This window comes from Saccostrea echinata, unplaced genomic scaffold (genome assembly GCF_033153115.1).
Source record: "Saccostrea echinata isolate AGI-Se365-2 ecotype Australia unplaced genomic scaffold, CSIRO_AGI_Sech_v1 ptg000009l, whole genome shotgun sequence".
Lineage (NCBI taxonomy): Eukaryota > Metazoa > Mollusca > Bivalvia > Ostreida > Ostreidae > Saccostrea > Saccostrea echinata.
The window spans coordinates 39018021-39162199 of NW_026889758.1; the positions used below are offsets into that span (position 1 = coordinate 39018021).

General features: G+C 32.9%; 8 protein-coding genes and 1 pseudogene across 8 annotated transcripts; 4 read left to right on the forward strand and 5 right to left on the reverse strand.

Annotated features, from left to right (window-relative positions):
• Positions 1-8189: 8189 nt before the first annotated feature.
• On the reverse strand, positions 8190-22209 carry LOC133182712 (neurofilament heavy polypeptide-like). Its single transcript, XM_061317562.1, has 9 exons — positions 22080-22209; positions 19001-19971; positions 17264-17547; positions 14466-14608; positions 14134-14299; positions 13588-13782; positions 11831-12095; positions 9897-9984; positions 8190-8226 (listed from the first exon to the last, which is right to left on the reverse strand). Exons 1-9 carry the CDS (start codon positions 22145-22147, stop codon positions 8190-8192), a joined length of 2217 nt encoding a protein of 738 aa, XP_061173546.1. The 5' UTR covers positions 22148-22209.
• A 431-nt stretch (positions 22210-22640) lies between these two features.
• LOC133183687 (mitochondrial import inner membrane translocase subunit Tim9-like) lies at positions 22641-25829 on the forward strand. Its single transcript, XM_061318611.1, has 4 exons — positions 22641-22694; positions 23882-23947; positions 24264-24359; positions 25263-25829. Exons 2-4 carry the CDS (start codon positions 23897-23899, stop codon positions 25389-25391), a joined length of 276 nt encoding a protein of 91 aa, XP_061174595.1. The 5' UTR covers positions 22641-22694; positions 23882-23896; the 3' UTR covers positions 25392-25829.
• A 5488-nt stretch (positions 25830-31317) lies between these two features.
• Positions 31318-47039, reverse strand: LOC133182352 (acetyl-coenzyme A synthetase 2-like, mitochondrial). The gene is made up of 13 exons (XM_061317164.1): positions 46576-47039; positions 41641-41737; positions 39101-39300; positions 38497-38669; positions 37654-37806; positions 37309-37456; positions 36456-36593; positions 35924-36129; positions 35585-35711; positions 35367-35494; positions 33852-33915; positions 33472-33593; positions 31318-33263 (listed from the first exon to the last, which is right to left on the reverse strand). Exons 1-13 carry the CDS (start codon positions 46898-46900, stop codon positions 33090-33092), a joined length of 2055 nt encoding a protein of 684 aa, XP_061173148.1. The 5' UTR covers positions 46901-47039; the 3' UTR covers positions 31318-33089.
• A 160-nt stretch (positions 47040-47199) lies between these two features.
• On the forward strand, positions 47200-59627 carry LOC133183688 (uncharacterized). Its single transcript, XM_061318612.1, has 6 exons — positions 47200-47606; positions 55644-55833; positions 56353-56549; positions 58724-58883; positions 59085-59230; positions 59309-59627. Exons 1-6 carry the CDS (start codon positions 47200-47202, stop codon positions 59553-59555), a joined length of 1347 nt encoding a protein of 448 aa, XP_061174596.1. The 3' UTR covers positions 59556-59627.
• A 2116-nt stretch (positions 59628-61743) lies between these two features.
• On the forward strand, positions 61744-82072 carry LOC133182353 (adenylosuccinate synthetase-like). The gene is made up of 13 exons (XM_061317166.1): positions 61744-61982; positions 64481-64583; positions 66564-66677; positions 68818-68875; positions 69249-69294; positions 69483-69544; positions 69878-69959; positions 73402-73525; positions 75210-75364; positions 75748-75872; positions 77149-77249; positions 78862-79011; positions 80362-82072. Exons 1-13 carry the CDS (start codon positions 61749-61751, stop codon positions 80412-80414), a joined length of 1407 nt encoding a protein of 468 aa, XP_061173150.1. The 5' UTR covers positions 61744-61748; the 3' UTR covers positions 80415-82072.
• A 727-nt stretch (positions 82073-82799) lies between these two features.
• LOC133182356 (DNA replication complex GINS protein PSF1-like) lies at positions 82800-96647 on the reverse strand. Its single transcript, XM_061317169.1, has 7 exons — positions 96539-96647; positions 95751-95815; positions 95478-95573; positions 88032-88122; positions 87094-87210; positions 86615-86689; positions 82800-84803 (listed from the first exon to the last, which is right to left on the reverse strand). Exons 1-7 carry the CDS (start codon positions 96611-96613, stop codon positions 84735-84737), a joined length of 588 nt encoding a protein of 195 aa, XP_061173153.1. The 5' UTR covers positions 96614-96647; the 3' UTR covers positions 82800-84734.
• Positions 96648-103228: 6581 nt separating this feature from the next.
• LOC133183689 (phosphatidylinositol N-acetylglucosaminyltransferase subunit H-like) lies at positions 103229-106509 on the reverse strand. The gene is made up of 5 exons (XM_061318613.1): positions 106342-106509; positions 106184-106253; positions 105910-106037; positions 105372-105449; positions 103229-103800 (listed from the first exon to the last, which is right to left on the reverse strand). The coding sequence occupies exons 1-5, from the start codon at positions 106489-106491 to the stop codon at positions 103714-103716; spliced, it is 513 nt and encodes a 170-aa protein (XP_061174597.1). The 5' UTR covers positions 106492-106509; the 3' UTR covers positions 103229-103713.
• An 11522-nt stretch (positions 106510-118031) lies between these two features.
• On the forward strand, positions 118032-120682 carry LOC133182354 (NF-kappa-B inhibitor alpha-like). Its single transcript, XM_061317167.1, has 5 exons — positions 118032-118627; positions 119031-119335; positions 119444-119532; positions 119765-120001; positions 120118-120682. Exons 1-5 carry the CDS (start codon positions 118203-118205, stop codon positions 120121-120123), a joined length of 1062 nt encoding a protein of 353 aa, XP_061173151.1. The 5' UTR covers positions 118032-118202; the 3' UTR covers positions 120124-120682.
• Positions 120683-127773: 7091 nt separating this feature from the next.
• LOC133183690 (uncharacterized) lies at positions 127774-129662 on the reverse strand (annotated as a pseudogene).
• Between the last annotated feature and the right edge of the window lie 14517 nt (positions 129663-144179).

Here is a 144179-nt window from a genome sequence, read left to right on the forward strand (position 1 = left end):
GGGGAGGGGCTATGTACAAATAAACAATCTTCTACCCACAGATTGAACAGAAATTGTGATTCTGCAGAATTTTGACCCCATGGAAAAAAGTACGTTTACAGTATTTAGAATTTATTTTTACTGAAGTGTCTACCTGATCCTATCTATGATTTGAATAAAGTTGATGCATTTGAAAACCATTTGGATAAACTGTAACCTTTTTGCTTGTTTGTTCCAGTGACAAACTATATAGCTCTTAAATTATCTCTATAGCTTAATCTACCTTTAGAAAGAATTGTGCTCTTAAGAATAAATGATACAAACAAAACTATAAGTATGTCCATAGGACATGAATACCAGGCTGAGTGTATAAGTTTGATAAGAATACATGTATCTTGAATAGTTTCATTGAATTGCAATTAAAATCTAAAAAAATTTATAAAGATGATAAATTCTCACCAAATTATGCATTACAGTCATTCTACGATAAATGGACCAATTCAGAGTATAAAACATGAAAAAAATAATTGTTTCAAATAGCAAAATGAACATCAGAATTCTCTAAAGGACATATCAGTGAACTTGAAAACAAAAAATTGTCCACAAATTTGGTATTGTTAACTTTTTACAACAATTTCAAGATACTATTAATTTTAAGGTAATGTTACGGAAGTTAATGCTTGATCAAACCTTATTATTTTTTAAATAAAGCTGAATTTGACCAATTTTTTTGTTTCTGATGTTCAGTAAAGAATGCTAAAGTATGATTCATAAAGTCTCGCATGAATCCAAATTTAAATTAAATTTTCGGGAAAAATATCGTTACGGAAGTTAATCGTTATGGAAGTTAATTCCCAGCAATAAAAGTTAAAATTCTCTTCAATAGTTAAAATCAAAGTTTGTTTTAGGATATTAAACAAAAGTATGAAGCATTTCGCTCCCAAAATGATAAATTTTTTTTTATACTTTTAATGCAAAAACTTCCCTGAATTACCATTATGGAAGTTAAATTTTTAAGAGAGACAACTGTTTTTGTCTAATTCATTTTGTTATGTCGAAAATGTAATCATCTAAAATAGCTGACTCGCAACAAGAATCGATGATATAAGGTTCTGTGGTCACTTTCAGATAAATTTAAGTTCTTTTTGAAATCTGCATCCTATGCGTGAAATTTAAAACAAAATCGTTAAAAAAGTTAATCGATTTTAAGCGACATGCTTATGATTTTGCATGAAAGGAGATCCATGCATTTCTTTGCGAGAAGTGGTTTGATTTTTTTTATACAGGATAAAAGACATTTTTAACATTCATTGCTATCTTTTCGGAATGATTTTACGGCTGAAAATTTCATCTTGAAATTTGTAAATATTTTTTAATGAAGCGACATTAAGATTTGCAGTGGAATACGTTTTTCAATATTACATTATGCTCATATCAAAACTAACTTTAACTGCAGATATATCGGTGAATATTTACAAAACCATGTGTGTATGTTAAGTCAGAGTTGAAATCGACCTTTAAATTTATAATTAAGATACTACAATGGTAAATTTGTAAGCGACATAAAAAATTCTTAATTGGTTATGTTTTTGTAGAATGACTGATAAGTGCATAAGCTTACATAAAAATATCTTAAATGGTTTCTTTAAACTAAGCAAAATGCTAGTTAAATAAAAGTGAGGTCAAGGAAAAGAAAAGGTAAGAGCAAGGTCAAAAGTTTTTGATGAAGTTGAATAGCTCTCACTAATATGTATCAGCATATTAAGTTTGATAAAAATATCTTGAATGATTTATTAAATCAAGCTAAACACTAACTTACGAAAAGTGAGGTCAAGGTCAAAGGAAAGGTTGAGGTCAAAAAATGTTGATGCAGATAAACGGCTTAGTTCAGTATGTATCAGCATATGATGTTTGATAAGACTATCATGAATGGTTTATTTAACACCGAGCTAAACAATAATTTAAGAAAAGTGAGGTCAAGGTCAAAGGAAAAGTCAAGATTAAAAAAATGTTGATGCAGCTGGATAGCTCCCATCAATATATATCAGCATATGATGAAAATATCTTACATAGTTTATTTAAAACTGAGCTAAACACTAATTTAAGAAAAGTGAGGTCAAGGTCAGAAGAAAGGTCAAGGTAAAAATATGCTGATGCAGTTGAAAAGCTTACAACAGTATGTATCAGCATATGAAGTTTGATAACACTATTTTGAATGCTTTATTTAACACTGAGCTAAACAATAATTTAAGAAAAGTGAGGTCAAGGTCAAAAGAAAGGTCAAAAAATGTTGATGCAGTTGAATAGCCCTCATCAATATCTATCAGCATATTAAATTTGATAAAAATATCTTGTATAGTTTCTTTTAAACTAATTTTTAAACTGAGCTTAATGCAACGTGGGACAGAAGGACAGATGGAATGATGGAAGACAGACATGACACACTATATATGCCCAGGCCATATTCATGGCGGGGCATAAAAATGGATCCCTGGATTGATATATAAATTGCTGGACCTATTTTGGTTGTAAATATATTAAATTTTTAAAATATTAAGTAACTGTAAACTTTCTATGATGGTCAAAATTCTACCTTTCTGAGTTTCTGCAATCACACTTAGGAATTTATACAATTTTTGTGTTGCCTGCAGAGCAGAGTGACACTTAGGTATCACTTTACCCAGTATCTGTCTGTCTGTTTTTACCAGAAGTACACTGTGAGGTTAACTGTGCATATTTCCAGTATTCTGGGGTTATTTTTAAATTGCGGGGTTTATCCCTCAATAACAGGGTTTATTTAAGCTTGATGTGACTGTAAGAGGTTAAAAAACTAAATATAGACTTAACTATAAGAATTCTTATAATCACAAAGACTTCCATAAGGATTTTAGACATTTTATGGACTTGTAGTAGGTATGGACATGAGGAATCCCATACTGAATTTCACCCCACTCAATAATAAAAATATGAACTAATCTGGTTACCAACCCCATGACCTTTCAACTTGACCTTTGACTTACTTTTCAAAATAGTTCATAGTGCCGATAGACAGCATATTTATAAGTATATGATATTTGGCAAGTGTACAGTTTGTCATAAAATATTATGAAAAAGTTTACTTGACCTTGACCTTTGACCTATTTTGAAAAATACTCTAGACGGTTAATCCAACTTATGTGTTTTGAATTGGTAGACGTAGGTTTTTAGTAATTAGCATTATCTCATGTTTATGAGCTCATGGCACTGTACTTTAAAACTTTATGATATACAGTTACCATTATCATATCATCTTCTAGTACATTATTGTGAAACTTTGAACAAAAAATAAAAATATAAGTGGTTCAACTTATTTGTTTTACTTATAAAAACATGACTTTAAATGTTATTTCCATGAATTTGGAAAAAAGTTTGTAACATCTGTCCTTAATGTGAACAAATTTAAATCTATCATATCTATATGATGCTTTTGGACAATTTGGATTGACGTTGGTAGATTGGTTCTGAGAAGTCAGAATGAAAAAAGTTAACAGATGACAGATTTATATTAGATGCCAGACAGATGGCAGACAAAATTTGGTCAGAAAAGAATGATAGAATCTTATGGCCCAGCAAAGTTTATTAAGACACTGGGCTTTCCCATAGTCTCTGACATAAACTAATAATGTTAAACCATAAATGCATTAAGCAAAAATTCAATTACCTTGTAAGAGCTGTTACAAGTATATGTTGTAGTTCAGTAAATAAAAGTTTTAAATGGAGGTGATTTATATAAAACAATTTTTCTTTACTTTGTACATGACTGTCTTCAATTCACAGTGTTAGAAACAAATACATGTATGTATGATATTTTTCAGATTAACACTGCATTCTGGGATTTCTTTTTATTCATTTTATTTTTTCCCTAATCTTTAGTGAACAAAATTTGTAAAATGTGTGAAAAATTTGTGCAAAAACAGATAAAAGACTTGGGGATTGAAAATGGGCTATGTTGGATTCATCTGGTCGAAAATATCCTGGTATGGTTGGAAAACAGTCAGACATCATATTGATTTCTTTATCATATTTATGAATATATACATAAAGTTTTTACTTATGTTCTTCAAGAGAGAGATTCCTCCAAAGAACATCCCCTCTTTTATACACAAACAGTTTAATTGCTGGTGGGTACTTATTTAGTTAATCAGGATCTTTGTTATACTGTATAATTAATCTTCTTTTTTAGCCCACCTGAGCCAAAGGCTCAAGTGAACTTTTCTGATCAAAGAGTACTAGTGTCAAATGTTTGTGTCTTCTATCCTGTTGTCTGTAAACTTTTGTCATTTCAAGCTTCTTCTCCAGAACCACTGAGCCAATTTTAACCAAACTTGCCAGAATTTATTCTTGGGTAAAGGGGATTCAAGTTTGTTTGAATTAAGAGCCCTCTTTCAAGGGGAGAAAAATGAAATAAGTGAAAATTTTGTGACATGGCTATTGGCCAGAAAAGATTTAAATTAAATGAAAGCTGCTTGACTTAGTGTGTAGATTCAAGTTTGTTCAAATAATGGCCCCTGTGGATAGGGTGGGCCACAAGAAGAGAGTTTTACAAGGGAATATGTAGGAAACAGGCAGTCCATGGGGCACAATGCAACTTGAGTCATCTTGACTCTGTTCTTCATCAGCTGAACTATTTTTTTTCTTACCCCAGGATAAGGCCAGGGACCACTTTAGGGACCAAAGTTTTACACTGGAATATAATTACATAATTTTTTTTAAAATGATGGCCCAAGGGGTGGAGTGTGGCCAGAATATTAAATCAAACTTTTACCAGGGAAAATATTGGAAAAGATTTTTAAATAAAACTATTCTTCTCAAGAACAACAAGGCCATGATTAGTGATATATGCAAGCATCCTTAGGTAGTACAGATCCAGGTTTATTCAAAACATGGTCCCTCGGCATAGGGTGGGGTCACATTTTATATTGGAATGCATAGGGGAAAAAATATTTAAAAATTGTGAAGAATAGCAGAGCCATGATTATGATGATTCATATTTAAATTTACATGCATCCTCAGGAAGTGCAGATCAAGAAATTTCAAAAACCCCTTTCTCCCTCCAGCCTCCTCCCCTCAAAAGGTTATAATATTTTGCAGTGGAATATATACAAAACACTTTGATCAATTGAAAGATTTTTCCTCAAGTAAAAGGACATAATTAAAAGTTGGTTCAAAACATTGCCAAGGGAGGGTAGGGGGGGGGGGTAGAATGAAGGTACTATATAGGGTCAACATTTTTATACAAAAGTAGAAGGGAAAAAATTTATTAATCTTTTCTCCAAGCTAGAACAGAAGGGCTAATGTCACTCAGCTAGGTGAGATTGTGGCTCATGGGCCTCTTTTTTTGAAATTTTTTATCCACATGAGCTTCCTATGTAATTTTTTAAAAAAATAAACTTGTAATAAATTATTAATTTAAATTTTTATAAGCTTGCCTTTATTTTTGAGTGTTAGTAACAAGAATTTTATGGCAGTCTGTATAGAAGATAAATATATTGTAAATGTATATAATTTAATGCACTCAAAATTTAGTACAGTCTTAATCATCAACTGATTAGCATAATCATAAATTATAATTTGGAGGAGAACATCAATATGTAATTGTTTTAATCCTATATTTATATTAGTGTGTACTTGAATTAGCAGACAAGAATCAGCAAGAAAGGCTCTAAAATAGAATTTCATCTAAATTAAGTAAGTTTACAGCAATACATGTACATACAGTCAAACCTCATTATCTTTAACTCGAAGGGACCAAGAAAAAACTTCGAGATATCCGAGGATTCGAAATATCGAGTGTAAAATACTTTAAGAATATGTGATTTGGACTTCCAAATCACTTCAACATACACATGGTATATGAGATATCAGTGTTCGAAGTACCAAAGCTCAACTGTACTTTCAATATGGATTTTCATTTACTTATTAATCTGATATATAATTTGTGTTTTTTAAAACTACCAACTGAGAGCATTTTGAAAACTTTTTTACATTAAATGATTGTAAAGCTTGATAGAAGCAATAAAGCAAAGCACCCCAATATTGTCCTTTACTAACGAGATGCCAGATTTTTACTACCCTTAGCCTTCTATGACACATACAAATGTACCGCTCCTCTTTCCATGATCTGAATCTTCTAGTTATGCAGAAATTAACACGCTAGGACTTGGAAACATACACCAGTCCACAGGAATTATTTAACAGCCTACGTGATGCCTGTCACAGTCAACTCTAAAACACATGAGACCTGCGACAAGATTATAGCAGCAGATTTACAGCCTTCAGGTGGGTGTGTACTGACAGTTACCCGCTGTCTGGGGGTGATTGAGTGATGTATGGCATGCTATAGATGACATACATTTTAGGATTCTAACAATTACGCCTCTAGTGATCTAAATAGAGGATATTCAATGTTTTGTAGATGAATATGGAATTTATTTCACGAGTGGGACAGGATTTTTTGATATTTTCACGAGTGCGAAGCACGAGTGAAAATATCAAAAAATCCTGTCCCACGAGTGAAATAAATTCCATATTCATCTACAAAACATTGAATTTTCTGTTTATTACATTTTCTTTGATTTTCCCTTTGCCTCTGTCTTCCCTTAACACAGTGTCATAGCTAGGTTTGACGTGATAGTTGAGCAGTTGAGACGTCATAGCTTAGCAGTTGTGAGATTGAAAACATTACATAGCATGGATTTTAGCAATATATTTGGGAAGAAAATTGCAGTTTTAGCTCTATCAAGATGTTTAGTTACTATCTATATCTTTTGACAGGCCAGAAATTATTTTTTACTTACTTTGATATCCTTTCACACTGTGAGAGAATATCACTTTTATTCAATAAATAAATCACAGTATTTCACTGTTGAAAATGTAATAAATGATTATATTAATATTCTTATCTAGATGCCAGTTGAGGTGATTTGTAATTATGTCAATTAGTCAGATTTTTATTCCCTCAAAAAAAAAAGAGTCTATACACTATGGAGCCTATTTCCTTTTATTAACAACTGCTTTTTATCGAAGAAGCAAATGATCTTTCTACTTCTCAAATTCCTACTTTTATTAAACATATTATCTATCTCTCATCCACACTCATAACTACTTGATTTTTTTAAAACAAAAATCTAAAAATTTAATATCTATAGCAGTGTAAACTTTGATCCTTTATCATGGCCTCACCTGTTCCCCAGGGAGGCTGTTTCGGGCATCTTAGGTCTACATTAAAGGAAGATGTCTATATATTAGCTTTACACACAGTAGCGTTGCTTTTCTGCTGTAGATTTTAATTGATTTTTAAAGTGTTAAGCATAGTAACAACAGTCTTTTGACACCAGTTGGATTTCAATATACTCTCATTTCCACATTTCTAGATAATATTGCTTGCCTTAAATTTCACTGATCACTGAAATATTCACATTTTCAAATGCCTATGTCTAAGATAAAACTGTGAATAAGGTTATAGTTTAATTTCCCTCTTAAAGTGATTTCCTTAGCATGTGACATGTTCTTAAGTTTTAAATCATTTCAGATGTATCAGAAAATAAGGGAAATTGTTAATTAAGAAGTTGTCTATGGATTTTTAAAACATATTATCAAAGATTATACACTGTATATCTCTTATTAGGCAGATAATTGTAATTAAATATGTATTTAAATTTGAACAGTATACAACAAACTTGCCCTTTGTATAAGGCTTCAAGATTTCATTGTTTGTAATTATATTTTTGGTTATATACACTCAAATCAGCATACAGTCAAACCTCGTTATCTTGAACTTGATAGGACCATGAAAAAATTCGAGATATCCAAGGGTTCGAGATATTGGGAGAAAGATACTTAAAGATAAAATGCATGGGACTTTTTATATCACTTCGACATATCCATGGTATTCAAGATCCCGAAGTTCAACTGTATTATTGCAAACAATGACAAATATCAAAAGAATTCTTTACTGCACACTTACAAATGTCTACATCCAATTTACTTCCAAATACCGATGCAAAACCTGTCATGAGGGTAGGATGATGCATTTATTGAAAATAAATATTTTATCGAATATTAAAATATATTTGTCAATGAATATTTTCATTGAATATTCATTTAAGAATTGTTGACAAAATTGACATCCCTACTTAAAAAACTAGAGGTTTTGATTCTTCATCCTAAAATTATGCTTTGTTTTCAGAATCATTTCTCCTGTATTCCCTAAAACATAGGATACAATTTATAGAAAATTTTACTCTTTGATTGTTCTATTGAGATTATTTCTGGGAAATATTTAGCCTCTACCCTTGAATTTACCATGTCTGTAAAAGAATTCATTTACAATATTTTAATGCCTTTGTCCTGTTCAAAGAGGAGATAATTTAGTATTCAACTAGGAAATAAACAAGCATATCTCATACATGTGTTTTACAACTCAAGTAAACTCTTTGTAAGCACTCTATCAATCTACATGTACAAAATATACTAAGTGTCTACTAGAGTTGATTGTAATACACTGACTGTGGAATCAATCATTTAAATAGTTACCTACATGTGTAGATAAATGACACACTAATGGTTGCCAATAACTTTGTCAATCATTTCAATAATTCTAATTTACAAAATACTGAGGTCTGATGTCAAGATCCTTATAGCTCTTGAGAAATTCCAAGATAAACCATGTTTTCTTATTGCTGCCCAACCCTGCCTCTGGGGGCTATGTTTTGTATAAACTTGAATCTATACTACCTGGAAATCCTCTGAATTTTTCATCCATTTGATAAGGATACTTGTATTTTTATTTGACTAGTTAAATATCCAGTAGTAGGTTCATGTACTTGCAATCAGTGGTAAGCATTTAATCCTTTGTATGCACCTCAGCAGACCTGTTTACCCATATAGTTTTCTCTCAATTTTTTTTTAATTAGATTTGTCAGTGAGATTTGGCATTTGTCAGTAAGATTTCACTTTCCATCGATTTTACATATATCACAAGAGAACTACTACATTTGTGATTATTATTTCTGTCATTTTTTAAACCACTGTATTTTGGCAACCCGAAAACTTTGAAATCTTTCCCTTTTTTTAGCGATTAAAAAGCGTCAAACTGAGACAGATCATAACAAAAACTAACTGCTAAAATCCAAACGAACAGATTTCCATATTTTCATAATAACAAAACATGAGATCTATTTTGGACTCAAAATCCGTACAAAATACAGCGATATCGTAAGAGTAAACAGGTCTGACCTCATTTGTACGCACAGCTAAAACTTTAATCATGACAGGTTTTTAACTGATACTTACGCCATATAAGACTGAAAACCTTTTTGGGTCTTTTCTTTTTCTTATGTCCTTTATTCTTTTTAAAAATTCAAGGGCAGTAATTTCATAAAATTGCATCACAGGGAAAAATCGGGACAAATGATGTACCCTTTCGGCAGCCGCCTGCCCACCATTTTCACTATTTCAATAACCAGATTTTTCCTAAGGAAAACCAGGTCAAAAAAGATGATGTTGTAACGTTACATTCCTAACCCCATTATGACTGGGAAAAAGTAATATTACAGAGTGTTTTTCACAAATTCAAAGATCAAAAATTTCAAATAAAAGTTTAAAATATGATTTCAGGGCATGTAGAAATCAGGAGAAATATTTGTTCTCTAATCCTTGCAATCCACAGATTGTCATTGGTTTTGTTGGAGTGTGTGATTGACACCTGTATCTTGCATTTTTACTTGAGTTGTGCATTCTACATGCTTTCATATCCTGAAAACTCCTATCTCTCCTTAACTTAGGTTTATTTCTCTTAAATTTTATTGTTTTTCTACTCCATTCAGGCTTTCTCCATATTCATTTTGACATCTTTCATTTTGAACTTCAATACTTACTTGTCTTTGTCTTCGTACTTGGTGGGCTCGGGAACGTCACGGCGGGGGGATGCATCAGATGCCAGTATTTCCTCTAGGATCCCTCGAGCTACAAAAAAAGGACATTGAACTTTCATCTTTTACATTTCAAGTTAATAATGAGTTTTGTAAACAAGTCTGACTAGCATTAATTATGATGATACATGAGGTTTGATTTCTATAATACATAAAAAATTACTAGATGTACTACAGTTAAATAATACTACTGTACAATAAATCCCAATGTTTGGTGTGTGGCATTCAATCAATGGAAATGGTAACTTCTTGCTAATTTGGACCCCCATAGACAATATCTGATTAGAGTCCCAGAGTATTTGAAAATAACCAAGCCTAGATTGAAATGGTAAAACTCTACATGCAGATCATTAAAAAAAAAATAATAATTGAAAATATGAACTATCTATGCAGATCCATAACTACATGGATAGATAATCAAAATAGCAATCCAACTAAATACAGAATAATTTAGTTCAAAATATAAATAATTAGTGGCACCAATCATCATTGAGTAAATAGAAGGTTTTCATTTTTATCAGTAAACATGTTTACATCTTCAAAATATCTTATTTCAGATATTGAAATTCTGAGTTTAATTGCATAAACACTTTCCAAATTGAAATATTCATAACTCCACAAGTAAACTGCCAACCATTTTGTCTGTAAAATCAGACAAATATTTGTTTTATTTGTTTAACCTTCTTTTATTTCATATCAACAGAAAAATACATTAAATATGCACAATTAACAAATTACAATTTTCCAAATTGAAATATTCATAACTCCACAAGTAAACTGCCAACCATTTTGTCTGTAAAATCAGACAAATATTTGTTTTATTTGCTTAACCTTCTTTTATTTCATATCAACAGAAAAATATATTAAATATGCACAATTAACAAATTACAATTTCTGTACCGGGTAATTGTTAATCTGTTTTGAAAAAAAATGTCATTTGACATTTAAGTGCTAATTAAACATTTAACTTGATGAGCTTGCACACACAGCATAAGCTGCAAATCTGTTGACTAATATACAAAATAAAGGTTACGAAAAACAGAAAAAACACTGATAATTAGTATAATTTTGTTCTTTGGAATCCCCTGCAAACATGCAGCATAGCCAATAATTTTTAGCAACTTATAGTTTATAAAGCTTTGCCCGAAATTGATGTTCTTTCAGAAATGAACATCCAGATTATTGGCATACTTTGCAATGAAGTACTGGCATAATACCAGATACAAATACATGTATATACTTTAGTTCAGAATTTGACTCCTAATTGATCCTTGATACAGATTGCACTTACAATTAAACACATTTCCAAAGATGTTAAAATTATACCCTTTGACCCTACATTTCAGCGTCTAAAAAAATACCAATATTTCTAGGACTTGCCTATAAGTCAGACATAGAATTTTGGCAAAAGTCATATTCCCAAAAAATCTGATGCTCATGTACTGTAGATTCCTAAATATACGTGAGGAATTAATTATCGTGTAATTTCGCGAGAAGCACCACTCACAAAATAAAATTACTCGCTTTTATTTTTATGGTGCTGAAATCAATGTAAAATCTCTTGATGAACCGTCTTTACTCGCGAATTATTGTTCTCACGATTTGACGCTCAAAAGCCATTTCGTGATAATAAGTACTCGCGAAAAATAAGGAATCGACAGTATTAGTGAGTATATATGGTAATAAATAGAAACAGAAAAAATATAACCATTTATTTCCATCCAGATCAAAAGGATGGCACTTAAGCCGTTTAGAGACTGTCAAGTATCGAAACATACTTAGGGGTTAAATTCACTTTGACTGATCTTAATTCAAAACTGCTGAACAGTGTAATTTTAGTATATGTACATATATTACCATCATAGATAGAAATACTTTACTTGATGGCTGTTTCTTGTTTCGAAATTCAAAAGACAGTGGTTTGGGAGGATTGGTCCTGGGTTTAGGGGTTTCTGGTGATCTGTGATCCCGGAACTGCTCCTGATTATAATCCCCATGACCCGTTGTCTTTATGATTGGTTTTGGTGGGAATTCTTTCTTCCTCTGTACAGGCGGACTCCATGAAGGAGATCTTATGGTTGGTGATTTGGATCTGGTGACTTCGGTTCGATTTTGTGGTGTTCTTGATAGGGATAACAATTTTGCCTGTAACAGTAAAAGTTAGGAATAACTGAATATGATAGCTGTATTATAAATCTTAGCTTTTAATATACATGTACAGTAACTGATGAAAATTGATAAAAGTATATGCACTTTGTTAACCAATCTTCCAAATACTGTAAATGTATTATTACCATGTATAATTTTTAAATGTGTTAGGGTAAACTTGATTTAGAGCATTTCTGGATGTGATAAATTTCAATCTTGCAGTCACAAAATATTTCTAAACAAAAATGTTATAGAGTTATGCCCCAAATTTTGTTCTATTTGTTATAGTCATTGGCGAATTTATCTGTACAGTGTATCTGTGTTTCATAAATCATGGAATATATTGATACATGTACTTTCCAATCAATTACAAATTTACATTACTTGATACATATATATTTCCATTTCCATTTTTTTTCCTCTGTGATAACCCTTTCAAAGTTAGTTGAGTTGATTTCTTGATCATTCTACCGGAATGTATATTTCACCAAGCAATAGGTCAGGAGCTAAGGTGGCGTAATATGCATGTAAATCTCGTGTGTCTGTCTTTGTGTCTGATGCTAAGGAGGCCTAATATGCATGTAAATCTCGTGCGGCTGTCTTTGTGTTTGACGTCAGTGGGCAGGGACTATTGAAATTGACATGTGAGGCCTCGTGTAATTTAAATCTACATTTTCAAAATCTAAATTTACAATTTTATTTCACAATGAAATGGAAATATAAGGAATCACTGTCTAGTTAGTAGAATATGCCAGGGCATCAACGATAGTTGGAAATGTGGGATAATTTGCATAACGGGCGAACTTATCTTCTATAAGTAAGACATTTTGCGATGCACTTGATTTAGGAGAACCTGCTTTTTGCCAAAGGTGCTATAATGAATATGCAGCCAAATGTTATACAATTACATGTGTAGAATCCTAACCATATCACAGGAATGTGTAATACCCAGATTAAACAAAAGGACTGTGACTCCTTTTTATTATACAGAGGCTAATTTCTAAGTATCTTAAAATTACTGTAAACTGAGGAATATTCATCCCTTAATTGTTGCATTTGTTATAGATAATTTACAGAATAATTCACCTAGTATTTAGATTTATCCAAAGCTTTTATGAAACTTTTTTTTTTCTTTGAATTTACCAAAAAAGTATAAACTAAAAAATGAGTGAAAATAAAAGAACCAAATATTCCCAGCATAATGTTTAACATAAAACAGATTTATAAGGGATCTTGTATTGTTATCAGTTTTCAATTAATTATGAGTTGAATCTGTTATCACTAAGTTAACATCAAAGCATACATCTCTACTCAATAGTTCAAATAGGGATGCCTGTATGCCTTTGCAGTTGGAAGTAAAAGTTAGTTCTGTCCACATAGATATCAATATACATGTATTACTAAACAGGTTCTTCTTACAATAATGACTACTGACAATTGCTCCAAAAGATAGGAGTCATGTAACACTGTAGACTTGAACAAACAATACCTGCATGGCAACCTGTTGTTCTTGTAACTTCTCTAGATGTTGTATTCTCTGCTCTGTAACTGTGGCCAGTTGTTTCTCTAATTGGGCCACCCTTTCAGATTCTGATTCCCCCTTCAAGGGAGGGGCCACATCAGACTGGAGACTGCCAATCTGGTTCAAAATGTTGGTCATCTTGTTCTCTAATTCTTGTTGTGCCTAGTATGAAACATGGTTCATTTGCAAAACTTCTGACAGCAAAGAAAATGTATAACTGAATTCATCATTGATCATAAAATTGTACATGAAGTGCCAATAATCGCAAGAGACAAACATCACATACATGTACATTTTTTGTAGTAGATGAACATCAGGAAATATATCCACCCTTGGTCTTTGTGTAGTGGCAGACCTCGAAAGCTTGGTCTGCTTTACTACGCAAAGACCTCAGGCGGGCATATTTCCCAATATTCAGTCAATAACCTATAATTTGAATTAAACACAAAAAAAATTGTCAAATAAGATCTTTCTTTTTATCAGTTGAAATTATCCAAAGTCCTACAGTTATACCTTAAGAAATGGTTGTGTGGCAGCTATTGCGGCACTAGCAGCCACTGCTGCAGTAATGGCCTCTGTGTTCTGGATACTCTGCTCCTTGGTTTCCTTCTTTGTTGACTTGGCAGCTGGACCAATTAGTCTAGGCTGAACAACCCTCTTTTTAGGACCCCCTTGCAATCTTAAAAACAGTTGATCAACAATTAAAATTCACATGGACAGGAATTTGAATGCTGCATTTTTCTTCTTGCTCTTTTGAGTCCTTGATATTTTTTAACTTACACAGTACTACGTAATGTTTGTGCTTTATCTTAAGTTTTTCTTTCATTATCTTTTGGAGATGTTACCTCTTAGTAAAATTCTCTTTCATCAATTGTTGTTTCTCTGACAAGCGGAACTTTTCAACATGGATGTCATCTGAATCAGATGGATGATCCATAACAGATACCCCACTGCTTTCTGATCCCTGCTTCAACCCACCACTCTGGTGCTGTAAGATATTTCATTGATGGAAAGAATATTTTGTATGAACACATAAACCTCCATTTCTGTTGTTAAAACTCATGATTTTAATAATGTATAGTTCTACAAATGTGCTGTGATTGCATAACTAGACTTACTGAGGAATTACCAAACTATGGATAATCTTATTGTTAAAACATTTCAGGTGAAAGATTGGTTTAAGATAATAAATGATAAACAAGAGGCCCAAGGGCCACATCGCTCACCTGAGCACTGTGGCTAGGAAAAAAGGAAAAATCAGTTTAGTATTGAAAAGCTTAAATGCATAAGTGGTCCCAACCTACCCCTAAAAAGGGAATGGGGGGGGGGGGGGGGTCATGATTTGAACAAACTTGAATCTACACTATCTGAGGATGCTTCCATAAAAATATAGATGCTTCCAAAAAAATATGACCAATCATAGCTTTGCTGTTCTTGAGAAGATGATTTTTGAAGATTTTTCCTATGTACACCTATGTTAAACATTGATCGTCCATTTTGGCCCCACCCTACCCCTGGGGGTCATGATTTGAACAAATTGAATCTACACCATCTGAGGATGCTTCCATATAAATATGACCAATCATAGCTTTGCTGTTCTTGAGAAGAAGATTTTTGAAGATTTTTCCTATATATTCCTATGTAAAACTTTGATCATCCAATGTGGTCCCACCCTACCCCCAGGGGTCATGATTTGTACAAACTTGAATCTACACCACCTGAGGATGCTTCCATATAAATATGACCAATCATAGCTTTGCTGTTCTTGAGAAGATGATTTTTGAAGATTTTTCCTATGTACACCTATGTTAAACATTGATCGTCCATTTTGGCCCCACCCTACCCCTGGGGGTCATGATTTGAACAAATTGAATCTACACCACCTGAGGATGCTTCCATATAAATATGACCAATCATAGCTTTGCTGTTCTTGAGAAGAAGATTTTTGAAGATTTTTCCTATATATTCCTATGTAAAACTTTGATCGTCCAATGTGGTCCCACCATACCCCCAGGGGTCATGATTTGAACAAACTTGAATCTACACCACCTGAGGATGCTTCCATATAAATATGACCAATCATAGCTTTGCTGTTCTTGAGAAGATGATTTTTGAAGATTTTTCCTATGTACACCTATGTTAAACATTGATCGTCCATTTTGGCCCCACCCTACCCCTGGGGGTCATGATTTGAACAAATTGAATCTACACCACCTGAGGATGCTTCCATATAAATATGACCAATCATAGCTTTGCTGTTCTTGAGAAGAAGATTTTTGAAGATTTTTCCTATATATTCCTATGTAAAACTTTGATCGTCCAATGTGGTCCCACCATACCCCCAGGGGTCATGATTTGAACAAACTTGAATCTACACCACCTGAGGATGCTTCCAAATAAATATGACCAATCATAGCTTTGCTGTTCTTGAGAAGATGATTTTTGAAGATTTTTCCTATGTACACCTATGTTAAACATTGATCGTCCATTTTGGCCCCACCCTACCCCTGGGGGTCATGATTTGAACAAATTGAATCTACACCATCTGAGGATGCTTCCATATAAATATGACCAATCATAGCTTTGCTGTTCTTGAGAAGAAGATTTTTGAAGATTTTTCCTATATATTCCTATGTAAAACTTTGATCATCCAATGTGGTCCCACCCTACCCCCAGGGGTCATGATTTGTACAAACTTGAATCTACACCACCTGAGGATGCTTCCATATAAATATGACCAATCATAGCTTTGCTGTTCTTGAGAAGATGATTTTTGAAGATTTTTCCTATGTACACCTATGTTAAACATTGATCGTCCATTTTGGCCCCACCCTACCCCTGGGGGTCATGATTTGAACAAATTGAATCTACACCACCTGAGGATGCTTCCATATAAATATGACCAATCATAGCTTTGCTGTTCTTGAGAAGAAGATTTTTGAAGATTTTTCCTATATATTCCTATGTAAAACTTTGATCGTCCAATGTGGTCCCACCATACCCCCAGGGGTCATGATTTGAACAAACTTGAATCTACACCACCTGAGGATGCTTCCATATAAATATGACCAATCATAGCTTTGCTGTTCTTGAGAAGATGATTTTTGAAGATTTTTCCTATGTACACCTATGTTAAACATTGATCATCCATTTTGGCCCCACCCTATCCCTGGGGGTCATGATTTGAACAAACTTGAATCTACACTACCTGACAATAATTCCACATGAGTTTCATCTTTCCTGGCCCACTGGTTCTTGAGAAGAAGATTTTCCAATAATGCCATTAATTTTTGCTATTTCGTAATTATCTCCCCTTGGAGGAGGGTGTGGCCCTTCATTTGAACAAACTTGAAACCCCTTCACCCAAGGATATTTTGTGCCAAGTTTGATTGAAATTGGCCCAGTAGTTCTGGAGAAGAAGATGAAAATGTGAAAAGTTTACGACAACAACGCCGCCGCCGACGCCGCCACCGACAACAGACAACGGACAAATTTTGATCAGAAAAGCTCACTTGAGCCTTTGGCTCAGGTGAGCTAAAAAAGCTACTAAACTGATCAAAAACCCCAAAGGATAAAAATAAACCAGTTTCATGAGCAGATGCAGTAGATAAATGAGGCATTCCCTTCCTCCCCGAGGACTTACCTTGGTATATTGATGGAATTTATCTGGCAGCCTTGGAGGGATTTTTTCCTCCTCCTCCTCTTCTTTAGTGTGACTGACAGTAGAATCCTCATCCTCCATTGGCTGAGCTGCTGAGATTGTGACCAGTCTCTCCTGGACGGTGAGTATCTGACCCGAGTCGCTAAGTGAGTGGTCTGAGGAGACAGAGCTCCTGGTTGATATGGTGACTATCCTCTCTGGTACAGTGACAATCTCTGGTTGACTACTCGTAGCACTGTTAATGCTGGTTTCTACTGACTCAGTTACTATTAGGGAACATAATATGAAAAAAAATAAATTGTTTTTACCTCAGAATAAACAATGATGAGAGATAAAAAAAAAAAAGAAACTGAAAAAAGGGCAAGTAACTTTAGATATAGTTTTATTTTTATGCCCCCGTATCGAAGATTCGGGGGTATGTAGTTTTTGCCCTGTCCGTCCATCTGTCTGTCTGTTTATCTGCAAAAACTTTCATATTTCACAGGTGTATTCCTTATGACAAGACCTTTTCTTTGGGTACCACCAAATTTCCCTTTTGACCTTGACCTTGGAGTTTGACCCAGTTTTGCAAAATTTTACCAAACTTTAACCTTGGTCATAACTTTTGAACAACTGGTGCTAGGGCTTTCATACTTCATATGTGTAATCTTTGTGACAAGACCTTCCTTTGGATACCAACAACTTTGACCTTTTAACCTTGACCTAGGAGTATGACCTACTTTTGGAAAACTTTAACCTTGGCCATAACTTTTGAATGGTTGGTGCTAGGGCTTTCATACTTCGCAAGTGTAATCCTTGTGACAAGACCTTTCTTTGGAAACCACCAACTTTGACCCATTGACTTTGACCTTGGAGTTTGACCTACTTTTGGAAAACTTTAACCTTGGCCATAACTTCTGAATGGTTGAAGCTAGGGCTTTCATACTTCGCAAGTGTAATCCTTGTGACAAGACCTTTCTTTGGATACCACCAACTTTGACCCATTGACTTTGACCTTGGAGTTTGACCTACTTTTGGAAAACTTTAACCTTGGCCATAACTTCTGAATGGTTGAAGCTAGGGCTTTCATACTTCGCAAGTGTAATCCTTGTGACAAGACCTTTCTTTGGATACCACCAACTTTGACCCATTGACTTTGACCTTGGAGTTTGACCTACTTTTGGAAAACTTTAACCTTGGCCATAACTTCTGAATGGTTGGTGCTAGGGCTTTCATTCTTCACATATGTAATCCTTGTGACAAGACCTTTCTTTGGATACCAACAACTTTGACCCTTTGACCTTGACCTTGGAGTTTGACCTACTTTTGGAAAACTTTAACCTTGGTCATAACTTTTGAAGGATTGGTGCTTCAGCATTCATATTTCATCTGCGTATTTCTTGGGAGAAGGCCTTTCCTTGGGCACCATTAATTTTGACCATTTGACCTTGATGTTGGACATACTTTTGAAAAAAACTTTAACCTCTTCCATATCTATTCAATGGTTGCTGCTAGGGCTTTTATATTTCACAGATTTATTCCTCGAGACAAGACCTTACTTTAGGTACCAACATATTTGATTTGCATTTGAGAAAGTTTAACCTTTGCTATAAGTTGCTATATGGGGGCATCTGTGTTTCATAATCACATCTTGTTTAAAGATGAAAAAACTATTTGTTTTAATATTTTTCATGATCTGATACACAAGTTTAATTTTGTTCTCTTTTCTCAGAGTGATACCTAATTTTTCTGGCACCAAATCTTGTCTTTCTATTTGTTCTTTACAGAACTCTTCAATATAGCTGCCTTTATCATCATCATTACAGAGAATTTTCTTGTCTCTGTACACTTTTTCAGGTGTATGCCGCTCTACAAAAACAGGTTGAGGGAATCCTTCAGTTTTCCTTTGTTTTTCTGGTGTATTTGCTTTCTTCGGTTGACTGGTCTGTTTTCTCTGTGGGGTACATTGTAGAGTTATGATATCCTTGGGGTTGTTACTTACAGGTTTTGGTACAGAAGTCTGACTAACTGTCTTTGAATCTTTAAGTGACTTTGAAGTAGGCCCTCTAACTATAGATCCAGGCTGGCTAACAGTAGAGGACTTTGAAGTTGCAGAGTTTGGTCGACTAGATGGTTTTAGAACATCTGAGGCTTGACTGTGTGTTCTAGAGGTATCTACTCCTCTAGAACTTGCCTTAGATTCTGTTGAGATTTTACCCATTCCTATACTTGTACTCTGTTCCCTTGATTTACTTGGATTAATCTCTGGTTGTACATTCTGAACTTTAGGAGATTCCTCTCCTGTGTTCGCTTCCTCCCTTGGGCTTTCATATGGAGACTTAATTTCTCTCAGCAGTTTAGAAGACACCTTCACTTTAACAGGACCAGAACTGTTAAAATTTTCTTTTCCAAAAGAATATTTTGAACACTTTGAGATGTTACTTGTATTATCGACACTCTGAAAAGTTACATCATCTAAAATACTTTTCTCTCCCGGAGCTGCTGTAGTGGACCTGATCAATACATCACTAGCTGTTGTACTAACATCAGAGCTGTGCTGCGATACATCAAGCTCATCAGTATCTCTACTGTGAGATGCCTTTGTTTTCTGAGATCTGTCTTCAGTTTGACCGATTCCACTGTCCGGTACTTCTGATATACTTTTCTTCTTTGATCCTGAGGATGACCTGCTGCTTATTGATGACTGAGATCTGGAATATAATATTATGCAAGCAGATTTTAGTCTTAGGGGAAATCATTTATAAATAAAAATGTAGTTAAACATTTCATTTTTCTGGTGGGAGATAAATTCTAAATTTTAAATATGTTCCATTTCTGATTATCAGATTCCTGCATACTGAAGATATTCAAGTGGGAAAAAATTGACTTTTAACAATTCCACTGCTATTTGCACATTTTGGGGGGGGGGGGGGGTAAAAAAGAGTGGTGCAACACATCTTGACAATATATCATGTCAAAAATGGGCATATAAAAATACATTCCATCTTTTTCTGCTTAATTTGAAAGAGGGGGCTCATAACTAACATACTAATATTAAAATATTTTCATGATTTTTATCCTATCTTTTTATGAGAATCAATGTTATTTAAATGAAAAAAATATATTCTGATAGACAAAATTAATCTCCAAATCTATGATTAACAACTCATTACCCCTTCTTTTTACCTTGTTTTCAATTGTGCATCAACACTAAATTTTATCAATGAGAAGATTGGAAATTACAACTCATAACCGATACATAAACAACTCTTATGTGTAGTTGTGTACACAATTATAAGGTATATCAATGGTGCTTACATACTTATACAGGGTTTGAAATTCACTATATACATCTCACAAAATGCGAGTTAGAATATCCAAATTGCGAGTTAAAAATTTTGTTACTTGCAAAATAATTCGAGTTGATATTTTTTCAATGTAAATTTCACCCGTGAAAAAATATCCGTTTCAATCCAGTTTTAATCTTTCTCTCTTTAGTTACTGTTTATATCCGTCATTTTTAAATGAACGACCATGTGCCATGTCCGATGATCATGTCGAAAATTTTTTAGAAGATGGATAGATGGCCGCATTGGCATTTTTCAAAAAAAGCTTTCATTTTAAGATTGAGAGTTGTCTTTTGAAATTGCGAGTTCATTTTTTTGGTACTTGCAATTATTTGCGAGTTGTAATTTTAGGGAGTTTCTACCCCTGTTGTATAAGAAGAAATATGAATCTACAATGTATTATGATATAATGATACATTATAAACTACATTTATGGGCTTATAACAAGCTCAACAAGCGGCACTTAACTCAGTACCCACAATCCCCATAAATTACATACATGTATGTAGTCCAAACTACATACTATACATAACCTCTGAAGTCAAACCTTCCAAATGTATTGTGCACTTATAAAAGTTTATATAAAGGGTTTTGTTGGTATATACAGTGAAAAATATAAAACTTTGCTTGCACCATAAAAACATATTAGCTGGTACCATGTGCTCTATAGACACATAAGAGCAAAGAAATTTTGATGGACCCACATGAAAAAGTTCTACAACTCCCAATCCTCTTTAGGTGCATAACAACATGATGGCTGGAGCATGGCAACAACTTAACAAAAAAAAATCTGTGGAATCTCTCTGCCACAATACTAATACATTCATCCTTCATAAACAAGCCTGCATGTGAAATCTTTTTTTCATGGTTAAAAACATCTCGGGTTATTCTGATTTTGTCAGAATTATTCAAGAATTAGAAATCTTGATTCTGAGGGTCCTATTATACACTGAAATTGAAAAAAATTTAACTTTAAATTTTTATTAGTCATAAATCCATGTGGAAAAATGACATTACAATATGCAGCAGGCCAAAGAAGTTTACTAAAAATTGTGAGGTCATTACGTAGATGAATGTATTAAAGAGGAAATAGTGAATACATCATTTGAGAGGTTTACACAAAGAAAACTGCACTCATCCTAACACAGTTTCACAATTAACCATTTCATGATGACTGCAGCACTATTCTTCTGTAGGGCAAATTAATAAGGCTTGGCAAAATTTTTGTTAACAGATACTAAAATGATGTATATTAAACAATTGCTTTTACATCCTTTTTCAACAAACTATAACATTTGCCCTGCAAAAGAGTAGTACCGCAGTTATCGTGAAACAGTCTATTGGACATATTAGTACAATGAATCTTCAGTGCTAGTTCAAAATAAAAAAAAAAATGGAAAAAAAACGTAAGAATCTACATGGACATTAAATTTGAGTTAATTCTCCTTGCTATTTCCACAAGAAGCACTTACCTGCTTGTTCTGTCTAAGGCCTTAACAGCTGCGTCTGTCGTTGACAGCAACTCAAGCATACCCTCCATCACAGATATTCTATTCACAGTGCACTTCAGAACTGAGGAAATTCGAACGCATATTGCTACAGTGCAAATGCACTATCTTGCTTGATTTTTTGTAATGAATTTACATGTTCATAAAAACTTATCTGTTACATCATCATAATTATCACACATGATACGCAAAGTTCCCTTGCTAAATTTTAACAAAATTATATTCAAACACCCGCTACATTCATATTGTCAACAAAAATATTTCTATGAGTTTCGAATGAAACGTGGATTTTCATTGGTGCATTTTCCAGTTTATGTTTGTCGTAAAATATTGATCAACAATTTTACAGCAAAATTAATAGTTTATTTATATTTAAAATTACGTATCTATATAAAGCACATGTTATATTTTTATTCAATATATACAGATATTGTAATTTTCAATATTTTTCTAGTTTCATAAAATGTAAATATAAATTATCCAATCAAAATTCATGTAATTGAAATTCGGTTTTCTCTGTTTCACTTACGATAGAATTAGTATATGTTGAAACTTGTCAAGAGGGACCCACGTGGGAAGGTAAACAAACCCATGCCGTACATTTGGATGTACTTACAATGACTTCACCAATGGTGTTCATCATTTTTTGGCAATATTTAGAAACTATTTTGTATAGATCGCATTATTTTATAATCAGGTCAGGAAAAATGTCCAAATCATGTCATTTCGAATTTGTTCCTCGAATTTCAAGGTTGCATTTAATTGTATACTTAAAGCTTTGTTCAGGTTTCGATACGGCAAGAAATTGAGAGTGCATTTTAGGTTATGCTTTTGAACTCAGGGGAAAACCAATATCCCGGTTGTAAAAGTATTAAGCCTACCTTAAAATACATTACCAATTTAATTCTTGATTTTAAAGGGTTTTAGCTCACCAGAGCCAGACACAAGCTAGTTTTTTTCTGATCAAAGAATGTTTGGCATCCTTCTGAGTCTAAGACTGTCTCTCACCCCTTTAGTGTCATTGGTAAAACTTTTCACACTTTTAACCTTTTCCGGAACCTCTCGGCAAATTTCAACCAAACTCACCACAAAATGAGTGAACATAGTGAAGGCAAACTAACTATATAGGGGATTCAAGAATCTTTAATTAAGAGCCATGCTCTCTCTCAAGGGGAGATAATCAGGGCATATACTGATAATGTCATTTGAAGTTCTTTTTTCTCAAGATGGTGACCCATTGAGCCAGAAGAAATTAAAACTTAATGTGAAATTATACAGTGTAGATTGGAGATTATTTGAACCATAGTATTGGGAGGATAATATATTTATAAAGTAACATAGTGTATATTGGACGAATCTTTAAAAAAATCTCAAGAACAGCAGGGTCACAATTAGTCATATTTAGGTGAGAGAGGGCTTTCATTTAATTGATACATCAACAGCAGCTTTAACATCATTAGACTTTGGTTTCTCATCTAAATAATCTAAGGGCAGATCTCTATCTTTTGCATTGTGTATATTATTAAAAGTCATGGACATTCATTTAAAGAGAATGTATCACAGTTTGAGGGTAACAAGGGAGAGAACTCTGCTTTAGTGATGATTTAAAAGAAAATTAAAAATCACTGGGTCTATTGGTTAAGTATTTTTCATCTAATAAATATGACTGAATCTTGCTGTGCAGATGTATTAAGCATTGACAAAAGCCCCCCCCCCCCCCCCAAAGGGTTCAAATGGTGACTGTTAATAGTTATTTTATTTTTCAGATAAACATATAGAGCATGGCAACACAAGAAACACAAGAAATAGATCCTGAGGCTGCAGTTAAGCAGGTTAGCTACTAGCTAGTACATTATGATTGAAGAATTTTACATTATTATGACTTATAATTAGCATAATATTGAATAGCAAGTTTGTGTATGCAAATAATAAGTAAACCAATTATGTATGAAATATCTCTTGATTTTTCCATGTTTTTGAGCAGAGGCAGGCAATATTATACTGTGTATCTAACTACACAGTGTATCTAACTACAGAATATTTTTGTTATTTCTAAAGTAATTGTGCCCTTTGTGTTCAAGTAGAATACAGTATGTATTATTTGTTTCACTCCCAGCTGGACTAATATGTAGATATTTTGATTTTCAGTTTAAAGAGTTTATTGGAGCATATAATAAAATAACACAGATGTGTTTTAAAGACTGTATTCATGATTTTACAACAAGAAAAATTTCAAATGCTGAGGTATGTAATTTTCATGACATTGAAATATGATGTATGAGCATAACATGTAGCTACACACCTTGTGTAGTGATCTGTGTGAGCGAATCAAATGATCTGATTTTAATCAGATTGTCTAAAACTCAGGTTTGTTGCTGGTGTACATTTTTTTTTCTTTTATAATAATCTTCCAAAGTGGTATACATTTCCTCTTCAACACATATTTTAAGCCAAATTAAAAGAAAGCATTTGTAGGTTACTGCAAACCAACTTTTATTCGCGTGTGAGAAATATCTGTGAGTTTTGCAACCTACTCTAACTCACACATATTTATCATTGCGAACCATTTATTTTGCACTATTTGTACAGAATGTTTCCTTAGTCGCAAAAGTTATCGTTGCAGATTGATTTACAACTGACAAATCACAAATAAAAGAGATGTGACTAATAGTTGGTTTACAGTATCTCTTTAAATGAAGGGCCATGTTCTCATACAATGGAAGATAATAAAAGTAAAAATTTCTTTGGATTATAAAAGATCTATAAATTCATTAAATATGGGCCAACTGATGGAACAATTTTTGACGTACATGTAGAATAGTCATCTTATTTCCCCAACGTATTAGAAATACTCATGAGAAGTATGCTAATTATATTGTGTAGGGTAGTGTATAGTGTGTAGTACACCTAGAACTATTTGAATTCTATACTTTTAGCAGAAGTAATAGGGTCTTTTGAAATCATATATACAAGCATAAAGAAAAAAAAATAATATTCTCGAAAGATCATCATAACTTTAGACACACTGTTTTGCATAAGGTGTCAAGATTATTTCAATTTCAATTATTGTTGCCATTATTTGATGAAATATTTGAAAACTAAATTTTGATCCATTCACCATTTATCAAAGTTCATTTCTGATTTCAGAATAGCTGTTCCTTAAATTGCTTAGAGAAATATCTGAAGTCCACACAAAGAATATCTACGCGATTTCAGGAACACCACTTACAGTACACAGATGACTCACCATACAAGACAATGGCTGGAAAAAGTTGATGAAGGCCATTTTAACGAAGGAGGACATTAAACTAAATTTTTCAAGTTAAGATCCATTTTATGGATCATTGTGTCCATAATGTCAACTGCAGAGAGATGGGATATCAACACCATGTTATACAATTCTTGTTGGATGTACAGTTGACTTAATTATAAAAATTTAAATATATAGATATGTGAAGTCATTTAGAAAATTGCAAGGTCATGGTATAAAGTACACTAAAATATGGAGAAATGAAATAGATGACCTTATGAATGATTTTTTGGGATGGTAAATTGACTGAGATATAACAATGACAAAAATATGTATTAAAGTATTACATTTATGTTAATCTGGTTTTTTTTTAACTGTTGACCTTCATGAATTGGACATTTTAGTAACTCTTCAAAGAATTATGTCTCTCAATCATGGAAAAGTGAAATATATTGTGTTTGTCATTTTTTGTATGCCTCTGTATTCAATGATTTGGGAGCATATAGTGTTTGATCTGTCTGTCTGCCTGTTCGTCTGCAAAGAGTTTAACCTTGCCCATAACTTTTGGTTAGTTGAAGCTAGGGCTTTCATATTTCACATTTGTATTTCTTGTGACAAGAACTTTCATGGAGTACCAACATATTTGACCTTAACCTTGGAGTTTGACCCACTTTTGCAAAATTTTATTAAACTTTTACCTTGCCCATAATTTTTGAATGGTCTTAGCTAGGGCTTTCATATTTCACTTGTATATTCCTTCTGACAAAACCTTCTGTTGGGTGCCATCATTAATGAAGTTTTGACCTTGACCTTGGAGTATGACTTACTTTTGACTTTTTTGACCTTTTGACCTTGGAGTATGACATCCTGTTGAAAAACTTTAACCTTGGACATACATATAACTTTCAAATGGTTGGTGCTAGGGCTTTCATATTCTATGTGACAAGACCTTCCATTGGGTACCAACATTTTTGACCTCATGACTTTGACCTTGGAGTATGACATACTTTTGAAAAAACTTTAATCTTGGCCATAATATTTGAACATTTAGTGATGGGGCTTATGCAAGACTTCGCTTAGGTACTGACCTTTTTGACCTTTAAGTTTGACCTACTTTTGAAAATTTTTGCTTTGGTCATAACTTTTGAGCAGTTGGTGCTAGGGCTTTAATGTTTCATGTATATTCCTTGTGACAAGACTTCCCTTGGATACCAGCAATTTTGACCTTGACCTTGGAGTATTACCTACTTTTGAAAAACTTAAACCTTGTCCATAACTTCTAAATGGTTGGTGCAAGGGCTTTTATTAGCTCACCTAAGCTGAAAGCTCAAGTGAGCTTTTCTGATCACATTTTGTCCGTCGTCAGTCTGTCTAGCTGTCCATCCGTCTGTCTGCCTGTAAACTTTTCACATTTTCGACTTCTTCACCAGAACCACTGGGCCAATTTCAACCAAACTTACCACAAAGCATTTTTGGGTAAAGGGGGTTCAAGTTTGTTCAAATGAAGGGCCATGCCCTCTTCCAAGGGGAGATAATTAAAAATTGGTGAAAATTTGGTGTCATCTTTTAAAAATCTTCTTCTCAAGAACCATTGGGCCAGAAAAGTTGAAACTTAAGTGAAACTTTCATTACATAGTGTAGATTCAAATTTGTTAAAATCATGACCCCCTAGGGTAGGGTGGGGTCACAATGGGGGATCAAAGTTTTACATAGGAATATATAGGAAAATTCTTTAAAAATCTTCTTCTCAAAAACAACAAAGCCACAATTAGTCATATTGATATGGAATCATCCTCAGGTAGTGTAGATTCAAGTTTGTTCAAATCATGACTCCTGGGGGTAGGGTGGGGCCACAATGGGGGATCAAAGTTTTACATAGGAGTATATAGGAAAATTCTTTAAAAATCTTTTCAGAAACAGAAAAGCCATGATTAATCATATTGATATGGAAGCATCCCCAAATTTTGTTGATTCAGGTTTGTTCAAGGCATCCTCCAGTAGTAGGGTGGGGCCATAATGGGTGATCAAAGTTTTACAAAAGAACATATATAGGAAATATCTTCAATAATCTTCTTCTCAAGAACAACAAAGCCATGATTAGTCATATTGATACAGAAGCATCCTCAGGTAGTGTAGATTCAAGTTTGTTCAAATCATGACCCCCCCCCCCCCCTTCTCCCAGGGTAGGGTGGCAGACATCTTTAAAATTCTGTTTTCAAGAACAACAATGATTAGTTATTTGAATATAGAAGCATCCTTAGAAAGTTTAGATTCAATGTCATTCAAAACATGGCACCTGGGGGTAGGCTAAGGGTATGCCAAGAGCAGGCGATCAAAGCTTTACATATGAATATATAGGAGAAGAAATCTGCTGACGAAGAACAGAAGTGCCATATTGACTCAGGTGAGCATTGTGGCCCATGGGCCTCTTGTATTTCATATGTATATTCCTTGTGAAAAGATCCTTTGGGTACCAATATTTTGATCTCTTGACCTTGGAGTTTTGCTTGCTTTCAGAAATTTTAATCTTGTCCAGGAGCTGTCAAACAGGGGCATCAGGCTTTCAAAAAGACACCATGTTCTTCTCCTTCCTATTTTTATGCATAGAAATAGTGTCCAAGCCATAACTTGAGGTTCCTTGGACACAAGTACTTCATACATGGAACATAGAAAGATGAGATGCACTAAATCAATGTCTTATTTTTACCTTGACTCATTTCTTAAAGTCAACGAAAATGTACTTGTGATAACTTGAGAGTTCTTTGACATTTAGACTTGGAATACGGACAATGAGATTAAGACGTGTTTTTTTTTCTCTAAAGGTCAATTAAATTCATTCATTCATGCAAGTTTAGTCCCATCAGGCTAGCTTATACATGAAATTACTTGGGAATGGACTTGTTCTTTAAACTTTAACAAGACAGGGTATAGCATAAGCTTATCTTGACTTTATCAAATTAAACTAAACAAAGAACCAGAAATCTCTGCCGAGACTGTAGCTCTACTGGTTTGTACTTAGAACAATAAAGGAAGAGAAAAGTAGCATTTGGACTTGAAACTTTGCAACAGCAATAAATAAATAGTAATCCTTGTTTTACTCTCTTTTTGTGGCAAGATGAATTGCAAGCAGACTAAAGCTGTATAAGGAGTAGCCTTTTAAAAGAATTTTAGAGAAATTTCAATTTTAGTTACCATGGCAACATTATTTATTAAAATCAAAAAACAATCAAGACAATTATGTATTTAAGTGTAGTCTATTTGCATGCCATGTTATATTAAAATCAGACCAAACTGTAGATGAAGTAATGTTTCGAAAGTATATCAAAGAAATTCATTTTTTGTAACCATGGCAACACTACACCAAAATCAAAAAAATTGATAGACAGAATTATGTATCTTAGTGTAGTCTACTTGTGTGCCAAGTTATTTTGAAAGCAGACCAAAACTGTGGAAAGAATAGCATTTTTAAAGTTTTTCACAGAAATTTCTATTTTTAGTAACCATAGCAATACTGTTCACCATAAATCAAAAACCGATATACAGAATAACGTATCTTATTATAGTCTACTTGTGTGCCAAGTTATATTGAAATTAGACCAAAACTGCAGGAGGAGTAGCATTTAGAATGTATTTCACAGAAATTTCTATTTTTAGAAACCATGGCAACACCGTTCATCGAAATCAAAAACCGATACATATAATTATGAATCTTAGTGTAGTCTACTTGTGTGCCAAGTTATATTGAAATCAGACCAAAACTGTAGGAGAACTATTTTGAATGTATTTCACAGAAATTTCTATTTTTAGTAACCATGGCAACAACATTCATTGAAATCAAAAACCTATACATAGAATTATGTATCTTAGTGTAGTCTACTTTTTTGCCAAGTTATATTGAAATCCGACCAAAACTGTAGGAGGAGTAGTGTTCTGAAAAATTGTTTACAGACTGACGGACAGACAGACGGATGGACACCTTACTATTGCAAAAGCTCTTCTGGCCTGGAGTTTATAAAATTTTTTGAGTACATACTCCATGCTCAAACTCATACTCCGTTCTCCGATACCATAAACATACTCCAAATTTATATACAACTTAGAGTGGAAGTTTGCAGCATGAGTATGGTTTTGGAGTACAGAGAATGAGTTTGAGCACGGAGTACGTACTCAAAAAGTTTTATAACCTCTAGGCCTGGTCTCTGACCAGTAGAGCTAAAAACTGGAAACCAACACTTTGAGGTTAAACTTGTGGAAGATTCCAGGTGTGGATACTGAAAGGTATTTGAAAGGGTCTGTATCTAAAGTTTTAAAGACATAAAACAGATCACCAAGTCACTTCGTCAAAATGCATTCTCATGAAGTGTTGGTGATCTGTTTTATGTCTTTAACTTTAACTAAAAATTACTTGAGCCTCTGACTCATGTGCATCAAAAAAAAAAAAAATTAAAAATAAGTTGAAAATTCCATCTGCTTAGGATATATTTATTACCAACATTCTACAATTCACAGAAACTTTTTTCAACATTCTCAAGACTTTCAAATTAATTTATACATTGTTTTTTTTTCCAGATAATAGCTGCTATATGACACACATGATTTATATTGCATGTGAATAAATTTTAAATAAAACAAAGTCCATATTACATCTACAGACATCCAACGGAATACATCTATTACATAAAGTAAATATTTCTCTATTCTACGATAAACAAAGGCAACAAATAATCTCTATAAGCAACTATTCTCTGCCATAACCAGGTTTTCTATAACAAATATTTTACTGTATGGTATATATTTCTCAACAAATTCAAAAACAGATAGAATACAAATAATACTCTATGGACAAGCTTTTATGTATGCAGCATGATGTGGAAAATTCTGTTGGGCAAAGGAAAACATCAGTGATACAAGTTATACATCCTACACTATGTTACAGTATTTCACACTGAGATGTCTTTGGTGATAAAGCTTTTTGTTGTTTTTTGTTTCAAATCCACAGAAGACCACCAGCAGCCAATTTCAAGTCAGCACAACTGTCACAGGTACTAGTATCTAACAAGCATTTTACCATACATGTAAAACTATGCTAATATACATGCACACTGTAATTTGTAAACATAAAACCTGCATAGGTGAAAAACAAAAGGTTCACAATGAATACTTCAAGACTAATATTTTGGTGGGTTGGAATGCTTCCATTTGCAAAGTTTTACTTTCATGAAATCTATAAATAGAATTTTAAAAGTAAAACTTGAATTCATTGTTGAAAATGAAATTTTTGTTCTAGCTCATTAAAAATAAATCCTTTAACATTAGGCACCTAAGAATACCAGTCAGAAAAAGCAAGCAAGCTTCACAAAAATGTAAATGAATACATGTACAAAAGCCTTCTTGTGCAAGAGCTTCAGTGTTTACTAATTGTAAATATATAGTTATCCATGAGTTGTGTATTTTTTATCCTAGTGTTTTGTGATTGGATACAAAAACAAACAAATATGAATAATTTCTGATCATTAAATATGGGATTTCTTTCTCACAATTTCATTTTTTATATTTTTTTAAAACATTTTTCTTTGATTTTCATTCTATATAATGCTTTATGATAGCATTAACATTCTCATCCCACTAATAATGGTACATCATAAAATACAGTGAAAAAAGGCATTTTTGTAAGTCGTATTTATTTCATAAATTCTAATGCATAGTCATATGGACTAAGATTTAATACAAAGTGTTGAATACTAAAAAATTTTAGGATTGATATCTGCTGATTGCAAAAACAACAGCTGTATGACTAGACAGACTTATAACAAAAATTTCATTCACAGTAAATTTTTACCAATCAATGAATATTTAACAGTAACATTTAAAGGATTTCTAACAAACATTAACAATTAACTACATGAAAATCTAATATTAAATGAACATGTGTAGACTAGTATATAAATTAATGGTGGTAGAAAAGTTCAAAAATTAGGAAATTCATAATTACTACATCCAGATCACTTAATATTACATGTGCAGCTTTGTCTAATAAAGAAAACTTTACAAAAATATTTTAAAAAACGTCAACGTTTCCTTTCATTTAAAAAAAAAAAAGGTACACGTTTTCCAATACATCTATAATTGATACTTTCAAATTCAAAAAAAATTAAAGCTTTCAAGAAATTAAGCATACAATGACACAGGAACAGTATGCATAGTTTTAAACCTACATTGTATACAAAAAAAGGGGAAAAAAAACAAACAAACAAAAATGTATGGTTAAACACAATTACCAGTATTGACATTGTCAATGACAGCAGAATTTGTTTGGTTACATACGTATTTATTTATATCCAATTCATTATTCATTTTTTTCTAGCTCTGGATGATTAAATATAACTTCGTTGTAAGCATGAATTAAAAAAAAAAAATCTACACATTTTCAAGTACATCTATCAAAATATTACTAAAAAAGAAATAATAAAATGGTCAAAATAATTAATATGTTCAAATTTAAAACAAAGCTGTTTTCAAGAAATAGATCATCCAATAACACAGGAACAGCACTCATAGTCTTTAGTAAATCTAAATTGTATACAAAAAACAAAAACAAAAAAACCCCCCACAAAATGTATGGTTAAACACAGTTATTGAGATTGTCAAGCAGAATATGCTTGGTTACATACATAACTGGTTATGTCCAGTTAATTATTCATTTTTTCAAGCACTGGATGATTACATATAACTTCGTTGTAAGCATGAATTTGCAAATATAATCATGTTTAACAGTATTGTGCTTTAACAAATTTTATTTTACTGGTAGCATTAACAACCTTCTAATTAACATTTTTCTTTTATGCATAATACAAAATTTTCCATTGTGAAAGTATTGATAAAGGCTACATACATGTATCTGGGATATATACTGTGCAAAGCATTTTAAATGCTCAAAACCTATCATTTAAATTATTTAAAAACAATCAAAATGTAAAATATCTTGCCTCTGCAGTCTCATCTAAAACCAAGTTTCAATCAAACAAACACATATTCAACCTTATAGATTGATTAAAAAATTTTATCAAAAATTGTGCTGAATTAAATGATATATATAATATAAAAAAAGATAGTGATATATTAGTCGTGTACATTTAAATAAATTTTAATTAAAGAAAGTTCAAAGCACAGCCTAAAGAACACATAAATCAACAGATCCCGTAATACATGCAGTGTTTGAAACTCACGGTAGAATTAGCTAGACATGCAGGACTGACTGCGAGTGAAAGTTGTCAGCCCTGCCAAAACCCTACTAGCCCAAGAAAATAAAAGTCTTTCATAAATTTGTTTTTAGCGCGATCACCATAACTTCCATCCCGAATCTATAGCCTGTCGAATTCTACACCTTTGCTACTTAGCTACCGATACTATTAGTTGATTGAGAGATATTTGTCAAATAGATGAATTTTAATTTATGGCAAATTTTAACACGTCCAGTCAGGCGTTAATACGTGCAAATCTGTTCGTCCGCAGCAAAATTTGTTCATCTCGGGTGGTCGGGCACACAGTTATTTCAAACACTGATACATGAAGTTTTAATACTGATTATTCTAAAACGTATATTTACAATGACTATCATTTACAATGACTATCAATAACTGTTCAAAATCATCCAAAAAATAATTAAGGCCTCTGGATAATTCAAATGAGAGGTAGTCCGGATTAAATCCACTATTGACTGCCTTTCATTCCTTCTTCTCTCCGTACACAGCCTGATGCTTGTTCACTATGGCATCCACTACAGACGGATCAAACAATGTGGACGTGTCTCCGAGCTCGTCAGGTTTATCTGCTGCAATCTTCCTCAATATTCTTCTCATGATTTTGCCAGATCTTGTCTTAGGAAGCCCAGGAGTGAACTGAAATTAATTTTTATAATTGAAGTTGAAAATGATTGTGACAATCAGAATTCTAGGATACAATAACATTTGTTTTATTTCAAATAGCAGTAATCTAAATTGATGTTATTTGACATTGAATCAAATCCATTTCTTTGTTCTGAATAACTAGATATTAATTGTTATCATATTAAATACTACCAAGTGATTACTATTAAATCATATATACTAGAATTTTATCAGGCTGTGCGAATGACGATATCCTTGTCTTCACCATGACCCTCATCTCCTCCGCTAACTTGTCAGAAGCCTTGTGAGATTCACCCTTCAGAACCACAAATGCATAAATACCTAAAACAAATACACTACCTCACAGTAACAACAACAATTGCATAAATACCTAAAAAAAAAAAAAAACACTACCTCACAATAACTATCAGAAATGCATAAATACCAAAATCAAAAACACTACCTCACAATAACAAATTCCTATGATGGCTAATTATTCATCTATATTAAACCTTTGAGTTCTCAATTGAATTTTGATTTAAATCTTAATGTACCTAATATTAAGGTATACATTAGCATTATTTCCCTTGGACTACTTGCCTTCTCCCTTGACATCATGAGGATATCCTACCACAGCTGATTCTGCTATTTCTTCCTGGTCATCCTTTATAAAAAGTTAAAAAACACAGCAACATGAACAGCTTTTCTGACTCATGTACCATCATCTGACCTACAGGTCTTTACATTTAGCATAAAGGGCTTGTAATTTGAATACACAATTTTACATGAACAGTGTCTACAAGTGAAGGTAACTTTATTTGAAATAAAGTTGATATCAACTAGGTGCTATTTAAGTATTTTTGAGGCATTTTTCTGTACATTGTATACCAAAAAACAATATTTGATATCAACAATCACTTTCTGATATCAAGAATTCAAATCTGTGACATTAGAGAATGTCAGTTATTTAACAACATTAAAAGTTCACTTTTAGATATAAAAAATCAAGTTTTTAATATCAAAGAATACTTTTTTGACAGCAAAAAATTATTAGCCTTCTATTTTCTTACAAGTATATCAAGAAATAATTTGTGGTACAAAATCAAAAAACTATAATTTTCTGATTATTGTGTTTGCTGATATCAACAAGTGGCCCATAGCCCACATTGCTCATCTGAGTTACCTTGATGCCGCTGTTCTTCAGAACAGAATGGGCCATGATTTGAACAAAACTGAATCTACGTTATGTAATGAAGCTTTTACACAAGTTTTATTTTTCTGGCCCAGTGATTCTTGAGATTTTTAAAAGATGCTATAATTAAATTTTTACAAATTAATAATATCCCCTTGAAAAGGCGATGTGGCCCTTTATTTGAAAAAACTTGAATTCCCTTCACCCAAGGATGCTCTGTACCAAGTTTGGTTGAAATTGGCCCAATAACTCAGGTAAGCTTACAATTAATAGTAAGGTCAAGGGAAAAAAAATGACACAGTTGAATAGCTCTAATCAATTCATATATTTGTTTCTTTGAAATTAAGATAAATGCAAAATAAAGAAAAGTGAGATCAAGGTCATAGAGAAGATCAATGTCAAATAATTATGAAACAGTTGAATTACTCTTATCAATTTGTATCTTTGAATGAAGTTTGATGAACATATCCAGAATGGTTTCTTTATTACTGAGAGAAATGCAAAATGACAAATAGTAGAGTCAAGGTCATAAGAAGGTCAAAGTCAAAAAATTATGAGACAGTTGAATAGTTCCTACGAATATGTATCAGTGTATGAGTTTTGATGAAAATATCATGAACAGTTTCTTCCAAATTGTGCTTAATGCAAAATAAGTAACAGTGAGGTCAAGGTCACATGGAAGGTCAAGGTCAGATTACTGTGCCACAGTAGAATAGCAGAAATTTCTATCAGTGTAATATGAATGTTAGTTAAAATATCTTGAATGTTTCTTTGAAACAAAGATAAACAAAGTGTTGTGGATGAACTAGGGGAAGGTGGGAAAGACAGAAGATGGACTCGACAAAATCTATATGCCCAAGCCACATTCATAGAGCGACATAAAACCCCTCAAAATTACTTAAAGGGTACCTTATAAAACATACCAGTACATCCTCAATTTCAGCTGTGCCCAGTCTGTGCCCACTAATATTTAAAACATCATCCATTCGTCCTGTTATCTGATAGTAACCATCAGCTGTCCTCCTCGCTCCATCCCCACTGAAGTAATATCCTAAAAATATCAATTTTTGTAATATCATATAGTAGAGAAGAGAGGAATGTTTATGGAGAGACAGAAAGAATTATGGGAACCATGACATACCTGGGAATGGATTATAATAGGTGTCAAGAAATCGGTTGTGGTCACCATAAATTGTACGGGCCATTCCTGGCCACACAGACTTGATACACAGGGCACCTTTAGCATCATTTCCAGTGACCTCTTTTCCCTAAGTATTAAAAAAATGTTAACGATTGTAGTATTACAAAGGCATTTATCAAAACTATTAAGAAAACTATCAGATTGTTAAGTTCAGTATTCCCTAATGCATTAATTATCACTTTTATATTCTCACAAAATATTGGCTGTTTGACATTTTAAGCAGGAAGGAAAGCAAATAATACAAAAAATTATATGTAAACTATGATGTACAAATCATACATTCTGGTCCACTAGTGCAGGAGCAATTCCGTAGAAAGGCCTCATGGGCATGGCTGGAAAAATTGGCGCTCCCTCCTCTGAGGGACGGGGTGTGATGCAGATTCCCCCCGTCTCTGTCTGCCACCAGGTGTCCACCACGTCACATTTCCCTGCCCCCACTACATCTCGGTACCATTCAAATGCTTCATGGTTCAGTGGCTCCCCAACTGAAAAAAAATTTGGAGAAATACTGAGAAAATATATATGTTTTATATATACAAGCTATAAGTACATGTATGTATATAAAGAATGGTTTCATTAATTTCTTTACTAAGTAAGAGATAAAAAATATGAAGCAACAAAATATAAATATATAAGTTTTCTTGAAAATTTTATCCTTTTCCAACCTAAAAACAGAACATTTTTTGGATGTGCACACTTGTTTGTAATACATTTTAAGATACCATGACATAAAACTAGAACATGATTATGAAATAAATATTCATTAACTCATAACAGTTAAAGTGTATAAGGGAGATTTATTTCTCCTTACCACATCCTAGCTTTCTTAACGATGACCTGTTATACTTAGTGACAAATTTGTCCCCTTCCTTCAGTATCATTCGGAGAGCTGTGGGGGCTAAGTACATGTGGTTTAACCTCAGCCTCTCTGTCATCTCCCAGTATCTGCCTAAAATGGGTTACATATGCATATAATTTAATTTTAGTTGTAACATGCCATTTGATTGGATAAAAGATTTCGTTTATATCGCATAACATAAGTTACCTACGTCACAATGAGTTACGTCAAAAACGTATTACTCAGCTTGACATTACTTTTAAAATATGCTCAATTTGAAGCCATTTTTGGAGGAAAAATTGTCTTATTGTCTACACTGAATTTAAATTATAAGGAATGAAGCTTATTTTAACCTATGTTATACGATATAACATAACTTGGGACAGTTTACGCTTTTTTATAAGCCGCTTGGCAGTTTATAAAGCGTAAACTGCCCCAAGTTATGTTATATCATATAACATAGGTTAAAATAAGCTTCATTCCTTAATTGAATAAAAGAAAAGTTTTTAAACAAGAGGCTCATGGGCCATAATACTCATCAGAGTCAAATTTCTTTTCCTTGCAAATCTGTTAATACAGTCAAATCTCTTTATCTCAAACTCGATGGGACTAAGAATAAACCTTGAGATATCCAAGGGTTCGAGATATTGAGGGTAAAATACTTAAAGAAAAAGTGCTTGGGACTTCCATATCACTTTGACATATCCATGGTATTCGAGATGTTGGTGTTTGTGATACCAAAGTTTAGCTGTACTTAAAATCCATAACTGAAAATATCAAGTGTATAAGTAGGCATTTTAGGACACTTTTTACCACTTTCACTGACCTGCATCTGGATAAATAGGAGTACTTTCAAAGAGTACTGTGGTGGCTCCATTAAGGAGTGGTCCATACACAACATAACTGTGTCCGGTGATCCAGCCAATGTCTGCCACACATCCAAACCTCTCTCCAACTTTGTAGTCAAATACATGCTGTCAAAACAAAGTCAATTGTTTTAGTATAGAGAAAATGGTTTCATGCTCATAACCTATGCTTTAATGAAATTGTTCAACATTTACTACATTCTGAGTAAGGGTACCACAGGTGAATAATTATGAAGTTGCTTGAAATTTTTGGGTAGAAGTTGAGGGTAGGGGGGACCATATATATGGCACAGTTAAAGGTTTACCTTCTGAGTCATCAGAGCATACAACAGATACCCAGCAGTGGAGTGGGCAATGCCTTTGGGTTTTCCTGTAGACCCTGAGGTGTACAACATAAACAAGTAATCTTCACTCTCCATTCGCTCTGGCTCACAAATATCTGACTCCTTAGCCATTTCCTGGTGAGAAAACAATCTGCATTTAATAAAACATGAACTACCGGTAATATATATACTCCAAAAAACTGCATTGTTATAAATATTTACATTGCATCAATCTTTTGTCAACTTTCACTGAAAATGTTGCTCTTTCAAAGTCAAGAATACAAATGCTGCTTTCAGCAATGCACTGATTTCATGGGGGAGGGAGAGGGTTACACTTAGACTCTTGCCCCAGGATCATGATACAGCACCTTGGTGATGAAATATTGGATATTTTTATTTTGGACTGTTTAACTTCTACATCATTTCGGCACCACAGTAAATACATATATTTTGACTGAAGCTTAAGATGTTTCATGATCCCACAGCTAGTCCAGCTAAAATCAACATAGCAAAACCAACTTATTCTATTCTAAAATTAGCTTTGATTTGAACAAATTAAAGAGCTAGTGGCAGGTGCACATACAAAACAAAAAATGTAATAAATACTGTGAAATCACTATTTTTTGTGGGGGGATTATTATTCATTATATTTTATCATATTCATGTCGCCCATAAAATGTTAAACTTATTAAAAACAACAGTATCATTTTGCTTCTTCAATCATGAATTCAAATCCCTATTAACCAATATTTTTTTCCCTCAGACTAAGACCCCATAGGTGATTTTATAGCATACAGATAAATTGTTATATATCAGAATACATACGTCATCCAACGAGAAGTCATTCTTTCCCATGGATCCATTTCCTGTTCGTTGATACACAAATACTCGTTTGACACAGGGACACTGAGATACTGCCTCATCCACTGTTTTCTTCAGTGGAATTGATCTACCCCCACGCACACCCTCATCAGCAGTGATCACTGTCTCAGCATCGGCTAAAATGAAAGATAGTACGAGTTCAAAATAATTGATGATAAATAACCACTATTTCTAATGAAAACATTAGTCAGTGTATATAATCTTACAGATTGTTTCTACACTGTTTCTCCCAAAGTGCTTGGAAATAAGGATTCTTTAAATTTATTGTATGCCTAAAGGACTTAACAATCAATAGTTTGTTTTTTTGCAGAACAGATATAATGCAGATACACATATTCATTTTTTTTCTCTTTTCTAATTATGATAACGATAAGTTAAATTTTCGTTTTTTACTTAAATTAACTGCTAATTATGAAAAATGTATCAAAAAATTAAACAATCCAAAGAAAAAAGTTACTCTAACAAATTGGAAGCAGATTATTAAAGCGACGTTGAAGGTTTCATTTTCAGGATACATGTATAATTATCAGTATTAAGTAAAATTTACCATCCTGGATTCTGCCTGCCAAAGCCTCTGCACTGAATCCAGCAAACACTACACTGTGGACTGCCCCTATCCTGGCACACGCCAACATAGCGGCAATGGCAACAGGTGAGGTTGGCAGATAGATGGCAACTCTGTCTCCTTTCTTCACACCATGGTTCTTCAGCATATTGGCAATTCTGTTCACCATTTGTGATAGATGCCTGTTAGAAATGAAGAATAAATCAGTGAATATACAATATTAGTGGAATTTTTAGCAAGCTGCAAATTTAGCAATTTTTCTTAAAAAATCAGTATTTAATTTTAGCAAGAAATTATTTTAATGATTTTGTGCCTAGAAAGATTTCAGTGACCTCCAATGTGGAGTTATTTATTAGCGATATTCAATTTTAGTAAACTCCACACCCTGATTCAAAATGCTTAAATTGAATCCTCGCTAAAATTTCTGCTTATACAGTATATATTTTTACAACTGAATATTTATATAACTATAATTATTGATATTACACTCATTTCTAACTTCCAGTTTCAAAAATTAGTTTAATTGGCAATATTTTCACCATGTACATCACTACAAATTGTGTTTTCACACTGATAGAGCAATGAAAGTCTCTCTCTGTGTAGAATATATATGGTTTAATTGCTAAGCATAGTACAGTGAACTTCCAGGGACAAATAACTTTGTTTCATAATATGTCCAAATTAAATAATTTTTCATTATAATGTCCACTTCATAAGTACACGTATACAGCAAAACTCGGTTATAGCGAAGTTCTGGGGACCTGCGAATTTACTTCGATCGCTATATCCGTAATTCGTTATATCAGTATAGCGAATTTGTCAAAGTATGCATTGCGAATTCGTTATATTATTTTTTCCTTCAAGCATGACTACCAAATGTATTTAGGGAAGTTTAAAATATAAAATTTATCTTGGAGTTTAAAAGTTTTAGAATGGAATGAGTTTCAAATGTTTAAACTTACAAAATTTTTATCAGTTCAACATTTTAAAAATTAAGATCTTTAAATATTCGCTATAAAAGATGTATATTTTGTTATATTTTACTTCTAGGGGACACAAAATCAGTTCGCTATAGCCATAAATTCGCTATATTCGAGTTCGCTATAGCCGTAAAATTTTACAAGGAATTGTTAAGAATTCTGCCGGGGATAGCAAAAAACTTCGCTATATCCGTATATTCGCTATATCCGTGTTCATACTAAACGAGTTTTGCTGTATTTGTAATACTATGTGGCAATTCTCAAGTATTCAATTTTTAGCTAAATACAGCTGAGAGTAGTTTTATTTCAGCACTCAAGACTGACAGTGGATCCATTTCAGTACTCAAGACTAATGGTGGATCTATTTCAGAACTCAAGACTGACACTGGATCTATTCAGAACTCAAGACTGAGAGTGGATCTATTCAGTAGTCAAGACTGACAATGGATCTATTCAGAACTCAAGACTGACAGTGGATCCATTTCAGTACTCAAGACTAACGGTGGATCTATTTCAGTACTCAAGACTAATGGTGGATCTATTTCAGAACTCAAGACTGACACTGGATCTATTCAGAACTCAAGACTGAGAGTGGATCTATTCAGTAGTCAAGACTGACAATGGATCTATTCAGAACTCAAGACTGACACTGGATCCATTTCAGTACTCAAGACTAACGGTGGATCTATTTCAGTACTCAAGACTAATGGTGGATCTATTTTAGAACTCAAGACTAACAGTGGATCTATTTCAGAACTCAAGACTGACAGGGGATCTATTCAGAACTCAAGACTGACAGTGGATCAATTTCAGAACTTAAGACTAACGGTGGATCAATTTCAGTACTCAAGACTAATGGTGGATCTATTTCAGAACTCAAGACTGACACTGGATCCATTTCAGTACTCAAGACAAACGGTGGATCTATTTCAGTACTCAAGACTGACAGTGGATCTTTTTCAGTACTCAAGACTGACTGTGGATCAATTTTAGTACTTAAGACTAACAGTGGATCAATTTCAGTACTCAAGACTAACGGTGGATCTATTTCAGAACTCAAGTTCTGACAGTGGATCTTTTTCAGTACTCGAGACTGACAGTGGATCTATTATTGTACTCAAAACTGACAGTGGATCTGTTATTGAACTCAAGACTGACAGTGGATCTATTTAGTCCTCAAGACTGACAGTGGATGAAATATATGAAGATAACGAACAGTGTTCAAGCTCAAAAGTTCATTAAACAATACAAAATAGGAGCAGAGCAAACACGGACCTCCAAAACATCAGAGTTGGGATCAGGTGCTATGGAGGAGTGAGCATCTATTTCAGTACTCTTGACTGACAGTGGATCTATTCAGTACTCAAGACAGACAGTGGATCTATTGACTGAGAGTGGATCTATTTCAGTTCTCAAGACTGACAGTGGATCTGTTACAGTACTCAAGTCTGACAGTGGATATATTACAGTACTCAAGACTGACAGTGGATCTATTTCAGTACTCAAGACCAACAGTGTATCTATTTCAGTACTCAGACTAACTTGTATGTGACATGCTCCTCAGTGCCTGGTTCGTCTTTCTCCCAAATCAAAGCAGTGGAATCTCCAAGACTGTCAAGATGTCGATCAACACAATTCACTGAAAAAGTCATATTTCACATACATTTTAATTAAGAATTTTTTTACAACATGAACATGTTTAAAACAAACACACACCAAAAAATTATCATTATTTTAAAAAATGATAAAATGAAACTTGAGCAAAAGGCCACTTCTGAGTGACATCTTCGGTCCACTCTGTCAGATTAGCGGACTGAAAACTCTTGGCTAGCAAAGATGGCTGTCGGACAAGGCAAATAGTTTTACCCACATTATGTGTTCTTTTGTCTTATGTACTCCTCCAAACAAAGAGCCACAATGTAAAGGTAAACAAATTTGAATTTATTTACACTACATGAGAACATTTTCTTACTCTTGCAACAATTCTATCTCAAGCCCTGTACATGTATATTACAAACAAAACACTGGCCCCCTCTTCCTTCCCTCCTTTTGGAGTTTCCACCTACATGTTTTTGGCCATGTTTTTCCTATATGTATATATATCCATAAATCTATGTTAGGCCTTGGATCTGTTAATGTTCCATTTCCACCATGTACTGATCTCAAACACCAATATCTTGAACACCATGGATATAATATTGAAGTGAGTAAAAAGTCCAAACCACTTTTTTAAATGTATTTTAACCTCTATATTTCAGATCATAGGATATCTTAAACTTTTTTCTTGGTTCCAAGCCCTGTACATGTATATTACAAACAAAACACTGGCCCCCTCTTCCTTCCCTCCTTTTGGAGTTTCCACCTACATGTTTTTGGCCATGTTTTTCCTATATGTATATATATCCATAAATCTATGTTAGGCCTTGGATCTGTTAATGTTCCATTCCAAAACATGACCAAGTTTGAATGTACACTACTTTCAATTGCTTACTGGTACATTTATAGGTTTAATCTGGAGAAGTCCAAAACATGAAGAGTTTATGCACAACAGATAACAGATGAAAAAAGTAATAAGTCAACTGAGTGAATTAGGCGACGTAAGAGAAATTCTTCAATTTATTTATACTACCCGGTATATCGGAACAAAGTACACAGTTTAAGGTTAGATAATCACCAGGAAGTAATAAAAAGCCTCTACCCACTGGTATTCAATATTCATGCTCACAAAGCCAAATTTTACTTTATATCATTTACATACTTTCACTTTGATGAAACCAGCTATACATGTATACACGTAATATGAAATTTATACCATATATAGTCTATCCGTTCAATACTTTTTTTAGGTCACCTGAGTCACTCAGGTGACCTATTGCTATCCGTTTTTGTCTGTCGTCGTGTGTCATCCGTCGTGCGTTAACTTTTGAACATTTTCAACTTCTTCTCTAGAACCGCTCAACCAATTTCAACCAATTTTGCCATATAGCATCTTTGGGTGAAGGGGAACAAAAATTGTGAATTTCATGGTCCCTGCCCCCCTGGGGCCCCAGGGGTGGGGCTAAAACCTTATTATGCATTATTTCTTTGAAAATCTTCTTCTCTGCTCCTGGGTATTATTTAAACAAACTAAGTGCATGGTTATGACAAGCAATGATGCCTTTTCCAAAATTGTGAAATTCATGGCCCCAGGGTCAGGGGTTCTGGTATAAGGGCGGGCTCTATTGATTACATAGTGAAAATGCATTAATTCTTTGAAAATCTTCTTCTCTACTCCTGGGTATTATTTAAACAAACTAAGTGCATGATAATAGTGCACAAGGATGATTTTTCCAAAATTGTGAAATTCATGGCCCCAGGGTTAGGGGTTCTGGTGGTAGGGCAGGGCTCTATTGATTATATAGTGAAAATGCATTAATTCTTTGAAAATCTTCTTCTCTGCTCCTGGATATTATATAAACAAACTAAGTGCAGGTTATGATAAGCATTGATGCCTTTTTCAAAATTGTGAATTTCATGGCCCCTGGGTCAGGGGGTTCTGGTGGTAGGGCAGGGCTCTATTGATTATATAGTGAAAATGTATTAATTCTTTGAAAATCTTCTTCTCTGCTCCTGGGTATTATTTAAACAAACTAAGTGCATAGTAATGGTGCACAAGGATACTTTTTCCAAAATTGTGAAATTCATGGTCCCAGGGTCAGGGATTCTGGTGCTAGGGCGGGGCTATATAGATAATATAGTGAAAGTGCACTATTTCTTTGAAAAATCTTCTTCTCTACTCCTGGGTATAATTGAAACAAATTGAATACATAGTTATGATAAGCAAGGGAGACTCTACCAAAATTGTGAAATTCATGGCCCCAGGGTTGGGCGTTCTGGTGTTAGAGTGGGGCTATATAGATCATATAGTGAAAGTGCATTATTTCTTCGAAAAATCTTCTTCTCTACTCCTGGGTATTATTGAAACAAATTGAATACATAGTTATGATAAGCAAGGGAGACTCTACCAAAATTGTGAAATTCATGGCCCCAGGGTCAGGGGTTCTGGTGCTAGGGTGGGGCTATATAGATCATATTATATTGAAAGTGTATTATTTCTTTGAAAATCTTCTTCTCTACTCCTGGGTATTATTGAAACAAATTGAATACATAGTTATGATAAGCAAGGGTTACCCTACCAAAATTGTGAAAGTCATGGCCCCAAGGTCAGGGGTTCTGGTGCTAGGGGGAGGGGGGGGTCTATTGATAATATAGTGAATCTGTAGTAAAAATGCATTATTTTTTTGGAAAATTTTCTCTGCACCTGGTCATATCAGAGGCAAAAAGAGTAAAAATAAAGATTTTTGAACATCTGGACCATTTGGTCAAGTGTTCTGGTCCTGGCCAGGGCTCTATTAATTTGTATTCAACTGAGAGGAGTTATTCCCCTTTGCCATTTACTTTTGATAATTAATCACTGTAAATAATGTACTTGAAAGGTTAATAGAATAGGAGAAGTATGCAAGATTTTTTATTGTATAATACATAAAGTACTTTTATAGTTTAAATGATTAGGTAGACTTGTAAGTAATAGATAAATAAAAAATGAGACAAAAATAACTTGTCTAATTCAATGTTCATCAAAGACCAAAAGAGTCCAATGTAAGAGATTTAATCAAGAAATTAAAATAGTACAGAATCACTAATAATTTGTTAATATACTGTATGGTGATAGTGATAAATGGGGAACAGATTAGAACATAATTTATGAACTGTTAATGAAAACTAGACTAATTATTTTGTTGATCCTGATCACCCTATTTTTCTTGCTTTTGGGCAACAAAGCTTCACCTTTCAGTTCATTTTATACTTTATGGATCCTCTAAATTGTTGTATTATACTCAGGTGACCATTAAGGCCCTTGGGCCTCTTGTAATGTATTTGATATGGCTGAAAAAAGTTATTATTTCTTTACTACGCTCAAAATGTTATTAATCATTCAATTCAATATTGTCTAATATATGTAATTATATAAGAATGATGCAGCCATTTACATGCACTCTTCAATGACATCTATGTAAATTACAAAACTATATATACGAAAATAAGAGCAATGTCAGGCGGAAAGAAACCATAAAACAGTAATGGGTACTTTCACAAATGACATTATTTTAAATGCTTATACATTTAAGAATATATATGTGAGAAATCTAGAAAATATGAGCAAGCATGTATGCTGAAATCTGATTGGCTAAGGTTGTGAGTATTCATAACTTTCTTTGTTTTTAATGAAAGAAGATGAAATTCAGAGTATATGTAAATATAAATACAAGTTCCTTCATTTTTCAGTCTTTAGAAATGAATACACAGACATGCATGCACATGTGCTGATTTCTGATTGGTTAATATTCATGTTGCTTTTGCATATCTACATAACTTGATAAATCATACGCAAAAAGAAATATTTCTTCCTCTTGAAATGCCGGATGAGTTTCAATGACATCATGCAATTTTGAACCTCAATTATTTTCATGAGGCCCCTGGACTATTAAGACAAAACTTCAAGGCCTTATTTAAATGTCTACAGAACAAGCTAGGCCAAATAAATGAAAAATATTAAAATATATCTCCTGAAAAATATAGGAGAAGCAATGAAAGAATGTATGATGGACAGATGGAGACAAATGGATGAACGTATGATCAGGGTTGACCCTAAGAATTGAAATAGAAAGAGACATTTAAAAAGTAAAAGGAGATCTGGGGTTCCTCCCCTAATGGGGATTTTAGAGGAATACCAAAATAATCAGGGGATTATATAATTTAATAGGCAGGAAAAGGCGCAGCCTCGGTTGACAATGGTTTTCTTGGGGTGAAAATTTTCATTGTTACACTCAACTACATGCAATATTTATTATATTATACTGAATGTTTTATACAAATACATATAACAGTGAACCGTGTGCGCATAAATTCTGCGCAGTCACTATTTTTTTTAATATCACACGTCGTCAAGCAATGTTGACTTGGCTTGGCTTCATCATTCAGCGGGTAATAGTGTTTTTTAACGAATGTTTCTTAACGAATCAAATTCAACTAATTTTATGAAAGTTATATCATTATATATATCCAAACGTGTGCACGGCTATGTTAAATCTCTATAATCTTCCTTTAATTAAGAACAACCATAAATAAATAATTTTATATGGCTTAAAAAGTACTGCTATAAGCATTATTTAAAGTCTGAAGTAACTCTTAACCTTTCATCCCTATGTGATTTATTAATGACTAAATTTATCAATTACTCCTTCTTTTCCTACTTGACTGACTTCATGAACTTGATCATTCATTTTTATTAAAATATTGAAGGTATAACTGAGAACAAATAATATCATTGAATGCATATATATTAGTTATATACAGTTATATAGTTTATTTATCTTTTTCACCCTGCAAGTTTGATATTCAAAATCCTTAATTTAAGCTTATGCCCAATGAAAATACCTGATGCATTCAGCTGGCCTCCTAAAAACCATCGTATATGCCCCTTTCTAATATCACAATCCTTAACAGTATCAAAATCCTTAGCCCACTGTAACCGAGATTTTGCTAGTGTGCTCCAAAACCTATCGGGATTCTCCAAGCTGAATTTATAAATTTGGTCATGGCCTTGCAGGTTTTGGTCATTCTGAAACTCGGGGAATTTCGTTGTCAGCTGTCGTTGCTGCATCCAGTAAATGCATGCCGATGTCCTCGTGGAATCTTTTGCACTGTAAGGGCGTACAAAATATTTGCCTAAAAGAAATCTGTAATTCTTTGTGCAAGCCATCCCCTGCAAACTTGACAGCGACTTGAACTTCAGTCACGTGACTCTTTGACCATATGTGACTCTTTGACCATATGTATTGATGACTGTTACATGCTTAAATCCATGTATTCCGATGCCTAAAAATTAAATAATAACATGGTATAATGGTAATACGTCAAACCAAGGACGACAAAAGCTGTCAGTGCATTAAAGCGCACTTGACAATGTTTTTTGCAAAACGAAAGTTGATCACATGACAAACCTTCAGTCACATGACTTGAAGATGGCAGACAGAACATAAAACGAAATTGTATTGGATTATGCTCAGATCTGTCCTCTTGGCATTTGGGATTGTTACTGGACTTTCAACATCAACCATTTTTACGCCATTATGGTTGGATTCAATGAGCGACAGTTCCAAGATGCAAGTCAACAAAAGTGGAAATTCAACGTCACCTGTGATCGACAATTACGCTGTCATATTCATTGTAAGCATTATAAATTTGGTACTAGCAACAGTGATATTAATGTCAGTCTTACTAATCGGAAAAGTGCTAAAAATGTTTCAAACAAACGTGAACTCTGGCAAAAGAGACTTGTTTTTTGTTGGACTTGCTGATGCGGTGTCAACTATATTTCTCGTATATGCAGCCAATGGATCTCGTACTGCTCCATATCTACAAGCGCTTGCAACTAATTTTGCAATACCAGTGACATTCTTGATAAGGTTTGTTATAACACGAAATACATATACATAATTGTAGAATAAAATTGTTCCTTTATCAATACATGTACAGTCAAACCTCGTTATCTAGAACTCGATAAGTCGCTAAGAAAAAACTGAGAGATATCCAAGGATTCAAGATATCAAGGGTAAAATACTTATAGAATAAGTGGTTGGGACTTACAATCATTTTGACATATCCATGGTATTGGAGATATCAGTGTTCAAAATACGGAAGTTCAACAGTTTTGTATCAGGCAAGGAGAAAAATGCTTGGGACCAGACCAGGATTCAAACCCAGGTCCCCTGAATCACTAGTCTAGCTGGTGCTATACCAACAGAGCTATCTTGCCACGGGATCAAACTTGCCTGAATGCCACATTCCTCCTTCCTTAAAGGTCTTCAACAAAAACTTTGATATGAGTAAACAAATATTTAGAGAGGAGAAAAATACATTTGCATAATAATAGATTGAATTAAAATAGTACAGAACAGAACAGAACAGAACATTTATTTTCTAATTTAGAGCCCATAACAGACAAGTATGAAATTATTACAATAATAAAGAAAAGATATGCCAATGGATAGTATAACAGCTTGTAAATGACATTACTCATTTCAACAATAATATTGTACTATTTCAGTTAAAGGGAATACTATATATAAAACTGTGTGACTACTACAACATGTTATCATTTATGAATTTGCCCACAGAATTAAGAGTTTCTTTGTCTTCAGTATTGAGTAACCAAAAAAGTTTTTGTTCATCATCTAATGCCGAGAATTAAATTGGAAAATTTACTTTTAATTGATTGAAAAATTTCTTTTCTTTGATGATCATATTTTTTACATGTTATGAGAAAATGAGTTTCATCATCTACACTGTTAGAGTTACATCTATTGCATAATCGATCTTCACGAGGGATGTTGGTAAATCTTCCCACTTCAATTTGCAATCTGTGACAAGAAATTCTTAATTTACATAGAGATTTTCTGTGATGAAAATTTTTAACTACTGATAAATAATTCTCATAACCCCAATTTTGTTTGAGTTTTACATATGTGCTTAATTTACCATCAGTATAACTTTGTTGACTTGTATACCAATTTTTTATATAATAATCTAATATGGTTGTATGACAGAGTGACTTAAATTTATGCTTCCCATAACAAATTACTTAATTCATCTTTGATATTCAGTATATTTCTTAATTTCTGTACAAATGCGAACCATGAGTTCTTTCCATATACATAAAGATTTTTACTACATTCATATGCATCTTTAAGTAAAGGAAATTCTGTGGACAAATTTTCAAATCTATACCAACTTTTGATTAACAATTTGACAATATCATAGTGCAGGGGGAACCTTCCCAATTCAGACAATACTGCAAAATTTGTACTTTTCTTATGAACACCAAGAATATATTTACAGAATTTAAGGTGTATTCTTTCACAAAGTAGATTTCTGAAACAGTCTTCAACTTCTAACTTTTGGCATTTTAGGAATCTTTTAGTATTGATATTACTTGCACCCCACACCTCTGCATTATACAAAAGAATTGGTTTAATAGTAGAGTCAAATACATGTATACTCGTTTTAATCCCAGGATTCAAATTAATAAAATCATTTCTCAGTTTATAATATGCTTTTAACGCCTTTTTATAAAGCTCTGATCTTGCTACATGAAAACTTCCAGATGCAGTTAGGTGAACTCCAAGATATTTGTACCTAGATACACAGTCTATCCTATTATTTTGAAACATTAGTTTTTGCGTGAAATTACGACCAGCTTTATTAAAGATCATGACTTTAGTTTTTTGAATGTTTACCTTTAAACACCAATCAGAGCAATACTTTTCAAGTTTAGAAAGTCTTGCTTGTATACCTTTAGCTGATGCTGATAAAATAACAGTGTCATCTGCATACATTAAACAGTTAACAGTTTTTGTCTGAAGTGATACTTCATCAATACATGAATCTAAATATGATGGAAAATCATTTATAAATATTTTAAATAAAGAAGGGCTCAAGTTATCCCCTTGACGGACACCTATAGCTATTGGAAATGGATCCGAGAAGAACCTTCCAATTTTCACACATGCCTGACTATTCTTATATATATTACTTATAATATTATAAAATTTAGATCCAACATTCATGTGAAGTAATTTGAGCTTTAATCCTGTGTGGATAACACTGTCAAAAGCTTTATGAAAGTCAATAAAACAAGCATATAGTCTTCCTTCTTTTAAGCTACAGTATTTATCAATTAAACACCTTAGCACAAATAGATGATCAGATGTTCTTGCATCTTTGGTAAAACCCATTTGAGATTGGTGAATTAGATTATGTTCTTTAAGAAATTTATCTAATCTAGAGTTCAGAATGCTGTTGAATAACTTGCCAAGTGTGCTGGTAATTGTAATACCCCTATAATTTGCAGGGTTGTTTGGATCCTCAGACTTAAAAATTGGACTTATGTACCCGTTACTCCAAGTTTGAGGATAAATACCATATGTGAAACAACTATTAAAGAGCTTATGTATACAGGAGAGTAAATAGGACTGACTATGTTTTAACATTTCATTAGATATCAAATCAAGCCCCTTGGCTTTTCCATATTTTAAATTTGCTATTGCATCTACAATTTCCTTATGTGAAATCTTGAAATCCAGTTCATTAAAGGATGGATTTTTCTCCAAGTCAGCCAAAATTGAATCTAGCTCTTGTATCCTTGATTTAAAAGAGTTATCACAAACAGAATGAAGGTTGCGAAAATGATTTACCCACGTTTCAGAATCTATGTTTGCAGCAGAATTGTCTTTATTATTATCTTTTAGGTCATTAATTAATTTCCAATATTGTTTTGATTGTTTATTTTGAAGTGCATCAAGTTGATTTAGAATGGAGTTTTGGAAATTTTTACGCTTAAATTTTCTTAATTTATTGTACTCTCTAAGAAGTCTGTAGTAATGATTCTTAACAACTGGATCCTTTGGAAATATGCTATAAATTTTTCCATGCGCAATCAATCTATGGCACATTGTTTGCAAGTCTGAATCAAACCACTTTTTATTTTTATGCTTTTTAATATTCTTACTTTTATGACCTGGCTTATTTAATGACATGTTAGCAGCAGTTATGATAATGTCATTGAATTCTTCTGCCTTTTTCTCGATATCAGTAGAAGTAGATTCTGTAATAAAAGAATCTAAAAAAGACTTGATTTTTTCTTGTATCCTATCTGAACTTAGAGCCATCTGAAATTTAATAGGGGAATCTTCATTCCATTTAAAATTTTGAGGGGCGGGATGCAAGGTTCTGGCATTAGTAGCATTTGAATTAATTTCCTTAAATTTTGCTAAAACTTCCCATGATATTTTACAGTGACAATCAGAAAGAGTTGGGATAAAATTTGATACCCTAAAATATAGAATTTGTTTAACTAAGTGTTCACTTGCAACAAGGTAGTCAACTGTGCTTTGACCATGTGTGTTAAAACATGTGTAATCACCAAAAATATCCCCCATACATCTACCATTAATAATTCTCAACTGATTACTAATACAAAAATCAATCAATTCTTTACCTCGTTCATTTAAAATGACATCACGATTACTACGTTTACAAAAATTATCATCAATCTTATATGTTTTACAAAGAGGAAGGTACCTTACATCATCATGTTCTATAAAATCATCTGATGAAGCAGTGCGTGCATTCATATCCCCACAAATCATAATTTCCCCCTTATTCTTAAACTTATTAACATCTTTCTCAATAATTTCAATAACATCATAATTTAACTTTTGAAAGTAAGTTGAATTTGAAGGTGGAATGTAACATGCACAAAGATAAATATCATTTTGAAAATTAAAAAACCTTTTTTCTATCTTAATCCACTGAAAATCTTTCTGGGTACCTGGTAATAACTTAATATGTTCCTTAATACAATTTTTACGAAAAATGCCAATTCCCCCATAAAATCTTCCATTTGCAGACATGTCCCTACATACAGGGAAGTATGTAAAACCATCAATAAAAAGATTGGTATTATACCCAACATGTGTTTCACTTAATATAATAATATCATAGTTTTTCACCTCCTTCAAAAATAATTTGTCATTTAGTTTATTCTCACCCTGTGTAAAAATTCCTCCAACATTCCAATAACAAATTTTTATGCTATTTTTATACATATACTTGTCCATTTTGGACCCTTAACTGTATTCTACTGTGATAAAATTTATACAAATAAAGAAAATTAACTAAGTTATAATTTTAAGGTTCACCAGTTTCAGATCTACAGAACAACTTGAATTACAATTAACCACCCTTGTGTTGATGGCCCTTTCCATGCTCAACGAAAATAGTTCGGACTTTTTCTAAGTTGGCGGTTATAATTATCGTCCTGGTACTGATGATTCCAGCTTAAACTGCTCCTATAGTAATTGTTATGGTTATTCGCCTGGAAATGCTTTTCCTGGTTGTTGTAGCTCGACCTATTTCGATACTTATTTGTATATCCCTTGGAGTTGTTGCCGATTTTTGATACGGTGTGAATTGCTCTCTTCATGTTGGACGCTAATATGGATGTTCCCTTCGGAGACAAGTGAAATTTATCATTGGGATTCAGTAGTTCGATTGTAGGTAGATGTCCATGCCACATGTTTTCGTTGTCAGAAATATAAACTCCAGGATACTCCATGTAGTCTCTCTTTATTATCCCATCCAGGATCTCACAGTTTACCTTGTGCAAGGAGTTGTCTTCTCTTGGTGTGGTTAGAGATATGATGGTGTGAACGTCCTTCCACTTCTGTTTAATAACCTCAACCACCCCTTGTAGTTTCTCGGCACATTTTTCAGGACTAATATTTCTAACATCATTTGTTAGAGAATGAAGAACTACTACATCAGGTATGCACGAAGAGTTAATGATAACATTCTTTGTTTCATCCAGAGTAAAAGGTGTTACTTTAGTAACGTTTACGTCTGATGTAAGTTTATCCTCTTTTATGCCATTCACGTTAGAAGTACCTATTAACAGGGCCATTGGTTTTTTATTCTTCCCAGCATTGACTACCAGGTCTGTCATCTCTTTTGCCCTGCTGGTTTCAGTGTCCTTTCCACCACTCATGAACATGCTAAAGAGCTGAGAGGGACAAAATTTCATTGAACTGGTTATCAACATTTTTTCTCAGTGATTTATTTTCATCCATGAGTTGATCATTTTCCTCATTTTTTGTGTGAAGTTTTTCAGACAAGTGTTCATTTTCATGTTTCAAATTCTTGACTTCTCTTCTCAATGTCTCATCCATGGTGTTGTTTCTTGCTTTTTCTGCTTTCAGCAGGGATTCCAATCTCGCATTTTCTACTGTTAAGTTGTATTCATCTGTGCGTGTCTGATATAATTGTTTTTCAATATCAGCTATATGAGACTGAAGTTTATCTGAGTTTGTGTCATTGGTCTGCTTATCCTTCAAAGATTTCATTGTATTGAACTGGGTCTGCAAATTGTTTACAGTTCTGGTCACTTTCTGTAATGAATCAGACAGATTTTTCTCCACCCTCTATACTAGTGTTGTTTGTGTTTCAGTCAACTTGGACAACGATTCAACAAAAATTTCCTGTAATTTTTCGAAATCCTTGTATGTAACTTGGGGAGTTTCAGTATTATCTGAGAATGACAAACCTGTTTCTTCCATTTGGTCCTTTGACATAGCTTCGTTTGTTGTTTTTAATAAGGTTTCATCATCAGTGTCCTCAAACACATTGTCAGCTACCTCATTGTGAACAGCTCTAGTAGATCTTTCATAGTCGCAAATAGCATTGACCAGGGAAAGAAGCATTGGGAAATCATTGCATGCAAAGATCTCGTGTTGTAACCCTTGTGCTTGGATTACTCCTGTGTTAACAAACAAAGTAGCTTTGTACAGTAAATGTGGTTCTTTCAACAATCCAATGCAGATTGATTTGTTACCTTCGTCAAGCCATTCATTTGGTTCGTCATACTAGTCTACTAAGTATGATCCTTCCATCTTTCCATAATCTTCATAATACAATACACCCAGAGCTCTTATCCATGCTTCCAATCTCTCCCTCGTAATCCGAAACGCCACCATGTGTGCTGACGGTTCATATAACGAAGTGTCTATCTTTTCATATTCAAGTTTCTTTGCTTTAGGTCCTGATGGATTTTTAAAATTGTCAGGTAAGCACTGTTGTGGGTATTCCTTATATATAGTTCTCACAGACAAGTCCACCTCATCTAGATTAACTTTAAAAGGTAAACTTCTCACCCCCGCCATTTTGATTTTGGTGCCATCTCTGTCCTCGATCAGCTCGATATCGTTAATGTTTATAGATTTAACACTTTCACCCATATTGAACTTCAATCTACTGTATGTAAATTTGTACGCAAGGTAGAATCTCTGTATTATTAAATACCTTTATACCAATCTACATTCATTCCATAGAAAGGGACAAACAACGCTGGCTAGTTTTTCACCAACCATGCATCCATAACCTGTAACTTGGGGCAATGCCTTTAGAAATCCACCTATACAGAGAGTAATTCAAAAATAATTTTAGTGTTTTTTTTTCTTTAGTTATTGTTTATTTATATATTTTTAGCTCTACTGGTTAGAGACCAGAAGAGCTCATCCATCTGTCTAGCTGTCTGTTTATCTGTCTGTAAACAATTTTTCAAAACGCTATTCCTCCTACAGTTTTGGTCTGATTTCAGTATAATTTGGCACACAAGAAGACTACACTAAGATACATAATTCTTTTATCCTTTTTTGATTCTGATGAATGGTGTTCCCATGGTTACTAAACATGCTAAAAATAGAAATTTCTTTGAAATACTTTCAAAACGCTACTCCTCCTACAGTTTTGGTCTGATTCAAACATAACTTGACACACAGGCAGACTATAATAAGATACACAATTCTGTGTATCGTTTTTTGATTTCACTGAAAACAGAAATCTCTGTAAAATATGTTCAAAATGCTACTCCTCCTATTGTTTTGGTTTGATTTCAATATAACTTGACACACAAGAAGACTACACCAAGATAATTCCGTGTGTTTGTTTTTGATTTCGATGAATGGTATTGCCATGGTTAGTAAAAATAAAAATTTCTGTGAAATACTTTCAAAATACTACTCCTCCTACAGTTTTGGGCTGATTTTAATATAACATGGCATGTAAGTACACTACTCTGAGATGCATAATTCTCTTTATGTTTATTTTTACTTTGATGAACAGTGTTGCCATAGTTATAAAAATTAGCAGTGTTGCCATAGTTATAAAAATTAGAAATTTGTGTAAAACTCTTGCAAAAGGCTACTCATCCTACAGTTTTAGTCTGATTGCAATAAATCTTGCTACAAAAAGAAACTAATCCATAAGGATCATTATTCTATTTATTGCTATTGCATAGTTTCAAGTCCAAGTGCTTCTTTTCTCTTCCTTGTACAAACTAGTAGAGCTACAGTCTCGTCAGAGACTTCTGGTTCATTTTTTTGCTGGCAAATAAGAATCTGAGTAATTTTTTTCATTTAAGATAAGATCATGTTTAAAATTGCTCCACTGCTGTATCTTATATATTACAATAATAATGATTTAAAAAAAATTATCTTCAATTTATGAATTATAATCTTATGATTCATTTGATTGAATTAACTATAGCTCATCAGTTGATCACTTTCTCAGACCTCAGTCAAGTTCTTACTCAGTTTTCCTTCCTTTCTGTAAGACTTAAAGAGTCTTGTTCGATAAGGTTTAAAATACTACATGTATATGTACATAAAGTCAAACTTTGTTATCTTGAACTCCATGGGATTGAGAAAAAAACTTCAAGATATCTGAGGATTTGAGATATTTACGGTAAAATACTACAGGAATATGTGGTTGGGACTTCCAGATCACTTTGAAATATCTATGGTATTCAAGATATCAGTGTTCAAGATACAGAAGTTCAACTCTACATGTATTTCAATTCTTATGTTTATTCTTGTTTATGAATATATTAGGTTTATCATTCTCCGAAAGAAACCCTCTATTCAGAAAGCAATCTCAGCCATTATGGTGTTTTGTGCAGAGCTTATTGCACTGATACCAAGCATATTTCCAAATCTAGAGAATGAATCTTCAAAGAAAGATGATGGTGGAGCATCTGGCATTGCAGGGATTCTATGGCCCCTATGCTACTTTGTGGGTTTTGTGAGTATTCATAATAAATATTCCCTAAAACATGTTCAGTGGTTTTGAGTGTAATATTTAGCACTGCATGTTTGATATGTACAATGTATATAAATTTATATAATTTTAACACTGCAATTTATTTTTTGAAATATGATCCGTTATCTTTTCACTTCAAGCTGAAGTCCATCTACCAAATGTAAATGAATAAAAAATGCAAGAAAGGTGCATCATAATAACCTTTGTTGCGATCCTTAAAATACCTTAAGCCATCTCAACACATTTTATTTTAGAATTACAGAGGCATTACATGTATATTTCTTTCATAAAAATTAAATTTCACATATCCATCATTTGATAAGTAATATAAATATAACTTTCCATCCCAATGAAATATTATTAATGAGGGCTTCATATTTGTATTAGGATATATCACAAAATTACATAAAAATAAAATGTCATTTACAGTATACCTTTGCTAATTTGATGCTTTGATGGTAACTTCATTACAATAGGTATCAGATTTTTACTTTCATGCAGATTCCACAAACCATAGTAAATGTTGTACTGGAGAAGTCTGCCAAATCTTCTGGAACACAAGACCATGTTACGATGGAGTCCCTGTATATGATGTTCTGGTCATACTTATTTTGTTTCCTTTCTCTGCTAGCACTATTCTGGACTGATCTCATTCCTGGATTTGGTGATGCAGCTTCCATCAGTATGTTCTGGAAAGGGTAAGACGACTGTTCTTTAAAGTGTGCCTTCTGCAAAAATTGTGATTTTTTGGTTGATATACATGTATAAAATTTGATAGGTACATTTTGTCCTTTTTATTTTGATAGAATAATTTTCATTCTTTAATTTTTTTTTCTCTTTTTTTCCTTTTCCTATTTTTAGCTCACCTGAGCAGAAGGCTCAAGTGAACTTTTCTGATCAAAAAATTGTGTGGTGTCACTCTGTCTTCTGTCTGTTGTGTGTTGTCTTTTTGCATTTTTGACTTTTTTTCCAGAACCACTGGGCTAATTTCAACCAAACTTGCCACAAAGCATCCTTTGGTGAAGGGGATTAAAGTTTGTTCACAGGAAGCACCTTCATTTAGAGGGGAGATTATAAATTAAGAATTCATGAAAATTTAGTGGCATCTATTAAATCTTCTTCTATAGAACCACTGGGCAAGAAAAGATTAAATTTATGTGAGAGCTTCATTACATACTGTTATATTTGTTCTTATCTTGATCCCCAAGGGTTGGATGGGGCCATGACAGGGGATCAAAGTTTCACATTGAAATATATAGGAAATATCTTAAAAAAATCTTCTTCTCAAGAACAGCAAGTCTATGATTAGTCATATATTAATACAGTAGCATCCTCTGGTAGTGTAGATTCAAATTTGTTCATATCATCATCCCCATGGGAAGCACAGGGCCAAGACAGGATGTCAAAGTTTCACATAGGAATATATACCGGTAGATAAAATCTTTAAAAATCTTCTTCTCAAGAACAGCAAATTCATTATCAGTCATGTTAATACAGAAGCATCCTCAGGTAATGTAGATTCAAATTGTACATATCATGACCATAGGGGGAAGGGCAGGGCCATAACAGGGGATCAAAGTTTAACAGAGGAATTTATAAAAGAAGTGTTTAAAAATCTTTTTCCCATGAACAGAAAAGCCATGATTAGTCATATTTAGATGGAAGCATCTGCAGGTTGTGTAGTTTCAAGTTTGTTCAAATCAATGGAGTAGGGTTGGGCCACAATGGGAAATCAAAGTTTTACAAACGAATACATTAGGAAAAAGTACTCTTCTGAAGAACAGCAAATTCATGATCAGTCATATTTATATAGAAGCTTCCTTAGGTAGTGTATATTGAATTTTTTTCATATCATGACCCCCTGGGATAGGGTGGGGCCATAAAAAGTGATCCAAGTTTTACATAAGAATATGTAGGAAAAAGAATCTGCTGATATTGATAGAGGGCCATAGTTACTTAGGTGAGCATTGTGGCCCATGGGCCTCTTATTTAATTTTTATGCTCCTGTAATCGAACATTCGCAGGCATATAGTTTTTGTCCTGTCTGTCCGTATGTCTGTTTGTCGGCAAAAACTTTAACCTTGCCCATAAAATTTGATTGGTTGGAGCTATTGCTTTCATATTTCACATGTGTATTTCTTGTGACAAGACTTTTCTTTGGGTACTACCATATTTGACCTTTTGACCTTGGAGTTTGACCCACTTTTGCAAAATTTTATCGGATTTTAACCTTGGCAATAACTTTTGAACAGTTGATGCTAGGGCTTTCAAACTTCACTTGTGTATTCCTTGTGACAAGAGCTTTCTTGGATACCAACAACATTGACCGTTTGACCTTGACCTTAGAGTTTGACCTACTTTTGAAGAAACTTTAACCTTGGTGATCAGTTTTGAACAGTTGGTGCTAGGGCTTTCATACTTCACAGGTGTATTCCTTGTGACAAGACCTTCCTTTGGGTACCAACAACTTTGACCCTTTGACCTTGACCTTGGAGTTTGACTTGCATTTCAGAAACTTTAGCCTTTGCCATGAGCTGACATACAGGGGCATCAGTGTTTCACAAATGCTTCTTGTTGAATACCAAAGTAAAATCTGCTATTGTTTTATTTTCCATGCATGATTATTGACTTGAACAATTCAATTTGTATGGTAAATCCCTGTTATGTATTAATGATGGCAAAAAATAACCTGCTTAATAAAGGAAAGGACTGAATATCCTAATTATTTTTTTTCTCTTTGTGTGAACTTACAATATAGTCATATTTCTGTTACTGAGAGCATTTACTGTAATGTTTATGTTTCAGTTAGACAGATATATAATATGTTCCCTAGTATGCCATTTTTATAAGTTTTGATGTTTTTTGTTTGCAGACTGAGTTTTAACTTTGAGTGTTTCTTTGGTGCTGCAGACTGCCCCTCCCTCACACACTTGTACTCAGGGATAACCATTCTGGCCATGCTCCTGACTCGATTGTTTGTTGTATTATTTTTACATTTCTCAGAGGGAGCAAATTACCTCATTATCATCATGGTAAGGATTTAAAGCTAAGCAAGTGAGTTAAGGCTAAATAAAGACATTTCCAATTGCTTCCAACTACTTTAAATAAAAAGACCTGAAAGATGGAAGTTTTCTACTCTAATGAAGGGGACATAACATTTTTAATGATTTATAAGTATATGAAAGTTTTTTTTAATTATACATTACCTTATTTGACATTTTGTGCATTCTTAGAGCCTACAGACCCCAGTTGTTGTGTTGTTTTGGACTTTGTTTGATGAGCAGCCATTACACTGGCACCCAGATGTTCATCTCTCTACTTGGCTCAGCATAGCATCAATCTGTATCATGTTGCCATCCATCTATTGCTACAACAGAAAGTAAGCGACAGTTTAAACAACATTATTGATAAATCTTAACTATAGTTTGACTCTTTATGTTACTACCTGACTTTTCAGTTCTGTTGAAAACCCTGTGACCTCAAAAGAGAACAAGATGGCTGACCAAACAACAGAAGAGACCCGAGGACTTCTTGTTTGCTCCACAGATAGTTACCAGTCGATTGATGCCTCCACATGTGTGGTCATCAACAGTGATTCTCAGACCAGCCATTACAATCCCATGGGATTCCGAGGATCCTACTCATCACAGATTGCAAGTTCACTCAATACTGAAGGATCAGATGTAGCATGGTCATTTTCCTAAGAATCATTATCATATACATGTACTATGGTACAACTATCTTTATCATAGTAACAAAGTGCTCAAATTCCTCAGCTTAGGGGGGGGGGGGGGGGGTAAGGCAGAAAATAAGGGAAAAAACTAATGTATCATGGGTGTGTTTGTGAAGCAATGCTTTTTAAAAACAACTTTGATTTTAATAAGTTTTAGGTTATTCATGCATTGTTGACATTTACATGAAAATTCACTTTTTAGAAAAAATTGCATTTTACAAATCCTAAGCTGACTGGCCAGCAAAGGATCAGATGGTTACAGATTAGCATGTAGGTTGTTTGTTGACCATTAATTAAATCTGCAAGAGATATGGGTTTGGTCTTTCACCTGAGGTGTTTTTCTAGTGTTGATCACCCATGTATTTGTTTGAAACTCATGGTAGAATTAGCTTGACATGCAGGGTTGACTGCTAGTGAAAGTTGTCAGCCCTGCCAAAACACTACCAGCCCGAGAAAATAAGTCTTTTATATAAATTTGTTTTTAGTGATAATGTGAATGGGGCACGATCACCGTAACTTCTATCCCTAATCTATAGGCTTTCGAATTCAGCCCTTTGCTTATTACACTTTTAGCTACCTATACTAATAGTTGATTTGAGAGATATTTATCAAATATATGAATTTTAATATATGGCAAATTTTAATTAAGCTATATGATATCGTTGAAAGACTTAAATATGTGTATTTTGTAACACTTTATGACTTTGTGCATTTTGTAATTGAGATGGAGGCATTCTATTTCTTTTTTTTCCTTTTTGATGTCAAAATTTAAATTTCAAAACTAAAATACTTAGATTTCAGTTTCCTATATTAGGTTCTCTCTCTCTCTATATATAATTATTATATATATTATAATTATTATATATATTATAATTTTACTGTGGCATTAATTTTTATGCCCCGCCATGAATATGCCGGGGCATATTGTGTTTGTTATGTCCATCTTCTGTCTGTCTTTCCATCACACTTTGGGTTTAGCTTAGTTCAAAGCTTATCAAAGAAACCATTCAATATATTGTTATCAAACTTCATATGCTGATACATACTGATTTAAGCTGTTCAACTGCATCAACATTTATTTGATCTTCACCTTTCCTTTGACCTTGACCTCACTTTTCTTAAATTAATAGTATTTAGCTCAGTTTCAAAGAAACAATTCCAGAAATTGTTATCAAACTTCATATGCTGATACATACTAATGTAAGCTATTAAACTGCATCAACATTTTCTGACCTTGACCTTTCCTTCGACCTTGACCTCACTTTCCTTAAATGAGTGTTTAGCTCAGTTTCAAAGAAACCATTCAAGATATTATTATCAAAGTTCAAATGCTGATACATACTGATTTAAGCTATTCAGCTGCATCATTATTTTTGACCTCGACCTTTCCTTTGACCTTGACTTTACTTTCCAAAAATGTCTGTTTAGTACAGTTTTAAAGAAACTACATGTATTTAAAATATTTTTATGAAACCTTGACCTCACTTTTCTTAAATATGCATTTTGCTTAGTTTTAAAGAAACCATTTGATATATTTTTATGTAAGCTTATACATTTATACATAATTTGGTGTGAATTTATCAACTATATCCAATTTTTTAGATTTAATTTCAAAACTATTCAAGATATTTTCATACATTAATAAAATTTACATGTTGCATTACTTATGAATATACCCTTTGCAGGGCATTCATGTCCTATGGACATGTTTCTAGTTTAATTTTATTTTTTGCTTCAAAACATTTTTTTTTAATTTTCTTTAGATACCCAGTGAATGTATTCAAATCATGCAACGATGCTGTGCCAAAATATCAATGTGATATTAATAAAGATTATATTTTATCTTTGATTGTTTTATTCATTAATATTCAATAAGGCTGTTCAAGGATATTTCTACGTGTAATGCCTCCAGCGCACGTAGGTTTCACAGAAATTGGCAATTAAAAAAAAAAACAAATCAAAGTTTGTATTCTGGTTTGCTTTTACTTTTAGCAACTAAAAAATGTATTCTATAGGAATAAACATATATGTACGTCTTCCTCTACAAAATCAATTTTCTGTCTTGCACATTTTTTATAATTACGATTGTATGTGAAATTTATAGCGAACGACTTAGCAAAATCGGAACGCATCATTTGGCGCTATTTTACCTTGCCATGCGCACATGATTGTTGTCAGTTTGGATACACAACACGAATCTATTTCTTTGCGCTCTATACCTTGTAACAAAATCAAAAACATGGCATTGCCAGTAAATGGCTGTGTACCCCTTAAGAAACCTAGACTAGCACCCACAAACCCTGTTACTGTTGTCCTGGGATCACAATGGGGTGATGAAGGGAAAGGAAAAATTGTTGACATGATTGCTGCTAATGCCGACATTTGCTGCCGCTGTCAGGTGTGTATTTCCGTGTTTACGTTTGTTTTGAACATTTTTTGTATTATTTGCTTTCAGTTATGTTGCAGAATTATCAGAAAAAAATGTTTTTCATCACTGTGTGATTTTAGAGTTACTGTATACTGTGTGTATTGTTAACCTTGGCCGACCTTCCATGCATTTGATTTAGGGTGAATTTCAAAACTTGATATTTGGAAATCTTACGACGTGGAAACTTTTACCCCAATACTGAAAATTATTGAAAACTTCTCAAAATTTGTGAAAATTATTGTAATGAATATCACATATATAAAAACAAAAACATCATTCCATGATATCATAAATGGAAAGATAATTGTGTTAAGAAAGTATAGTTTGATTCATTTGGAATACACAGATTTCAAATAGTTTTTACTTCATTGTTTGTGTTGCATGCTTTCCTTTGAATGAAACTATATTCATGGGTTTCACAAATACCATGAATGTCATTTTTACGTGCTAGATATGTTTTACAGCACAAGATCAAGATGTGTGTGTAGGTGTTGGCATCATGTGGTTGCCTATTGTGTTAAGTTAGTGAAGTAGAATAATGCTGTGAGCAATTAATGGAACAAGTGGCAATAATTAGTGACATCTGTATAATATAGGGTATATGAATGTGTATACAACTGTAGCACTTCAGGTTTTATTCAGATACCCCATAAGTTCATAACCATTCTAAAAATATACTTCAGTAATACTGATAATCGTAAATGTTTCCAGAAAATGTTAAGATATGTTTCTTGAATCATGAATTAGTGAATATTCTTGTGTGGTTTAATTGTGCCTAAAAACTTTTGCTTTTGCATATCTCTGCAGTAGTCATAAGGTTAATCAGGGGTTAATCAATGCTCAGCTTTTACTTCTGGTATTGGTAAATGGTATAATTTTCTTTTTTGCAAATAAGGAAAACAATACTATTTTAGATTTCAAAAAATTCCCAATTAAACATAACATTTAATTTGAATATCTTTATTTATGACTTTCCCTTTTTTGTCCAATTGCAGTTTAACTGACCTGCCTTCTTTGTCATCTGTATGCTTTATGAAAAAAATATATTTAGAAACATTTACAAGCTTCAAAATAATATTGATCATCAATATGGTAGGTAAGCCTGTTATACAGTGAGAACTATTCCTTGAAGAGAATTAGAGAGAAAGATTACTTTTGTTATTTCATATTTTATTGTCTGAAAAAAAAATAAAAAAAAAAATTGGGGGGGGGGGATATCTTGATAGAGGCCTAGAAATGACCCCAAAATTACTCTCAAAATGACATTTTTCTCCATTTGGTAAAAATTTCCTGAGGGACATGCCCCCAGACCCCCTAGTACATGTATATTTGTGCCTTCAGCACACATTTCCCTCCTTCAGCTCTCATTTTTCAACTTTTATGTGATAAAGGTAGTAAAATAAATTTTGTCAAGTTGATCCTCTCAATTCTGAAATATTTCCAAGAACTTTTGCCAACTTTGGTCAAAACTAAAGTCAAGAGAATTTTATTCTCTTGTTACAATTCTAGGGTTAAAAAGATGTTAAACCATAAATCCAAACTTTGATATAAACATGACCCTTTTCAACCAGGAAATGTGTTAGATAATTACCGGTACTAGTAATAACTTTAAGTGTACTGTAGTTAGAGGAAAGTTCTGTACAGACTGAAATATAAATTTACCATATATCTTTAATCATTGAAAATTAGAAAAATTACATAAAAGAAGAAAATAATTATTTTTTATGAGTTCTATTATTTATAATTTGTAAAAATATATTCATAAAATATATTTAGAAAGTCCCTCAGACTTGTGTGATTTCTAATTGCTAAGTGGAATCCAGAATAAGCTAGCCCCAGGCACCGGACTTCAGCGATTTTTGAATCCCAGAATTAGTCCTACTTTTAAAGTAGTATTTATATGAATTTACCAGTAGTGTGTATAGAATATACAACAAATTTGAATGAATGCCAGTTTTCTAGCAACAAGGTCCATGTAAGTTGATTGGTGTGTTATAAACAGCAAGCTTTTTATTTATTGTGGGTTACTTAGGTCAAACTTCATAGTACTTGAAAGAACATTGCACTGAATTGTGTGTAAATATGGTAATCAGTTGATGTTAGTGCATGCAGAAACATGTATTCTCTTGTATTTGCTATGCCTGCATTTATGCTAAATTGAAATTATATTAAACATGCAGCTTACCAAAGAAAAGTTTGCCTATAGCTGTAATCTTAAATTCAGAATTTTAAAATGCTTTTAAGTTCTGAATTTGAACAATTTAATATTAAAAGTTAAGACATAACTTTACCATAGAAGATTTTATGCTTCATATGCTATTATCTTATAAATAGCAAATCTTAAATTACCATACAATGCTGAAAATAAAATTTCTGGGTAAAAAATGTTTTGGTTAACTGTTATGGAGCATAAAGTTTGTAGCTTGAAGTTATTATCATCATCGCTTATTTATTTATTTTGGTTGAAGGGAGGTAACAATGCTGGTCACACTGTAGTTGTTGGTGAAAAAGCCTATGATTTCCACCTACTGCCGAGCGGTATAGTCAACAAGAAATGCACAGCTGTTATAGGTCTGTATATATATATATATATATAAATATATATTTTAAATATATATGTACTTTAGAGTATGGTAGGCTAGTGATATATATTACAATAGTCACCTACTATCGAAAAATTGTCACTCAAGGCAGCAGATCAGTGACAATACGTTCTATTTCCACTTCTTAGTGCGCTCTTTTGTGAAAAAGTCGGAAAATGTACGAATCTTGCGGGATTTCTGGGACAAATGTAACATAAACATATAAACAATATGTTGAATGTCGATGAACAAATCCTAAGAAAATGCAAATGAAATATTTTACTGTTGTGGACTTTATATACATCAAGAGTAGGAATGAAAACGATATCAATTTATATCTGTTGTTGATTGTATGTATCTATTTATCGTATGGTGCATCTGAATACAATACACATGCCTTGGAAATGTCATATTTTTTATTAATGGATGATAAATTTAGGGTTCTCGCTCTCTTACATATGTCTTTTAGTTCTCCTATTCTTTAATTGGAATGACAAATACCAGGGGTGTGCAATTAGCATTGCCCGACGCCCGGGGCTACCATTTTAGGGGGTCGGGCTAGTGATTTTCTACACGGAGGTAGCCCCTTGGGCTAGTAGAAATTAAAACTACATATGTAATACATGAAAAGCACAACCGGTATTTTCACTCATTTTTTTGCTATTAAATTCCAAACCAGTGAAAATTTTCCAGGCAGTATGCTCCTATTGTCCATTAATCTCCATAATCTTATCCATTTTGCAGTACTACCTGATTTATTTACTTCGAAAAACGATCGTTGTTCCTAATCCGAATTTCCGCCATTCCTTTGTTTATGGTAAATACTTGCAGATATTTCATTAAATTATTTACGATCACTCAATAAACTGAAAGATAAGTGTTATGTAATTATCATAGAATATATTTCCAGTGTATTTAATGATTTAAATGAAAACAAAATGATTTTTCCTTCATTTTAGGTGAGATAATGCTATGATCAGAAAAAGGAAAGATTTAAATTCTTTTTTATTTTCTATCATAATCATTAATTTATATATCATTAAATTTTACGAGCGAGAATTAAACTTTAATTTTAAAAAGAATGACCTTAGTACCCTGACTTTTTCAACGATTAACTTTTTTTCAATATTTAGTTTTTAAATTTTGCCTCTATATTTGGGCTAGTAACTTTTTACTTGGGACTAGTAACTTTATTGCTGCCACTAGCCCGTGGGCTAGTACTTGAATTTTTTAATTGCACACCCCTGAATACATTTAACATTTAAAATTGGATTGAGATTGGCATGTTTTGTATTATCCGCAACACCATGCTGTCCCAGTCAGACGACCAAATGCGCCTCTAATTTTGAAGAGTTCACTAATGGAAATACGTATTGATAGAAATTTTTTAACATTGATGGTTGCTGAATATTCCCAAAATATTTTTTTTACCAAACAAGTTTATCATTTAAGCTTGTAAAGGGAGATAACTCTATTTCTCATGCAACTTTCCAACTGTGATAAGAATTTGGTGTGATTTTTTTTTTTCATTAAAGAGGATATATATATATATATATATATATATATATATATATATATATATATATATATATATATATATATATATATATATATATATATATATATGTATCTTTTACTCAGAATGAATATTAATGTATAACTTTATTAAATGAAAGTTCAATCTATCAGTTACTTAAATTAAGTGTATGCTGCCTCTTCAATTTAATAATTTGATAGTAATTTTTTTAAAAATAAATTTGCAGTCACAAGATTTTATTGTTCGTTGACTACAAAGCTTATGATGATCCTATAGAATTTTGAAGCATTTTATTTATTATATTTTAGGTAAAGAAAACAAATAATGAATAGACTGTTTTAAAAAGTTTTTAACACAATTTAAATCAAAGTATTTATTCAGTGTATTCATTGGATATCTTTTTATCACAGGCATGTATTTATTTGTTGTCAGGAAATGGGGTCGTGGTACATCTGCCAAATTTGTTTGAGGAAATTGAAAAGAATGTTGAGAAAGGAATGGAGGGTTGGCAGGAAAGACTTTTGATCTCAAACCGAGCTCACTTAGGTACTGTATGCCTTCCTAACAAATATGTCACAATGTATGCCTTGTAGTCATGTGGAGCATTAGAGAAATCCTTGACATGTCGTAGGTATATAAATGTTTCGTACAGTTTTCTCAGTGGATACGCCACATGTTAAACCCATTCACAGCAATAATTATTTGCAGATGGATGCATTGTTCTCTTTGAATCCTTGACATACAGCCTCAAACAACCATTTTTCGTGATTCAGAATGGAACATTTTTGTGTTTTAGATGGGCTACAGTGTAGTCCATTCCTACTTTTTAAAAGGACAGTTACAGAGTAGTAAGAAACTTGATAAAATACTTTAAGATGTTTGACATCACATACTAGAAAAAGAGAAAAATTTGTAGTAAATGAATCTACAGCACTTGACCCAGATTTGTGAATGGTAAAATAAAAGATAAATTTTATGCTATTTTTACAGTGTATTTACTAGTTCTGGATGGTTTTCTTAGTATCTTGAGATATACAGTGGAGCCTGGTTAATCAGAACACCAATAATTAGATGTTTTACCTTCCAGACAAAATTTATAGAGAACTATTTATATTTATGTATACCAAGTATGTTTCTGTAATCTGGACACTTCATTTATCCGGAGAATTTGCTTTGGATTAAACCGTCCAGATTAACAAGGGATGACTATTTACAGTTGAACTTCGGTATCTTGAACACTGATATCTCGAATACCATGGATATGTTGAAGTGATTTGGAAGTCCCGAGCACTTATTCTTCAAGTATTTTATGTTCGATGTCTCGAATCCTCAGATATCTCAAACTTTTTTCTTGGTCCCATTGAGGTCGAGATAACGAGGTTTGACTGTATGAATGACACTAGAATCTGTAAATGCAGGATTTGGTACGTTTCTCCTAGGGGTACAAGACATTATCCAACTATATTTAACAAATCCTTGCAATTTCCAATGTATATAACTGGCTTCCTTGATGTGAAGGCCACAGATACAATATAGGGATTTGTGTTCATGAATTATAAATGTCCCTTTAATCAAAAAAAGATTTGTGACCTTGTATATATATTTTTTAATCAAGGAGATTGATTAGGATGATTGGTCTATCAATATTTGATTGATTTACAGTAATTTAGTCATGGTTTATTTTGACTTTGAAAAAGATGGTATGATATTTCAGAAAAGTCAAAGGGTTTGACAGGAAACCGGTGATTTACTGGAAATGAAAATGTTCTGAAATTTGTTTATTTTGTGTTTTTTAAACTAATATCTTTTTTTATACTACCTGTTTTATACTTCCTGCCCTTTTTAGTGCTTTCTTAAGGCTTTTTCAAACTTTAATTTGGGAAACAATGCTGACTTAATTTCATATTTTCTATGGGAACCTGATTATGGAACAAATTAAACTTGAATTTAGACTTGTTGCCTTTACTCTTAGCTGTATGAACCCATGAAGACATTATCAGTAAATAGATTAGAAAGACGCTGTTGTGCATTTTGCTGTAATAAATATTATATTGATTAGGTCTGTATAATTTACGTGATTTAATTTCAATGCAAATTTTTTTCAGTATTAGAGTTTGTGCAGTGGAATGGGGATGTCTTTTCCCCAAAGGAGAAAATAGTAGACAAAATAGGATGGGATTCTTTAACAATGATCTTTCCTAAAACTCTTCAGATGGGGTTGGAAATTGTTAAATCTTTATAGATCTATGCATTGTTAATTAATGTAGTGAAAATCCAAATTTGTTTAAACCTTGACCCCCAGGGTTTGATGGGACCATGAAATGGATCCAAAGTTTTATATAGAAATATATTACACACTGTTAAGCCTAGAATCATTAAAGTTTTGCATTTGGGCGTCTTTGGGAGAAAAAGTGTTCCTTTGTGCAACAAATGTAAATCATATATAATTTTATAATTTTAAAGCTAGGCATAATGCGGTTAGGTTTAAATTTTAAAACAGATATTGGACCCAAAATCATGAAACAGCTGATGAAATCTCGGATGAATTACATGGTGTGTTGCAACCAGAAATTGATAATTGATGACCTGACTTACCACTATGAAATCATGTGCTAGGTGTTGGTGCTTTTTATTTTGAAAAACTGAAAATGGAAAATTGGTTAATGACTGTGTTTTTTGTTTTTAGTGTTTGATGTTCATCAGATGGTGGATGGCCTACAGGAAACTGGAAGGGGCAAGAACATGTATGTAATGATTTTTGTTTAACTGATTAGGATGTTATCTTCTACAATGGCAGAGTGCTATTTCATTAGAAGGAATTTAATGCATATATAAATATCACAACAATGAAAAAAAAAATATGAACATGAGAAAAGAAACATATTATAGGTGAAAACCCTATGGATGCAGGTGAAGTTGATGCAGAAGTAATCAAAGAGAAGTATTATTTACAAAGAACTTGTCAAAATTATATTAAAAGATGAATAAAACACCTTCACTACAAGATTAGGTTTACATATTTCATGCAAATATATACAAGTTATATATTTATTGGCAGGTTATACTCTGGTGTGTTGCTAGTAGGTTAATAATCCTGAAAAAACTTTTTTTAAACAGAATTGGAACAACTAAGAAAGGAATTGGTCCAGCTTATTCCTCTAAGGTATGCAAAATCTGTTGTTGATTCTAAAAGAATCAGTGGGAAATGTGGAAAGAAATTACTTTAAAAATCTAAAACTGAAAACTTGTCTTGGTATACAGATGATCATGGAAAAATTAAAGACTTTTGCTTTTTGCTTTGGAAGTTAACCTGCATTTGAAAATACACTCACAGTATTTGATTTTTGTCAGGCAACTCGTAATGGTCTACGTGTTGGTGATCTTGTCGGTGACTTCTCTCTATTTACAGAAAAGTAAGTAGTGGTCAATTTCCTATATCTATTCCTAAATTTTATTCTGTGTTTCCAAAATGCTTGAATTTCTTTTCATTACAGTAGCTTAAGGATATTTCAAGGTAAAGGGAAGTGAATGAATTGCATGTGTTAAGATGTGAAAATATTTTACAGATTAATTCTTCACATAGACTTCTGTGTGAAGGCTTTGCCAAGTCCCTTAACAGAAGGTCTGTTCACACCAAAGAAATAAAAAATAAGCATCTCTAGCACAGTATTAAACTCTTTTATAATTTTTTATTTTGTTTAGAAATAAGTAGAAAAATAATGTGGACATGTTCAACTCTATTGCAGATTCAGGAAGTTAATAGACTACTACAAGAGCCATCATCAGGATTTAGAAGTGGATGTTAACAAGGAACTTGAGAGGTATAAGGTAAATAAAGTAACTTCCTTATGTGTACAGTAACCATGTGTTTATTCTTAGCTTAGCTTGTAAATACCATCTAAGTCTACTGATATATGTACTCATCCACAAATAATTAGATGTAAAATGTTTAAATATTTTGATACTTAAGAACCTTCTAGGATTATCGCTATGAGCTGACATATTTGCACTAATACTTGGTTATTGGGTAAAAAAAAAAAAAATCAATTATTTAACGGTTTCTAGGGATGCGCAATATTAGTCATGCTTCAGCTTCTGTATCTGACCTGCATTTTCTGGATGAGTGACTGGTTAAAAATTATTCCCAAGTAACTATATGCCCTTTGATAACCAAACTTCCATGGATGATGCATCTAGGGATGCACACCACCAGATCTGCTCTGACCTACCTTTTCCAGATGATTGAATAGTTGAAAGTTTTCAGAGCAAGTCCATTACCAGAGCTCCAGATAAGGTGCGTATTTGCAGAAATATGCATTGAATTTTTCAAAATACGCATAAAAATTAAAACAGGGCGTACAATTACGCATTAGCAGTCATAAATAAGCATTACACTATGAAAATACTGCGTAAGATGGATTCAATGATACAAGTACGATTTAATTAAGGTCAGCTCAGTGTTTGAATTTTTTGATTTATAAGCGTATTCGGAATAACCTAGGCTGAATTCCAGTTGGGGAGAAAGATTTGAAGATTAAATACTCATTCTTTGTCTGAAATATATCACATTTCCAATGTTCATATAACATCCAAATTTTCATTCTTGATACGTACAAGTCGATATTGTCAAAATTACGCAAAACACGCATGGTGTCTAATTTATCCTTTGTCATTGCTAAACATTTCTTGTATATCTACCATTTTCTGTAGCAATAATATCATCTAAAGTTCGATGACAACCTTTATTAATTGTATAAAAATAATTGCTTCTTTGCTTTCCACATGATCCTGTGCTATAAGTAGCGCAAGCAACTTTTAATGCAGACGGGGAGTAACTCTAAAACTTTTACGTGTACCTCGATCGATGCCAACATTTCTATAGCAAAACATCGTATATAATTTTGATTTAAAAAAACAAACAAAATGGAAAACAATGGGGCTGGATATTTTGAGAGGGGCATGTATGGATGAGAATCTAAAGATTAATTTTTTCTGGCCAAAGGAAGGATATTTTTCTAGGTAACTCTTGCTACGGTCAATATAGGCCTTAATCTTAAATGGATTTTTGTGTGCCCGTGGTAACTTTGCCTACCGTATGGTCTTTCTGGTGAAAAAAAAAACGAAATGTTTGTCAGTTGTAGCTAAAAGCTGACAAAATTTTTAAAATTTCATTAACCTAATTGATAAATGCAGAAACTGTCCTTTTTTTACATTCCTCTTTTAAAACACACTTATTTTGATAACAAGCTAAAAATCACATTAGATGTCAAAAGAGCAATAGATTAACAAAATACTTTTTGATTATTTTGCTGAAAAACAAAATCTGCATTGATTTGAAAATCAGGGAGTAAATACACTTTGAGGTAAAAAATTATCTGGAGCTCTGCATTACCAAGTCATTGATTTTTCTACACCGAATTTAGGTCCGAATATTAGCCCTTTCCCCTGTCAAAAATTACCAAGTTTTTCCCAATTTAAGTTGCCTTTTTCCCAAAATAAAACCATGATGAAAAATAAAGACAATCATTGACAACTTTCAAAGATTTAAAAAAAAAATAGGAAAGTTATAAAATTTAATGTACATGTAGAACTGTGTCTAATTTGTTATTTTATCAGCAATAAATTGAATAAATGATGTTAAAATTACTTATATTTGTCATTTTACCTGTAAATTAAAGTTAACTACAATCTTATTGATTTTTCCCAAGTTGGCACAAATGTCGATGATTTTTCCCAGTTGTAAAGGCCCAGGCCCCTTTTAAAATATGTAGAAAAATCACTGCATGTAACTTTAAGTCCTATCCAAACTAATATTACATGGATGTTGCAAATATGGATGCACATTACTAGAATATTCATTAAATGTGAGACTTTGCCTTTCTTCTTAATAATATTGTCAGGGTGGGCTTTGTAATCTATGATTATCTGTTTTTTAATGGTGGTGCTCTTAATAGATTTTAGGGTTTATTTATTCATCAAATTTTTGTTGCTTCGAGGAATTATGCCTTGCAGGAATTGTATGCAGTCTTTTCCATTTTCAAAGCATATTTACCAATCACTATAAATCATGGTTCTGTATTATACATGTACATGTATATGTCCACATGGAAAATACATAGGAACAGGGGTCGAAATTAACTTTTATGACTACTAGCATATTTCTACTTGCAAACTTGACGTTTCACTAGCATTTTTCCATTTTCTGTGCTACTTGATCATTTCTGTGAAAAAAAAAAAATACAACAGACTTTATTCAATCTTTTTTATGTCTCAAAGACTCTCCATCCATAAAAAAAAGGAGCATAAACATTATTGTCTATTAGATGATAGAAAATCTTTTCAATGAACCTATCGTATACATGTACAAGAAAAAAAAAATCAAATATGATAAATATTGTATACAGTCGTTTCTTATGGACATTATAGGTAAACTTTTTTTTTCGCCAGATTTTGATAGAAAAAAAGGTTGATTTCCCAATATTCTAAACAATTTTGAAAATCGGCAACATTATGCTGAAGCCATAGACGTGGCCTTACTTACTATGTTTATTTTCCGTGTTTATTTTCATGACCTGGCGCATGAAAATTACAAGTATCAATTGTTTCTTTTCTTAAAAAAGGCATGATAGACATGCCACACATGTATTCAGAGTCAGCTGTGCAGATGTATTTATGTCATTCTGTAAAGCGTTTAAGTGCACAAGACAAAGTTTGTGTAAAATTTAGGACCAAAGCCAAAAAACCTGCAAATTCTGAAAAAGATCATTGTTTTATTTTACTCGCTAAATTTTGCGATGAATCTTCTATATCAACTGGCAGTTTTGATTTTTCACTCACATTTAGCGAGTATTTCCTTTTAATTTTGACCCCTGTAGGGAAAAACATTCTTCCTTGCAAAGTAACAAAAAGAAACACTTTAAACAAAGATTTATTTAGAAAAAAAATGTTTAAAAGAATTAATATATAATATGGTATAAACTGTCAAAGTTGCCACTATCCTATCAATTATCGGTAACAAAAAACATTCCAATGATGACAATTTTTTGATTGTCATGGAGTATTGTTGAATCACTATTTTGTTGTGAAGAAAACTATCATGATGTACAATTATGTAAGATTGTTTTAAACCTTGCTATATGAAAATACTAGTGACTTTGTTGTTTTTCTTATTGGATGTAGTTTTGAGTTGAAAGTGTCACTGTGTCACAGCAAAACTTTACTTTTTTTAACAGTACACACAACAGGCTAAGTCTTGTTATTTGCATTCCAGGTATTGCGCAACAAAGTCAAACCATTTGTGAGGGATACAATTCCAATTCTGTCCAAGGCCATCAAAGATGGGAAAACAATACTCGTTGAAGGAGCCCAGTCTAATGTTCTAGACATAGACTTTGGTATGACAGTGTACAATTATAGAAAATAAAACACAGAAGCATTAATTTTGAAGGTCCTATCAGTGCAGACATGTAGCATCATGTTTCAAAGTTGAAAATGGGGTGGGTGGGATTACAGACAAGCAAAAGAAAGGAATCCTCAAATAACCAAACAAGAAGTACAACAATAAAAAAATCTGGATAATATGCAACATTTTTACAAGGATTTTTTTCCACACACTTATTCACACTGTGTGCAATACGTTCTATTTCCACTAAGGAAGAGTTATACTTCTTAGTGTGCTAATTGTGAAAAAGTCGGAAAATGTACAAATCTCGCGGGATTCCTGGGACAAACGTAACATAAACGTAAACAATATGTTGAATGTCGATGAACAGTTCCTAAGAAAATGCAAATGAAATATTTTATTGTTGTGGACTTTATATACATCAACAGTAGGAATGAAAACGATATCAATTTATATCTATTGTTGATCGTGTGTATCTATTTATTGTATGGTACATCTAAATACAATGCACATGCCTCGGAAATGTCGTATTTTTTATTAATGGATGATAAATTTAGGGTTCTCGCTCTCTTACATATGTCTTTTAGTTCTTCTATTCTTTAATTGGAATGACAAATACATTTAATATTTAAAATTTGATCGAGATTGGCATGTTTTGTATTATCCGCCACGCCATGCTGTCCCAGTCAGACAACCAAACGCGCCTCTAATTTTGAAGAGTTCACTAATGGAAATAGAACGTATTGATGATGTTATTCAAAAATATGAAACATAAAGATAAAAATGTCATGTTCATGTACAAACATTTATTCTAATGATAAAAAATTTCCTCATCTCTAAAGCCTTGTATGTTTCCTTTTTTGCTCTACTGGTCAGAGACCAGAAGAGCTTATGTCTGTCTGTGTGTAAACAATTTTTTTAAAATGCTACTCCTCCTACAATTTCGGTCTGATTACACTAAGACACACAATTCTATATATCGGTTTTTAGATTTTGATGAACAGTGTTGCCATACCATAGTTACTGGAAATAAACATTTCTGTGAAATACATTCAAAATGCTACTCCTCTTACAGTTTTGGTCTGATTTCAGTATAACTTGGCACACAAGTAGATTTTACCAGTATACATAATTGTCTTTATCTTTTTTTTTTTAATTTGGTGAACAATGTTGCCATGGGTACTAAAAATAGAAATTTCTGTAAAATTCTTTCAAAAGGCCACTCATCTTATAGTTTTAGTCTGATTGCAATAAATTTTCCACAAAAAGAGACTAAACCAAGGATCATTATTCTATTTATTGTTGTTGCCAAGTTTCAAGTCCAAGTGGTACTTTTCCTTTGTTATAAGAACAAACCAGTAGAGCTTCAGTCTCATCAGAGAATTCTTTCTCTATAATATAACACTTCTCTCTTTGCCCCATCAAGGACTGGTAATTGTTTCCAATGTTTTCTTTTGAACATATACTTTTTAATAATCATTATCAGTAAGTTCATAATGTCATAGTTTTTGCAGTTTTGAAAGCCTCCTTGTGAGACCCCTAAATAAATGTTACTAGTAATTTATACTTTTTGTCAACTCTTCCAGTGATTACAAATTGTCCATCAATTCTTTCTGTCAAATAAATTTTTACTGTAGTAAGCAGTGTGTTTGTAACATTATATCCTTTCCTAACAGGACTTTACCCATATGTGACATCTTCTAACTGCAGCGTAGGAGGGGTGTGTACCGGCCTAGGAATCCCACCCCACTGTCTTGGTGACATTGTGGGTGTGGTCAAAGCTTACCTCACGAGGGTGGGCAGTGGAGGATTTCCCACAGAACTCAACAATGTAACTTTTAATTATTTTTCTTCAAAAGAGTGATGAAAGCATAGCTTTATAATAGTAGTTTAGAGTTTGAGGGTAGAGTTTGAGGGTATTTGAAGAAGTATACATTTGTTTGCTATTGTAAAGTGTTTTTTGATTATTAGTTGATCTGTACACATTGAAAATCTGTTTAATCTTTAATGTAGAATGGATAATTAAAGGTCATTTCTTTCCCTTCCATATTTAAAAGTTTTTTTTTTTTTTAAAAATACTGTTCATATGAAAGAAAATGTATTTTCAAATTCTATTGGTGTAAAATTAAGATTATTCTGGAAGTATTACTTTGTATCTTGGTAGATATGTACTGAAGTAGTCTGTGATTAATATGTTGATCCTCCATTTTTCAGGAAGTGGGTGAGAAACTGGTAAACATTGGCCATGAGTATGGAGTGACAACAGGAAGGAAAAGAAGAGTAGGGTGGTTGGATATAGTGATGTTACGTTACTCCAACATGATCAATGGATTTACTCAGTAAGTAGTCAGGCCAAACAAAATTATATGTTAGTTTCCTGCAATATGCTGTAAAAAATAAGTCAGTAGGTAGGTTTTAGCTCACCTGAGCTGAACGCTCAAGTGAGCTTTTCTGATCGAAATTTGTCCGTTGTCTGTCGTTGTTGTTGTCGTCGTAAACTTTTCAGATTTTCATCTTCTTTTTGAGAACCACTGGGCCAATTTCAACCAAACTTGCCACAAAGTATCCTTGGGTAAAGGGGATTCAAGTTTATTCAAAAGAAGGGCAACGCCTTCTTCTAAGGGGAGATAATTATGAATTTGTGAAAAATTAATGGCATCATTTAAAAATCTTCTCAAGAACTACTGTGCTTGAAAATATGAAACTTATGTGGAATCATTGTGAGGTAGTGTGGATTCAAGTTTGTTCAAATCATGACCCCTGGGGGTAGAGTGGGGCCACCCTAGGGCAATCAAAGTTTTACATAGGACCACATAGGTAAAAATCTTTAAAAATCTTCTTCTCAAGAACAGCAAAGCCATGATTGGTCATATTTATATGGAAGCATCCTCAGGTAGTGTAGATTCAAGTTTGTTTAAATCATGACCCCCAGTGGTAGGGTGGGGCCACAATGGGCAATCAAATTTCTACATAGGAATACATAGGGAAAATCTTTAAAATTCTTCAAATTCTTCTCAAGAACAGCAAAGCCATGATTGGTCTTAATAATATTAAAGCTTCCTCAGGTAATGAAGATTTCAATTTGTTCAAATCATGACCCCCAGGAGAATAGAGGGGCCATAACAGGGGATCATAGTTATACAAAGGAACTAAAGCATCCTTAAGAAAGTGTATATACAAGTAAAATCATAACCCCCCCCCCCCCCCCCCCGACCACTTTTATATTCAAACTGTTCAATAATGGGCTGATTTCTGCTTTTTTTCCTAGCCAAAGTGCTCAGATGAGCCATGTGGCCCCTGGGCCTTTTGTTTATTTCCCCCCTTTCATTATTTATCTATTAATAAGTTAACATAATTTACATCCATGTTATTTTCATTGTTTTATTCTGTCATGAAAACAGGCAATATAAACTGCCAAAAATGAAGACTTCATATTATTCTTCAATATCATTTTATCTTTCTGAGACGGATTTCCAAATTATGACTGAAGTTTTTGTTGCTTTAGGAGTTCAAAATAATATAGGGTCAATAGGGATGATGTAGGCATCAAAATGTCTCAATGGAAAGTAGAATTTAGCAACAGAAACTTAATAAACATCATTTATATTTTTACAGTCTGGCAATAACAAAGCTGGATGTGTTAGATGACTTTGATGAAGTGAAAATAGGTATAGCATATGAACTAGATGGAGTAAAAAATTACGACAGTTTTCCAGGTAAGTTGTGGATGTAGAAATTGATAAATATTTTATTATTAAATTATATGAACAGTAAACATGCATATAGCAAAGTGATTTATATACCCCGTACATGGCTTTAAAATCTATTGTAAACTTAATGGAAATTACGAAGTATGTTCATAACGAAGCAAAATCAACCATTCCTAATACTTCATAAGCATGTTTTACTCTACTTTTGGAAGGTATCTCTCATTTTGATAAACTGTGAAATCACTAATTTTCATCGGGGATTAATTTTCGTTTTCGTGGTATAAAGAGACCCACAAATCACATCCTCCTCGAAATGTTAAAATTCCATATTGCAGATATTTCGCCTTTATCCATGAGATCAAATCCCCTCGAACCAATCATTTTTCACCAAACCATGAAATTTTGACCCCTCGAAAATAAGTGATTTTACGGTACCTGAAAACTTGTCAGAATTTTAGATGATGATGTTTTTTCCATCAAATATGCTTGACTAAATATCAAGATTGAATTCTCTGTCTAGAACTTGATAAGTCAATATGAATTGTCCATTTTAGAAGTTCGTGTAACTGCACATCGGCATAAAAAAATTGGAAAGGAAATGAGTAATGTGTTAGGTATTGCCTATACATACAGGTGACTCGAGATCTCTCTAAGTTCAAGTGACTACAAGAAAAGTTCGAGAGATCGAGGGGTTCGAGAGATAGAAAGTGAATGAAATCTGGAATTTTCAGTTCCAGTCATCATTGTTCTACTATTATGAATACCGGAAGTATATGTTGATAATGTCATTGCACGTTTTCATTCGTATTTTACAGGTATAATTCACTTGATTTCAACAACAATGATCATATTTTGGATAAATAAAAAGATCTTTTTAAGTTTTAGTATTTATTTGTTCCCATTTCATGATTACATGAAACCTGAATAGCGATCTTCGGTGTGGCTACCCCCCGGGCTTGATCGGGTCTTTCACCAGATTTCTCGTATTAAATAGGTATTTAGTTCTTGAGATAGGATTTCTCATGCAATGTTTGTCGTACTGGGATTATGTTGACTCTTAATATAACTCCATAATTTATGGAAAATTATTGACACGTTTATTAAATTATTTTCTAAAAGTTATCGTCTCGCTGTCAAGTCAAAATAAGTTGTGAAGCAATCCGTTTATAATTTACCAATCATAACTAATTAATTATATCAACACTCGGATGCTCACAGGAGTAGTGTCATCTATGTAAACACCCAATTAACGCCTCCATGCCAGTCCCAGGCGTTTACCGTTATCCTGGCAAGTCCAAGCTGCATTAATTTTACGCTTGATTGGCGTGTACACACGTGCAATCAAAACTTTGAGAGATAGAGAGTAAAAACCAATGAAATGTGTGTAACGGGACCCAGGTCTTGGTTCGAGAGATAGAGAACTTCGAGAGATCGGAAGTTCAAGAGATCATAAGTAAATTTGCTTAGTTATATAGAGGAAAAAAACGGGACCGTAGGTTCACTTCGAGAGATCGAGAACTTCGAGAGATCGGAGTTCGAGCCATCAAGAGTCACCTGTAGATTTTTTGTAACACTTTGCACATTAAGTAGAAAATTAATTTTCCTGATGTATTTATAGCTCTGGATGAAGATCTCTGCAGAGTAAAGGTGGAATATTTGACATTACCAGGGTGGAAAGTAACCACAGCCGGAGCTCGAAATTTCTCAGATCTACCTCAGAATGCACAGAATTATATACACAAGGTCGAGGAGTTGGTCGGAGTGCCAGGTATGTTATTCATACAGTTATAAGGACATCTCTAAATGTGTTGATTACACCTCATGCAAACGAAGTTTAGGGGGCATGTTAGAATCACCATGTCCGTCTATTTGTAGACATATTTCGTCTGAAGTTTATCTCGGAAACTCTGTAATACTTTTTTGTAAAACTTGTAGAATTAATAATATTCCATTTAAACTTGTGCACCTGGCATTTTCAGGTGAAAAAAAATACTGTTTTAGGATTTTATTCTTCATACCTTCATTGACAGGAATAAGAGCAATGACATTCTTGTCTCATAGTTGATTTTAATAATAGCTTGTGACGCAGAGGTGTGTCTTGACTCTGTACCAAGGTCATTTTGGAAAGGTCAACAGGTACAAGACGTATTACTGTTCTAGAGACATTTTTGAAATGGAGAAACATTTAAACTGATACTAGAGACAAGGTTGTTTGTAACTTGAGGATCTATCATGACATTAACCCGAGGTTATTTGGACAAGTTCAAGGTCACTGACTTTAGAAATGTGAAATTCTTGTTTTAGCCATTATTGTGAAGTAGCGAAAAACATTAGTACATTACATATATATTTGGGGTAAAGGTTGCTTGTAACCAGAAGGTGTGTAACTACCCTGGTCATTTAGACAAGGCCTCTGGATGTTAAACATAATTTTGTACTGAATTCAAGATCATACTTACCCTCCTCAGGGTTAATTTTGATCATAGGATATGTTTCGGCCCTGAACAATTTAGACAATATCCAGGTCACCGAATTCAGAAGTGACGTTTTAATGCTTGGACTGTGGAAGGTGATATTTTTTGTTCCCAACACAGAGATAACGGTTAAATAAACACTTTCAACCAATATGTCTCAGCAAGATTAAGGCCATTGGACTTTGCCATATTATTTTTTAGCAAGATGGCAGTGATTTTTAAGCAGGGCTCTCGATTGTCTAAATTGGGGTCATTCAAGGGCCCCATTCCCAATTCAAAAGGGTATCTTTTTTCCAATTGAATGTGTTAATTTTCCCCAATGGTCATTTCTCAAAAAAATTCAAGAAAAAGTTGGATATATATGATAATTAAATTTGGTATTCATACTCCTCTGTATTGCAAACAAAAATATATAACAGACCAGAAACCCAATATATATCATGATTTTAAAGTATAATAGTTATCTGAAAATTTCCCAAAAGGTTGCTATTTATTCCAATATTTATGGCCCTGGCCCCATTCCCAGAAAGTGGTGTGAGCTACTTTCAACTTAGCCCCATGGGGGTAATAGGACAGTTCTGGTTTATTTGAAATTTCATTTGTAATGGCATATACTAAAACATAATTTTGTCTATTTTTTTCAGTGAAGTGGATTGGAGTTGGGCAATCCAGAGACTCTGTCATTGAAGTCTGTTAACATCACTCCATGGATTTGGCCATTGAAGGGGAAAACATGGAAATCTTTTGAAATTATAGAAATCCACACCTGTATCTTTACATAACTATCTCTATACTAAGTGGTGGTGGAATTTTCCCTGACTTTGTAAATAAACAATTCCAATTAATCATGTTTTAATTGACAGTCTGTGATCATCAAATTGATATTGTTTTTAAATAATGGTAAAAAGAACACTTGTAATGTGTTTTAATGATTTTTTTTTTTAATTTTAAATGTGAAAATATTTAAGGCATATAAATTTGTGTTATTGGATGTTAGTCATTGGGTAACAGACATGTTCTGATCAATGTCTCTTTGTAATCAGATCTGAGGGTGTTGCTTCATTGTGTTCATATATTTTTTCCTGTGTTGTAAAACCAATTCCAACATTCAAACAGCTGTGTGTGTTCATAAATCAGACTTTTAGAGCAAGTTTTAAAATTGTTTTTTAATGTTTTTATAGGGCATAATGGTAGTAGAAAATAAGTAGGCACTAAATAATTTCATTTAGTAATACTCATGTGACTAAACTTGTGTATAAAAAAGAATTTTCCAGACAGATCCTATCTGAAAACACAATTTTTGAAGTCGCAACAATACAGTGTTGATATTGAAATTTTCTGTTCGATTTTTGTGTATTTCTTTTTATATAATAATAATTTCGTGTTGATGAAAACTGCTGGATCAAGGAACATGTATATGCTATATTTTTTAACAAGTAAATTTTTGCACTATTTGCTCAACTACATGTTCTTCAAAGGAAAGTGTATAGAACATATTTCCTGATTTTATCTCTTAATAACTCTGCTTTTAATTTTACATCATGCTACATATTGATACTGTATCGAATTGCATTTTTTCCTACAACATCTGATAGAGGAATCTCCTACATACTATATTCATCCTTTAGAAGTCACTGATAGCAATTGATTAAGTTTAGGAATTTCTTACTGGTAAATTTTTCCAGTGTTTTTCTTCTTTTAATGATGAAATATTTTATACTTTGAATTTGCTTCCTAAAATTAATAAAACTTGTCTGCTACTTTGTGATGATTGTGCAAATTACACTTAATAAAAGGCCATGTTGAAGTATACTCCTATTTAGTTAATAAACTTTTTAAATTACTGGAGTTTTTTGCCATTTGTACCAAGAGTTACCATGGTGGCCTTACTCCTCTTCAACTCTCTTCCTACAAGTTTTTCTTGCTAGATTTTTCTTCGGTCTTCAAAATTCAGCATCATACAATATTTTTATATAAATGCACAGGGCTATTTGCCTAATATTCATTAGACCATGACTAAATTCAATTGTATTCATGACCATTCATTCATCTTTATGATGGTATTTTTGTTTTATGTCCCAAACTTATGCAGAGTTGGCGTATCTTTTAGATTATTTGAACCTAAGCTTGCATAGGGATTAATTTTAAAGCTTAAGTCAGCTATATGAATTATAATCAATACTGTGTATTTTGTATCTGTTTGCAGTGTTGATGTTGTTCAAGACGTTGTTGAAATATATCTTTATAAGTTGGCAACATTTTTACCTGTCACCATGATGTTTTATTAAGAAAAAAAAAATAATCCTTTACATTTAATTTCTATAATAAAGATGTGTATACATATACTACAAGGCATACAGCAAATTTGTTTCTTTTTTTTTTAAATAGATTTCCTGGGCTATGATTCAGGATCAAAGCAAACATGGCAGCTAGATGCTATATATAGTAAAACACATTCATAATGATGTGCCAGGGATGAATGATTTTGCTTTAATAGTTATAAATTCACAATATATTTTAAAGCCATGAGGAATGAAAATCATTTTGCTGTAAGCATCAATTCATTATAAATGTTTGCTATAACCATGTTTAACTGTATCTAGCTCTCTAGAAAGGACTACTAAACTTGCTAGTGTCAAATTTTGATTACAAATATCTGGTAATAAGTAAATCAAAATTGGGTAAAGTTAGGCAAAAAATATATGTATATAAAATGGAGATTTATGTCATGTGATGGTCATTAAAGGTTGCCATCTTTGATTTGAACCCTTGCATGAAGTATTGATTCCACCACCTATGTACATGTAATAGCTAGACTTACTTAGTAACATTTACTTATACACGAGCCTAGCCTTTTGATGCATCTCTCTGTCCTAGCCCTGTTGCATGTATTATTGTCACCTTTTAAAAAGTTAGGGAGGGGTGGGTATTACATATGTAATTTTGGTTGTAACACTTTCATTTCCAGATGATATTCTTAAGCTTTTGCAATGAAATTTTAAATAACCTCCAAGGAGTGGAATTTATTCTACCAACTGATCTAATGAATAATGGAGAAAATCTGATACAGGCAAACAAAACATTTGGGTACATGCATATACATGTATAATACATTTTATTGTGAAACCAAATCATAATCTATCAGAGGATTTGAACAGTGTTATGAATTCAACTTTACAGATACTGTTCATTTTTACATTCACAACTATACATGAATTGTCACAACAAAATGGTCAAGGAAGTACATATTTTGCATTTAAGGAGAGGTGATGCAAACTTTTGTTAAAAATCTTGAAAATTAATAACTTAAAAGTCATGTTCAAAGGAGTAAAATGAGTAACATTAACCACATAGATTTTCATTTAAAGTTTCACAGTAATGGGATTTAAAGTGGCAAAAAGTTGTATAGATTATAAAGGATGGTTGCAGAAAGGTAGAATTTTGATCATCATAGAAAGTTTACAATTTCTCAATATTTCAGAAATTTATTATTTGCATCATTTAAAACCAAAATAGATCTAAAAATATATACTAATCCAGACATCCATTTTTTTGTTTGTATCATCTGTCCTTAATAATAAACTAAGAAGTACTAAGCTCAAAAATTGATACACCCTGTTGCTCAGTCTTGATTAAAATCAGATCTTTGTTATGCCCCAAAATTCTGATAGTCGCTGTACAATGTGTACAGCAACTATCAGAATTTTGGGCCGTAACAAAGATCTGATTTTAATCAGATTGCCCTGGGCCATATGAGTATAATGGCTAAATATTTCTTGGCAGTATGTAAATGAGATTCTGTGAAAGTTCCATTGAATTTCATTCAGGGGTTTAGGATAAATTGTTAACAGAATGGGTATCCCCTTTATCGGTATAAAGGCAAAGTCCACGCTTTACTATGGGAAACCCCAATTAAATAATTATCTGTCTGATTGAAATGCAAAATAAATGAAAAATGGCATTATGTAGTAAAAGCCTCATTAAATGTTATTCAGAGATGTAGGAGTCGTGGATAAGAGATAGGTACCCCAAATATTATATAAAGAATGGCAGTGTCCAAGTTTTGCTATGGGAAACCCCAAATATGTGTCCAATTGAAACATAAAATAAATGCCACTATGAAATAAAGATTTTGTAAACGTTTCAAGGAGTATGACAAGGCTATTATACTGATGAGAAATGTGTGTTTACACAATATCTGGCCATAAATTTGACTAAAGAACTATATATGGTAAAGGTTTTTACCGTGCCCCTATAAACATCAAATTTTGAAAATCTCTAGAAATGTCCACAATTGTATATATTTGTATAAAACAAATTTAAATTAACAAAATGTATTATCAGGGAAAAATTATCTGCATTTATGTCTCTGTGACATCACAATCTATTGAATTTTTAAAAAAAAAAAAAAAAAAAAGGGGGAAAATGCGCATTTTTTTTTTTCAATCATGATTTGGGTTTTCATAGAGTGAAATTTGCTCAGGAACCATTTTCACATATTTCATTGATATTATTAATCTTCACAATATTTTGAAAGATGTAGTCTGGCAGAACTGTGCTTAATATTTTCCAATGAAATTATTGCCCTAAAATACACTATATTTTGTTTACAAATCATTAAAATGGTGAATTTACATAATTCTGTTTATGTCATATTTAACTTATGACATCATGGTGGAAGAAAATGTTTTATGCTTTGATATCTGCATATATAATTCTGGCTTAGAAAATAATTTTAGATTTCCCCAGCAAAGTTTGATTTGATGGTGGGGGTGGGGGTGGGGGGTGTTACTTTGCTATTACCAAATATAGCCCTTTGTTTATTCTCTGAACTTCCATACATTTACATGTAGATCTCGCCACAAATACTTTGAAATAGATATATTTAATTATTCCTGAATACTGAGATTTAATATGTCCATAAGCTCTCTTTTGAGTTTCCTGCATCCTTGGGACTGGTGTAGCATAACAGTTATCACAGTTTTATCATGTTCAGATTCTGGGATGATTTCTCTCTCTAATGAACAATGTGCTCTAAGATTCCCTGACGAATTAAATGTTCACACTCTGATCGTAACATGAAGTGCTGCAAAACGGAAACAAACGATAATTTCAAGATCAGTAAATACATGTACTTACTGAACATGAACTGAAACAAGCAGACTGATGTTAAGCAGTAATTGTAAAAACAAAACAAACACTAGCTTTAATGTTCACCTCATAAATACTGCTCTAATTTACCAACTTTCTCATTATAGAAAAATGTTTGATCTTTGATTTACATTTTTTAAATCCTTTCTTTGCAATGGAACATTTTTGTGAAGCAAGAAAGACTTACACTAGATGACAATGCTAGGGATGGGTATTGCCAAAAATTTTGTATCGTGATGTATCAATATTTTTTCCCATATCATGATAATATGATATTTTTACACACAATTTTTACTATGATTTTAAATAAATTTCCAGAATTTCTTAAAAATATGCTGTAAAAACATAATTTCATCCCCCCCCCCCATTTTTATGTATAAAATACAATGCATGTTTAGATGCTAGGATGCCATTGTCTTACTGTTTTCAACATTTTTTTTTACACTTCGGGTAATATTGAAATTTAAAAGTTTGAATAAATAAATGAATAATTTCTGGATATATAATTATGTACCAAATACTGTATTTTTCGTCTCTGAATCACAATATGTATCATGTAATAAAAAATTACAATATACCATTATACAAATTGTGCATCCCTTAAATAATACAGAAGTGTTTGGATCTAAAACTATTCTCCTTGATAACTGGGTAACTAGTGAAAATGCAACAATAATTTATTCCATAATTAACATAAATATACATGTATTAAATTGAGCATAAAATGTTCAGGTGAGCATGGGGCTCTTATGTTAGTATTTCATACATAAATTCATTAGGCCAAACAAAAAAATATGTGTGGTTCCGGTTACACTTCCAAAAAAATTAGGGTAGGTAGGTAGGGATTTTTTTTTTTTTTTTTTTTTTTTTTTTTTTTTTTTTAACAAAACGATTTTCTTAATTTTTTTTTAAATAATACCTATCACTGCTTTGCAAATGGCATTTAAATGTGGTGTGATAATATTCTAGTCAATATTGGTAGGGGACACCTACATGCTAGCTTGCTTTGGATTTAACACTATTAAACACTTGCACTATGTTTTGCAAGGAGGCCGTCATTGCTGAAACTAAAACTTAAACTGGAGCCATTGATGGAAATCGGGGGGAAATTCCGGAAAAAATATGAAAATTGCCAAAAAAAAAGTTTAGGGTCGGGGGTATAAAATAGGGAAGGTCGGGTAAGCGGAACCACACATATTTTTTTATTTGGCCTTACCAGTCTGAAACAAAGGAATTCAATAAGGCATAAATTCTGTTTAAAAGAGTTTTGCAAAGGAATTTATCTGTCAGAAAAAATTTTAAACTTCATCTCCCAACTGGCCTACAGGATGAACAAGAAAATCCAGAAACCTTACTGTATATCTGCAGGACACCACCAATCATATTAAATGATGGTTTTGCACTGCATAAAATGGCATTTTTCTTGGAACTTGGTTTTTGTATAATAATTTGGGTATATTTAGGCTCCCATGGGGAAAAATGAAAATTTGAAATCTTATTTCTCATCTACAGGACACCTTGATCATTTTCATTTTAATCATTTTCCAAAAGATGAATTGGCTACTGTGTAAAATGTAAGAGGAGTTTGAAAATGATGATTGCAATATTTCAGTGATCTTGTCAAAATGATTTAAATGAAGTTTTGGACACACTTATTGGACACAGGGCACATTTGCACCAGAAAAATCTCTTTCATATTAATCTTTTAAGAAGTACTTGTATATGTATCTGTATAGCATAAGGTACCTGACTATTTTTCTTCAACAACAGAATGTTTCCATCTTGTGTTTCAAATTCACCATGGTCCATTAAACACCTCACCTTCAAATAACAAATAATCATTCAAGCCCTAATATCAAAAATACATTTTTACTGCTTTTTGGAAATGGAAAAAAAAGCACTAGAAGATATTTCTTAATTTTTCATGCATAGTTACATTTGAAATGAAGTAAAAATTTAATTGATTATCTGTCAGATGAATTGAACATTATTTAAGTAAAGTAAAATAAAGAAATATACAACTCAATGATGTAATAAATAGCTCTACCTGTGTTCGATAGATTATATACTCATTACCTATGTAGAGTATTTTATTTGTGTGTATGTGTGTGTGTAGGGGGGGGGAGTCATGGTAGTACTGTAATTAGCTCTATCTGTTTCATCTGTGTATGGGGAGGGCTTGAGGTCCTGTATTGTAATAAATAGCTCTATCTGTGCTCTGTTACCTCTATGTACAGTGTTTTGGGGGGCTTGAGGTCTTGGGTAAGGTCTAATCCCCCTTCTCCTCCAATAGACCTCATATAAGTAGCCAGCATCTTGTTGTACTTGCTAAACCACTGGATCTGAAATAAATGTGACAGAGGTAATTTGAGCAAGCTCACAGAATAATAACCCTCTGCAATTTTTTGTGCAATTTTCTAAATTTGAACTTGAACTTGCCAAAATGGCCTTGCCATATGGCTTGGGTGGATTTTTACTGGAATAGCCTGAATACAAAAATGCAGTAGCAGAACCGAGTCCCCTGAAGAATTCTGCCTTATTTAACACTTATACCTTAAAGTAGCCAAGAATGACAGACCCCCTCCCCCTCCCAGAGAATAATTTCCTGTCTGGGCTCAGTATGCTGAAGTCAATTCCTTTTTGCTGTAGATGCCTTTGTTTGGGTTATAGATTTGGTGCATTACACCTATTCCCACTTTTTTAAAGGTAACATTTCATGTGGGAATAGGTGAAAAACTTGTGCAAACCAAAAAAATATATTGTATAAACATTAATTAATTTTAAACTAAGATATAATAGTTTTTTTTTAAATTATTTTATAGCTTTGGTTATAGATTATCAGTTTTCCAACAGTTATAAAAACCTTATAGATAACGGGGTATGAATGTTCCCAATTACTTTCTTCAATAAGCCAGGAAAATAAAATGGAAATCAGGAATAGGTGGAAGAGATCCTACTCTGTACAGAACTTTTTTCAATACATCTATAAACCCATTTATAAGAATAAATTAACATATTCTCACTGTTAACTTCTTTCTCTGCATAAAATCATTACATACTAATCTTACATCATTAAGATACTTGGTAAAAATGCTTTTGTTGTTGATGTCCTTATTTTGTGTAATCTGCAGTTTATGAAGAAACAGAGTTATCATCCACCTACCTCCTGTTCACACATGTTGAATTTGACCTCGGGAGGCAAAACACTCCCAAACTCCCATCTCATTCTTCTTATTTGTTCTAATCTGTTATATCTAATGAAAAAACCCTACTACATGAAAACATATAAAGCATACCACCATAATTAAAAGGTCTCATCGTATGAGGGTTGTTAGAAAAGTTCAAGGACAGATTCTATTGTTTTCCAATGATCTTTAAAAAAAATATGTAGCCATATCATTAAGATACAATATGCCTCACGTCCGAGAATGTCACAATTTTGTACATTTTCATTACATAGACATGTTAGTTATGAATTGTACTTTTGTAGCACATAAAAAATATATAATATTTTACCAGTCACCTCATTTGACGAAATTTTAAATTAAATTAGATGACTAATAATAGACAATAAATGCGTAAAATCAATCAAGAACGGCAATGTCATTGAACATCTTGGAGCACAGAGCTGCTAAAAAATTGTGTGTGTGACAGGAAAATGGCAAAATGAGACTAAAATTTTTTTGAAATCAGCAGGGAATGTACACAGGAACAGTGTTCAAATAATAGCAACTTTTTAAGGATGGAAGGATCGATATTTTTGATGATCCATTCCTGTGATATCCCGCTTATAGCATGACAAGATTTTGAAATGTTTCCATACTTTGCCGCTAAACTGCGTACATACATGTAATTTTAGGATATCAGTGATATCGGATATACCAAAACATAGTTAATCAAAGATTATGAAGCTCACCTCCACGAATGTTATCCATTGGTCAGGCAAATCTCACCAAATTTTTTTTCTAGTTAATGTGCATTCTGAGATCAATATACATGCAAGTTTGGTTTAAGTAGGATTTGCAGTTACTTGGGAATGGACCTGCTCCAAAAACTTTAACCTGTTCACTCATCAAGAAAATGTAGGTCAGTTCCAACATCTGAAGCAAGTCTGTTAGTGTCCATCCCATTTGCATCATCCATTCAAGTTTAATCAAATCATGCCATAGTTATACAGCTACTCCAAACACATTACCCTGGTCACTCATTTGGAAACTGTAGGTCAGATCTAGCATCCGAAGCAAGTCTGGTAGTGCCCATCCCTAGATACACGTTCCATGATAGTTTGGTTCAGGTAGGTCTAATATTCACTCAACAGAAAAATATAGGTCTGATTCAGCATCCAAAGTTGAAAGGGTAGTGCCCATCTCTAAAAACATCATCCATGCAAGTTTGGTCCAGTTAGGGCTTAGAGTTCCTTGGGAATGGACCTGCTCTGAAAACTTTCACCTGGTCATTCATTTGGAAAATGTAGGTCAAATCCAGCATCTGAAGCCGATAAGGTAGTGTCCATCCTAGATGCATCATCCATGCAAGTCTGGTCCAGGTAGGGCTTTGAGTTACTTGGAAATGGACTTGTTCTGAAAACTTAAACCTGATCACTCATCTGGAAAATAAGGTCAGATACAGCATCCAAAGCAGATTGGATAGTGTCCATCCCAAGATTCATCATTCATATGTGTTTGGTCAAGGTAGGCCTTATAGTATTTGGGAAGAGACCTGTTCAAAAAACTTCAACCTGGTCACTTATCCAGAAAGTGTACTTCAGATCCAGCGTCCGAAGTAAGTATGGTAGTGTGCATCCCTAGATGTACCATCAATTCAAGTTTGCTCTATGAAGGGCTAAAAATTCAACTGGAATTGGAGTTAACCTCCTCCAGAATCTTTAACTTGATCACTCATGCAGCATCGGAAGCATGTTTGGTAGTGTGCATCTCTAGATGCATCATCTATCAAAGTTTAGTCTCAGCAGGGCTTGAATTTACACTGGAATAAGCCTGCTCCAAAATTATAACCTGGTCACTCATCAGAAAATGGTCAAATTCAGCATCTGAAGCATGTCAGTTTCTTTGTAAGAGACCTGTTCCAAAAACATAAACCTGGTCACTCATCCAGAAAATATTGATAAATGTATCATCAATACAATGTTGGTCAGCAGAGTTACTTCAGAATGAAACTTAAACATGGTCACTCATCTTGAAAATGTAAATCAAATCCAGCATCAGAAGCAAGTCTGGCAGTGTGCATCCTTAAATGTATCATCCATGCTATTTTGTTCAACATTGGACCGCATTTTTCGGTTATTTCTGGTAACCGTGACAGCTTGAAAGTTGAAATATGATAACCTTTCTTTTTGACATTTTTCTTGAATTCAATAAAAAGAAATCAATTCAGTAATATACTAAATAATTTTTTTGCACCTCCAAAGAAAACAAACAAACCAAAAAAAAAAAAAAAAAAACTAACAGTAACTATCAATTGACTATGTTTTTATTTGACTATATGTTTTTTTTTTCATGTCAATATTTTACTAATAATTATTGAGTCATTCAATGATCCAAGGATATTAGGTCAGGTCTAGTGAAAATGAGGTCAGGTCTAGTCTAGTAAAATTTTCAGATGCTAGTCTGACTGATCTAGTAGCTTAAAAGTTAATGTGCTCTGAAAAACCCTCACACATAATGAAACCACATTAACGTTCACTAAATAACTTCACAGAACATTAATGTTGCAGAATCTAAAGCTAATCTAAAGGGGTATAAAAGCTGATATGTTATACATGTAAAATTGAAGTAATGAAATAATATTTTCACTTAATAACTACATTGCAGAATCTAAAGCTTTAATGTCGAAGTTAGGCCAAAAAAAAAATCATCTTTAGTTTCTCAAGCCAAAAATTTCAAAATTCAATGCGACAGGCAGGTTTTTGTGGGTATTTTTTTTTTAAAAGTGTTCTGTTTTTTCTCGTCCGTCAACAAAATGATGACATCAACTTATTCTTACCTTTTTGTACTCTTATATTATTATACATACTCAACTTTAATTTTAGTTTTAGTTTTTAAAAGAAATATTGTTGTGTATAATTATAACAAGAGGCCCAAGGGCCTTAACGGTCACCTGAGTATAATACAACAATTTAGAGGATCCAAAGAGTATAAACTGAACTGAAAGGTGAAGCTTTGTTGCCCAAAAGCAAGAAAAATAGGGTGATCAGGATCAACAAAATAATTAATCTAGCATTCAGTAACAGTTCATAAATTAGGTTCTAATCTGTTCCCCATTTAACACCATCACCATACAGTATATTAACAAACTACAGTGCGGTCTCGTTATTACGATGTTCATTTTGTCACGGGAAAATATCGTAATACAGAGGGCAACGTAATAAAAGTTCCCAATAAAATCCATTAAAACATCGTTTTGAAAGTTTGTTATTTTTGTGGAAGGTGTATTTTTGCCCTTTTGTTCCCTTCTTCTGTTCTAATTCCTAATCAAAATGCTAATACATATATAATTTATTAACAACTTATCTTGAATAGATATCTTCATGGTGATATTTCTTCTATTTCTTTCATTTTAAAAGAAATACGTATATTTCTTATAAAAACTTTGGCGATCTATTGGATCTTCATTTATCTACCGCCATTTCCTTACTTTTACTTTCGTTTCTGACTCTCTGTAGATAATGCGTTCGTAAAAAATTCAACAAGCCGTCTTCGTTTTCAATTTATAGTCGTTTACTACATAACAACAACAATTTTTATTGAGCTTTTGGGTGTTCAATGAGCTTAGAGCAGCAGTGAACAACTGATGAAAGAGTGTGACTGGCATATTTAAGGACGGAATTTGACAACGTACAAGCTATATGTAAAAATAAATTTAATTTTTTAAATTACTGAACAGAGTTCAATTAGCAGTTTAGCAATTATCGATTTGTATTTCTGCTGACACCTGTGAGGTAGTCCAAGCCACAATCAAAGCTGTTAAAACGTAAGTGAAGTTCAAATTTGGCCAAAATTATGTTTGATACCCAAGCTGTCCATTACCGCAATTTAATTGCAAACGAAATTACACAATACGTGTTTAACATACATGCACAAGATTAAATGTAACCTTTTATTTAATAAATTAATTTTATTTATTAACCAAAGTATAAAAGATAAAATAAACTTTACAGACATAGTTAAACTAGAGACTACGTTTATAAATAAACAGTTTAAATTTAATTGTTTAACAATGGCTTTGACACGATGTCTCCAGTTCTGCTGACCTCGCTAGAACAGTCAAGGTGTGTGCAGTCAAGCGTCACTAATCACCTAACGGCCCTGCAAGTTAACACTCTGTCAGAGCACAGGTGTTTCAATGTTTATTTAGCGTCTCCTTAAGTGTCTACCGTCGATCAACACTGAATAAACACGGAGTGAAAAAAAATTTTGGACAGAATTTTCACATCGTAATACTGAGTCCCGGCATTTTAGGACATCGTAATAAACGGTTCTATTTTGTATAGATTTGTTAAGAAACGGTTTTGTGCTTTGAATTTACAACGTAATAAGCGTTCTATCTTATAAAACCATCACCGTAATAAAGAGTCCGCACTGTATTAGTGCTTCTATACTATTTAAATTCCTTGTTGAAAACTCTTTCATTGGCCTCTTTTGGTCTTTGATGAACATTTTACAAGACAAGTTATTTTTGTCTCATTTTTATTTATCTATTACTTAAAAGTCTAACTGATCATTAAAACTATAAAGTACTTTCTGTATTATACAATAAAATTTTTTGCATAATTCTCTTATTCTATTAACCTTTCAAGTACATTATTTACACTGATTAATTATCATAAGTAAATGGCAAAGGGGAATAACTCCTCTCAGAAGAATACAAATTAATAGAGCCCTTGCCAGGACCAAAACACTTGACCAAATGGTCCAGATGTTCAAAAATCTGGTAAAAAGTACCTTTCCTTATTAAAACTTTCACTCTGCCTCTGATATGCCCAGGAGCAGAGAAGATTTTCAAAGAAATAATGCATTTTTACTACAGATTCACTATATTATCAATAGAGCCCCCCCCCCCCTCCCCACCGAGAAACACCAGAGCCTCTGACCCTGGGACCAGAAGTTTGCTCATCATAAGTAATCACTTTGTTTATCTGCTTAACACTAAGGAGCAGACAGGATTACTTAATAGAATTAATGCATTTTCACTATATTATCAAGAGCCCCACCCTTACACCAGCACATCTGACCCAGGGGTCATGCAATTTGCTACTATGGAAGAAGCACTCTTGCTCATCATAACTATACACTTAGCTTCTTTGCTTTTTAACCAGAAGCAGAAAAGAATATTTTCACAGAAATTTTGCTTTTTCACTATATAATCAATAGAGCCCCCCCCCTTTTCACCAGAACCCTTGACCCTGGGGCCATGAAATTCAAAATTTTGGAAGAGGCATCCTTGCTTATCATAACAATGTACTTAATTTGTTTAAATAATACCCAGGAGCAGAGAAGAAGATTTTAAAGAATTAATGCATTTTCACTATATAATAAATAGAGTCCCACCCTTTTCCCTGATCCAGGGGCCATAAATTCACAATTTTGGAAGAGGCATCCTTGCTTATCATAACTATGTATTTAATTTGTTTCAGTAATACCCAGGAGTAGAGAAGAAGATTTTCAAAGAAATAATGCACTTTCACTATATGATCTATATAGCCCCGCCCTAGCACCAGAATCCCTGACCCTGGGGCTATGAATTTCACAATTTTGGTAGAGTCACTCTTGCTTATTATAACTATGTATTTAATTTGTTTCAATAATACCCAGGAGTAGAGAAGAAGATTTTCAAAGAAATATTGCACTTTCACAATATGATCTATATAGCCCCACCCTAGCACCAGAACCCCTGACCCTGGGGCCATGAATTTCATAATTTTGGTAGAGTCACCCTTGCTTATCATAACTATGTATTCAATTTGTTTCAATAATACCCAGGAGTAGAGAAGAAGATTTTCAAAGAATTAATGCACTTTCACTATATGATCTATATAGCCCCGCCCTAACACCAGAACCCCTGACCCTGGGGCCATAAATTTCACAATTTTGGTAGAGGGCTCAATGCTTATTACAATCATGCCAACAGTTTGACTGCTTGATGTCCAGGAGTAAAGAAGAAGATTTTTAAAGATAGTACTAATTTTGATGGTTTTAGCCCCACCCCTCAGGCCCCAGGGGGGCAGGGACCATGAAATTCAAAATTTTTGTACCCCTTCACCTATTGATGCTTTATGCCAAAATTGGTTGAAATTGGTTCAGTGGTTCAAGAGAAGAAGCTGAAAATGTTCAAAAGTTTACGACCGACGGACGATAACGGACAAAAACAGATAGCAATAGGTCACCTGAGTGACTCAGGTGACCTAATAAAAACATCTTTTTATTCGTATATATGATAAGGAGAATAATTCAATTTTCTTTTTCAACTTAGATAAAATAGAAAATTGAGTTCTCTTTTCAATATGTCAATAAAATTGATCAATACGGCAGTGTTAGACTTTATGTGGCAGTGTCTGAGAAACTATAGACTAATTATTTTTGGCCTTAAATGCTAAATCAACAGCAATAGGCAAAAAAAAACCTAATCTTTAGTTTCTCAGGCACTGTTACATTGATCTTTTTATTGACACATTGAAAAGGGGGATAAATCAATTTTCTATTTTTCAAGTAGAGAAAGAAAATTGAGGATGCCAAGATTGTATATTATGCAGGCCTTTCAAAATCTACCAGTACCTGGTACTTTTGCACGGCTGAAATCATGATTGTACCTGCCAAAGTATTTGATGGGGAAAAAAATTCTTTAACATGTTTAATTAAAATTGCTTCCACAAGGTACCTCCTAATTTTGTAAAAGTACCACCTGTTTCTGATCTTTTTGAAAGCCCTGATTATGTATACTATAAGCAATATATACCAGTATATTGTTACAACAATATTTTATTCTCATACTTTTAATATTAGTTTTAAATAACATTATATAGAAGTTTGATAAAGTATTGAATAACACAAGAGCACAAAAATATTAAGATTCAAGTGGTACCATCATTTGTTGTCAAGAAAAGAGAACAAGAGGCCCAAGGGCCTTAACGGTCACCTGAGTACAATACAACAATTTAGAGGATCCATAGAGTATTAAAATGAAATGAAAGGTGAAGCTTTGTTGCCCAAAAGCAAGAAAAATAGGGTGATCAGGATCAACAAATTAATTAGTCTACTATTCATTAACAGTTCATAAATTAGGTTCTAATCTGTTCCCCATTTACCACTATCACCATACAGTATATTAACAAACTATCAGTGCTTTTGTACTATTTTAATTCCTTGTTGTAGACTCAGGTGACCTAAAAATAATAAAAGTCCTGCCAGCTGCATTTATTTTGAAATCTTTGGCCTGAAAAACTAAAGATTAATTTCTTTGGCCATAGAGTATCAAGCTGGTACCAGTTTAAATACTGAAAGTCATTTGGATGCTAAAACCTGAAGGATTGCAAGACCATTGCTTATGTTATAAATGTGTATATAACTTGTTATGCTTGACTAGGCATACTCACAAGTAAGCAAGAAGACACCGTTTGTTACGCTCCAGAGCAGAATGTCTTAGTTGTACACCAGAATACAGACCATTTTCTCCAGCAATTGTAGCACTCCTGTACACAAAAATTTTATCTTTCAATACATTAATGAAAAAGGGTGTACATATCAGCAGATCGTAATGTGTTATGTCTTTTTTCTAATTAAACACTACAAACAGGTTTCACAGAAATATAAGACTAAAAGAATTTATCAGACACTTCTGTTCTACATTTATTACAGGGGATACCTACACATCTTTCTGGTTCTGTTCAAAAAGTGCTTTCATTTCTTCCAAGATTTGTCTGATTGCATCCTCCTGTTCAAATTGAAAAGAAATTGAATCTAAATTGTTCAAAATTTGAAGCATTATACATATACAGCACAGGAAATTTATGATTTCTTTGGATACAATCAAGTTACTCTTAATAGCTTAATAAAGCTATATAACTAAATAAAGCTATATAGCTAAATCAAGACATTGTGCCGGACCTGAAGCATACCGTAGCACCAGTACACTTGAGATAGGTTGTAAGAAAAAAATATTTTAGATCCTCTTTTCAAACAAATGCGGTAATAGCGGATTTATGCTAATTAAGTGAGGTGAAAATTTGTTTTAGACAATATTTTTTTTACCCGTTTTGACCTTATCCTCGTCAGCAGTTGTAAAATATGACAAAAGCAATCCAAATTAAATTTCTCTAATGATATTTGGTGCAGCAGGGGACACAATCATGCGAAATATTCGAGGAAAATAAAAGGGGCACGACTCTAGGACCATAACGAATTTAGGGCCTCCGACGAATCAAGAGATGGACCTGCTTTAGTTGATGATACAATATATTAATTTCTACTATTTCCATCACTATTTCCATTGCGATATACATAATCAATCATTACAAACTGACGGTAAATTAGAATAATTCACACTATAAAATACGTGGATAATTTATGCTTTTCACTTGACAGGACCAACGTCAGCAAAAATGAATAATATGTTAGAGAACTCTGCAAAACATGCAATTTTTCACATCAAACAAACATTGTATGGTGGTAAAGATCCGTCCAATGTCCTTTGTAATTCTCGGAGAAGATCTAGTGCTTTTTCTGCCAGCATTTTTTTTTTCAATATCGTGCAGTGTTTGTTTACATTTTTCCCGCCATCTTTAATAGGAGTTGTCTGGTTTCTGTTTATTGGTCAAAGCTCTCCAATGGTTGACGAGTTCACAAATGTCTAGATAATCTAGACAAGCCGTTCGAATTTGTTTCTGACATTTTTCCAATTTGTTCACTTACTAAACGTTCAATTCTCTTTCATATAACAACATATTGAAACAAATTCATTTTTCTTGAATATAATTAGCTAAGTGAAATATATGTTTTTACAAAATCTTGATATCGATATAGAATGCAATATGTTTACTTTATTATGTAGCTATAATAAATACTGTCTATAATAAAATATATAAACTACTGAAAGTCTAGAGAGTGTATATTTATTATGGTGTATCCTGATTTATTTGGACGAAGGGTGGTGACAAGTGCGAAGCACGAGTCTCTGTCCCTTCGTCCAAATAAATCAGGATACTCCATAATAAATATTCAATATGTATCATATGGCTGTGCCTGTAATATGGGTAGAATCTAGCAGGAATTGGCAAATTCTGGGCGTACTTGAGGCGGAGACAGAATTTTTGAATAGTTACGCCTGAGTATAAGAGGCGTCTTCCAGGCGTCATTTCTACTTTCCGGGCGTCAATTGGCAAGTTCAGATTAAAATGGCAAGAAAATGGAAACAAAAATTACGCCTGGAACTTTCAGGAGGAGTAAAAGCGTCTGATTGGTCAATTTAATTATCAATTAAGGGTCATTTCATATAGGAGGTTAAGTTTGAATTTGATTAGGAAGGAGGGAGTTTAGTGTGACTGAAATAGGAAATACAGATATATCAATGTTAAGGCTTTTACACTTGTTCTGGATGACACAGTATCTGCTGGTAGGTGTGATAATTAATATCTGGTATCAACTTGAGTAGATTCTTTGATTATGATTATGTACAATGATCATAAGTTATAACGTATTGACTCTTTACTTTAGATATTTTGAGTTAGTCTGATAGAGGCATTCGAACTGTAAAATACTGAATAAATGAAGAACTGCATTAAGTAATTTGTTTAAGTGTCATGATTATTGAAGTGATAAAATGTACTTTAAAAAGTTTATTGAATTCTTAAACATTATTTTACACTCATGGTGGTGTTTGACAGTGTCCCTTATACAAAAAATTGAAACGGCTTTTATAAATTATATTTCTATACCATGTTAACAACTGGTTAATGACCTGTCATTATGTTTTCTTCCAGTTCAAAAGGCTAAATTTTTAACTTTAACATTGTAAATCATAACCTAAATGTTTTCCTTGGTTATATAGGTTTTTAGGTCACATAGTATTATATAATAATAAGGACTTTCCAGGTGTAATTCTGCTTCACATGCTTCAGGCGTCATTTTAGTTTCCAGGCGTAATTTTTTTTCCGGGCGTCATTTATTTTTTCGGGCGTAGCTCATTTGCATTTTTCGCCTCAAATTCCTGCTCAATTCCACTTGGTTTCCTTTTGGGTAAAAAAAAAAATACGCCCGGAACCTGTATATCACCATATATGTATTGAGACAAACTGACGCCCGGAATCCCTCCTCCAAGTACGCCTCTATTCCACCTATATTGCGGGCGGAACTTTTCGTACAGGCGGTGTTTTTCCTTTGAAGTAAAGTGTACAAAAACTAGAGCTACACCGATGGGCGGAGCCAGCATAAATTGTGCCATGTAAATAAATTATTGAACACCAAAGTGATCTCAACATTTTAAATTACATGTATATTGAATCTGATTTACAGAATTAAATGGGCTTTGTTATATACAAAGACAAAATTTCTGCCAATAAGGTCATTCACATAAATTACAGTGCACATGTATACCAAAATACGAAATGTTTTTACAGAACTCTGCAAATATTCGATCCAACAAGAAATCAAGTTCTTGACATGAATTCCACAAATATGAATATATACTTATATAAATATCTTAAAATATCACACCTATTTTAGCAGGATATACCATCTTTGCTGTGTTCTTTGCTCAACTAGAATAAAGTTCAGCTGCACTGCATCCACAGATGAAGAGTTATTGACCCTGACCACACTGCTCAACGCGTTATCGGCTATTCGGTTGTTATCGGGCATTCGGTGCAAGGAAAGCAAAGTTTAGAAAACATAGGTGATATTAAATTTCTTAACTCAATGATAATTGCGTACTTCAGCAAACAAAGTTTGTGATCTTAGGCAGATAAATGATTATACTTTCAGCAGCAAAAAGAACAAACCAAATCACTCTCTTTCTAAAGATATGCAGCTTTTTCAAATGATATTTTATCAAAATTTCGGAATATTTCATCACATTTTAGCTTTTGTAGAAAACAAAATCAGATTATTCTATAAAACAAAACGGTTTATTTATTCTATGGACAATCATATACCTGTAGATAAGCAGACTGAGATCAAAAATCCAAATGAAGGGTTAGTTAACAGGCATCTAAAATGTCTCGTTAGGTTAAAACATGTTATCGTCAACAAGGTTGATGTTGCCGGATAATTCGGTTTTTACGGGTGTACGTTATCGGAAACTCAGGTTAAAAAGTTTCTTTCAGCTTTAGAAATAGATTGGGAAAAAAAGTAATTTATGATCCGTCAATGCTTGAAAATGCAGACGTAATGTGTTTTAAGGATATGCAATCCTCAGCCATGAAGGATAACTCTTAAAATTATTATTTAATTTAAAAAGTCTCAACATGAAGCTTGAAATTGAAAACTATTCATGCAACAATTTCCATTTTATGCATCTTAATATGACTTGAGGTTTTTGAAGTCTTAGAAAGGGTCTTGTAAAAAGTTGACATTTGTTCCTTATACAAGTAAAAAATAAATACAGTTTTAGATGAAGAGGATTTTCTTGACTTTAACCTTAAACACCAATGCTTTTTAGCATAATATGAAATTGGAAGTGATTTGTGATGTCTTGCAAATGATAGCACAAGCTTTTTACACTATGTATTATATAAATTTTGGAAGAAATAGAAAACCTATACATGTAAAACCAAAAAAGTATTTTTTAAAAAAACATGCAATTTTCCCTAAATGCCTGGATACCTATTATTTTTTAACTTAAAATATATTTGTTGATCAGTTTTCAATTAGAAAATGCATAGTTGATGTTTCTATTCGTCTTCTGAATATATTGGAGATTTTGATTATTTTCCCTATGTAATATGATAAACTATAATGATTAACTTTGAAGAAATACAGTGGGTAAATATACATTAATTTGTGAATTCAGATATATTTGTGAGAATTTTCAATTACATAACTGCCGAGGATCGGATTACCTTAAGTATTTTTTTTTTAATTTTCCAGATTTTCCATTGTTATTTTGTTTTGATACTCGTACATGTATATAAATAAGAATAATTATTATAATTATGATTTTATAATTTAACTCCCTATCTGTTCAATCATTTTTCTGTTCTCCATTAAACATTATAAATATGACATGTATATAACAAATCTATAGTTGCTTTAGTTAGTCACGTCTTCCGATCTAATACTAGTACGTCATTTTTGAAAAACATCGTCACTTCAAGTGCCCAAATGAGCCTAGAAGGCTAAATGTTTTTATGTCCAATATAGAGCAATAACATTGTTTTTGTCAAACCATTTGATTTTAAGGTTTAAAATAGAGGAAATAGAATGAGGTGCATATCGCAAAGAAATATTTCTTTATAAATTAAATTTAAAAAAAAACGTTAAATTTCCCAAACGTGAAAAATACTTGAGGGGGGGATCGATTCACTTCACTTCTTCATATGTTTAACTTTTTTTTACAAACAGTGATCCGCGTTTTCAATGAAGGGGGGGGGGTGCCAAGGGTTTTTTTTATTTGCTTGAGTATAAAAATTCAATAACTCTGCAAATTCCAGGTGAGGTTCGAACCTCCCCGACGCCCCCCCCCCCCTCCTCTCCAGCTCCAGGCATGAACTCCACCTAGCTACACATTGAATTATCTACGGGTTTTTCATTTGGCCGATAATGATACAGAGCACACTGTGGGTGTGACCGATCGACAGGGGGTGTTTATTCCTTCTTGGCCACTAAACCAACCTCTGCTGTTTTTAGAGGTCCGTGTTTTCTCTGTTCCAAATTTATATTGTTTCAATAGACTTTTGAGCTTTATTACTGTTCGTTATCTTCATAATTTCCTTCCGTCAGTAACGCTTTTTGAAAACTAGTAAAGTCAATCTCTTTTTTTTCCCTCAAAGGTTAGAATTCTAGGTCATATTTGGCTTAACACCCTTTTAGGAAATTCATTAAATCACCCTTGAGTTTAGATTCTTTAATTGCTTGATACCGAACTAAAACATGTATGTACTTAGTACTAACAAAAGGCGGTTAAGGGTACATCAAAAATGCAAAGTCAACGAATAAAGACGAAACAAGCAAAACAGAGACAAAAGCGAAGAACAGTGCGTAACTGTGAAAGGCAATCACAGAAAACTAAGAATAAATTACTGTGAATTCAGCAATTATTGCGAGTCTTTTATACTGCGAATAATGCAATGTAAGAATCGCAATAATTAAATCTAGAATCTGTATTTTGGTTACAAAAGAGATTTATAATTCAGAGGTTTTAAAACTTAAATCATATTTTCGAACAGGTCAAGATCATGTACATTTCAGTGATCATGAGAAATGCCAAAAACACTCTTTTTTTTTAAAGTTAAGTATTCTTAAAAGAGACAAATGATAGCCAAAAATTCGAATTGTGTGCCTGCCATTTTAAATAATTAGATTTAATGAAGTTTTCTGTTGTTTCTTCACATTTTCCTAAAATATGACAACCTTTGTTTCCATGGCCGTAGGAACCGGGGGGGGGGGGCACGGGGGGGCCGTGCCCCCCCAATAATTTTGCCGATATATAGATTACTATAGTAAACATAGATACTATAAGCATGTGCCCCCTCAATAAAACCGCCTGATGACCTTTTTTTTTTTTTTTTTTTTGCTTGTCAGAAAATTTTTGGTAGTGCCCCCTCAACTGTCAACTGAAAAATGTTTGGCTGTGCCCCCCCCCCCCCCAAACTAAAATTGCTTCCTACGGGCCTGGTTTCCGATAACAAAAACCGAAATTTCCGATAACAAGGTGAACCATTCAACCGTATTTCCGATAACATCCTAATAGTTAAAAAAACGGGAATTTTTACCCTTTAATTCCATCTTTGCGAGATTCTGACGATGTCACATTGTGGACAATAACTAATGTTAGGTAAATATAAGGATTTTGAAGAAAGAGGCTATATGCAGCAATGCCAATCGGACAAAAACTTGCAAAATATAACAAATTTGACTTTTAAAGTCTTCCCAAGACTCACAAATACTATAATAAGACATCTTGGGGCTTTATTTTGTATCTGTATTCATTCTTGTTCACAAAAAGCACAATCAACATTCTCTGTTTCTATTATTACAATGTTTATTTGCAACAATTTACTAACCTGTCAAAAGTTGTTATCCACCGAATGCCCGATAACAACCGAATAGCCGATAACGCGTTGAGCAGTGTGCTGACAGAGCGTTTTTTGTTCATGCGACAGCTCTCGAATATGTCAAATGATTAACGAGAATCTTTTTTCTTGATTTTCAATTAACACCTGAATTTCCCTTACTTCAACTTCGAATTTTTCATCCTTAATATCCAAAGGTTTTCTTATGAATTTCATTAACAATCCGTGTTTATATCAAGTTGAAGAGCTGCAATCTGACGTCCTTTTTTATGAACAAACACATAAAATGTGTGTATTAAAAATACTGACCGGAAGGAGACAAAAACTATATTAGCCTTGTTTTCTATTATAAAGTATATACTTGCGAAATTACAGGGGCACCCCCTTCCCTTTACAATGGGCTTAAACAAAGAAAGCAATATATAAGCATGGTATGGGGTTGCCTGTTCATACAGAATGTTTTTATTTGCAGAACACTATAGAAACAAGAACAAAAAAAAACACCAAAGCATTGGTTATAATGCATGCAACCTACCTACCTACCTCATGACCCTTGATGTATGTAATGTGAGGATGCAGATGTCTTATAAGTGTTTGACATATCAAAGTTGAACCTGGTATTCATGATAGAGTCAAGTCCACAGCAAGTCCATCAGAACAAGAGGTGGTGGGGGTAGGGGGTTTGCACCCTCTTAAAAAAAGAAAACTTGAAAATATTATTTTGATTTCAAGAATGCACCACAACAACAGATGCTTGTTTCATACAGTGTGCTAGTTTACTACTGTTCATGTTTCATACAGTCTGCTAGTTTCCTACTGTTCAATAATACAATTCACAGTAATATTGAATAGTAGTAAACTACATGTAGCAATACTGTGTGAAACAATTGAGGGCCTGTCACCAGAACCCATCAAAATTGTACCCATTTATTCCGACTCAGCGGAGAGGGTAATCCATCCCAGATCCTCCCCCACACCCCCTTTTCCAGAAACCTGGTGACGGCCCTGCATTAGACTCAATTTGTCATATCCATGGTATATTCTACATATTAGTGTTTCTGACAGCCAAATTTTAACCGTTTATAAATGTAATATCTATAGTAACATCTAATTAAATACAATTCAGTGTACAAAATATATTTATTATAATAAATAAAGAAATATACATATAAAATTACAAAAGAGGTGGGAGAACATATTGGCAATTAGATGAAAAAGAAAAACAGACTAAATAGTAAAAGAATATACTAGTATATATTGTATTGTTCAATTGCAATAATAACAAGATGTGTTTGTGTAACACTAATACTCCCGTATGACAGCTAGGGTAGGTAAAAATTCTCAAATGCAAGTCAAACTCTAAGGTCAAGAGATAAAAAATATTGGTACATAAGGAAAGCTCTTGTCACGAGGAATACACATGTGAAACATGAAAGCCATAGCTCCAACCAATCAAAATTTATATGGGCAAGGTCAAATTTTAGCAGACAATCAGACAGACCAAAAACTATATGCCCTGGAATCTTCTATTACAGGGGCATAAAAATAGCAAAAATTATTGTTGAGCTATGTGTTGTTCACTTTAAAATTCCTATAACAGTCTTGGTCAACTCCTCTTTTCCGACACAAACTTGAGATTCTCCTGTACTTTCTGGTATATGGATTTCAATTCCTCTATTTTTAATCTGGATTTCTACAATATAAAAAAGTATCACTCTATCTCAGCTTGCAAAAATGGTATTTAAACTGAAAAATAGAGAATATACATCTCTGAAATCACATGTGATGTTTTGTGGGTGCTTTCTATACATTTTTTGTTTAAATATTTGATTAATAAGACCGTATACCCTTCTTTATATAAAATTTCTAGGTGGATATTTTTACCAAAGGAAAAAATACATGTATCTTAAGACAGTTTTACCACTGTTAAACACTAGCTCCTAAATTTACCTGTCCAGAGATTGTATATGTATAGAAACTTTGTTGTTTGTTGAGATTAAAATTTATAGGTATGTTTTTCATATATGGTACATATATACAAAGTAAATAGAAGTGATACATATTCTATTCAGTGTTTATATTTTAAAGATAGACTGGTAAATAAGTAAACTATGTAAACATTTGATTGAATTACCCCTGCATTCTTAAAATAACCCCAGTAATGAAGATTGTGAAATTACACTTTAAATTACCTGTGCATGTACAGTAAAACAAGCTTATAGTGAACATGCTTAAAATGAACTGACATTTAGAGGTAATTTTTATTTTCTGTGGCTTTAAAATATATAGTGAACTTAACAGATACATGTAAAACAATTTACATTTATAAGGAAGCAAAATTGCCTGTCCCTGACACTTTGTTATAGGCGTGTTTTCCTGTATTTCAGGTATTAAGAAATAGATACTGAGAGTAAGTTGTATTCCATAAATGTATATATCCCATGGGAACATGATCATACAGGGCCCTCAATATACTGTCTATCTGAGTTTTCACATACAGGGTGTTTCAGCAAACATGTCCAAACTTTGCAGTTTCAATATAAAGTTAGACAGTATTAATCTAAGAAAATTTTTGCAAAAATGTAAACCACATAATCAAACAATTTTATCAATATGAAAGTTGAAGTGATGCCAAATCAATTATTCTTTAAGACAGTTTTTTTTAAAGTTTGAACTTCAGCAGCAGTTTTCAAAATTTAATGTCATTTTTTATGTGTTCGAAAGAGCTGCAATGTTTTTAAGTCAGCATCCTCATTTTGTCTTTGATGTCCTGTATGGCATATTTTTTGACATCATTTGAAAAGTCTGTTTCTTAGAAAGATGGTATTCATATGAGTACATGTACTTCTCTTTTCAAAATCTTATGCACTAGTATTGGTGATTTTGGAGATTTTCTGTTTATTTGATTAGTTCAAAACATCCATAGATCCCTTTTTGGAGGGGGAAAAAACCTGACAACCTGATTTTTGAAGACGTAATCAACACTTCAGTAGGAAAAATATAATGAAGTTATTTTATATTATTTATATCACAATTATATTGCCAGAAAATATGCTATTAAATAAAGTTACAGTTTTGTAAATATTTTATTATTGTGTGAAAAATATAGGCATCAAAAGTTGGGACATGTTTGTTGAAACACCCTGTAAATGACATAAATAAATAAATGAAATTTCAAAAGCTAAGAAATGTGCATTAATTTGATTTAGTTCTAGTTTACTTCATAGTTAGCTTCATAGTTTTAATTTAAAATATTCTGCTTACCAAGAACATTGGCTTTATTTTCTTCTGACCTGAAGTAGGGTCTTGATAAAGAATTGCAAGATATGTGGAAAACTTTTGCTGTAAACAGGAAATAATGCAATAATAATGAAATCATTCAACAAATAATTTTTTTTATATTTCTTTAGAGAATTAAGTTCCTGTCAATATGAATATGTTCAGGAAGGTAAAAAGTACGATGGAGAAGATCAAGATTAACCCCCCCCCCTCTTTCACCCCCTCCCAAACTCTAACAGTGCTCTCTGATATACAAGCAGTTTTACTGTAAAATTTTGATTCCCTATTGTGGCCCACCCTACTCTCAGGGGCATGATTTGAATAATTTAGAATCTATATTGCCTCAGGAAGCTTTGGCATAAGTTTAGTCTTTTCTACGGTAAAACACCCACAGCTATATGAACCCACTTTTATATCTGTTTGATGTTGTCAGGTTGTTCTCCAGGAAAACACCCTAGCTAGGCTATATGAACCCAGTTTATTACATTACTGCCCTTGAAAAGATACAGAAACAAAATTTTACCATGATTATAGCTTCCACAATTACTACGTCTTGAACAAGCTGCCTTGGAAAGAACTCTGTATTTACTTGTCCCAATCTGTTGACACTAGAAACATTGATTCCAACTGCTGGCATCACTAACATGCTCTCTGTGAAAATTCATTATACACATGTATAGATTTCCTAGGATACGTTGCTCAACGTTACTTTTCAAAATATTAAACATACACAATAAAGATATGGATGGTATATCAGTATATTTTGATCTGAGAATTTTACGAAAACAAAACCTTACCTGATTTAGTTTCAAATTTGAATACCAACAGACAAGTCAGGGTTGCAACACCAATATGAGAGGCAAGAATCTGATATTAAAATAAATACTGTTAAAAAATGTATGAATACATAATGAGTTCATAATTTAAAAAAATAACTAGTTTTTAACCTGCTTACCCATTCTATTTCCTGTTCGCACAATCTCACTTTGGAGGACATACAACAAATAAACGCATTTAAAACTATAAGAAATATTAATAATTTAGCAGTTTTACATGGATAAATAACTTTTACTTCATAATCGCCTTGCCATTTCATTTGAGACATTGACTGAAAGTGAAAGAAAATCGGGGTAGACAAGACGCGCGTGGTTAATGTTTATTTTCTACTTTCATTTTATCAGGTTCCCAATAAGGGCAGAGAACCAGGGTTAACTTTTTTTTTTACGTGTAGGCCTACCGTCATCAACATTATGACTATTGTTAGGACTAATACTTTATAAATATATGGATGTTAGGACATTTTCACCTCATCATTTTTTTTTATGCCGGCAATATGAAAAGTAAACGTCATATGTGATTTAAACCCTTCTATCAGCTAGTCTGAGTTATCTATCGTTAAAGTTCAAAATATTTTTTATTATGTCAATTAACTGCTAAATAAAAAAAATTGATAATTTTTAAAAATTCAAGTAAATAAAATATTTACTATTTGTTATAAAACTGACGATAAAATATGTTTATATCGAGTAAAAAGATTTTACTTTATTTCAAAAGATTTAAAAAGTTTAAAAGATTTAAAATAATTGAGAAGACTAGGAAAAAAGACCTAGTAATTCTTCGCACGATAAAGAACCCTTTTTGTGAAAATTACCGGATGTATGTACGTCCTGGTTTAAATTAAATAATAAAAGTGAAGTGAATTCAACAATGAAAATTCCGTAAATTTATCCTGTCCGCTAGTGTGTTATATTGTTCTGCCCCGACACTGAAGATAATTTATGTCAGGATGTAAGAAAAGTATGACAACGTGCAAGATAATTCAAGAAAGATTATTAATTTAACATCTTTTGAGCGAATCTGATTTTAATGTCGGTAAATTTTTAACGTACTATAACACCAGCATCTGACATCATACATGTGAGATATTGTAACTATTAACATAATGATTGAATAATTCCTTTAGCCCGTCCCACGACCGGAACGTCACCGCTCTTTGCAAGATATCTCAAAATATATAAATACCCTTTTAAAAAAGTTCTCTGCATTATTGGCTGAGATCCTACACTGTAGAAACAAGAGGCCCAAGGACCTTAATGGTCACCTGAGTATAATGTAACGATCCATAGATTAAAACAAAATAAGCTGACATAAATGAAGCTATATTTCCCAAAAGCAAGAGAAATAGGATGATCAGGGACCAGCAAAACATTAATTTAGTACTCACACAGGTAGAAGCTGCACCTTTCAGTTAACTGAATGGTGACTGAAAGGTCTGGAAAGGCGACTGAATGGCAGAGCTACGCCATTCAGTCACCTTTCAGTAAACTTTCAATATTAACTGAATGGCAGTTCAGTAACAGTGTCAGTGTCAGTAACAAATCTTAAAGTTGATCTATTTATTTGCCTGTATTTCCCCTTTGTCACTATTTCCATGTGGACTATACAAAACAATAGTTCTATAGCACTATTTAACACATTTCAGTCCCCCCTCACAGTCTCTTAGTCTTTGAAGATTATTTAAGGTACAAAGATAAGGTATTTTTGTCCCAGTTTCATTTATCTATTATTTGAAAGTCTTCCTGACCATTAAAAACTATGAAAATACTTTTTGTATTTTAAATATTATAAAAATTCTTGTATAATTCTGTTATTAAATTGAACTTTTCAATTACATTATTTACCGTGATTAACTATCGTAGGTGAATAGCAAAATTTTGGAAGAGGACTTAATGCTCATTATAATCATGCCAACAGATCGACTGCTTGATGTCCAGGAGTAAAGAAGAAGATTTTTAAAGATTGTACTCATTTTGATGGTTTTGGCCCCACCCCTAAAGCCCGGTCCATGAAACTCAAAATTTTTGTTCCTCTTTATTCTGAAATGTTCTATGCCAAAATTGGTTGAAATTGGTTCAGCGGTTGCAGAGAAATAGCTGAAAATGTTCAAATGTTAACGCATAACGCACGACGACGGACGAAAACGGAAAGCAATTGGTCACCTAAGTGACTCAGGTGACCTAAAAATACTACGCTATGTTCACCTGCACGTGACCCTCAGGTGAACATAAGATATATTTTCTCTACATTGGACAAAATATAGATTGAGAACTTCCAAATTGATACAAATAGTTCTGGAACGTTATTTCACTAGCACGTACCTAACTTCCACTTAGGTGAGCATGTTGTAAATACATTCAGGCACTTGATAGAATCCGGGAGGGCTGCAGGGAGCCTGCCCCTCCCCACACTTTTTTCTGAAAAAAAATTATCTATTAATTTAGATGAAAATGTTCTTTGTAAGGCTGGTCCCCCTTTAACCTCCCTAACCCTAACCTCCCACTCCAAACACCACTCAAGAAATAAAATATGGAGTTTGGAGAATTCTACTTTAGGGGGACTAGTCAAAGATTTTTTTGTCAGTTAGTTGTCATTTTTATTCTTTTAATCCCCCCCCCCCCCCCATCAAAATCGATCCTACGTTCCTGACATTTATAAATTAATACAACTTATTATGTTTTTTACCCTGCTTCTCTTCAGCAAATGTAAACAAGTAAGATGATATGGATTGCTTAACGAGTTTGTATCATTAAATCATTGAATCATACAATAAAACAATTATTGCTGTTTTCATGAATACGATGATTTAGCCACCTTTAAACCTTTCGGGTTCGGTGAATATTGTTCTCCTCATGTGGCTTAATCATCGTATTGACCTCAAAACAGTATAATTTGATGACTACGAGGGGAAGACCTGGGAAACTGTTGCCCGACGCCGAAGGCTAAGTTTCCTAGGTCTTGCCCATTATCGATAATTCGATAATTTTCGAGTTGTTAAGAGCATCCCGACAAACTGTTATATAATAGACCGACATATCGAGGGTGTAACGTATCCAGTATAAATAACTGTCTCACTAGCCTGGTACCCGAGGCCTTAAAATCCGAAGTGCAAGCACGAAATTCAAAGTCAGTGTCCCAATATGGATATCATTGTTTGATACAGTCTAGCTCTTGTGCATGTCATTTCCTGCATTGCGTTATATCCGACAGCCATCCAAAAAATTCTTACCACAGCCTTTGACTTTTCTATAATTCAAATACAACGCAGATAAATAAAGTGTCCTTCGATTTTCCCCCACATCTACCAAGAATGATGATTCTTCATTAATTGTGGTTTCTTGGTACAGACCCTGTCTACCTACCTAAAACGTACAACCATCTAGGAATTCTTCAGTCTCCAATCCAAACTCACTATTATCGAAAAAATTGCCAATGCGTGCAGGAAAGTTGTTTTTTCCAAACAATTTTTTTTTCTATCGAAAATGTTCATTGAAAGGACGGATGCCTCCCCCTCCACTTTTTGTTGTAGCATAGTAAAATAAGGGTATAATGTATTAGTATATGAAGAAAATTTGGTACTGAAATAAGTCGAAACCTACCTCCCCCCCCCCCCCAACGAAATAGGATTTTCGAGTTGGGACAATTTTCCTTTTTTTTTTTTTTCTTTTCTTTTCTACGAAAGCCCATTGAGCTCATTTTCGTAGGTAAACAAAAATATATTTTTCGCGTTATAACGCGAAACTTTCGCGAATAAACGCGAAACTTTCGCAAATAAACGCGAAACTGTCGCGAATAAACGCGTAACTTTCGCAAATAAACGTGAAACTTTCGCGAATAAACGCGTAACTTTCGCGTTATAACGCGAAACTATCCCTGTAAAACAGAGACATTTGCAAAGTCTACAGTTTGTTTTACTTTTTAATGATCTAGTTTATTCATTACAATGAAAAACGAAAGACTATTTTGAACTTGGATTATCACAAGCTGAAATTTTTTGTTTTCTCGCCATTGAATGTGTCTCTCTTCTTTCTTAATCTTTTTGTCGTCACATTTTGTCTTTTTCAATGCTGTTCAATACAAGTGTTGAAGCGTATAGTAGAGGAGCGAAAATACAAGTCTAATTTTAATTAGATTGAACACTCTCTATAGAATTTGAAATAAAGATCTCAGAAAATTGACAACAATGAGGTAAATCTGTATATTTCACGGAACAGTTGTGTCACATCACATGAGTAACCTAATGTGAAAATTGGATGACAAATATTCGTATCAAATGATTCATCTCCAATAGACTCACTGTAGAAATACAACATTGTATTTTAAGGTTGCACCACTTGGTCATACCATTACTTACGAAAACATTGACAATTTATTCAAAGAAAGCAACGAGTGGAGATCTTCCTGAGAAAAAAATTAGTCTAAAGAATTTCTTGGATTCAACAAGTGAAAAACAAGAAAATCTTTAAAGGAATATTCATTTAATTAATTAGTAAGGTTTTGAGATTAAATGCAAAATCAACACTAATCTATCCAATTCTCGCATCAATTTTCATTTACATCTTCTGAAGAAATGTCATTTATAAGTCCATAGAAGTCCCCCTCTGCGTTCATGTTTTTATCTGTCAGTCAAGATCACAGGTTCCTGAGTAACATGACTATAAATATATCATTTCGCGTAATAACGCGAAAGTTTCACGTTTATTCGCGAAAGTTTCGCGTTTATTCGCGAAAGTTACGCGTTTATTTGCGAAAGTTTATAACGCGTTTATTCGCGAAAGTTTATAACGCGAAAAATATATTTTTTTTACCTACGAAAATGAGCTCAATGGGCTTTCGTACTTTTATTTTTCTTTCTTTTCTTTTCTTTTTTTTTTTTTTTTGCTTGTCAAGTTTTTTCAGGTATAAGTTGAATTTTTTTTGTCTGGCTGCCCCCCCCCCCCCTTCAAAAACGATGCTACGTCCCTGATTAGTGGATCCTTACTTGGACTTCTTCCTATTTCATCTGAAATTGACAAAAGAAAACTCCAATTTTTGGCCGTTTATATGCGAGCTGGACTCCTAAACCCTTACCAAACATATTTCTTCACTGGCTTTTTTTTCTTACTTGCAGTCTCCTGAACTTAGATATTATGATTTTATCCATGACGTTATGGCTCTGCTCTTCAAGTATAACCTCCATCAGCACTTGTTTCTATATTTACAAGATGGTAACTTTCCTCCAAAGTACCTGTGAGAAGATGTGTAAAAGCAGCTGTCACAATCTACCATCTAGAATTTAGACGTTAGAATGTTTTCAGACTCTCCCTTCCTCAGTTTCAACACAACTGCGGGAAGATCTCCGCAAACTATCTGGAAAATCCCATGCAATAACAACGAAATAGAAAATTGTAAGTTTATTGCCAAATTATGGACTTTTCCCGACTCTCCTTCGAAACCTTTCCTTCTTTACAATCAAAACTTCATAATATTTTTGAGCATATTTTACCACCTACTTGGTGGTAGAAATCATATATTTGGTTTGACCCAGGAACGTATAGCATCTTTTTTATATTCCGGGAAGAGATATAATGTTTGACATATTTGACAAAGAAAAGGGGAAAAGACCTCAAAATTCTGTTTTCTTAAATTGGAGGGAGGAATAGATGCCACTTTCTTCCATTTTTCAGTAAAATTCCTTTTTTTTTGGTACAATAAAGAGAGAGGGGTTTAACAAAAAGTTCGGGGGGGGGGGGGGGGCTAAAAATAAGTTTCAAAAACAAAATCAATGGCAAGAGACTCGACTCAGAAAGATGATAGGGGTAGCCACCTCCCTCCCTCCCGGGATTACGTGTCTGCGATCTATAATGAAACATCCGTATCTGACTATGATATAATGTTATAAACTGAATTAATTTGCCTCTGAAAAAAACAATGCACCAAGCTAATATTTACATGCAGATTTTTTTTCAATCCAGGCTCGTAGGAACCGGGTGGGGGGAGGAGCACGGGGTGGAGGGGTGCCCTCCCCCTCAAATAATTTTTTTCTATAAAGCGCATGAAAATATTTCGCTTCATGAAATATGCCGACTTGAGCATCGTAGTTCATGTCCTCATGAATTTTCAAAAATTAAATTCATTTTTTAATTGTAATGTTTTTCTTGAATATCTTATACTGTTTAAAACGCTACTTGTTATTAATTAACTTCAGATTTAGGGGATTTATGGATTCATTTACTGAATTTTGCACTCTCTACCATCTGCTTTACTCCAGATTGCTAGAGGTTCACGGCGAGATACTTTTGACTTGGCACCGCTGATATAAAGAGCATAGGGACTTCAAATGAGGCTCTTGTAGGAGTACCACCAGCTCATATGAGAGGAACGAACGACAATGTTTAACAATCTACTCGAGTTGTCTCTCTTTGGTCATATTACTGTAAAAAAAAAAATGTAAACACAAAAGGACAGGAAACCACCCTTGCAAGAAATGAAAGGATTTGTAGAATGTGCGACATGAATTGTGTGGAAGATGAGATTCACTCACTGATTGAATGTCCATTATATAAACATGATAGACATGAATTTTTTGAGAATATTGCTAAAAATAATAAAAAATTTTATTGTTTAACAAATAAAGAAAAATTTTTGTGGATTATGTCTAATGATAATGATATATTGCTTATCAAGTTGGGTAATTTTCTAATCAATATTTTTAAAATAAGAAATAGTGAATTATATAATGTTAAAAAGATGTTAAATTATTAATACTCTAGTACAAATATACATGTTACAAATCTTTGTACGTTTGCTAATTATATATATGTATATATATATATATATATTTTTTAAAGCATTTATTATTGGTAATCCCAGGGGCGTAGCTTCCATTGTGGCAATGAGGCAACTGCCTCACTAGATTTTTCACAACCACCACCACCCCTTCCCATAATCAACAATACATTGCAGATAATACGTAAAATTAATGGCATTTCTTTTAACATTTTAAGCAGTTCTATAATGTTGAATTGACGTTTTAAAGAAATAAAAGCAAAGTTTAATAAGATGCGCTTTCACCTTTAAACGTTTTAAAAGATTTAGTAAACATATTTATTAACTCTTTTACATTCTTTTACAATATGTAGTATCATGCTGAAGTCTTAAATAAAGAAAACAGTACAGCAAATGAAATTTCATTGCATTTTAAAACTCCAACTCTATTTTTTTGTCGGAGTGCCCCCCTCTCATGACACCACCCGGGACCTGCTGGGGGCTTAAGGCGGCCACAGCCCTCTTGCTGCTACATGTATGGTTTTGCCTCACTAGAATTTAAAGTCAAGCTACGCCCCTGAATCCCCATCTGCTATCATCATCATCATCTTCTTTAGTTAGTTTCTTTTCTTTTCTCTTAATATCGACATGTTGTTACTATTACTGTGAAAGGTCTGTAAAGTACTGTACTCGAGTTGTCTCCCTTTGTTCATATCTCTACTGTGATTGAAATCGGTATACTTAACAAATTTGCAAGAAACATTTTGACCCACCCAGATTCCGAGTAAAATACCTCTGGAGGAAAATTCATGGTTTCAGGAATGCCGATTAATTAAGTTTCAAATATCCAAGAACGTTACAATACAAAATAATTAATAACTTTAATTACCTAAAAAAAATCTTGACAAGCAAAAAATAAATCAATTTATTTATTGATTTTTTTTAATTAATTTATTACGTGTGTGTGTTTCTTCTGTTATGTTTTTTTTCCTTTTGTTTAAAGCCCATTGTGCTCATGCATTTTCATAAGTAAAAAGAAGTTTCGCGAAACTTTCGCGTTAGTTAATTGTCAAATTCATGACTTTTTCTGCAGAGTATATCAGATTCCAGGATGGCGCTTTATGTAAAGTTTCGTAAAACAGAAACTCATAATAAGAGCAGGGAAGCTGTTAACAACTCACTCAAAGGAGTGATTATTAAATAATGCTTTAATGTTATATGTGATCTGTCCTTACATGTAAAAAAAATAAAGCTAAAATAATCAGCCTTATACTGCATAATTTGAAATCGATTCAAGTATTATTATATAAGACCAGATTAAAAGTGCCACTCTGCAGAAAAAGTCATGGATTTTACATTTAAGTAAGGGTCCGTTCTATCAATAATACAACCCTTAGTTTGTCATAAATTTGTAAGTATCGGGTAAAATAAGATGAAAGTATACGTATAATTGTGAATAAATTTTCATCCAATTTTACCTTGTATATGCTTACAGCTAAAAATATGATGTTTGTAACCGCATTATTCAGATATATCATGCCGATGGTATTGTGAGTGTGAAAACTTCAGAAAAAAATCCCCAGGAACAGCAATAAACAGAAAGTCACGCTGTAGTGTAAAATATACATATTTATACCTCTATGATTTTTTTTCTGTATAAAAATATGAAGAATAAACCTGCTATTTATTTTTTCAAAACAGCCCCTGCTCTTGCAATTAACAGGTGTTTAACAGCATTTTTTTTTGTTGAAAATATATTTCTTAAATTATTGGGCGCGCGTTTGGATAAGTAGGCTTAAAATACTAGTAAATTGGATAATTATTCTTCAATATTCTGAATGCCTTTCACCCTCTTCTTATGAATAAGCGAAATGACGGGATAGAGCGCACGTACTTCTGGAACGGGAGAATGTTTGTGTGGTTTGGATTAAAGACGCTCTGGAGTGGGGCATATTATGGGAAATATAGCGGACAACAGAAACAGCCGAAAAACAACAAACAAACAAGAGAAACAACCCCCCCCCCCCTCAAAATCCGTAAGATTTTGTAATATATATTCTTAGAATCAAAAGACTGTGCAAATTTTGCTCATTGTCATAGGTTGAAGACGAGTATCATTTTATTCTGGTTTGTCCTTTTTTCCGGTGTTAGAAAAAAGTCCCCCTAAAGAAATATTACAAAAAAAAAAAACCCACTACCATTAATTTTGTTCAATAGTTGTCGACATAAAATGTAACAGAGTTGTGTAAACTAGGAAAATATCTTTATTAATGTACAAGATTAAGAGCAGAAGTTCAATTCACATTGATTTCATGAGATTATCCTCATCATTACTATTATCAAATTTATATTACTGTGTTTTTGTCTGCTTTATAAACTAAGAATGAATACTTTCTAAGATTATTTACTATGATTCTGCTTTATCTAATGTAAAAATGAAAATGAAATGATTATATAAATATTGTACAAATTGATTTATGTATATATGTATATATACTTTAAACCTATGAACTGTATGGTTCTTGGTAATAAACAATACAATACAATACGGTCAATGTTTTTCATATAAACAATGTACACAGCGATCACAGACTGCACCTATTGACTCCAATTCATTTTTGTTAATCATGAGTCGGGCCCGTAGTACGCCAGTGGGCCGGAGAGGGGGGAGCACGTTTTTAGAATAGTTTTTTTTATGTAGTTTAACAATGTAAATTTTCATTTGGGAGCTGCCTGCTCCCCCCCCCCCCCACTTTTTGTTGCTGTATACGATCGAACACTGGCAAAATCCAGCTTTGAAAAAAAAATGTACCTAAAAGTTAGAGAAAGGTTCAACTTAACTTCACCTCAATCTCAATCCCTCATTTCTGTAAAGAAATTATATTACAAATGTGTTTTATTAACGGTTAAATTCATAATGAAACATATTATTTACCATTCTAAGTAGTGTGCATTTTATTAATTTTAACCTGGATCCGTGCCGGAGACATGAAGCTTTAGTGATACAGTATAGTAAGATATACTAACAATCTAAACCGAACCCCATCATCACCATCATTTAAAAAAAAAAAAACACATCAGTTTTTCGTCCCGTTGATTATAAATCCTTGAATATTTGGTGAGGGGGGAGGGGGGACTACAGTGTGTGTTTATTAATAGGTTATTTTTTTTTTCTTGTTCAAAATTTTAAGAATTTTCAAGCTATTTTCTTGTCTCTTTATTCGGAATTATACATGAAAAAATTGACAAAGGTTTAAATATAGAAACATTATCTTCAAACATAGAAACTAGAAACACTAAGTTTTCAAAATATATTTATGAAATTAAGTTCAGTCTAGAACAGTCTAGAAGAGACTGGAGATAAATCCATAATTTATGTAATGTCACATGATCTATCTATCTATCTATCTATTTTTTTCTTCTTTTTTGTGGAGGGATGTCGAACAGACAGCATGTGAAAATCTAAATATAGAAACATAAGGAATGGTCATTGATCATTCTTATAAAAACGCAATCGTTGTCTCTCTTGAATCGCAATATTCACAACAGACGTAGTAACACACATTACATAAAATGAAATTTTTAGAATCACGTGATAATCATGGTGCAGAAAGTTCACGAAACTTTACGTAGGGCCCATCTGTTACTGCGGAGCAAGTTGTATGAATTTTGAAGTTGAGTAAAAGTGCATGACGGTTTAAAGAAAGTTTTAAACGTTATTTACTATATACATGTATATGGACAGAAGTTCCTTTTCTCGCTGATTGACAAATAGTCTAAGGAGAATTCTAAAGACATCGGATAAGTTGTGTAATATTGCAAGTTTTTAATTCATCTTCACCCATGAATCAAAATATCTAACAATTAAAAACTAAACAAAACAAGCAAGCAAAATAAAACAAAGAAATAAGTTTGATCCATGTTCAACCATGTACAAACCAATCAACTGAATTGAAAAACTTTAAAAAGGGGATGCCATGTTTTAAAAAATGTAACTGACCCAAACCATTACCAATGTACAAGACTTAATAAGTCAAACAAACATGAACTGAGAAATTACAAATGAGCTGTATATTTTCTTCCATTGCAAATCTCTCTCTCTCTCTCTCTCTCTCTCTCAGGGATATCTTCTTGATAAATATATATCAAAATTAAGGATAGGATGGGATTTTGAATTGATCAGGCCCCACAATTAGAACGTTTTAATAAGATGCATGCAATGATTAGTTTGCTTTAAAGTGTCGGTCTTGTGATAAGGAAGAAACCCATAGAGATATTTATATATACTCATAATCATTTAAATTTTCAGAGTTTGCATGCTAGTGCTTAATCTACCAACATCAGAGATCCTGAGCAACATTTAGGCTCTGATAAATTAATCAACTGCCGGAGATCATATTCGTATATGCTGATCTATGAAGAGTGCACCCCATTACAGGTAACTGACAATAATCACTTTCATTTTTCAAATTCATATATTGTGAAGTTGCACTTTCAATGTTTGAAATCTAAATTATTCACAACCTTTTATTGCCCACGGTATATAAAGACAATTTTTGTTTAAGATGTTTTTTTTTCTTTCAAAAGTGCAATCCTTAACCGTGTAATGTAGAAACCATGGGGGTTTCACTCGGGGGGGGGGGGGGGTAGAAGGTTATTCCTCGATTTTTAGTATTATTATTATTTTTACTTTGTATTGTGCTGATGACATCAATCGATATTTCCAACAGAAATTTGTTGCATTTAATTTAAGAAAGCTAATGATATAAATCTGTGATTTTTAGGGCGGGTTGACTTTGTATTGATAATTCTATGAATTATCAAAACCAGAATTTTCATTTTTCAAAAATTATATTGTCTAGTTGCATTTGAAAAAGCAACAATATCTAGAAATAACACTTTTTATCAGTCTCGAATATTTTAGCTAAATTTATTCATTAAAAAAACCTAAGGTAAGAAGTTTAGTGTTCGTTTCTATCGAACTGCAGTACGCACGTGACTTGTTGGGGATTTCCAGTGACGTCACAAATCTGGGAATCCCAGCAATGTAGTATTTTACTTTTTAAACTGGATTGACAGGCTTCAGACGCTAGTAGAAGTTAACAAACGAACATTTCTTTGTGTTTACCCAGACGAAGTATCACCTCGCAGTTTTCGTCGGAGGTTTATCGTTATAGATCTAACGTTTCTTGTTTTTGTAAGTTCGCCATATTTTCCAGATTGTTATTCAACATGTCGACCAGGAACTTTGACCATCCAGAAAATTTGGATGTAGAAGATTTGGTCGAGGATTGTGCACCATATGCAGGTGTTCATGACTATTTGAAAAAAAGTGCATATGATTCAGCATTCGAAAAGTTGGATTCTGTATGCGATAGTGGTGTGGATCTAAAATCTTATGGAAGTGCCTATGGATCTTTACATGAGAGGGTACCAGAGACTTGTGTACTTGAAAAAAAGTTAGAAAGCCTAACTTTAGAAAGCAGAAAATGCACAACAGAGGAAACAAAATGTTCTTTAGATGATGGTTACACAAGCTACACGAGTTCAAGTTTTGTGGAGGCGGATCTAACAGAGTTGCCATATCGCCAAAAACCTCAGTGCCAAATATCCCAGGAAGTTTTAGAACTCTACAACCAAGACCTTGATGGAGATTCGTAAGTTATTTATTTTTACATAATGCTGCATGATATGTCTTTATGAAAATGGGTTCGTATCTAACGCCCTTTGTTCTTGATTGGGAATTTCCTTTAATGCGCACGCCGTTAGTGAATGGTGACGTGAACCCGCCGCGAGGTCAACAACTAGCTTTATGCAAATGAGTCAGACGTACTTCCCGATTTGGTTTATGAATAAACATGTTGACACAAAGCTGACCTAAATCTTGGTCAGTTGTCAACATGTAGATAATCACGCGAAAAAACTACATTTATTTTTAGTATCATTGCATAACGTTTATTAAAAAATATATCTTGGAAAAGATTGTAAATTATTTGTCATTTAAGAGAATAAGTTAAATTGTAAACTATTTTTATTAAAGAGATATCTTCTTTTTTTCAGGCAGCTGCATATGGCAATCATAAATCTGCTGGTCCCCATTGCTTTGTATATCATAAAGCAGGCTCCTCACAGGGAATGGCTAGATCTCCCAAACAACATGCTTCAGACTCCCCTCCATCTGGCTGTAATGACACGCCTTCCTCAGGTGGTGAAGGCTCTAATTGATGGAGGGGCTGACATTGAGGCTAGGAATTCCAAAGGGGACACACCTCTTCACATCGCTTGCAGAGAAGGTTTCGATGATATTGTCCAGATTTTATTGAGTCAAAGTAGAACCCAGGATTTGGAAGCACGAAATTATGATGGTACGCATATATAAAAATGTCTTTGGTGAAAAATTTAATGAGTGAATTTATACTTTGTTAAGCATATTTACCTGTTCACTACTTGAACTCTATTTTTTTTTATTGCAGGTCAGACCTGTTTGCACTTGGCAGCAGAGCACACCCACCTTCCAATCATTCGCCTATTGGTTTTGTCAGGAGCCAACCTCAATACACAGGTGAGAAAGCAGTGTTAATTCCGTATGAAAAAACAATGCAACATTTCAGCCAATCAGAAGCATTTTTCCTCCGAGTGATTTATGAGGCAGATGACAACTGAATACCTGTCTTATCTATTCATAATTCATTCACACTAATTATAAAGTTCACCTGTGATTTGGAATGTAAATAATAAAATGGATTATTGATGATTTGTGTTAATTACGTATGTCTAATCTCTGTCTTTTTCAGGATGGTAAGAGTGGGAAAACTGTTATCCATTATGCAGCAGAAATGGGAAACGTTTTACTTCTGGAGTTTTTACTGCAGTACCCCATTAACATTCATTCCAGGACATATAGTGGTCTGACCGCCATCATGTTGGCAGATGGACGAGGTTATCATGACATTGTCCAACAGTTACAGAAATTCGGAGGTTCACTGGAGAATGTTACATTTGAGGAGTCCTCAGATAGTGATGAAGAAATGGTAAGAAATCATTACCATCCTTGAATTTGACTATACAAAAATATATGTTAAGTTGTTTTAATTAAGTCTGGAAAAATATACATGTTTGTAAGACTTTTTTTTTCTTTGAATTTCAGAGTTGAATTGGCTTGTTTCAGTCAACAAGACAACAGGGTCTGCCCATAGAGCCCAAAAACTCCCCACAAAACTGTGATAGCCATAATTGGTGAGGAAGATTACTAGGACCTTCCTGCTGGCAGGATGGTGATCAACTTTATAGTCCATGGTTGTGATTTTTACAAACTTTTACAAAATTACCATCAAAATGGCTAATGCACTTGGTCATCCACAGTGGAAAGACATTCAGGAGAGGGTTTTATGCATAAGTGATACTTTTGATTTTGAAAAAAAGACAAATTTTTTTTTGTATTTGATGAATTTATCATTATACAAAAATGCCAAGATTATCAGACTTGCACAAAGCCAGTAATAATTTTATACTTTGTAGAAATCCTGTATATTTATTTATTGTGACATGAATGTTTAAAATTCTGCAGTGTGATAGTGAAATTGTAACATCATTGTCACTTGATGGAGATTTTTTGTTCTGTTAATTTTGTGTAAATGGAAATAAATAAAAAAAAATCCAAATTCTGTTATGAATGAGATCACGATGAATTAAAAAGGGAACAATTTAATTATTCTGATATGTTGTGAATATGCTAATGAATCCATTTATCTGGTTGAACAGGAAATGAATATTGGAGGGCGATGAGTGATTGAGGTGTGTAGGCAACTAGGCATTATAGGTTATAGTACTTTTGAACTATTCGAAAAAATAATTAACAAGGGTGTGTTTTAATCCCGAAAACTTGAGTATTAGCGCGTTTTTGACAGAGAAATCCTTGTTATATTGATTTCAATGAATGCGTAGAGCGGTGATGTCAAAATTAAGTTCATTGACCATTTTCTTAAAAGTTCAAATATCTATGCAAAGGTTGCACAAAATGATTTTACTGTTTAGCTTGTAAGTACGTCCGTACGAAACAAGTATAGACAAGACCTTCACACACTTAGCAGGAAGGACAGAAATTAAAATAGAATGGATTTTGGGGATTTTCTATTAACTTTCATTTTTGTTCCAGATTGAAAAAAAAATCCGAGGCATCCTTAAATCAGCTTCTCATTGTGTGAACGTGACTGAAAATAGACGTAATTTTAAAACTAAATCGAACAGGCATCCTAACCTTCTAGTTTCTGTCCTTGAGGAATAACAAGCGTTCAAAGCCTTCACTTTAAGATAACGAAGCTTCTGTTCTACTGATAACAACTGTATCTTTGTACTAAAAAGGCATTAATAAAGCTGTGATAAACACTTACTTAGTACATGTTATAACATTGCCTATATATACTTATAACATTACCTTACGTACACTTATAACACTACCTACACTTATAACATCACCTATATAAATCAAAAGTGCGTCGAAAAATTGTCACCTGATACCATAATCATGTGAAAGTAAAAACAAAAATACATTTTCCCCCAACTTCAATAAAGATATGCATCAAACATACACAAATCAAGATTTTCTTTGTATCAACTTTTCGTGACATATATAGGGGAAAATAACACATACTATTAATACCAAAAAGAATACATTTACACGGAAGTGAATACTGTATATTCAAGTAGATATCTCAGCAACAAAATTCTAACATATTTTCGTTTTTACATAGACATCGGTTTTCATGTTCTCCGGATGGAAAATACAGTCTGTCACGGGGAATTTATTAGGTTTGGATTCTGTTGATGAACGCGGACAATCCTGAATTCATATTGAAGTCTCAGCAAACAGATCACGAACAGCTACTATTTTTAAAAAATTATCTATTGATAATTTTCCTGGGACTCTTTCATAATTCACTTATACTGAAATTCAATTTCAGAAATACAGCAATAGACAGTGTAAGAGAAATTTAAACCTTTGGCTTGTGACATGCATGGGCAATACAGATTTTATGTCTTAAATATTATCACTGGAACTTCATTGAACCAGTGGTACAAAAGTGACCCCTTTCTCCCTCTTATACACCTCGAGTCAAATACTGTTTACATTGTCCTTTCTGACAGATTTTATGTTATTAAATAAACTCTGCAATATGACTACTTTAAGTAGTCATATTGTAGAGTTTATTTGATAAAATAAAATCGTCAGAAAGGACAGTATTACACACCCTGTTGCATTTATACATATTCATATATTTAACATAATGGAAGATTGTTTGGACAAATATTTTCGAGATCTACTATCAAACTCACCATGTAGCACTGCACTTTGTATGTAACAACGCAAAATAAAAAAAAAATGCACAATGTAATGAAACGCGCATGTTACATTTTGCGTTATTACAAATTCACATGTAACAACACAAACTGTTATAATTGTAAATACCATTGAACGTGACCAAGTTATGATTTTAACAATGGCTCCTGGATTTTAGTGGTCAGAGATAGTTTAACATCTAATATATTTTTAATATTTAAAATTTTAATATCCACCACCTCTGTTAAAGGTCTTGTAGGCTTGACGCAGCCCAGGGATTGAGAATTGGGTATCGGACCGGGTATTATATCCCGCTTGCGAGCGAGCGCCCTGGCCACTCATCTACCTCGACCGGTTCCACATGTATAGTGTATGTTGTGCGATCCTTATCGGGTAGTTATTTATATATTAATCACGAACAAATAGACCAACTTAGCGTCCATTTGGAAGGTATGGTGGCATATTTCTGCCCCTTGTGTGCAAGTTATTTTTCTGTCAAATATGTCGACATGCAAGATATGTATGTTGACATGCAAGATAGTTATGTCAACATGCAACATAAATATGTTGACATGCAAGAAAATTGCAATCAAATAAGAATTATAAGAAATTTTTAAAAATCTCATATATTGCCCACATGTGACTTCCAATATGTTAGATGCTACTTATTTATGTCGACATGCAAGTTATTTATGTTGACATGCGAAATAAATATGTTGGCATGTAAGTTATTTATGTCAACATGCAACTTAGGTATGTTAACATGCTACTTATTTATGTCAACAGGCAACTTAGTTAAGTCAACATGCAACTTAGTTATGTCAACATGCAATATGTTTATGTCAACATGCAACTTAGTTATGTTGACATGCGAGATAAATATGTTGACATGCAACTTAGTTATATATATATAATTTTTAAAACGTAAATATTCAAAAATATGGTGGCATATTTCTGCCCCTTGTGTGCAAGTTATTTTTCTATCAAATATGTCGACATGCAAGATAAATATGTTGACATGCAAGATAGTTATGTCAACATGCAACATAAATATGTTGACATGCAAGAAAATTGCTTTCAAATAAGAATTATAAAAGATCTAAAAAAAATCTCAAATATAGCCCACATGTGACATCCAACATTCAAGATGCTACTTATTTATGTCAACATGCAAGTTATTTATGTTAACATGCGAGATAAATATGTTGGCATGCAAATTATTTATATCAACATGCAACTTAGATATGTTAACATGCTACTTATTTATGTCAACATGCAACTTATTTATGTCAACATGCAACTTAGTTATGTCGACATGCAACTTGGTTATGTCAACATGCAACTTAGTTATGTTTGCATGCGAGATAAATATGTTGACATGCAACTTATTTAAGTCAACATGCAATTTAGTTATGATAACATGCTACTTATTTATGTTTGCATGCGAGATAAATATGTTGACATGCAACTTATTTAAGTCAACATGCAATTTAGTTATGATAACATGCTACTTATTTATGTTGACATGCGTTATAAATATGTTGACATGCAACTTATTTATGTCAACATGCAACTGAGTTATGTTAACATGCTATGCGGGTTAAGCAGGGCTCATGATCATTGTTAATAGTTAAAGTGACTGCAACCTAGCAGTCTGCAGTGACTCATATAGCTTAAACAATTAAGCTACATTTTTTATGATTTTCAATTACTTTATTATGTTGCTTTAGTTTGGTGCCGATACACTGTTTTTGTACCATTTACACATGCATTATCAAAATACTTGCGTGTATCTGAACAACTCTGAAGTTTTAATATGCATGGTCGTTATTTTCTGAATTTGTTATACCCTTTTCACTTCACATGCTTACATTGTGCTCCCGAGAGGACTTATTTTTAGACTTGTGTGCATTATCTTAATCACCATGGTTTATATATCATTTCCAATGTGCATTTTGTTTGATTGTTTACCTCAAAATAAATTAGTACCCGGTAGTTGATTTTTTTTATCAAGACACTTGAAGATCATTTTCAATAGCATCCAAATTTGCCACATTTCTCTAAAACATTACCTTTTTCAGTTTTATTAAATTGAATATTATTTATAAATTCATCCCCCCCCCCCCATATATGATATCTTAATTAAAACCTGGTGAGTTCAATGTTAAGAGGGTATTAAAAAACAACTTGCTTTATCAAAGAAAAATAACAGGCTGTTTTAATGTACCAAATGACTCATTTGCGTTACATTTGCTAATTTCAAATTGAAAACAAATATTTGGAACTTTATTAAGACTCTTAACGCAAGTTTTTTGATATTTTATTTAAGTGATCTGGTATGATTTATTGTCATCGATTTTAATTTTCCCCCCATATTGGCACGTTTTTTTTTTTTATTTGGTTGCAATAGTTCAATTAGAAAATTGTAAAAAAAAAACAAAAAAAAAAAAAAAAAAAAAAAAACAAAACAAAAAAAAAAAAAAAAAAAAAAAAAAAAAAAGAACAAAATCAAACACAAAATTTGAAGTTTTTTTTTCTTCTGTATTTCATTTCAGTTAGTCTTGTGATTTATCAAAGTTCAGCAACATTTATTTATTTTTTTTTAAGAAATCTTAACAACCCTTGTTTTTAAAAAAAAACAGTTATGCTTATATATCTGTATATATCTGTATATATATATATATATATATATATATATATATATATATATATATATATATATATATATATATATATATATATATATATATATATATATATATATATATCACATATATGTATATATATAATTTTGAAAAAGTAAATATCCAAAAAATCACAAATCCATGTAAGTGCCCGAAGACCCAGGAATGGCGACAAAGTTTTCAGTGAATATGATCGATTTGTGATTTCATTTGGGATATATATTCTTTTTTAAATATGATCGATTTTCAAAATGATAAGATTTTGAATTAAATGATTAAATTTAAATGCAAAAGAAATTATGTGATACACAACTATGAACATTTGTGCGTGCGTGCAGATTCGTTACTACCCAAGACATGTGCAATGAGGCACGGTTCTGGGTTTTTTTTTTCCTGTCGGTAAAATTGTGAAGTTAATTTTAATGATCAAAAATTTATTCAAGCAGATATTGCAGTTTAAATTATTTTCTATAAAATGAGGTGGACAACAAAGTATAAATTGCATTTCCTTTGATAAAATGTCCTGGCAATTCAGAAACGTGACCGTAGACTATAAAACGTTTTAAGGGCCCCTCTCTGCGGCGACCCATAGAAATTAGTGTGTCCATCCGTCCATCTGTCCGTCCGAGATCTCTTTTAAAGGGTGTGCATTGACCTTGAACTATAAACTATGTTTCAAGGTCTAAGGTTAAGGTCATAGCAGAATTTAATATGAAAAATCTTTGTCCGGAGCACATCTTTTCTCCCCTTGGTCCAGTTTGGTTCATACTTCCACAGAGTGTCTGTGGTCAAAGGGTGTGCAGTGACTTTGAATAATATTTTTCACTTGCTTAATATTGTTCAGAACCAAAAATAAATGGCTTTAGGTAAGGGGTAATGAGACTGAAATAAAAGTTTTATGCCAACTGGACAATTTCTAAGTTATAGGTCAAGGTCAAAGCAAAATTCTCTGAAATGCTTTTCATCCTATTGTCCATTATTTGAGTGGGGCCCTATGTGATGGTAGGCATCTCAATGATTCATGAATTCAGTGAAGTTCTACATGAAACAGTTAAAGAATAAAAAGTATGAAGTGCACTTAACTAATTTAATATTTTAAACAATAAAAATGGTAATATAAAATGTGACCAAAATCGTAACAATGTCCTTTTTAAAGGGTTTTTATCACGTATCTAAATTTCTTAAAAATGAATCACTATAACATTCTTGAAACATATAATTATCATTTAATTATGAAATAATGTTGAAAACAGCCGTAATTAGAGGATAAAACGCCCGTAATATAGGGTCCTCGGAGTAAAAATCTCCACTAATTAGATAGGGGTCACGTGGTACTTAAACGTCATAGGTGTCAATGGTCAATAGAACTCGTAAAGCTTATCGTAAGAAAAAAACTATTAAATAGATTTTTACGCTAAATAAATAGAATACACAAATGTCCAGTTGAAATTTTGACATCGACTATATTCCTTTGGTTATGGACGCTCAATCTTTTATGTATGGACGTCTAGCAGAGAGAAATAACCAGAAAATATGACAACAGTTGGAGAGGTCACCGAAGACGAAGCCGTTGACAACTTGGGACTTCGACTAAATAGAACGAATTACTAAAATTTAACCTCGTAAACATTTATAAATATGTGAATTTTAAATTCTCCTTCATTATTATTTTAATTAATTACATATAAATAAATCCTGCATATCTTCTATTTGTTCTAGCAGTGAATATCATGTACTAGAAATGACACTTCTTCCACGGCGCCGTACGCCATTACGAAGTTCACAACATTACTACTAGATTCTGTGCGACTTTTAAAAAAATAATGCGTGTTTGTCATTTATTATTTTTCAAAGGTATCTTTCCTTAAAATATTTTATAGGACAGAAAAAATAATTCGTGATCGATCGGGCATAAAAGATTTGCAGAAAAACGCCCCCCCCCTTTCATCTCTCGACCAAGTCCAGGAAATGTGGGAAAAAAGTTCTTCCTAAAACCTTTCTTGTGCACATTTGTACATCCTAACGCCATAAACTATACCTTACTAGCTGTCAATTATCCAATTATCACTTAACTATTTTCTAACAGGTTTAATAGACACAACAAATAAGCCCTTTTAAATTTGTATACACAATAAGTACTTCGCTTGACCAGGATTGACACCTATGACGTCAGAGCAATGGCGCGTAACACTGGCGATCAAAATATGCATATTGAGAAATTCAAACTTTGAATCGCTGAAACATCAAAAAAATTAATTTTCTAGCAAAAATTATTAAATATATGATTTTAATAGCATGTAAACTTTGTCATATCAAAAAATTTTGAGACGTGATAAAATCCCTTTAATGTCAAGTAGGTATGTTCTGAATGAGGGAGAATAGATTTAGAGCTTTTATTATTTACAGGTGCATTATTTACGACAGCTTCATTAAAAAGGAAAATTCTTTTTAATTTTTTACTTTGAATTAAAGTTTGACCTAGTTATCTAAAAAAAAAAAAAATGCTGACCAAATGCATTCTTTATTCCATAGGAAAATACGCTTTTATACTCTTACTTCAACACTCAACAGTACTCATTACAATTTTTTGAATTTATTATGATTTTTGACCTTGACGGTTGAAGCAGATTTAAGAAAGAATAATTACTAATATTATGTACTATTAATATACATACTTTACTAGAAAGACACATTTGCAATTATATACACAAAACCTCGCAAAGATACAATTTCTCATTCCTTTATCAAACAATATTCGGAAGATAAAGAAAAGTGTACCTCCTTAAAACAGCAAGAGTCAAGTAAATGTATGTAGATAAATGTAATTTATAAGCGATCTACATAGTCTGTTATTCGGATAAAGAGTTCTGTTGCTTCTTCTACTGTGTTTGGTGGGTAATTCAAACCGTTTTCCATTCTTATTTGAGTACCAATAACTTCAAATTCCATTGAAACACCATTTGCAGGAGGGTAGGCACAATATTCTTGTTCTATGCCATTCAGATTATCAGGTACAGGCATTTTGAAATCTCTTGTTTGGTAAATTTCGGGCTGAAAATACATAACATCTGGTTTTCCAGACGGACAATCTGCATTGCGGTTTCTTCTAATTGTGTGTTCATTCCAATGCTGTATAACTCTGTTCAATTCTCTGGTGATAATTGGTAAGAAACAATACCTAGCACACTCCAGGTGGACTATGTCGGAGGTGTCAAAAACACCTAAATTATCCATATCCTTAAAGTAATTTATCCAAAAATTGCCACACATTTCTCGTAAACACTATACTTGTATTTCTATATGACGATCCATACCTAAAACTTGAAAGTCCTTGCAAGGGATCCTGGTGATTCCATCGCAAAGCGTATTGCAAATCTCGAACCATGGAGTTCTCAGTACCCCTGTCTGCGTATACGACTACAGGAACCCCGTTTATTTCTTTGATATAATCTATATAAAATCTGGATACATACTCAGGGTTTTTGTTAGAATTGCAAGCTCTGAGCCAGAGAATACGTCTTGAAAAGCCATCTACACAGCCATGAATGGAAATTCCGAATGGTTTTAACTTGTCCCAGCCATCTAGATGAACACAAAAATTAGGCCCTTCGTTAATGTACCTTCTACGCTGAAGACGACATTGTCTACGCCTTATTACACCTTCTGCGTCCAAAACAGTTAATGCAAGGCGCACCAATTCACAAGACACATTGAGGTTATGGTCGATTAGCAGACGTCTCCTTATTCCTCTATATCCTATGTCACCGCCCGAGCCTGAAAGTTCATGTAGAATAGCCGTTGCAATGTCCTCCAAACGTGGCTGGTTGTTTCGTCTCGTCAGATTCATTTCCCTTAAAACTCGATGAATTTGTCTTGCACTAAGAGCAATGTTATGTCTGGTCGCAAGAAATCCAATGATTTCCTGAATAGTATAACCAGAGTGGTAATAAACAGCAATCATTTCATTCCTACTGAGAGGTAGTCCGTCCACAACCAAACGTTGAGCCAGAGCAGGTTTATAGATATTTTCACCCATAGTATTTTTGTCGCTGAAAAAAATTGGGAAAAAAATACTTTATACACAATGAATTTTTGCTTTGCTTTCTACATGTGTAAATGTACATCAAACTAAATCATTCAATCTATAAATACACCACGCTTGTAAGAGTTTATCATATAAAAAATTTGCAATTCAATTAAACTTTTGTAAGATAGCACTGCAGATTTAGAGGGGGCTTGGGGCCCGGGCTCCCCCTTTTGTGTCCGAAATATACATAAGATTTAATAAATCAATTTTTTTGGTGTGGTCGTGGGCCCCTACCCCGACCACAAACTGGTCGGGGCCCCCTTTTCAAGATTCCTGGATCCGCCACTGAAGATAGTGAAGTACTAAAAGTAATATGTTTGATCAAATAATAGCTACATGAAGTACACATATCATTTAAGAATTGGGCACTCTGACCAAAAGAGATATTGACACCAAGAGTTATCAGTAAGGATTATACAAAAGACATCTTCATTACATCCAATATCAGTTTTATATCAGATCTAAAACAAAGTTTTACCTTATCAGTTGTGTAGAGACCAGATGAACGTTCAGAGGTTAAGCTTCTCATTCACTGCAACCACAGATTTTGATTAAACTATACCCTCTTTCAAACAAACAGCATGCCATCATAGATAAGTTGCATGTCGACATAAATATGCTGCATGTTTACATAAATAAGTTGCATGTCAACATATTCATCTTGCATGTCAACATAAATAAGTTGCATTTCAACATATTTATCTCGCATGTCAACATAACTAAGTTGCATGTCGACATAAATAAGTTGCATGTCGACATAAATAAGTTGCATGTCAACATATTTATCTCGCATGTCAACATAACTAAGTTGCATGTCAGCATAAATAAGTCGCATGTCGACATAAATATGTTGCATGTCGACATAAATATGTTGCATGTCAACATATTTATCTCGCATTTCAACATAACCAAGTTGCATGTCGACATAAATATGTTGCATGTCAACATATTTATCTTGCATGTTAACATAAATAACTTGCATGTTAACATAAATAAGTAGCATCTAGCATGTTGAATGTCACATGTGGGCGATATTTGAGATTTTTGAAGATTTTTTATAATTTTTATTTGATTGCAATTTTCTTGCATGTCAACATATTTATGTTGCATGCTGACATAACTATCTTGCATGTCAACATATTTATCTTGCATGTCGACATATTTGATAGAAAAATAACTTGCACACAAGGGGCAGAAATATGCCACCATACAAAAATGAAATCACAGATCGATGTAAATGTCTGAAGACCCGGGAATGGCGAAAAAGTTTACAGTGAATTTGATACAGTGAATTTGATCGAGTTTTTGATTTCATTTTGGATATATACTTTTTTAAATATGATAAGATTTTGAATTAAATGATTAAATTTAAATGCAAATTTGTTCAAGCAAATGTTGCAGTTTAAATTTTTTTTCTATAATATGAGGTGGACAACAAAGTATAAATTGAATTTCTTTAGATAAAATGTCCTGGCGATTCAGAAACGTGACCGTAGATTATAAAACGTTTTAGGGCCCCTCTCTGCGGGCGACCTTTAGTAATTAGTGTGTCCGTCCGTCCATCTGTTCGCCCGAGGTCTCTTTTAAAGGGTGTGCAGTGACCTTGAACTATGTTTCAAGGTCTAAGTTTAAGGTCATAGCAGAACTATACCTGAAAATGCATGTAAACATAAATAAGTTGCATGTCGACATACATATGTTGCATGTCAACATATTTATCTCGCATGTCAACATAAACAATTAAGTTGCATGTCGACATAAATAAGTTGCATGTCGACATAAATAAAATGCATGTCGACATAAATAACTTGCATGTTAACATAAATAAGTAGCATCTAGCATGTTGAATGTCACATGTGGGCGATATTTGAGATTTTTGAAGATTTTTTATAATTTTTATTTGATTGCAATTTTCTTGCATGTCAACATAGTTATGATGCATGTTGACATAGCTATCTTGCATGTCAACATATTTATCTTGCATGTCGACATATTTGATAGAAAAATAACTTGCACACAAGGGGCAGAAATATGCCACCATAGGAAGGGTATATCAATACATGTAGTTTAATTTATCTACCATGTATATCCCGAGATACTAAAGTTTTCACAGACAAACAGATAGAAAGACACACAGGATAATACAATGCTCTATGGCAAATTTGTGCCCCCTATATGCAAGTTATTTTTCTATAGATTATGTCGACACGCCAGGTAATTATGTCAACATGCAACATAAGTATGCCAACAGGCAACATAACAATGTTGACATGCAAATGATCAGAAACTTTGGAAAATTTTCATAAATTATCAGAATGTGGACAAAATCTATAGAAAAATAACTTGTATATAAGGGGTAGAAATATGCTATCATAGTTACATCACTTCATTTTGCATTATTACATTTCCTGTTGATTTCGATGCATAATGTAATAACGTACAACCCGTGTTTATCGCTGAAATGACCGAAATTCAATCTGGGAAGCACAATTGTGTTCAAACATTAAAAATTTCGTTTAAAAAAGTAACCCCCAAATTAATTTCCACACTCTTTGTTATTATATTTTGTGATAATCTCTGTGTTGAATGTATTAATGAACAAGTACTATTATCGTGGTTAATTGCATCTTATACTTTGTCATAAATGCATTTCATCTGAAATTTAGTGGCGTACCTATACCATGTATGTTTGTATGCCAAAGCATCCACCTTTTTTTTCCAATAAATAACTAAATACAAACTCATAGATCAAAGAACGTATTTCAAAAAAAAAAAAAATCATTATTAAAAGATAATTGTTTTGCATGTATTATCTCCAGACTGTACATTCTAAGACTCAATAGAACACTACTTAATACCTCCAATTTCTGTGGGGCTTCCATCCCTGATCCCACTGTGTGGGTGGGGGCTTAATGTGGCCACTAGATACAACGTTCTATCGTTAAAATGATATTGTCCTATACGAACCCGGTTTACTGTGGTGAGGGCTTGTCCCGAGACACAGATTATTCTAACTATGTGGCCACAGACTCCCTGCAGTTATAAAAGTATCCACAGAATGTATGTGCCTAGCTACGCCCCTGTATTGTTACTAGAGAAGTATGTTCAAAACATCTTGATTTCTCTTTCGGTCTCCTTCTGTCTTTCGTCAAGGACATATTCAGACAGATTATTTCATTTATTTGAAATCATTCCATCGGATTTCATTTTTTTCCCTTTATTGACAGTTCTTCAAGGGATGGCCGCTTTAAATAATGCAGGGGGAAATGTTTTGACATGAATGTCAGAACGCCTTAGAAACTCACAGAATGGAAAAACCAAAGTTAAAAAGGAATTTACGAGAGGGAAGTTAGGAATGTCCAGAACAACAATACGTAGTAAACATCAGTGATTCGATTAGAACCTTGCAGCTACTTAGCAACATTAATAACATATCTTTTTGCTTTATATTATACTTATTTGTATTTTTCTTTCTTTATAACATAGTCACCTGAAGAATTGCATAAAAAAGCTATTTCATGTTGTTGGCAACATTTTAGGTTGCCTTTTTCTTCTTTACCCGACTGAAGTGATCGATCCAGCTGGTTTTGGGTTTGATTTACCGAAAATGTACTGATAATTTACTGGTAATTTTATGAACTAATATGGTCCTCTTCTACATTATTTCTGACATGGAGGATATTTGTATTAAATCGTTAAAACTGCGCTTAGTAACAACAATGTGATGCTCCAAAGTGCTGTTATAAATTACAAAAATAACTCTTATCAGATAAATTAAGCATCAACATGGCGAGAACGGAGTAAGTAAAATTAAAATGCAAATAATCAGGCTTTTTTTTTTTTTTTTTTATAAATTAAAAGTAGATTTTTTAATTTATAATGTTTTAAGTGAACGATTATTCTTACAAATCTTTTCAGTTTTAATTCATAAACGTTCTTTATCTTCTTGATACTGTATTCGAATTACCGTAGGTGGGCACAATTAGTAATAATTAAGTGTCTTCAACTAATTAAAAATTTCCAATGATAATTAGTACTCATTGGCACTGAACATTGTTAATTAGTGTTATTCAATGATACTTCAGCGAAATAATACGATTGTGATCTCATTTGGTACACAAACAGTTTATGTATCGGTAGTAAAAAGAGGCCGAACAACAAAATGGATTTGTTTGCATTATATAAAAAAAAAAAATGATTATTTCAGTTTTATCTTTTGAATATCTTTATACACCTTAATGCAAAGAAAATCAACAGACAGCCATTGATCAGTATCATCATACTCTTTTTCAAGAATCCCAAAATTACAAGCAAAAAAGAAGTGATAGATCCCAAAATAGGACCCAGGTCTTGTTTGATTGTTTTGGTTTACAACGACTCCTAAGGAAACACGAAGTTAAAGAAATTTAATTACATATGTTTACTCAGACATCCAACGGTATGTTATACAACTTGAAAATTATGAAGAAAATAAACGATTTCTACGCCATGTGAAGTCGAAGAAAATTGAGTTTTAAAATATTTATTAAAAAATGAGAGTGCGGGTACATAAACTCTTTCCGCATGATAACCATTTGGCGTTAAGATAACAACTTCAAGAACGAATTCAATGTTAAAAATATCCGCTAATAATGATGAATTGCCCATAAGATCCCCATAAAAACAATGAATTACCATCTTCCCAAGTCAAGGGTTTCTGATCCACGCCGCTCCACAGTGAAGCCGAGTGGATCAGAAACTCTCGACTTGGGAAGATGAAGAATTACATGATCATAATATTTAGCTTCTATGACATTTCTTTTATGTCTGCATGAGCTTGTTCAATACATTGGTATATTAACTGTTTATGACAATGCGAATCAATTTTTTATAAACGATGACGTTCGTTTCTCGATCTTACATAAAATGAACAATGAACCAATACCGCTGTAGAGCAAACGTTACAAAAACTTGCACCTTTTTGTGAAGGTTTGGTTTTTGACCTTTGAAAAATCCATGTTACAAAACCATATGCTTTGCGTTTATGCCATATGAAATAGATAAATTCCACGTTACCGAATGACAAATGCTACACTACTAGTATTTTGCTTAAAATAAAAAGAAAAAATTAATACGAAAAACATGGACGAAAAATTTTGTGGAAGTCCTAATCACGGAAGTTATCAGCTTGTATCAGTTTGATGTAAGGTGTACTCAGGTCCAAGGATAAAAGATTAAACTTTACTTACACGAGTACATTCATCATTGACAATTGTGAATATACATATATCAGACACTTCAATTATCAATTATTTAAGAATTGAAGTCTAGTCCATTGTAAACAAATAGAGGCATTGCAAATTCACCCACTTTCCAGAAACTTGATAAAATAGAAACTCCACTGTTTACAATGCAAATCTATTTCAAACTCTTTGAGAAGCTGCTATTTTTCCCCAATTTGTTTTGAAAGACCTTTACGTAGTGTTTTCATAGTACATGTACTTAGTTCGGCTTAAAATCGTGTAACTTTTATGCAATATAACATTCACATGACGTGGCCAAAACAAATAAGATGACGTTTAGGAATAAGGATCAATTCTTGGAAACTGTTCTATGTAATGAAATACAGAAATTTGAATGGAAAAGCTATAGATGATTGTTGTAAGAAAATAAAATGTTACACATAATTTTATGTATTTCAATTGTAATATAAATACACAAACGGATTGTAAATGATATACAGAAATTAATTCATTAACAGTTGATTAAACTTCTCAGTGACAGATGGAAATTTCTCTGTCTAAACATGCACCAGGAAATGTATAGGTCTAATTTAGGACTTTATTATCATTTAAATGTACACATAGAAAAGTAGAAAGGTCCTGCATGTAGATATATCTGGCTTAATTAATAGGTATCTAATTATTGTACTTAAACTTACTGTCAAAAAAAAAAGATTAATGGTGTTCTCAAAACACAGCAATAACAAATAAGTCGGTGTTAAAATGTATCAATGCGAAAGAAATATTACCTTTGTGTAGGTTTCACAATACACTTTCTGAAATACTTATTTGAAGAAAATAAAAAAAAAAACAAACATTATTTCCAGCTTCCCGAAAAAAATATATAAATCGATGGACAATTTCCAGCTGTCAATGCTGAAACACATCATTTTCATACTTAGGAAGGAAAAGTAACCATAAGCATGTCAAGCATTTTGCTTTATTGTCAGTCCTGTTTCCTAGATGGGATATAAAGAGATAATTTTTATAAAATATTTGTACCAAGCTGATACCAGATATTTGTTTTAAATCAAACATTTAGCTTTATTAACAAGAGTAAACTGAAAACGCCAAGCTTTCTAATTTTGCAACAATGACACAGAACAGTGAAAAACATTACTTGAATATGATTTTTCTTTTAGTATATTATGATGTTTGACAATTCCATGAAAGATCATATATACATGAATATCATAGTGCATAGTTCATAGTGTAATGCGCCGTAGGTAATCGGCTTCTTTTTTTTTTTAAACCGGGAAGGTTGTTCGACCGGTCGTCCCCCGACCTGGTCTTAGAGTATCTTATTTATGTATACATACAAAACACAGTGAGATAAACATATCACTATGTTACAGTATATAAATTTTTAATTCTGTGCTGTTATGTTTAAGCAAAAAGTATGAAACATATTGTTATGTTGGGTTTTAACAATGTGTCATTCTTAGTTCATGCTGGGGTATTCAAGAAGTTAAAAAAAAAAATGAAAACGCATTGTCACAGTACTTTTTATAGGGAAGAGATAAACTCATGAATGAGCCGAGATTTCATATCAAACAGCACCATATAAGGCATAGCGGAAGAGTCAACATTAAACAGAGACCAAATTTTCTGTGTCAAAGTCAAGTTGGGGAAAACCAAAAGCCTCTAGAAACTACTTGTATTAATAAGCATTCTCTAAAAATATGTATTCATCGCAAAATACCATTTGCAAAAACTAAATAAAGTTCTTTTCTTTTCAAGGTTGAAGTTTTATTGTATTTATTTAAGAACTGAACTATGCATTTAAATGTCCCAGATGTTGAACTTTAAACAAATGGTGGAATGTTTAAATATATACATGTAGAAATGAGAAGGGCTAAATTTATACGTTTAGGAAAACGTTTAGGAAAATTCCAATCTCCTAGGTTGAAGCATACGAGTTCATGAGTTCTATTATTCTATTAAAAGTTATATCAAACTTATATATATATAATCTTTGTAATAAATGGTACAGCTTTGGGTGATGAGTATTAACACATCATAAATTCCAGTTCCCTTTGTTATTCATACACATCTCTGTATGACTCGTCTTTCTGAAGGGTACGATACTGTCTTGATACTATTACATATAAATCTCATAAGCAATCCTTCACTAAGTGCACAGAGCAAAGTTTTCATTCACAGGAATTGTCATACTCATACATATATGATTAATTCCAAGTCAATATTCGCTTCATCACTAAAAAAAGGGATTATAGGTAAAAGGCGAGAAGATAACTTCCACACAATAAAGAAAGAAAGAAAAATGAAAGAATAACAGAAAGAATCCCCTTGAACTGGTGTTTCGTCTTGAAGAACTTGTCCATTGTCACTTGTATGGTTTTTTGTATAGCTATATTTTATTAACTTCTATAACCTGCATCAGGCAGTGATAAACTCACTATAAAGAAGTATTAACATATAATTGACATTTAGCAATTTCTTAATCGTAAGGATTGCTCATATTCCAAGATGAACAAATTATAAATGACATACAGATGGCCAGTAAATGTATCTAGATAAAGTATAGCCCCCTTATTGTGTCTTAGAAATTCAAAGATTGAATACATGACAAGTTAAGAATTTATTGAATCATATTGCTACTTAAAGAATTTTTTAATTGATTAGAAAAGGAAACTGACGCCTACAAGAATAGGCTTGGTGTAAAATGTGGAGGATGGATGCTCCAAAGTGGAGTTTCAGAAACTGCAAGAGGTGGAACATCTTGTTGCAATTTTAACACTTGCTTATTAGATTTCAATTTCTAATTTTCCGTGAAAACTTGTTAGAGTGTCACATTATCCAAACAATTAAAAGATAATTCCTTTGAAGTTGACCGAATGAATCTATTTTATCCTAAATTTCAATTTTGTGTAGACCATTTGACAATATCTTACGAAGTATGTAACTGAGAAACAGGAAACAGTGAAACATTTAATGACTTTCACATGTCAGCAAGGGGAACAGCTTTGCGTTTGATTAAAATTTTAAAGATAACGGAGGCTGAATGGAACAGAAACAACACAACAATTATGTTAACAACATTATTGTCATTTTCTTTTCTCAAAGAATGAGAAACGATTGAGAAAGAACAAAACGAGACTCGGTCCAAAAATATTAAATGCCCTTTAGATATCAAAAACAAAATGGTCTTACAGCTTCTGCTTTTGAAATTGACATAAAAGGCTCCACCTCTTGCACTCTGTGACACTCCATTTTGGAGCCTCCATCCTCCGCATTTTACATCAAGCCGCAAAGAACATCCTTAATTCACCTTCAGAGATTTTCCATTTCTAAAATTAGATACTACAAAGGACATAAAATATAGGAGAATACACTTCACATGCCTTAGTGGTTATATAACAGTAAATGAACATTCATACTGAATTTTTCATGACTTTAAAAAGTTTCCCTAATCTATTAGTAGCCTTTTTAATTAATTTCTTTGTCGTCATGCATGATGGTATACGAAATTTTCTGTTGGAGTCACCCAGAGTTTGATAAAAATAAAGAATTTCGCTGGATTTAGTGTAAATGATAATGATAATCATCATTACCATATATATCTCACAGCGAGGAGACAGGTTTCACAGGTCGACAGTTGTGTGGTAGTGGGTAATGGGTATCCTTTTATTTTCATTTTCTCTGTGCTTTATATCAAATATCTCGATTTATATATCGAAAAATATCAAAGCCCCAAACCATACGTTGAAACATAGGTAAATACAATAGAATATTAATATTTTTAATTTATACATAATTTTATTCACAAAAAGTGAATGGGATTGGGCAGCAGGAAAAGCTTATTTTAGTCCTCTCCCTGCGGCAAGGTCAAGGTAAATATACACTATATAGGTATAAGACTAATTAAACAAACATAAAAGAAAAGAAACGAGAGGAAGAAAAAATAGGAAAAAATACAATGAAATACTGGTTTGGAAATACTGACAAAAGTTACATACATGACAGTGTTAAAATAAAACGTTTTCTTGCTGCTATGTAAGCATGTACTGCTAATTCAAATATTTGAATATTAATATTGAGTCCATGATTAGGACTAACATATAATACATGTAATAAGATTAGAATATTTATATGATATTGGCAACGGGATCTAGCAAAATACCAAACCGACTTTTAAGCGGGTCAGTGGCAAATTCCTGCAAAATATTCTGAAAAAATATAATCGACTTAAAGACAAGTATATACGATAGTTAAAAGAAGGAAACTGATCTGGTGAATATCCATCACATTCAAATTTTCCGATATCTAAAAATATACATCAAGTATAGGAAATTTTACACATACTTTTAAAACGAACATTTATATTTCCTTCATTTTCATACAGATTCCTGAATTTTTCAAGCAGTATTTTTTCTAAATAGTTAATCTTTTTTTAAATTTACAATGCCAAACCTCTTATGGAATCCAAGCTAAAAAGTTATGAATTCTGAGTGGTATTTTAAATTTAGCTGAATCAATAGTAAATTTAAAACAAGATGTGTTTCTGAAAAACTGATGCCCACGTATGACAGCTTATGGTTAAAGCTTCTCAAATGCAAGTCAAACTCCAAGGTCAAGGCCAAGAGATCAAAAATATCGTTTCCCAAGGAAAGTACTTGAATCAATGGATATACCTGGTAAATATAATAGCCCAAGCACCAACCATTCAAAATTATCGTCAAGGTCAATGTTTTCTAAAAATGGGTCAAACTCCAAGTTCAAGGTCAAAATTAATGGTACGTAGGGTGAGACCTTGTCATAAGAAATACACATGCAAAATATAAAAGCCCTGGCACCAACTGTTCAAAAATATGGCAAAGGTTAAAGTTTTTCAAAAGTAAGTCAAACTCCAAAGAGACAAAAGGTCAAAATTGTTTGTATCCAAAGGAAAAATATACCTGTGAAATTTGAAAGCCCTAGTGCTAACTGTTCAAAAGTTATGGCCAAGGTTAAAGTTCTTTAAAAGTGGGTCAAACTCTAAGGTCAAGGTCAAAAGTTCAAAAATATTTACAGCTCTTGTCACGATGAATACACATGTGAAATATGAAAGCCTAGCACCAACTGTTCGAAAATTATGGCCAACGTTAAGTTGGGTAGTATTTTGCAAAAGTGGGACAAACTCCAAGGTCAAGGTTAAGAGGTCAAATATGTTGGTATTCAAAGGAAGGTCTTGTCACAAGAAATACACATGTGAAATATGAAAGCCATAGCTCCAACCAATCAAAAGTTATGGACAATGTTAAAGTTTTTGTGACCAAACAGGCAAACAGCTAGACAACGGACGAACGGACAAGGCAAAAATTATATACCCCCGAATCTTCGATTACGGGGGCATAAAAATAGGCTTTAAACATGGTTATTTTTTAATCCATTTAATGTCATTTTACTGCATTTTATGTATTCAATAAGGTGTACGTGATATTGTTCCTTGTGTAAACGATATGCTATGTGCTGTTTAAAGTTAGCGATACTTAAAATAAAAAATGTATAGCTGTAATTGAGTTTGCAGGAGGTAACATTCTGAATGAATATTGTTCTCTTTTGTTCTTATGATAAGGCATGAATTGCTCAATGCTCGTGGAATCCATAACAACATGCAAAATATAAGAACAACGCCAGGCATATATATAAGTACATTTGTACTTTCATATTTTTCTCTCAGTAACATATTTTTTTTTACTAATTTATAGGAATAAATGGATCCTTCCAAAGAATGTGTACATGTACTACTTATTTCGCATTAGAGAGTAAACTATATCATCACCAATCATCTGTTTAATATTTCTATTATATAATATATAATATTATTATATAATATATAATATTATTATATAATATATAATATTTAAAATATCAATAAACAAAATCAAGGAAGTTAAACACAGGATTGTCTGTTTATTTTTATCTATTAAGGAACTATTTTCCAAAGGTTAAATATTATTATAAAATAATAAACATGCAACAGGAATAAACATGCAACAGGAATAAAAATCCAACAATTAAAAACTCTCTCTATCCTATTTAATCACATGATCTATGCCTTTCTATTGTTCATCACATATAACTTTTGTTTTGGCACATGTCCCTGTATAGTATTTCTGCAATTAATTTACAGAGGTTCTAGCTTGAATCTGAAAACTGCCAGAAAATTCGCAGATAATATGATGATTGTTATATCACTGATGACAATATAAAAAGAAATCCAAATAAATTAGAAAAAAATATGGCACAGTTTAGAAACAATTGAGTGTGCATGTGATTGCAAAGTGAACTTCTTCGGTAACATATACTTAATAGAAGTCAAGGTACAATGGAAAGCAATACATTGTACTTTATACACGTAAATACTTAACTGGACACTGCTTGAAGTTTTAGAATGAAAAAAAAAGTAAAAATAACGAACAATGATTGATCTAAAAAAAAATCTACAAACAATACAAATCGATGAAAAGGGCATAAAATAAGGACTCTGTAAATTCCAGAGCTGGGATCAGGTGCCTATAGGAGGAGTAAGCATCCCCATTGACTGGTTAGACTAGCTTTACAGGTTTCAATTTTTGTTTTTAATGAATACAAATATTAAATCTTGGAAAAGATGATAGATAAAACCGATGACGCTTATAGCAATATAATTGATGATTTTCATACAAAACGATGGAACGTCCTCCCTGTAATTACTGTTATTGTTTTCTTTAATACCACAATTTCTCATGTAATGATATGGATGTGTTTTTCCTTTTTTTCCTACGCTTTTTTGACACTTGAGAAAATAATAAGAAAAACGAACTTTTTCCGTGGAGTTCGAAGATATCAATCTTACACATGCACTTTTTTGATACGGCACAAGTAGAAATAAACAAGAGCACATGCATGTCATACAAAACCATTTCATCACATAACATGTATTTTTTTATTTACGATTTCTTAGACTCATTAATGTGATCTATCTTTATTTAAGAATTATTAGATAAGAAACTGTAGATTTTGACAATGGGAGTTAGGCATGATAATGATATTCATGTTAACCAAAATCCAAGGTAAGGTATTGTCAAAAGTTGTAGAAAAAAAAATCAAGTAGGACAAAAAAGGTCCAAAAAGGAGCTAGGTCCTTAAACAATACTTATCTTTAATTCGTGAAAAAAAAAGAGAAAATGTCAACGGTTTTTTTTTTTCTAAAAAGGGGCTTGCGTTGAAATTTTCAGACCCACACAGTGTAGGCGTTATTTTTTGAATTGAAGTTTACCTTTATCGTGGAGGAGATTTCTAGTTGTTAGACAAACTGACGATATCGTGATAGGGTATCTAGGCGTTCTTGTTTGTGACTCCTTAGAAATCACATCGCTGTATTGAATAATGTGCCCAATATCGTTCTATTTAATGACACCACAAGTTCAACTTACGTAACCGGGATTTAAATGATTTAAGAAAGCTAGTATATGTTAAGGGCGGTTAGTACAATAAAATTGATTTTTAAAGGTGTAACTAGATTCATTGCCAGTAATACCAGATAAATATTTTGAGATTAAACCAAAAAAGGCATGAATATTCGAACGAAAAAAAGTTCTGAACTATTTGAAAGAAAATGATTCGACATAAATGACAAAAAGACATCAGTGATTAAAGTCAATAAGAGTCAAAATCATAATACGTACAGTGTATTTCCAAGTATTCGAAATTACAATTATTTAGCCATATTATTTTGGCCAAATTGTGGCAATGATATGAGATGAATGTTTGAAATGACTTGCAGAAATGGCTTGCATATCACTGGTACCCATTTGCAATAATTTGTGTTCTGAGAGAGAGAGAGAGAGAGAGAGAGAGAGAGAGAGAGAGAGTTATGTTTTATTCTTTCGTTGACCTCAAAATTTTTTATCGAGACAAAAAAATATATGGAATATTCTAAGCTAAGATCCCTCTTCCCGAAAAAAAAAAATGCTACGGTATTCTTTTTGCATTTGTATATAAAAGGAAACCAGAAAACAAAAACAAAAAACATACATATTTATGTATTTCTTTTAATCGTACCCGGTGCGCCGTCGTACCACATACATGTATTATCTCACTTACATAGTTGATTAAGACTTAAAGAATCCCTCCCTGCCCATACCAAACATGGTAATAATCGTTGTAGATATAATAAAACTACTATCTGGATTAAAAGGTAATAGTACCCAGTGTACAATGCATGAAACAGATGCATTTACTTTGACATGACTTGCATACACGATGTATAATCAATCCCTTTTCATTTTTTTATGGTAAATCTCGTAATGAAACTAAATATAATACACACTATATACATTACAAATTTTACCAAATGTAACAAGCATCCTGAGAGTATTGCATTAGCAATACTAGTACTAGTCCCCTACCGATAAGTGTAATTTGGTTCCCATTAAAAATTGAAACTGACATGATTCCGTCAAAAGTCATTGAAGCGGAACAAAATGCAAACTTCATCTAAACCTCATCAAGGTAAAATCACATACCAAAATTCAGCTCAATATCTGCAAGCGTTTAGAAAAAAAATGTGGAAAACCCTTAAATTTTTTTTAAAAAGCTGTTATTCTGTCATAAATCAAGGAAGTGGAACGAAATGCAAATTTGATCAATATGTGTAAATCATCAAGATACACTCACATACCAAAAATCAGCTCAATATCTTTAAGCGTTTAGAAGAAAAGTGTGGAAAACCAAATGGGGCAAACTAACAGACAAACAGACAGACAGACGGACAGACGAGAAGGAAAGCTATAGTCTCCTCCGGTTTCTCCGGTAGGGGACTAAAAACCTAAAAACATACTTATCATCATCACCCTCTGTGACTTTTATCTATATGTATATGCTTAGAGTATCACTCAATACATCCATACTTATAATTAAGTGATGCGAATCTTTAATAGTATATATGTTAATTTTGTTAAGATGAACACAGGCAGGAAATCTTGTATTCATCCATATCCTGTATTCTTATCTATCAGTTTCCACATTGATTCAGTTTTGAACATATGGTAGAGTTTTCCTAATTTTATATAAATAACGCTGTTCTAATTTAATGACAACAGACAAAGAGTTATTTAAAAAACATCATATTTAATTCTTCGAAGAATTGTCGCCAAATATATCCCTATAACAGGTGTTCAATATCTGTTCGACTTTTCCTTGGAACTTTCATTCGAACGGTTTTTGAAAAGATAGGAGGAAAAAAAACTTATGTGGGTGATACATTATTCTAGACCAAAATCACATGTTATCTGCATAGTTAATACCTATATATATATTAGGGATGGCAATCGAATACAGAATTGCTAATCGGTTAACCGCAAGACGTTCCGACCGATTAAACGGTTAACCGTATCAAAATACGCATTTTCTTGATGTACATACTTTTTTCCTAAGTAGCTCTTTTTATATATACAAGAAGACTGATAGAGTCTAGATGTTAAATCATTTTATTTATATATATATATATTAGGGATGGCAATTTGTAACCGGTTAACCGATTACTCGGTCGGAACAATGGGAATCGGTTAGAAAATCTGTAATCGGTTAGTCGGAAAAAATAAAAAAAAACATGTAAGTTTTATCCTTATTTTGTTAAAATTCATGTTTAAAAAAAGAGATCTTTGCATAGACGTTGATAATTCAGCGTTTTCACATATCCAAGCTGACTTGGCTGGCTGTAATTATGGTTCACCGGATTGAGAGTGTAGGGTAATTGGTCATTTTGTGTTTGAAGTGTTAATTACTGTTAAAACACCATGTCGTTACCCTGACCGTCCTTTTATTTCTTTAATGATAATTAAATCACCGTTG

Excerpts from the sequence above, each read along its gene's own strand:
- LOC133182712 (XM_061317562.1), bottom strand. The coding sequence starts at position 22,147 with ATGGAGGGTATGCTTGAGTTGCTGTCAACGACAGACGCAGCTGTTAAG. Across the intron at positions 13,783-14,133 it reads CCACACAACCATTTCTTAAG|GCACAACAAGAATTAGAGAA; the intron begins GTATAACTGTAG and ends GTTTCATACTAG. Across the intron at positions 9,985-11,830 it reads AAACAAGAAACAGCCATCAA|CTCGAGGGATCCTAGAGGAA; the intron begins GTAAAGTATTTC and ends CTTTTTTTGTAG.
- LOC133183687 (XM_061318611.1), top strand. The coding sequence starts at position 23,897 with ATGGCAACACAAGAAACACAAGAAATAGATCCTGAGGCTGCAGTTAAG. Across the intron at positions 23,948-24,263 it reads CTGAGGCTGCAGTTAAGCAG|TTTAAAGAGTTTATTGGAGC; the intron begins GTTAGCTACTAG and ends TTTGATTTTCAG. Across the intron at positions 24,360-25,262 it reads GAAAAATTTCAAATGCTGAG|AATAGCTGTTCCTTAAATTG; the intron begins GTATGTAATTTT and ends TTCTGATTTCAG.
- LOC133182352 (XM_061317164.1), bottom strand. The coding sequence starts at position 46,900 with ATGGCTTGCACAAAGAATTACAGATTTCTTTTAGGCAAATATTTTGTA. Across the intron at positions 41,738-46,575 it reads AGGCCAGCTGAATGCATCAG|TGAATTGTGTTGATCGACAT; the intron begins GTATTTTCATTG and ends TGACTTTTTCAG. Across the intron at positions 36,130-36,455 it reads GTTAAGAAAGCTAGGATGTG|TTGGGGAGCCACTGAACCAT; the intron begins GTAAGGAGAAAT and ends ATTTTTTTTCAG.
- LOC133183688 (XM_061318612.1), top strand. The coding sequence starts at position 47,200 with ATGCTCAGATCTGTCCTCTTGGCATTTGGGATTGTTACTGGACTTTCA. Across the intron at positions 55,834-56,352 it reads TATGCTACTTTGTGGGTTTT|ATTCCACAAACCATAGTAAA; the intron begins GTGAGTATTCAT and ends ACTTTCATGCAG. Across the intron at positions 59,231-59,308 it reads ATCTATTGCTACAACAGAAA|TTCTGTTGAAAACCCTGTGA; the intron begins GTAAGCGACAGT and ends CTGACTTTTCAG.
- LOC133182353 (XM_061317166.1), top strand. The coding sequence starts at position 61,749 with ATGATTGTTGTCAGTTTGGATACACAACACGAATCTATTTCTTTGCGC. Across the intron at positions 68,876-69,248 it reads ACTGGAAGGGGCAAGAACAT|AATTGGAACAACTAAGAAAG; the intron begins GTATGTAATGAT and ends TTTTTTAAACAG. Across the intron at positions 73,526-75,209 it reads TGTTCTAGACATAGACTTTG|GACTTTACCCATATGTGACA; the intron begins GTATGACAGTGT and ends CTTTCCTAACAG.
- LOC133182356 (XM_061317169.1), bottom strand. The coding sequence starts at position 96,613 with ATGCTGGCAGAAAAAGCACTAGATCTTCTCCGAGAATTACAAAGGACA. Across the intron at positions 95,816-96,538 it reads GATCTTTACCACCATACAAT|GAGGATGCAATCAGACAAAT; the intron begins GTTTGTTTGATG and ends CAATTTGAACAG. Across the intron at positions 84,804-86,614 it reads TGTTGAAGAAAAATAGTCAG|CACTTCATGTTACGATCAGA; the intron begins GTACCTTATGCT and ends TCCGTTTTGCAG.
- LOC133183689 (XM_061318613.1), bottom strand. The coding sequence starts at position 106,491 with ATGTCTCAAATGAAATGGCAAGGCGATTATGAAGTAAAAGTTATTTAT. Across the intron at positions 106,254-106,341 it reads GCGAACAGGAAATAGAATGG|ATTCTTGCCTCTCATATTGG; the intron begins GTAAGCAGGTTA and ends TTTTAATATCAG. Across the intron at positions 106,038-106,183 it reads CAAATTTGAAACTAAATCAG|AGAGCATGTTAGTGATGCCA; the intron begins GTAAGGTTTTGT and ends GAATTTTCACAG.
- LOC133182354 (XM_061317167.1), top strand. The coding sequence starts at position 118,203 with ATGTCGACCAGGAACTTTGACCATCCAGAAAATTTGGATGTAGAAGAT. Across the intron at positions 119,336-119,443 it reads GGAAGCACGAAATTATGATG|GTCAGACCTGTTTGCACTTG; the intron begins GTACGCATATAT and ends TTTTTATTGCAG. Across the intron at positions 119,533-119,764 it reads GAGCCAACCTCAATACACAG|GATGGTAAGAGTGGGAAAAC; the intron begins GTGAGAAAGCAG and ends TGTCTTTTTCAG.